Raw genomic sequence first — 144,179 nt, forward strand, 5'->3', positions numbered from 1 at the left:
CGAGCCAGTGTGTGTGTTGGACCATCAAGCTACGGACCCCCTTGAAGATGTCTCCCGCAGTCGGAGACGAAACGTTGGGAATCACCTCAGAATTCATCAACCGACCACGGCATAACAGCCCGGATAATTATAATGGACATAATTTTAATTTCCTTTTGGCTGACATACACGTAACATTTGTCTTCTTTAGAATAAAAGTGTTCCCCACGAAGTGGTGTGTTCTATGTAGACATTGTTGACTTCCATTAGCAGTAGCCATTTCCCTTTTAATTATTTCCAAATATTTTTTTTTTAATCCGCTGCCACTGCATGTGTATTTTTTTATAACTTTTGGAGGGTGTGTGTCTAAATTCGTGTGCCGTAGCATTTACCAGAAGTATTGTAATGCTTTGCTACTCGGACAAGGGCGCCCGCCATTAATTTCTTAAACGTCGACCAATGACAGTGAAGCTCGCTTGCTATTGGTGCTAACATTCTATAGTGGGTAATTCAAAGGTGGGTAGCTGTCAAACCACGCGGGTTGTGATTACTTTGAATGAGAGTCGTGTAAAATTGTGGGTTCATCACTCAAGTTTGGTATTCTTTTGTTTATTGATGTTAGAAACAAATTTTTTTGCCAATGTCCTTAAATCTTATTTAATATGGTTATTCTATGCTAAACTGGGTTAAATTCATGGTCAGATATTGTGTTGGGAAGTAAAATTTGGAGAAACGTCTATTTAGATACGAATTGATTTGGACTGCATTAGTTAACACAGTACTTTTCGGGTATTTTGGCGATACTTAGTGACAGGGTAGAATTGCAGTCGTCACAAGGTGTAGGCAAATATGTACTCGTGGAAAGGGTATGAAAAAACTAATTATGAAATGATAATTTCTCTAACTTGTAGAAGTCCATTAATTGGTAGGAACATTTTTATAACCTGTGTCATTTGCAATATACAAAAACAAGAAAACCATTATCAATGAAATAATTTTATGCATTGGTACACATATGAAATATAATATGGTTGTGGAATCAATCATGTATTTACTCTATGGGAGCTATGATAATATTTTTTGAAATGTGTTCATTGGTTTTAGGATGAATATTTTAGTTGTTATTTAAATAGAAAATCATTTTAAACAATGCCAAGGATTGTTCGGGATTGTTTAGGTGTCACTGTCAGTACTTTGTGTGAAGTTGAACAGAAAGCATGTAACTTATTGAGTAAGATTCATTTCATTATTGTAAGTGTGTTACTACTTCTTTGAGTTTTGTAAAGATGCTTTGATTTTCTTTGAGATCGTAATAAATACTCTGCTGAAAAATTATACTGTATTAAATATTCATTTAACTCTATAGTTAAATTTTACAGTAGCTCTTTAAGAAACCAGGACTACGGCTGCGACAGATCAACTGCAATGATCAGTACATGACCTTAAATCTAACTTATTCATAGTAATGTTTTACGTTTACATTTGTTGGACAGTGAGTGTGAAGATGATGATTGGTTCATTGCGAGAAAACCCCCATGATTGCCATAGTCTCCGATGGCGCACTACTTCCAACTGGAGGCCCCCTCAGATGGGGCTCACCCACCTTAGGTGATTGTTCACACCTCATGCGACACCTCCTGAACACCTGACAGAGGGGGCCAATTGACGGTTTGGGAAGGTAGCGGCTCAGGCAGTCACCCGTCCCTGGGCCTGTACTGTACCAGGGGTACTTTTGAACTCCACCTGTCAACCTGGGGATGAGAATTATGCATTACCCTGTCACCTTTTATGCATCAGACACATAGGCTGGCCTTCAGGAGTGCACAGGGAGGAAGAAGAAAAAGAGGAACCTTAAATGACAAAGTGGAGGAAGGATAGGAGAAGGGCAACGAAGAAAGAAAAAAGGAACAAAAAAAAAAAAAAAATAGTGGAGAGACTGTTCTGTTATCGGCTACTGGATATGCAGAACACATTACCAAAACATCCCAGAGATGTTCCCCAAGGGAGGAGAAAAAGAATAGCTAGAGGATAGACATGCATCACAGAAAGGAAATGACGCTGCAAAGGCTGGGGCCCCGTAGTAGCCAAGTTCCTGACCTTAAATTGTCAAAACGATGTTGTACCATGAAGCCTATACTCCAGTCTATAACATGATAATTGTAGTAGCCACCAGAAAGATCGCGGGAGGCGCACATTGGCACGGCGCGTCACGGACGGTAGTTGCCGCACGTAGAGTCCTGTCCACCAGAGGGCATGCGAGAATTCGGACGCGACCTCTGCCAGCGTAACAAGAACAACAACAACAACTCCGGCAGCACGGGCCGTGCCCAGTCAGTTAACATCGGGCATGCCTAGGACACAGTCCCGGTCTACGCTAAGTGAAGTGCGACGTAACGTGAACAGTGTTACTACACAATTGGCGACGAGTAGGGTCGTTCTTTCGCGTGTTGCGTCGTTGTTCCGGTTTCGCAGTTTCTCCATGGCATGGAGGATTTTGTGCGGGTTTTGGTTGCGCAGCAGACGGAGCTCATGGCCACCATGAAACAAGTGCTTCCAGCGTTGCTCTCCACGCCGTCTGCTCCGGCGCAGTTCCCTCCTCCCTTTCCCCCGTATGACGAGACGGCGGAGGATTGGGACGCATATGAACATCGCCTTCGGCAGCATTTCCAGGCGTTTCATGTTGCCGATGCGGAGGTATGTCATGCTCTCTTCTCGTCTTGGATATCTCCCTTGCTGTATCCAGTTTTGCGGCAGCTAGCGCCGTTGCAGGAACCCTCGTCCTTGTCTTTTGACGCATTGTGTTCATTGCTGTCTTCATATTATCGCCGCCGCACGCATGTTGTGGCGGCTAGGGTCGAGTTCTATCAATGCAAGAAACAGCCCCATCAGTCTTACCGGGCGTGGGCCGCTACCCTGCACGGTCTTAGTCGCAAGTGTCATTTTGTCACGGAGCAGTCGCGAGAGTCGTATGCCCACGTTATGGTACGTGACGTCATTGTTCGTTCGGCCCCTGATAGGGAGGTCCGGCAATGGGCCCTGCAGTTAGAAGACCCTTCCCTCGAGGAAGTCCTGTCCATTGCTCAGTCGTATGAAGTCTCTCATGCAGCAGGTCAACAACTGGAAGCGTAGTGCGACGTCGCTGTCGTTCAGGGCGGCGCGGCCGCGTCCACTGTGTCCGGGGTGGACGACGTGCGAGCGGTACAATCCGGCCGTTACGGCCGCTCCCGCACGGCGCGTAAACAGAATTCCGGCCGCCGGCCCCTGTTCCCGTCCTGTGCGTCGTGCTATATACATCATGATCGGTCAGAGTGCCCCCAGCGTTGGGCCGTTTGTCGCAAATGTCATAAAAAAGGTCACATTGCTAAAGTTTGCCGCTCAGCCTCAAAAGAATCGAAGGAAGCAGGTACAGAGGACATGGACGTTGACATTCAGGAAGTTTCATCGGGCCCGGCTCCCGACGCATCGGCACGCAAACTGTTTATCGAGGTGTCGGTTCGGTCGCGCCGGTTACAACTGCAAGTAGATACGGGCACGGCAGTTTCGTTGTTGAATGCACAAACTTATTCCGACCTTGGATCGCCCCTGTTGGCGCCAGTTTACCGGCGTCTACGCGGTTATGGTAAACAGTTCATTCCCCTACTGGGTCAATTCACTACCGACGTGACTTACAAATCAGTCACTCGGCCTATTACTTTTATTGTTGTCAGTGATGCGAGCTCCGCTAACCTTTTTGGCCTGGATGCCTTTCAAGCTTTCGGTTTTTCTATCGCTGACACCATACAGTTGGTCCCCGAAGACGTTCCCTATCAATCATTGGAATCTTTGATCTCAGACATTCCAGATATTTTTGAGGAGGGCCTGGGGGGTGTTTCAGATTTTGAAGCTCACTTAACGTTGAAGGTGTCGGCTCGCCCGCGTTTTCTACGCGCAAGGCAGATCCCCTTGGCTCTCCGCCCTCAGGTAAAGGAAGAGCTAGACCGGCTGACAGCCCTAGGGGTCGTTCTTCCCATTTCTTCCAGTGAGTGGGCTTCGCCCCTCGTTATTGTAAGGAAGCCCTCGGGAAAATTACGTCTTGGTGGCGATTTCAAGGCCACCATTAATTCCCAATTGGTGGTGGACACCTATCCTTTGCCTCGTGCTGATGAATTGTTCTCTGCCGTGGCGGGAGGCCAATATTTTTCGAAAATCGATCTGTCGGAGGCTTATCATCAGATACCACTTGATGAGGACGCTAAACGGCTGGCGGTCGTAAACACCCCGTTTGGCCTTTACCAATACCAGCGGTTGGCCTTTGGAATATCCAGTGCCCTGGCGATATTCCAGCGTTATCTTGAGCATGTCACGTCGACAATCCCTCATTGTATTAATTACCTGGATGACATAATTGTCACAGGCCGCAGCACGAAGGAACACTTGCACAACCTTCGCACCCTCTTTCTCAAATTCAGGTCTGTGGGCTTGCGTTGCAACCTGCATAAGTCAACCTTCTTCCAACCATCCATTGAGTATGTGGGCTACACCATCTCTCGGCACGGCATCCAGCCACTAGGAAGTTTGGTCCAAGGTATCGTCAACCTTCCTCGGCCCGCTTCGCTGAAAGAGTTACAAGCTTTTTTAGGCAAGATAGCCGGTTCATTCCCAGGGCTTCCACTATAGCCCACCCCCTGTACTGCCTTCTGCACAAGGGTGTTCCTTTTGATTGGTCGCCTGCACGCAAGCGAGCGTTCACCTCGTTGAAGGGCCTCCTCACGCCAGCCCCTTGTTTGACTACTTTTGATCCCCATAAGCCGTTGGTCGTGGCTACAGGTGCTTCGCAGTATGGGGTGGGGGCGGTCCTGGCCCATCGCAACGCAGATGGTTCCGAGCAACTACTGGCGTTTGCGTCTAAAACGCTTAGTCCCGCGCAGGCCCATTACTCCCAGGTGGAAAAAGAGGCTTTGGCCATTGTCTACGCTGTTACCAAGTTTCACCCTTTCTTGTATGGCACGAAGTTTCAGTTAATCACTGACCATAAGCCGTTAATATCGTTATTCGGTCCCGCCTCTCAGATTCTGGATAGGGCGGCCCACAGACTACAGCGCTGGGCCTTGTTCCTCTCTAAGTACCATTATGACATTCATTTTCGTCCTACAGGACAGCATGCCAACGCCGACGCTCTTTCCCGTCTTCCGATGGGCCCGGATCCTACGTTCGATCGAGAGGAGATTATGTGTTTTCATTTGGATGTGGCGTCCCGCCAAGCGGTTGATGGCTTCCCGATCACTAGTTCTCGAGTCGCCAGGGAAACGGCTGCTGACCCGGTTCTCCGGCAAGTCGTTCGCCTCATTCAGCAGGGGTGGTCATCCCGCCCTCCGGGCCGGGCCTCAGACCCTCTTCATAATTATTTTCTTCTACGAGACCGCCTCTCGGTCTTGGAAGGAGTTCTCCTTCTGGCTACCGATGATACAGCTCCTCGCGTGGTTGTTCCTGCAAGTTTACGAAGGAAGGTCCTCACGTTATTACATGCGGGGCACTGGGGTGTTTCCCGTACTAAAACCTTGGCTCACAGACATGTGTACTGGCCCGGTATTGACAGAGAAATTGAGCACTTGGTGGCCGCCTGTTCCCAGTGTGCGCGCCAACAAGCATCTCCCAGGGCAGCGTTCTCTTCATGGCCGCCGGCAACCCAAGCATGGGAACGTGTTCACATCGATTTTGCGGGTCCGTTTCTCAATGGCTTTTGGCTCATTGTCATTGATGCTTATTCCCAATTCCCATATGTGGTTCGCTGCTCCTCAACCACTTCAGAAGTTGCAATCCAGGCACTAGCAAAAATCTTTTCTGTGGAAGGTCTGCCAATCACCCTGGTCTCGGACAATGGACCGCAGTTTATTTCGCAGACCTTCCAGGATTTCTGTAGGCACTTCGGTATTCGGCACATTTGCTCTCCCCCCTTCCATCCACAATCGTATGGGGAAGCTGAGCGCATGGTGCGCACATTTAAGACGCAGGTGAAAAAGTATGTGCACGAATTTCCTGCAGAGGAAGCATTGACGTTTTTCTTGACGGCATACCGTACCACACCAATGGGAGAACGCAGCCCCGCAGAGCTCCTCCATGGGCGTCAACCTAGGACTCTGCTGCACCTCCTCCGGCCTGGTCCTCGCCAGTCTTCACAAAACGGAGTACCTGGTTTTCCACTGGGTATGTCGGTCTGGGCCCGTGGGTTTGGTCGCAATCCACGTTGGATACCGGCGGTGGTCCTGCGCCGAAATGGCCGCCGGCTCTATACCTTGCAGGCGGGGGACCGGGTGGTACGTCGTCACCAAAATCAGCTACGTCCATGTTCGGGCACCCACCCTCTGACCTCTCGGACACCGGCTTCCCCATTGCCGGCACCTGTATTGGTTTCACAGGGGACGTTACCTCCTCTCCCCGCTGTGACTCTGCCGCACTGCGATGGTTCTCAGCCTTGGCAGCCTCCAGTAGCTCCAGCACCGGCATCGCCATCATTCGAGATGCCCCAGCGAGAGCCGGCCCCCGTAGCAGGCCCGGTTTCGCAGGAGGCTAGTTCACCTGTGGTCGTCCCTTCCCCTTCGTCCCCGCCACTGGGTCTTGCCCCTCCCTAGGTGGAACAGGATCCGGAGTTCGACAGCTTGTCACCCGTTCTGTCCTGGGCTCCGGTTGTGGGACAACGGGAGCCTTTTTGTGTGGGCCACTTCCAGCCGTATTCGAAGGTTCCGGCTCTAGGGTTGGCAGATCCCCTCGACTCCGGCCATCCAATGGATGTGGAGGTCATCGCTCCTGCACGACGCTCCACCTTCCGACGCAGTGGATCACAGTGGCTTCACCCCCCAAAGGAGGAGGAGTGTAGTAGCCACCAGAAAGATTGCGGGAGGCACACATTGGCACGGCGCGTCAAGGACGGTAGTTGCCGCAAGTAGAGTCCTGTCCACCAGAGGGCATGCGAGAATTCGGACGCGACCTCTGCCGGCGTAACAACAAGAACAACAACAACAACTCCAGCAGCACGGGCCGTGCCCAGTCAGTTAACATCGGGCATGCCTAGGACACAGTCCCGGTCTACGCTAAGTGAAGTGCGACGTAACATGAACAGTGTTACTACAATAATATTGGCTGACTGTTAAATATTTCTACATGTGGCATCATTGTAACTTGTTTTGCTTTCAATTGCTGATCTAGTTATGTAACACCAATAGGAACAGATACTTGTGGATAATGACAGCACAGAAGATCGTCATCAAGGCAAACATCCACTGACTTTAAATGATGATGAATCTGTATTCCACTGAAAGACACGACATCAGATGGAGAAGAACCTCACTATATACCCAAATATACCTGTAACTGAAGACCTCAGTTCAGTACAACAGTCATTATCTGAACTGCATTCACTAGATACCTTTGAAATTATATTGCTCATGCTTGCTTAGAGAGTATGGTAGAAAATACAAACACAGTTATGTATTCACTATAAAGTGGGAAGACATTTAGACAAACAAAAATCTAGGCTTTCCTGGAGTTTCACATAGTGATGGGCTGCTTGAATTTTCCCAACATTAAAATCTATTGTGATTCAGCCTTTCATTTAGATTTGTTTATGGAAACTATGTTTGGGCAGAGATTTTTTGAACTCTGCTCCAGTTTCTGTGTACATAGTAAGCAATCTGGCTGGGATAGGAAATTGCGCACACACATTTTAAGAAGTTAGACTTGTTTATGTTTGTGCAAGAAATAGGTATCTGGAACAAATGATGCTTTTGAAATGTCATTTAAGAAATGGCTCTGAGCACTATGGGACTTAACATCTGTGGTCATCAGTCCCCTAGAACTTAGAACTACTTAAACCTAACTAACCTAAGGACATCAGACACATCCACGCCCGAGGCAGGATTCGAACCTGCGACCGTAGCAGTCCCGCGGTTCCGGACTGAGCGCCTAGAACCACTAGACCACCGCGGCCGGCTGTCATTTAAGTCAACAAGTACTGTAAGAGGAACTTTATGTATAGAGCTGTTTGTGTTATGTGGAAAGCTCTACTCCTTTACAAGAACACCTGAACTTCTGAGGTACTTCCTCAAAACTGCAAGTTAGTTATTTGCATGTGCACATGCACACTTGCATAAATATGTACACACACTGAGAGGAAAAAAGAAATGACATCACGAAGGAATTTTGCAGGTGGAAATTGGTGGATCTGACCTGCATTTACAGACAAACAAACAATTACAATTTCAGAAAAATTGTGAGAGGAAAAGCTTCACAAAATGAGAAGGTTAATAACATGATTGTCCACCTCTTGGTCTTATGCAAGCATTGATGCCGTCCTGAGGGACATTGTGCCAAATTCTACCTAACTGGCATGTTAGACCATCAAAATGTAGACCTGGTCAGAGATCCCTGCCCATAACACTCCAGACGTTTCTGCTTATCATCATGGTTGCCAAACCCTACCTTGGCCAGCAAGGTTGCTGGATCTCTCCCCAATTGAGAACATTTGGGTCATTATGAGCAGGGCCCTCCAGCCAGCAAGGGATTTTGAGGAACTAGCATGCCAATTGGACAGAATTTGGCACAGTACCCCTCAGGAGGATATCCAACAACTCTGTTAACCAATGCAAAGCAGAATAATTGCTTGTGTAAGGGCCAGAGATGAACCACTGCATTACTGACTTGCTCAATTTGTGAATGTCTTTCTCTCGAATAAATCATTCAATTTTTCTGAAACTGTTATCATTCATCTGCACAAGTATGTCACAGCTACCGATTTCCATTCCATTCAGATAGTTCCAGTGTGGTGTGTCTTCTTTTTTTTGTGCCTTAAAGTATAGACAGGTTTTCAAAGCATACTAGTCGAGCCACAGTGACTGCTGCAGTTCTCCAGATGTCAAACTTTTGCAACTTCTTTGTGCGGCTCGTGTTCGTAAGATGATAGAGGAAAGCAGACTGCTGTCTGTTTCACAAATACTGTCATGGCTTTTAAAACCATCCTTGTTAAATTTGGATCCAGATTCTTCAAGCAGCCTCAGAATTTCTTTATCAGTCAAACTGTCCCGCATTTAATAATAAACTTTTGCTATCAAGACAACCATGGAAGCACACTACAACAACAATGTGTGGGAATTGATCATGCCTGTTATATATTTTTCAAGTCATCTAGCACCTTGTGGAAGCAGGAACATCCATTTGGCGGCTCTCCAAAATACCAAAAGAGTGAATGACTGACTTCAAGCCACCACTGCTCAGATGTAATGCTTTGTGAAGTAATAATCAGGAAAACAACACTTTGAGCTTCATCAAACACTGACTGTTAGAGAAACACGACACACCCATAATTTCTACAGACAGCAATCGAAACGTGTTAAAAACTAATATTCCATGTTCTGAGAGGTGGAAGTACAGACTGAAACAAGATAACAATGTGCATGAAACATGTGCTCTAAAATGTATTCCTTAAGAGCTATGAGGGCGTTGTTCATCTTTGGTACTGTGAAATATCTCTTCTACTGTACAAGTGCTGATTGCTCGTAATGTATGCATTTGTAGAGACCATGTTTATTGGACTTTTTTCTTATTGTTCCAAAACTGATAAAGAAAAGCCCACAAGGGATGTGGAATATACTCACTTGTTTTTTGATAATTGCTTCACAAAATTCAACTTATTTGGAATATAAAAAACAAAATACAGATCACGAACAACAAGAATCTGTCATATGCATATTAATGTCTTTCACTTGTGATAATATGGAAAAGGAGGGGTTGTTTTTTTAATAATAAGCTTAAATGAAGCAGCTATGTAAATGATTTGATAACAGATCTATACTTCTGTCATCAAGTTTCAAATGCTGTGGTACTCAAGATCTAGAAAGACTATGGAGAAAAAAAATGTTTGCTCAAGTGTGTGGGACCTATACCAAATAGGACTAACGGGAAATATTGTATGTAAACACATATACAGAGATGGGCAGCACAAATGGTCACAGGTTTTTTTGACACATGGGAGAGTGTTACAGTGGTGCTGAAGAAACTGAACTGGCAGACTCTTGAAGATAAGATGTAAAATATCTCAAGAAAGTCTGCTAACACAGTTTTGAGGGACCAGCTTTAAATGGTGACACCATAAACAGACAACCCTTACACATGGCTTGTGAGACAACATTAGAATATTTACAGCACACACAGAGACATTCAGATGGCCATTCTTCCCGTGCTCCATACGTGAATCGAATGGAAAGAAACCATAGTAACTAGTACAATGGCCCATACCCTACGCCATGCATGCAGAGTATGGATATGGATGTAGGTATAGATGTTCCTGTCTCAGTCTGAGTTTTTACAGTGTTATAACTTTTCCATGGGAGTTATCAACAAATTGGATAAGATATCTGATGAGACTATACCAAATGCCTTCTCTGAAAGCTACTTAGAACAGATAGTTAGGAACCCCACTCATAGAATTAAGTATTCCAGTTTTTGCTTTGTTACCCTCAATTACAGTTCCCATCTTATTCACTAGGGACTGGACACTAACTTTGGTGCCACTAACAGCCTTTACATATGACCAGAATTTCTTTGGTTTTTGTGAAATATTATTTGACAAATTCTGCTATGATAGTCACTGAAGGCATCACGCATAGCTCTCTTGATAGTGAAACATGTTTCTTCAGTATGTCTCTATCTACAGCCCTACCCTTTGTTTTACCCCTATTATGCAGTAATCTCTCTTTTTTAGGCGTTTCTTTATGGTTACTGCATACCATGGAGGTTCCCTCTCCTTATGAACTGTTCTGCTGGGTACATATCTACCCAGTGCATGGTCAACTATTCTTTTAAACTCGAGCCAGAGTTCCTCTATGTGCTCCTGACATGTGCTGAAAGTTTCAAGTTCCTCATCGACATAGGACACTACTCATTTTTTTAATCTAGTTTACTGAACATATGTACACTATGTGATCAAAAGTATCCGGACACCTGGCTGAAAATGACTTACTAATTTGTGGTGCCCTCCATTGGTAATGCTGGAATTCAGTATGGTGTTGGCCCACCCTTAGTCTTGATGACAGCTTCCACTCTTGCAGGCATACATTCAGTCAGGTGCTGGAAGGTCTCTTGAGAGATGGCAGCCCATTCTTCATGGAGTGCTGCACTGAGGAGAGGTATTGATGTCGGTCGGCAAGGCTTGGCACGAAGTTGGTGTTCATCCCAAAGGTGTTCTGTAGGATTCAGGCCAATCCATTACAGGGATGTTATTGTTGTATAACCACTCCGCCACAGGCCATGCATTATGCACAGGTGCTCGACTGTGTTGAATGACGCGATCACCATCCCCAAATTGCACTTCAACAGTGGGAAGGAAGATGGTGCTTAAAAAATCAATGTGGGGCTACGCTGTGATAGTGCCACGCAAAACAACAAGGGGTGCAAGCCCCCTCCATGAAAAACACGACCACACCATAATACCACTGCCTCCGGATTTTATTGCTGGCACCACACACGCTGGCAGATGACATTCACCGGGCATTTGCCATACCCACACCTTGCCATTTGATCGCCACATTGTGTACCGTGATTCGTCACTTCACAAAATGTTCTACCACTGTTCAATCGTCCAATGTTTACACTCCTTACATCAAGTGAGACATTTTTTTGGCATTTACCAGCATGATGTGTGGCTTATGAGCAGCCTCTCGACCAGAAATCCAAGATTTTCACCTCCCGCCTAACTGTCATAGTACTTGAAATTTGGAATTCCTGTGGGATGGTTTGGATAGACGTCTGCCTATTACACATTACAACCCTCTTCAGCTGTTGGTGATCTCTGTCAGTCAACAGACAAGGTTGGCCTCTACGCTTTTGTGCTGTGCGTGTCCCTTCACGTTTCCACTTCACTGTCACATCGGAAACAGTGGACCTAGGGATGTTTAGGAGTGGGGAAATCTCGGGTACAGACGTATGACACAAGTGACACCCACTCACCTGACCACATTTGAAGTTTGTGAGTTGCTCTCTCATGATGTCTAATGACTACTGAGGTCACTGATATGGAGTACCTGGCAGTAGGTGGCAGCACAATTCACCTAATATGAAAAATGTAGTGTATCTTTCTGCTTGTTGTAGTTGTCCTTTGTACTCTATTAATTGTTGTTGCCACAACCATGTTGTGGTCTCTGGTACCAGTTCCGGTGTTGACATCCTCAAAAGGTCAGATCTGTTTGTTGCCATTTGACTCCATACCACACCTATGGTTATTGTGAAAAGTATGATCATAAGGGTATCAAGTGAAATTTGTGACTGGATTGAGGACTTTTTGATAGGGAGGACACAACATGTTATCTTGGATGGAGAGTCATTGTCAGATGTAGAAGTAACTTCGGGTGTACTCCAAGGAAGGGTGTTAGGACCCTTGTTGTTCATGTTGCATATTAATGACCTTGCAGACAATATTAATAGTAACATCAGGCTTTTGACAGATGATGCTATTATCTATAATGAAGTACTACCTGAAAGAAGCTGCATAAATATTCAGTCAGATCTTGATAAGTTTTCAAAGCAGTGCAGAGATTGGCAACTTGCTCTAAATGTTCAGAAATGTAAAATTGTGCATTTCACAAAATAAAAAAAGAAGGTATCCAATAATAACAATGAGTCACTGTTAGAATCAGCGAGTTCATACAAATACCTGGGTGTAGCACTTGGTAGAGATATGAAATGGAATGATCACATAAGTTCAGTCATGGGTAAAGCAGGTGGTAGACGTTGATCTATTGGTAGAATACTGGGGGAAATTCAATCAGTCTACAAAGTAGATTGCTTACAAATCACTTGTGCAACCAGATCTGGAATATTGCTTAAGTGTGTGGGACCCATACCAGATAGGACTATCAGGGGATATTGAACTTATACAGAGAAGGGCAGCACGAGTGATCACAGGGTTGCTTAATCTGTGGGAGAGTGTCACAGAGATACTGAAGGAACTGAACTAAAGACTCTTGAAATTGATGTAAATTATATCAAGTAAGTCTATTAAAGTTTCAAGAACCAGCTTTAAATAATTACTCCAGGAATATTTCACTCACACAGGGATTGTGATGATAGGATTAGAATAATTACTGCAAGCAGAAAGATATTCAAACAGTCATTCTTCCCATACTCCACATGTGAATGGAACAGGAAGAAACCCTAATAACTGTAGAATGGGATGTACCCTCCGCCATGTGCCTCACCGTGGTTTGCAATTTATAGATGTAGATATATTAATTAGCATGTACTGAATTTTCATTAAGTCTACAAAACAGACAATGTGTTCTATACAACAGCTTTAGGCTGTGTTGGCAGACGGTTGGAATACACGGAACACACTGAATCTCTTGGAGAAAAAGACTTTCATTTTAAGCGTAGAATAAGTGACACTCTTGAGAAAATGGGCAATGAGACCAGAATGATATGTACTAGCCCTAGTAAAGAATCACAAAAGCCAGAGACAAGAAGTTCAAGAACAAAAACTTGTCCAGCACCTGAATTCACCACGTTCTTACTTGCTATGTCCCTGAATTCCTTGTGCACAAGGAAGCTTCAAGATACAAAATGCATGAGTGTAAGAATGAAGTTCACGTATTTTGTGAAAAATATAAAGTGTATCTACATTTTGCCACAGGGTGTGAAATGAAAAACGTTGATAACATTTGTCCATGACAACAAACATTCTGTAAAAAGTTAATAGTTTCTAATAGCCCTTTTGACTAATTACACTGAACATTCTTTTTTTACTTCTGAGAAAAATTTGTGTCTCAGAGGGGAAGCTGAGATCTACCTTCCTTGTAACATACAATATCACTTTGCTGCACCACAACATGGTCACTGCAGTGCTTACCAGACTCAATTCAAGGAACCCCAGATTTGCCTAAACTGTGCCCAACCACAACCAGCCTATGTCCTCGCAATGCTCACCATTTAGCATGACCCAGCTGAAATGAATAGCTTATCGAATGCCATGGATGCAGAGAGCCTTACCCCCAAACCCATTTCCGAGACACTGATTATTCAATCCCGTCTGAACTTGCTCACAAGTTTAACACTGGCAAGGCATACAAGAAACTGTTTCATAACTCCCTTTTAAAGGCCATTTATTGTCTGACCTTCCTGATCTCCGTTTATTGTTGATAGACTATTCTATACATTATGTGCATTTGGACTTGTTCAGGCCATTCTTTCTGGGTGTGACAACATTCAAGATTGCTAATTTAATTAATAGAAATAGAGATTAACCTAAACCAGAAAACCTGAGAACCATAGCAGATTGTCTGACTCCTCAGACTGATGCTGTCAAAAATTGGAAAAATTTGCTCAAATTGTGCTCCTACTACTACTGCTTCATAAATGATTTCCGTACCATGGCACAATTATTGCAAGGAGACTCCCAGTTTTCTTGGTCCGAAGAGGAGGATGGCTTTTCCTGCCATTTTTGGAGGTGCTGACCTCCAACTCAGTCCAGAATGTCCATAGCAAAAATGATGATACACTGGCAGTCACAATTAAAAGAAAGGTGTGGCTCTAGAGCAAATTCATATAGGTAAAAGATGAATGCTTATGCCTTCAGAGTATTCTTCACATGGATTTCATGAATTCTTATTGCTCACAGGTGATTGGTTTTTATGTTTGGTATACTCCCAGGAGTATGTGCAGTGGTGAGTAGTACAGATTCACATTACAGCACTGGTGGAGACTGCAGCAAATGCCTACATGAAATTGTTGAAGAAGGCATCATAACAGCTGCCACAGAGGAGGGATATAACTGTCACTTGCAGCTGTAACTTGTTGATGTGCACATGTGTTATACCGTTCAACCTCTGTAACACATTTCCATCTAAAATGTTTACCCGTGTAAAATGCTCCTAAACTCAAATCCCACAAAGCTTTCTGTAAGACCCTATATAAAGTAGGCAACAGCCTTGCCGCAGCGGATACACCGGTTCCCGTGAGATCACCGAAGTTAAGCGCTGTCGGGCGTGGTCGGCACTTGGATGGGTGACCATCCAGGCCGCCATGCGCTGCTGCCATTTTTCGGGGTGCACTCAGCCTTGTGAAGCCAATTGAGGAGCTACTCAACCGAATAGTAGCGGCTTTGGTCAAGAATACCATCATAATGACTGGGAGAGCGGTGTGCTGACCCCATGCCCCTCCTATCCGCATCCTCCTCTGAAGATGACATGGCGGTTGGATGGTGCCAGTAGGCCACTCGTGGCCTGAAGACAGAGTGCTATATGAAGTACCATCTGTTTAAAGTGCGCCTCTCCCACAAAAGACGGCTGCCAACTAAGGTTTCCTACCACACGTCCAGCAGGAACAAAGTGTGTGGTCAAGGAACATCATTTTCATTTCTGCACAGTGAATTGTTTGCTTAGTTACATGCAATGACTGTGCAAAATAAGAAGAAAGTATCTTCAGTAGCTGAAAAATTATCAAATTAAACAGAAATATAAAGAGAACAAGATGCTGTTACAGAAAGAATTTTTGCAGTCTCTTATGATGTCATCTTCAATGTTGCTATAACCTTGGACAAACTGCTTGTGCAGAGGGGAGGGGGAATGAAGCACTGGAAAGTTGCAGCTGGGATGCTATGCTGAGCTGGAAAAAGTTACAATCCACTGGATACATAAAGCTATGGATGCATCAGATTCTCTTCAAGTGGATCAGTACTTGAAGCAATGTTTTAGAAATTATGTGGAAGATGAAAAAAGAAATTTTACTATCTCTGTGAGTTGACTCACTAAGTTTAAGGACTTGCTGCAATTACTTACTGAAAAATCAGTGGCAAGACTGAATCCATGAACAATGTTGTTGTTGATGATGATGATGATGATGATGATGATGATGATGATGATGATGATGATGATGATGCCAGGAAAAATGAGGTCTGAGCAGACACAGTATGAGAAGAGAGTCGCATTCAATGTAGATAAAATTTGACTGATTTTCAAACTTACACATGACAAATCTTACACCATACAAAATGAAACTACTGCAGTAGGAAGCTCTGCAAAGATGGAATGACAACTGGCTTGCACCAATTGTGACAGATTGGAGAAACTGAAGTTGCTCGTCATCACAGAAGTAAACAAATCAATGACAGGAGTACAATTTGCAATATGGTTAAAAGTGTTCAGCCACAGAAAATCAAGACTGTCCTTTTTGTAGACAACTGTGTTACCCACCCAATAGACATTTTGCTGCCAAACATTGAACTTGCTTTGTTTCTTCCCCATATAACCAGCAAATGCCAGCCAACAGATCAAGAAATTATAAACTCTGACAGGACAGAAAATTGGGAAAGGTAACCAATGTGAATAAATGCCTAACCCTAAATTGTGAGCAAAAGTTATGCTCCTGCCCACCCTCCATCCAAAAAACAGCTAGATGCAATGAAGGTACAAAACTTAAATAAGGCAAAAGGTTCTGTGTTTGAGAATACTTGCATTTAGATAATAGTTCCTTATTTATTCATTGTCCACAAGAACCGTATACTACTTTGTAGCTGTCCATTTCCTCCTCTGTTGCAAATTCTCCTGTGCTGAGAACAAAGCTCTTATCTAGCTTTAACCTTCTGCCAGTAGTAGACAGTACATCTTAAGAAGTCTTGTTATATTGATCTCCCCTTTACAAGATGGTAGGACTTCACAAATACATGAACTGACATTACATGTATTCTGTTCGACATGACACTCAGTTTGATACACCCCTAATGACAGCTAATAACATCTCATCTCCCTTTTGATGACACCACAAGCATTTTCACTAACTGTTCTCTTCCATAGTGTGCCAAGTATCTTCAAGCTGGAGTGAACTGCCAACCAGCACGTCCTGAAAGACATAGCAGAAACAAAGAACTGTCCTTGTTGGCCCATCTTGAAGATGCAGTGTCCATCCACTCCTGGTTACACAGACAAATAGAAAAAAAGAACTTCTGAGCAGTATGCCCTCCTGAATCACTTAACTAAGAATAATACCTCAACAGGTAACCAATATTTGTTGGTACTTTAAAAGTTGTGCAAGACATCGCTTTACCACAGCAATATGCTACACCATATATCCTCCTCCTTAGACAAATGACGTCATCAAAACTATTGAATGTCAAATACTGGTAGAGCTAGACACACTAGGTAATTCATACCATTTAAAAATTATCTACAGCCAGTCCTTAGAACATACTAGTGAATCTCACAGTGTATGAGAGTTGGATGTTCATCCTTATGTCCTCCTTCCCTCCCCTCTCTGTCCATCCCCCCCCCCCCCACCCTTCTTGAGCTTTGTTTATTGTTATTGTCAATGCAACATTGATTGAGAATTGAAGTTACTTAAAATGAACGAGAAAACTAGTTGGGTTCATTGCTATATGGAATATAATACAGACCTCTCCTGCTGCTGCTGGATCTGTGAAGATGGTAGCTTCAATGACAGTGTTTGGCACAGTTTCAATTTGCAAAGGGATTGAGTTACAAAGTTTTAGATTCTATTATAGTATTCTAATTGTAAGCAGATAAGCCATTAATACATCTTTCTTTTTTTCTGCTGAAACATATTGTGAGGAAGTAACAAAACAGTAGATTGCTGTGTATAAAATGTTTATTCAAAATTATAAATATAAGGAGAAAGAATATAATCAAATAAAGAATATAACAGGAAAAATAGTTGGCCTGATGTTTAACTGCTGTGCCACCTTAGTTAAAACTAAAAAACCACAGTTTTCAACATGACATTTTCTTTCTCACAGTCTGTTTTAACAGAAAGCAGTACATCGTTATTTAAAATTATTATATAGCTGTTTGAATGTTTATTAGACTATAACATAAAAATTTGAAGCAAGTTGGTAAGAATTTTGAGATTTTCCTCACAACTTTTTCCCTAGTCAAGAACTTTGAGATTTTTGCTAATAATGTTTCTCTTTAGATATCATGACATATATTTTTGTATACCATATGTATTAAAAAATGTGTGACCTATATCCATCTCAATGTTCATTTGTTTCATGCAAAAATTTGAAGTAAATTGGTCAACAACTTTTCAAGATTTTTGGTAACAACATTAAACAACAACTTGTCTTTATTTAGTAGTATAGATTCATCTTCTACAGCTTTAGAAACTGAAAACAATTTTATAGAATACAAACTTGCAATATTCAAATCTTGAAGAGTGATATAGTCATAATATTGCTCAATCATTACATGTGAATTACTCACAGAACTAGTAACCACTAACCCTTACAATGTAATCAGGTTATAAAAAAGATCTTTACTGAACTGTCACTCATTCAAGATGAACTGAAATTCTCAAATTTAGTTATAGGCATCAAATGTTCTGCTCACATTATTTTTATGTTGGCTCTAATGCTCTATATCTGTAGACTGGAAACAAAGGGGGCAGATAATTCAGTTAATTATCAATTCTTCAGGTAAACAGCATGATTATTCCTCACTTAATTCTGCTCATGTAATTAATGCAATCCTTTACATAAAACCATAGCACCTTACCCATAAGTTACTTATATATTGTTTTTTTATTTAGCTGTAACAATAGCACTCTTTTAAATTCTGTAGTCAAACTAGAGTACAAGATGGGCTAATATAATTACACTAAGCAAAACTAACCCCTCCTAAGAACCTTTACAAACCCAAACCATGATGCTTAACAAACTGAATAGAGTATGGTATACGAAACTCTACCAAACACACCAATGTGTAGTTGCGAAATAGGCATACATCTCCAGTCGTTGGACATATCCAGTTGCTTCTGACAGTATATTTTGTTTTTCCATAGACCCTTTAAGCTTTTCAACAGCCAATATCTATAAATGTGATTTTATTCTTTGTGTTACTACTGTCAAATCAGAGGAGTTGATTTTTAGGATAAGTAGCAACATTTTGTTGCTTTCATACTCAAACCTTTACTTTGTATTAGCTGTGTCATGAACAACACACAATGCTCAAGTAAAATTGTGTCATTATCATTAAATGATTAAATCAATGTATGAATTAGATTACTACAACTCAGTTCAGTTCCTCTACTATGAGGCCTGTCTAAAAAGTATCCGACCTTTGGCCAGAAAAAATATTTTGAATACCTGACGGGGTTGGGACCCTAATCCCTTCGAAGTAGGCCCCTTGTGCTTGCACACACTGAGCCCACTGATCCTTCCACTGCCGGAAACACCTCTGGAAGTATTCTTTTGGAATGGTGTTTAGATCCATCATGTTCCACATTATCTCTTCTATATTCTCAAAACAATATCCTTTCAGTGGCGTCTTCAATTTCGGAAATAACCAGAAGTCACAAGGAGCCATGTCTGGAGAGTAGGGAGGTTGGCGAACGGCTGTAATTCCGTGTTTGGCCAAGAAATTTTGGATCAAGTGCGATGAATATGAAGGGGCATTATTGTGATGCGGTTGCTGGTTTTTCGCTGTCCACTGTCTCGTCTTTTGCGCCGAACTGCATCACGGAGTTGCCGGAGAATATCTCGATAGTACTCCTTTGTCACTGTCTTTCCATTGTGTATTTGTGATGCATAATTCCACGGACATCAAAGAAGACAGTCAGCGTCACCTTGATTTTGCTCTGCACCTGCTGCAATTTCTTTGACCTTGGAGACTCTGGATGCTTCCATTGTGACAACTGTCTTTTTGTTTCTGGGTTGTACCCGTACACCCATGACTTATCTCCAGTTATCACTGTGTTCAAAAACCCATGATCAGTGTTGGTGGTGTCCATAAGGTCCTGTGCAACATCAAAACAGAGGTCTTTTTGTTCCAGTGACAACTTGGGCACGAATTCCACAGCCACTTGGCGCATGTTCAAATCATCACACAAAATTGCATGTGCAGAATCTTTACTCACTACAACCTCTTGGGCAATCCCCCGCATGGTCAGATGACAATCTGCCATCACCAAATCTTACACCCTCTCAACAACAGCTGCACTCCGAGTAGCTTGGGGCCTGCCAAAATGCTGGTCACTCTCCGCTGATGTGTGGCCATTTTTGAATCAGTTGAACCATTCTTTAATTTGTATTACACCCATTGCATCTTGTCCAAACACCTGCTGAATCTTATGAATTGTTTCGCTTTGAGAATCACCAAGCTTTAGACAAAATATCTTTGCTAAACACATTCAGTCATCTTGAGAGAATTGGTAATCCAACGAACACGTTGTGTAGCACCTCACTCAGCAACCGACAGGCAGTGACTGACGCACTGGAAGGTGGGGGCAAAATTCACACATGCCCATAAAGGTCTCTTCCTTTACTGTCTACAGTCTATTTACAGTCTATTGTGTGTGGGAAAATTAAAGGTCAGATACTTTTTAGACAGACCTCGTACTTTGCAGCTTTGGAGTAAGCCTTAAACAATATTATACTTCTGTAGAAATCATCAAATACACCTCCTTCCACAGAAATAATTTCCTGAACAACCACTCAAATTCTCACAGCAAAAATATATATACAGGGTGCGGCAGTGTTGATAGTAGGATATTAAAAAACACACGATCAGGCAGTAACTGTAATAAATTACCTCTTATGTCAATTACTAGTTAAAGGTATGCCATCTACTAATGTGTAAGTCATTGTCCATTGTGTGGATTACTTTTTGAATATGACTCCTGTCAAATGATGCCCCCTCTGCATAACACATTCGTCTAGGCAGCATTGGAAGCTTTCCATAACTCGGCGTAACGTATTCCCTGGGACATTGCCGACAGTAGTTCCGATGGGATCCTTCAACTCAGAAATGGTGGCACAACGTGTTCGGAACATTTCTTGCTTCAGATAGCCCCAAAGGAAAAAGTCTGCACATGAAATGTCAGGTGAGCGAGGTGGCCAGGAAATGTCACCAAAACAGGAAATTATGCTACCGGGAAATGACTGTCACAAGAAATCCGTGCAAATTCAGGCTCTATGCGAGGTCACTCCACCTTGTTGGTACCATAATTGTTCCACATCCACATTGACCATACCTAAATGGGGAAGAACAAAGTCTTGGAGCACCTTTAGGTAGTGTTCACTGGTGACAGTTACAGCCACACCGCTCTCATCCTCAAATAAGTAAGGGCCAATAATCCCAAAGGAAGCAACTCCACACCACACTGTGCCATGAGAACTGTGCAATGGTTTGATGTGCAGTTCATGCGGGTTTACATCACTCCAATAACGCATATTCTGTTTATCCACTGAACCACATAACTTGAAATGAGCTTCATCTGACATCAGGATGGTGTGCAACATTTGTGGATTTTGACAAGAGAGATCACGCGTGCTTAAGCAGAATGTTTCGCATGAAACCCAATCACGAGGCTTAATTTCCTGAACAATCTGCAGCTTATATGGGTGAAAATGGAGATCTTCGTGCAATATTCTCCTGAATGAGTGATCGGAAATACGCACAGTTTGCCCATGACGATTAGCAGATCTTTTTAGGCTATGCAATAGTGCATAATGAACATTACATTTTCCACGGCTTCTGGTGTCTGCGCAGTTCTTTCACATCACTCCCGTTTGCCATTGCAAACAGAACCTGTTGTCTGAATTGCATGTACTCACCTCACAATGGTCCGTCCATCTGGAAGTTTCTCATGACGTCCGAAGTTGAAATGTTGCCAAATTAGATGCTGGGTAACAATAACAGGGTCGTTAATCCTGAAATAAATTTCAACAGCAAAGGCACGATGCTGTGCACTCCACTGCTCCACATCACTGTCACACTCTAAATGGCAGCTCATTAGTACACAAATGTGGCACGAGCTGGCGCGCTTTCCTGCAGTACATCATTGTACTACGCAAGTCAAATTATGCTACGAACGCTGCTGCACCCTTTATATATCGCTCTTCTCCTACATTTAGGTGTATGTTATCCCTATTTCCTTTGGTCCACATGCACTATCCATTACACAATATATATACAAGGGTACAGTATCCTGCTTAATCATTACATACATCTGTACTCTCCTCTTCCTTCATATATTTTAAGGTAAGTTACTCCTACTGTATTTATAACCTGCCCCTCATCACAGATTCCCCACCTGCTGTCTCTTAAAATGTACTCCTCTGCAGTCAATACAACTTAACCAAAAATCATAACTTTCCTTTATAGAAACACATTTTACTGCTGTGGCTTTGCATGTCCTACACAGCTTTCATCAGTATCCCAGCTGTATCTTATTTGGAGGTCAGCTTGTCAGTTAATCACAATATAAGGGTACTTTGCCCTTTCTTCTCCTGTTCGACATGACGTTGCTGACAACCAACATTATCTTAAATGGGATTGTTTACTTAGGCAACATCTCTCTTTCATGATTTCCCAATAATATCAAATATGTATGTTTATTACCTGACCATGATATTACTGCTCTTTGGAAAGGGAAAGGTAAACTAGCTGGTAAAATAGCAGGAAAGTTAAAGGGGGGAGGCACTGTCGTGAGTGATAAAATGCCAGTTGTTATATGGTTCAGAAAAGACCCTTTTTTAGGGTAGGAGGGACAGAAAGAAACCAAGTTTTAAGAGAGACAAACCTTCACTTTGAGAAAGAAACCAAAAAACCTAATTCTAGCTTATTACATCAGCATAAACAGCTGTTGGTTAAGAATTTTCAACAATCAGCAAGAATTTCAACTCTACCTGGTTTAACTCAGTCAATGTGAAATGTCGGCTATCTTTTTTGCATAAAATATTGTTATTGCATTAAAATTTTGGAGGACTGAGAAATGAAATTAATGAATTGATTATCTGCATAAATGAATTAGAGCCCTCAAAACCAGCTGACATAATCTGCCTCTCTGAACATCACATGTGACCACTGGTATAGAACAGGATTTAGGTTAGCATCTCACTTTTGTGAGACCATGACAGGCAGTTCCTTCTGTTAAATGTTAATACTGAGCAGGATATAAAATCTGCTAAATCTGAACTCAAGAGGGTAGTCAATAAGCCAAAAATTGATTATTTTAGGACACTCCTCAGAGACATTCACTGGAGTGAATATTTACAGTGCTCATAGCATGAATGAAAAATATAACGCTTTTGCTAATAAAGTGCTTACCTTATTTGAACACTGTTTTCCCCCAAAACTAACCAAGGTTAGAGCAAAGTCTACAAAGAAGCCATGGATTACCCAAGGAATAGAGGTACCTTGTAAAACAAAAAGAAAACTATCTGTCAATCCGAAACAGTTGTGGCATTGATGTTATAGCACATTACAAGAAATACTGCAAAATATTAATGACTGTAATGCAGACATCAAAGGAAAAGATAGTCATACCAGATAACAAAATAAAGACAATATGGAAAGTTGCTGTTCACCATATAGTGGAGATGCTGAGTCGCGATAGGCACAATAAAAAGATTCAAACAATTCAAGCTTTCGACCATTAAGGCCTTTGGCCACCCGTGGTCATCGCATATGCAGTGATGAGCAGTCCCTCTCAAAATATACCGAGGGTCTCACTGAAGCCTTCACTGACCGTAATTATCCTCCTATCCTTGTACAAAAACAAATCCTCCCGTGCCTTATCTTTCCAGTCTCCCACCACCTCCCAAGGTCCCACAGGAGAGCATTCCCCTCGTAACTCAGTACCATCCGGGACTGGAGCAACTGAATTACATTCTCCGCAAGGGTTTTGATTACCTCTCGTCATGCCCTGAAATGAGAAATGTCCTGCCCACTATCCTTCCCACCCCTCCTACTATGGTATTCCACCGTCCACCGAACATACACAATATACTCGTCCATCCTTACACAACCCCTGCTCCTAATCCCTTACCTCATGGCTCATACCCCTGTAATAGACCTAGATGCAAGACCTGTCCCTTACATCCTCCTACCACCACCTACTCCAGTCCGGTCACTAACATCACCTATCACATCAAAGGCAGGGCTACCTGTGAAACCAGTCATGTGATTTACAAGCTAAGATGCAACCTCTGTGCTGCATTCTATGTAGGCATGACAACCAACAAGCTGTCTTGTCCTCATGAATGGCCACCGACAAACTGTGTCCAAGAAACAAGTGGACCACCCTGTTGCTAAACACGCTGCCAAACATTATATCCCTCATCTTAGTGACTGCTTCACTGCCTGTGCCATATGAATCCTTCCCACCAACACCAGCTTTTCTGAATTGCGCAGGTGGGAACTTTCCCTGCAATACATCCTACGTTCCTGTAACCCTCCTGGCCTCAACCTTCGTCAGTCACTTTCCTCACCCATCCAGCCCCCCCTCCCTGTTCCCATTCCAGCACTACACAGCCATCATTTCACCACCACACCCAGTCTTTTAATTTCTTTTATTTGTAATCAGTCATTTATCAGTGGAATATTTCCTGAATGGTTGAAACATTCTGAAGTTAAGCCACTGTTTAAGAAGGGAGATAGAGAAGTAGTGTCAAATTTTTGTCAGATTTCACTTTTGCCAGCATTCTCAAAATTTTTAGAAAAGGTAATGTACAATTGGCTTTATAAGCATCTTATCGCAAATAACAAACTTTCAACGTCACAGTTCAGATTTCTAAAGGATTCTGATATTGAGAAGGCTATCTAGAATTACAGTGAAAATGTACTTAATTCATTACACAAAAATTTGCAGGCAACTGGTATATTATGTGATCTGTCAAAGGCATTTGACTGTGTAAATCACAATATCCTTTTAAGTAAATTAGAATATTATAGTGTAACAGATCTCTGGCAGGAAACAGAGAGTGTTATTAGGAAAGAGACATGTATTAAGCTATCAGGCAACTGGGAACTAATTACATGTGGGGTCCCACAAGGTTCCATCTTAGGGCCCTTACCTTTTCTTGTGTATATCAATGCCCTTTGATCAGTAACATTACCAGAGGCCAAGTTTGTTTTGTTTGCCAATGATACAAAACATTGCAATAAATAGCAAATCAAGTGTAGTCTTAGGAAGATAAGCTAATAAAATATTTGTGTAGCCTACATTACTCACTGGTTCCTAGCCAATTCTTTATCACTAAACTTTGAAAAAACACTACATGCAGTTCAGAACTTTTAAGGGGTGTCCCACAAGTACATGCCCAACATATGGTGACAAGAAGACAGAAGAAGTGGACAGTGTTAAATTCTTGGGATTACAGCTCGACAAATTCAACTGGGAGGAGCACACCACAGAACTGCTGAAGTGTCTAAACAAATCTCTATTTGCAATGGGAATTCTGTCAGACATAGGGGACATAAAAATGAAAAATGTGCCATACTATGCTTACTTTCACTTCATATAGTCATACGGGATTATGTTTTGGGGTAATTCATCAAGCCAAGCTAAAGTTTTCTGGGCACAAAAACGTGCAATAAGAGATATGTGGTGCGAACTCAAGAACATCCTGCAGAGGCCTGTTTAGGGAACTAGGGATACTAACCGCTGCTTCCCAATATATTTATTCCTTAATGAAACTTGTCATTAAAAATATATCACCTTTTCAAAGCAACAGTTCAGTTCATGGAATCAATACTAGAAATAAGAATAATCTTCACAAGGATGTAAAGTCACTTACTCTTGTACAAAAAGGTGTCCGTTATTCAGGGACACACATTTTCAATAACTTGCCAGCAGCCATAAAAACTTAACAACCAATGAAATTCAGGTTAAGAGAAGCCTAAAGGATTTATTGGTGATCATCTCCTTCAACTCCGTTGATGAATTTCTCCTGTCGAACCAACTGATTTTTGGTGTGTGAGTGGGCGTGGTACAATCTAACTTCTGCACCATTTCAGTGCAGTAATGCGTTCACTGTAAATAAATATTGTAGTAGTTCTACTACATGTTTATTACCTTATAAATAAAAAGATTTTTAATTTTAAATTCAGTGCATTAATGTGATCTTAGTAAATGAGTGTTGTAAAATGATACACTTTCATATGGTGTTCATTTAAAAAAGATTAACATTCGTCATGCTCTTTCCCTTTTTTCAGGGTCCCATTCCCTTTGAGTGCAACCTGTGGCTAATTTAAATGCTTGATGCATTTTTGGATAGCTTAAATCTTGGCTGTATTAGGGCTTGCTTGATATTATTAAATGTCTCTGCAGCACCACCATACCAAATCCACTTCGACCATTGTTTCAGTAGGCATAGGAGTTGTGGATCGTTCAATGCTAGTCCTGTTACGAAATGCCTATGGAGACCAGCTAACCCTAAAAATGAACATAATTGTTTTACATTTCATGCTTCTGGCCAGTCTTACTGCTTGAATCCTTTGTGAACCAGTTTGTATCTCTTTTATAAGCCCATGAGATTTTACTAGTTTTTTTTGTTATTACCTTTCCCTGTAACCTTTTAAAAATTCTAACACCCAATACTTCTCTCACTTTCTCACTTATTAGAAATGGGCAGCATATTATCTACATATGTAATTAATTTCTGTACTAGACAATTACCCAATGATTTGCCCAAGGTACGGATAAAAATTGCTACTATGTTCAGGCCAAAAGGTAGTACACAGAATAAATAAAAGTTCCTTCGAACGAGAGTGCTATGTACGGGCTTTGTGTAAGGATACCCCCAATAGCCTGCACTGCAACAGGGTGTATACGCGGACACGGGAAAAAAAATTCCCGGATTTCCCGGCTAAAAATACACTTTCTCCCGCGTGAAAATACACTTTTTCGTTTTAAGGGACAGTACACTTTTCCTCGGAGCTGTAAAAATTATCAATCCTTTGAATGGTTATGGCTTTATACACCGGCGTATAATTTCCCGGCGTTTCAGAAAACGTAACTCGGGGGGGGGGGACTCGTTTTGGAATGATGTTTAATGTGCAGCAACACGTACTCTGCACATTTTCGTATTACGAAAGTATAAATTCGAATTCCAAAACACCCCATGCTTCTTTCCAAAACATAATAATAGAGATTGCGATACACTTTAGTCAGCCATTCTCAGCTCACGTCGTGATCTCGCCAGCCGATGACAGAGGATCAGAGCATAGGACACGTGATGAAGTCAGCCAATAGTAACATCACTGTTAAGTAGAGCGAACACACAAATAGGAAAAGTTAATTGTTTAAATTAATATACATAGTGTTGCCACAAGTCAAGAAAACCTTTCACATACAATGCTGATCTTTTTTGTGGGTTACACTGTAAGATACATCACACAAATGTGCCAGTAAAATTTTTAACGACGACGTAAATGTCAGATCTGGACTCGAAATTCTTCTAAAGGGTTGATTTTTAAGTGAGAGTCAAACGTTCTGTGATTTAATAAATTCATCGTACAGTCTTGAACATAAAATATCTTGCGTAAAAGTAAATTTACTTTAAAAGTAACACTGTTCAAACAACCATTCGCAATATTTTCTCGCGACCTGTTAAAAACAGGTTCGTTTCAGCAGCTGCCAGAGAGCGCCAGCTGGAATGGTTCACTAAATTCCGATGCTCTTGGAGTATCCTCTGATGTCTTGTTTCTTTTATGACAATGTAAGACCTTTTAATGGTTCACAGTGCGAAAATACAGGCTTCCTGCGTCATCGTATCTGCGCAAGCACGATGGCGCCTGTTGCATAATTCGGCTTAAAGTGCACATTCGTATGTCCAGATCCGGATGTACATTTTCTTGGAGTACCAGTACTGTATTATCTCATGCTTGGTTCTTTATTAAGGCATAACGCCATATGTGCTAGATGATGAATATGTGCACCTGAAATGCAGTGACCAGTTGAAACTAGTCAATAGTGTGGAATTAAACACTTCGTTTCAAATAAATTGACTACCTCAGTGGAAATGATTAATAAATGCAAAATTTCTTTAGCAAACCGACAAAAATAACTCCATTGTTCTGCAAGGCAATTAATGCTTGACTGTCAGAATGGCGGAAATAAAATCTAAAATTAATAACACATTTTAGCCTTCCTTAACTATGTGAATGTATTTTAATTCACTTGATAGCTCCCGGCCACAGAAATCCGTTTTGTTTTCATTTGACGTGAGAGCAATAAACGAAGAGGAAATAGCAAAACCACTACACGTAAACACGGGTCATGTGGAAACTGCCCACCTCCTCATACAACTCAGACTACTCTGTGCATCACCCCCGGATCTACGATACTTCCGAACCTGGGCAATACTATAGATAGTGGCACCCTGCCCCCCCCCCCCCCTTTTCCGAGCGTTTGAGGTAGGACAAAAAATTCGACTTCTCAAAAATGGTTTCATTTTGTAGCGCACATCTTTTTGAAGAGTCTGATGCATAAAACATGTATGTTCGAGCAAATGTAAGACATTTTATTTGGTCTTAAGTGTACCGAAGTGGAATGCCACGCCTCTTCACACAGCATTGTTCTATCGCACGTCATTATTTCCCTCTGTAGAATTCAAACGTGTAATATTTTGTAATGGATGCCATCAAACTATATTCAGGACAGTGAAAATTAAAATGTTCTGTGGTGCCTCTCCCGCTACCAGTCGGCTGGTTTGACATACTGCTCAGTAAATAATAATAATAATAAAACCTCGCAATTGATACTGGATGTGTTTATTTGTAACTGTAAGAACAAGAACTCTTCAGAAAATTTGCGCTCTTTATTAGATAATAACTTGCTGTTGTTGTGCGACATAAAATTAAATATGATACATAAAACCACTAAAGGCAAGAGACAAGCTAGACAGTACACATTTCAATCCTCAAGCACTAGCATTTTTTTCTCTCTAATATTGCTATAGCTTCACATGGTGTGCTTTTCCTTTCTGGGAAAGAATCTATTATCTCGAAGTTCATCAAACGTTTGGCTACATGAAAAAACGAAATGTCGTTGTCTAATACTGAAAAAGCTGTTAATACAAATAGTACTCAAGCCTAGTGTGGTTTCTCAATCTGATTATGTGTATTTTGTCACTGCTAGATAAAACGAAATAGGCCTGGCTAATATTGCAGCAATTGTAACACACACCAAATAAACGAGACTGTTTTGGCACACATGGTCATTTTTATAACACGACAGAATATAATTCACGAAGTACCAATATCAAATGCCCATTAGGCCTACTACAAGCAGAAAGTTTTATGTTAGGAAATAGTTTCACATTTCATTCATACGCTCCAGCTCCTGAAGCAGGAGATAGGAAAGTTTTAGTATGAAATATTTATATAAATTTAGAATCGTCATATTCTTCCATAATTTGTTTTATGTCCCTGTTTCTTCTCCTTCCTCGTTCTAACAATCAATCTTGGCATCACGTAGTCTGTAACTATTCCTGCTAGTGTCAAAACTTACTCTCCCGGTTAACTTCCCCAGCCTTGTCACAATCACCTGTTTAGTTAACCCGTGTTTATTCTCCGGTTAAGCGTTATTACATGTTCGTACAACGTGTTTTCCACACTACTCCCAGAACTGAACTTGAGCGGCTGCTAGCCGGAAACTGCACAACTGGCCCATACTAGTGTAGCGGTCTGGCCAAAAATGTTAAAATTTCATTTTCTTGGATGAGAAGATAATACGGAATATTTCTTACCAGTTATTCCTGTTAGTCGTTTATTTCTGCTCTGTTAGTCTGAATCTACGCATTTCACTCATAATTATAACAACGCTGATCATTCGCAAACGCAACAGCGATTGTCATTCTCCCCATTCGGCTTTATCAGCTCATTTCGTATAACCCCGTCCCCTTTTGTCTGCGGGACGGGAACTCCCCTGGCAGACATCACGTACATTATGAACTCATTCAAAAATCGACTTACGATTCATTCAGAAATCAACTTAGAATGTGTTCAAAAACCAACAGGGATGCGTTTAAAAAATCGTATGAATAATCCATAGACCAACGTGCTCTGGATGATAGGTGCTTTGTGAAACAAGGTTTTTTCCTCAAGAATAAAGAATATGAATTTGGCGCCCGTCACCCCCACCTTTTTTCCCTGAAATTCCTGTCCGGGGCAGATAACCCAGTTTGCTCCCCGACCCCTAGACCAGGGCCTGTTGCGCATGCGTGAATCTGGCAGCTCAGTTGCGCCAGTAAAATTTTTCCAGCTAGCATCTGGCTGCTTGCTTATGTAGTTAAATGCCACACTTCTGTACCCAGAAGTGGAAGAAGGTACTGCTCAGGCGCGACTGAACTGTGCAGTCGCATGAACATGCTCGCAACTGCTCAAACGAATCTAACCAAGCAGTTGTGACGTGTATGAGTACTGTGTTTTGTTGTTTATATGGCGCATTTCCTTTGCAACTTAAAAGCTTTATTTTCGTTTTTTTTTCCTCGTTCAAACTAAAACAATGAAAAATTCTCGGGTTTTCCGTATTGTTCTTCCAGACGAAAAAATCCCTGGGGTTTTCCCAGATCTCCTGGTTGTCCCGCGGTATATACACCCTGATAAATCCATGTTACTAAAAAAAAGTGGTTTCCTTGGACTTCAGCACTAATTCTTTTACACTGACAGGCATATCTCTCTGTGTCAATCCGCTTGTTTGAAACCCATGTCTAACACCAACCGAATGCCTCCGACCAGTTTTTCCAGCATTAACGAAGGATTACCGATTACTGTATACTCTCAAACTGTGTTAAATAATACCATTCGTCAATGACCTTTTGTATTTCTTTTTAGAAAAAATGGTTCAAATGGCTCTGAGCACTATGGGACTTAACATCTGTTGTCATGAGTCCCCTAGAACTTAGAACGACGTAAACCTAACTAACCTAAGGACATCACACACATCCATGCCCGAGACAGGATTCGAACCTGCGACCGTAGCGGTCACGCGGTTCCAGACTGAAGCGACTAGAACCGCACGGCCACACCGGTTGGCTTTCTTTTTAGACCATCACACGATGACTCATAGGTAGAGAATATGGTTTTCAGAAGACTCATCCCTTATCTTAAATCTACACACATACTTACCAGCGGCCCTTTGTCTACTATCAGAAAAAAGACTACTTTATACGCAACTAAAATGTTTAATTCCTCTTCTTCTTCTTCTTCTTCTTCTTCAGTTATAGTCTATTCCTGTGGCTTTAATTTAATGCTTTCTATTAATTCTTCCTTTGCTGTGTTGTAACCCACCACTGCTACTGTATTAGCTGTGGCCTCCAGAGGGACATATTCATCGTTAGTAATTCCTGTTTAAATGCAATTTAATGATTTTCAAAAAGTGCTCTGTAGATAGTTTATCTGCAATACTGTATGTATTAAAGCCGAGGGACTTTTATTGCCCAGCAGCCAGCAGCACATATAAATTTACATTTGGCAGAATTAACAGTGTGATGGAAAGTAAAGGTAGTCTCATTTCATTCTTTGGCTTGCTTTTGCTGCCAGTTATGCTTCAGCATAAATTGCCTTCAACCTTCAAGAGTGTGTTGGGCAAACATACTTATTTCGAATGGTTAGCATTAGTTCTTGTGACATTACGGATATCTTGCTCCACATCCATTTCGAAAACTTTCCTCTAAACTATTGGTTTTATTTGTTCTTCCTTATCACTGTTTTCTTCCAAGCAACCACTCACCCATAATCACTTTGTGGGCGAGGAGTACTCTTCTCCACATAAGACTGTTCTGTCTTCAAGCCTGGTCCTGGCCCCAGAATGTTCACTGTTTATAGACTACTGGTGAGAAAATGACAAATTAGTCGGTGCATTAGCAACTGTATTATTAGAGGTAAGTATCTGTGTTTGGTTACTTCTATTATTTTGTTTCCTTACTTTCCAATATTAACTTTCACTTTTTCTTTGAAGCCGGCCAGGGTGGCCGAGTGGTTCTAGGCGCTACAGTCTGGAACCGCGCGACCGCTATGGCCGCAGGTTCGAATCCTGCCTCGGGCATGGGTGTGTGTGATGTCCTTAGGTTAGTTAGGTTTAAGTAGCTCTAGGGGACTGATGACCTCAGAAGTTAAGTCCCATAGTGCTCAGAGCCATTTGAACCATTTTTTCTTTGAAATTGGGGTAGACAACAGGTTTCTTCATTATTACCTGCTTGACCATTTTCCCCTTGGGTGTAGTCTCCACACTATGTTTAACATGTCAAGATCTTCGACAAACATTAATAGATCATTTACTGTTATCCACCCATGATAGTGTATCTTCTTCCTGAAGTGATAAAGAACTATATGAACCAACACTTATCAAGTGACCCACCATTCACTATACTATTTATAACTACTCCAGCTATTATTACAATATCTCAGGTCGAGCAACTCCAGTGTTAACTTTTCTCGAGTGCCACAGAACCGTCTAGAATTGAGCTGGGGGTCTAGATTCAACCATTATACACAACTTCTAAATTCACTTGTATATGCCAACACAATTAGCTATTAGCCGCCACTGCTGGCTTCTGGCCAACTGATAAGACCTCCTGCAAGGTGGTGTGGAAACACCCTAGACAATTTGTAACTCATTGTCACCAACAGCAGAAAGAGTAAAAATGGTAAAGTGTGTAACTTCTATCAATTTAGGCCCTTTAAACTGTACTGAAATACAAAATAATCTTATTTCTATAATCATGATTTTCAGAACAAAAATATTTTTCCATGTTACTGAAACTTGTCAAGTTGAAACAGTATGCCAGTACAGACTCAACCAGGCATCTGATAAGGCAGAACAGCTGCATTACTTACAGTGCAAGTTTGTTCTGCCATGAAAACCACTGTTGTCTCGTTGTGCTTACTATATGTTTATTGTCTGTCTTGTTTGTAATGCAGTAGGAGAAACACTTCTAGATATACAGCTTTCACTAAAGTAATTTAAGATATAAAGTCAAATGCAATATCAATTAGAAATACTGTGAAGAAGTATGGTATTCGACAAACTACTTTGCGAGACTACATAATGTGAAGACATACGAAGAAAAAAAATTAAAAGGAACAGTTTAATGTAGAGGAAGAAAGTCATCGCTGAAACCCTGATTACTGTTTCAGAGTGAAGATTTCCATTTTCGAAATTCGACATTCAGATATTGGCAAAACATAGTGTGTTGTTTGATGTAATTTTATGCCTGGGAATTAATTAAATATTTTTCTATTAAATCCATAAGAATGTAAGCTCTTAAAATGCATTTAACTCCATATCTTTCGATCCTATTTTTAATGTCTGGTTTTTCTTTGACTGTGATATGCTGATCGAGTTTCCCATTAGTTACCTGCATTTCAACTTTCAAATCATCCCTTTGAGCCTTTAATTCTTTTAGGAATTCAACCTCCTTAATATCTAACTTACTGTTAAATTCAGTTTTTAATTCATCACCCTGAGTTCCTACATTTGGGTCTGCAGAATCTAGTTTAGTACTCAGTTTACTCAAACTGTCAAGTAAATCTTATAAGTGAATCCCGATGCCTCTCGTCACTACCAGCATACAATGAAAATGACAGTATGCCTGCAATTTATCTTAGTCTACAACTAACAACCACAGTATTTTGCCAACTCTGTTGAACAAATAAACAATGTTGAGTGTCAAGTCCCTTTTTAACTAACCATGAAGTAAATGCACCACCACCAAAATCAAAACAGGTCAGCTTTAATTTAATTCGGCTCACCAAATTTTCAAGCATAGTTCCCTCTGTCGCTCTGTGGTCAGGAAGCTGGATTTCTCTTCTTGGTGAACTATGCGGCTGAGGAGGTTGGCAGTGCAGTTGACCATGCCATTGCTTTAAGTGGGCAGATGTTACTACCATCAGCTGTTGGCGCATTGTCATGAAGCAATAAAACAATTTTAGTCCTTGGAAGCTGCAGTCAACAATATTCTGAATCAAGGGCTTATTAAACGCTACTTTGACATAGTCGCAGAACATAGATTTAATGATTGCTGATCAACTAGAGAATCCTCTTAATTCCTAATAACCACAGTGCTGGTAACGGCTTCTGCAATGTGATAATCTCGGCTGTTGACCACACTGACAAGGTAAACAGCTCTATTTGTTGATAAATATTTTGTTGAAAACTTAATTTCTTCTTGCTTTGTATTTAATCTTTTGTTGTAGTTCAAATTTCATTGACTTTCCAGCACAGGAAGTATTATCGGTCCCAACACTGAGGGTGACGGAATGAAGTGTTCCGTGTTTGAGAATCCTTGTGTTTAGATTATGACCACCACTGTTACTTTTAATTCTGAACTGTTGCTTATTGATCCCACATCCAGAACAAACATGTATTACTTCTTACCAGTCGACTTCTTCTCCGTTGCAACTTCCCCCTTGCTGAAAAAAAAAAAAAGCCCTTACCTAGCTCTATCTTCCCACCAGTAATAGAAAGTACATCTTCACGGATCAGATTATATTGATCTTCCCTATACAGGACGGTAATAATTCACAAATACATCAACTAGGACATTACAGGCATACTGTTTGACATGAATAGCTCGCAGTTCAAGACCATCGTGATGACAGCTAATAACTTTTCGTCTCCCTTTCCGTGACATAATTGACGGTGTCAAAAATCATTCTCTTCCATATCACAACTATTACCTCCTATACAGAGTGAACTGCCAAAAAGCACAACAAAAACTGTACTGGCCTTGTCAAACCAGTCTTTAAGACCTGCAGTGTCCATCAGATCCTGATGGAGTGCGATGGTCCCCTTCAACCCTTCTGCCAGAAGGAGCCATTGGCTCCTAAAGCTTGCATACGTAAAACCCTTTTTTTATGTGTGTGTTGTTCTGCCACCACTTGGTGAGTAGACTTTATCTATTCAATTAGATTATATTGTCAAAAATTTATTATTTTTGTTGTTAAATCACCATTATTCTTAACTGTAAACATTCATCTGTGGTGTCACCGCCAGACACCACACTTGCTAGGTGGTAGCCTTTAAATCGGCTGCAGTCTGCTAGTATACGTCGGACCCGCGTGTCGCCACTATGTGATTGCAGACCGAGCGCCGCCACACGGCAGGTCTAGAGAGACTTCCTAGCATTCGTCCCAGTTGTGCAGTCGACTTTGCTAGCGATGGTTCACTGACAAATTACGATAGTTAGCATAGCCTTCAGCTACGTCATTTGCTACGACCTAGCAAGGTGCCATTATCATTTGCTATTTATCTTGTGATGCATGTACTGTCAGACCGATGTTTACCAATTATGGATTAAAGTTAAGTATTCCAGAAGCTACGTACCTTTTTTTGCTAGTATAATTACTTTACCTGTTCCAGACCTCACGCCAGCCTGTGTGAGCTTAAACGCGTGCCTTTCGGCTATCTCCTAGTGGCTTGGCTGTCTTGCCAAGTCACAACATCATCAGCATGTGCATTTTAAACTTTTCGAAGCTTAATTAACAGTCCACTACATTTAGGGCAAGCAGCTGTGCAAATAAAATTTCTTCCACTTATATTTAAGCCACTTATCATCCGGCCATCCTCAGAGTGAGTCGCAGGTACTGTACCTGTGAGTTACAGACGTTGGTTGGCAACAAAGAGTACAAGCATATCTCTTTGCTGCCGACTAGCGTCTGTGACTCGCAGGCGCAGTACCGCCGCAGTGGAGCATTTAAGGCCTCACTTGGCACCTTGTCAGTCTTGCGACCCACTCTGAGGATGGCCGGACAATAAGTGGCCAAATATCAGTTGAAGAAATTTTATTTGCATGGCTGCATGCCCGAAATATAATGGACTTTAATGAAGTGATCTCTATCACAATGTCAGTGTGACTGAGGGCCTTTTAAGCCAAAATCTGGTTAACTAAATTCATTACTGTAGAATGCACTCTTCTGCGTGTTTGATTTATAAATATGTTGTTCTACCAGGCAGTAAAGGCTCAACTGATGTGATCAAAATGGCAAAAGAAACTTCCCGGGTAAAGTACCTGAAGACCAATTTGGCAATCAAAGTGTCGATTGTAGGTTCTACCTGTCCACATCAAAAAAGCAGAACGAAGGTGAAAAAACAAGTGCACTAGGATGATGATTATATGCTGGGCTACCAACGACCTTTGCCAAGATTCAGAATTGGAACGTTTCAGTTGGTTCAGAAAACTGTCTCTTTAAATGATTCAAAACATTATGATGGTACGTACAAATAGAAGCATTCTCCATACAAGAGGAAGTTTAGTTCCATGCATATTTAGTGTTGGCTTTTCCTGATGATCCTGAAATCTAACATGATTCTGAAAACTACATGCCAATGAGATTTACCATTAACACCACATTAATTTACATATATTTTTGCAACCTCATATTACTGCTTTAGTGTAGGAGGCAGCAGAAGGTAAAGTGCAAATACAGGTTTCTTGTGATATAATAAGATAGCCTTGGGTTTTATAAGTTGCATTTCATGACTGATTTAAAGATTTTTACCTCTTGACCTCAGCACACATTTAATCGATGGGTACCCAGATTACAGCAATGTGTCAACCAAAGGCACCTGAACACACCCTATGTTTGCAAAACAATGCAAGGTGACACTTATCGTGCATTAATTCAGCAGGAAGTTTTGACACTCAACAAGCAAATGCAACCCAACTTATAATTAAGCTCCACATGTGGTTTCTAATTCCATACAAGTTGTTCGGATTTTCATCAATGCAGAATGAAAATTTTAACAATTTATATTAAAGAAAATTTATTTTCAATCACAGAACATTTAGATAAACATTACAACATTATGTACATCAGTAGTTTTCACCACCTGCCACGGCCACGACCACCACCGCCACCACGTCCTCTTCTGCCTCCAAAACCAAAGGAATCGCCACCTCTGCTGCCACGGGCACTATCTCCATCATAGCGAACACGCTCCCTTTCTGCATTTCTCTTTTCCTTCCAAACCTGAAATCTTTCTGCCATTTTATAAAGGTCTTCTGGTACTTCCTGGAAAATAAAAATGTATGTATTGTAATTACACAAATCTATACAGCTCTGCAAAATGTCTCGACATGTTAGAAACAGACCTGATTTGCTTCTTCAAGTATTGCAATAAGTTCTTTTGCTTGTGCCCAGTCACTGCGAGTCACCAAAGTAATAGACTCTCCAGTTTTTCCAGCACGGCCTGTTCTACCAACTCTATGGACATATTCTTCAATGTTACGTGGAAAATCATAATTAAAAATGTGCCTGAAAATCATAACACAAAATTCAGATATGTGGAAACATATAATGGATATAAACATTTTCTATGTGCACATCCTTTCAACAATTTTACTAACAGTTCTTCTATGATGATGACCAACCATACTCTCACTGGAAAACATATGGCAGATTTTAATGGAAAATCTATTAATAGTGAGGTCATTAATGTGAAGCAGATGTCCTCATTCAAGAAGGATGATGTCAGTAGAAGATTAAGAAACAATACCAGTATTTGCCCAGTGTCTTAATCAGGTGCACACAATTTCATTTGGTGAAAAAGAGTGAACAGGTAAGGACAGAAATAACCAGGAAACAGCTCTGACTCCACACAAGTTGAGACATTAAATGCAAGCAACAAGTATGGGGAGTCTTCTATAGCAGATATGTTACAATTGTTGCCAGAAGAATGACTGAAGTGACTTTAAGAACAATACACAATTATCAGTACACCCCACTTGGCATTGTATCAGCTTATTCACCCAAAGCAGAGAGCAATTCACATTATTGGCCTCACCCCTAAATGACATTTAGGGGTGAGACCTAAGTCAATTTTCATAGTTCCCGTACCCAGCAACAGATGGCAACACTTATCTCCAATCTTTTCCATTTGAGGGTTAGCCTGTTTTTCCATGCATGTCTTCAACTGGGCAGTAACTGGATGGAACATGTTTGTCCTTACCAGGCTTGTGTATGGAGATTACAGTGGCTTCATGCCAATGACTGGGATGCGTGCCGTCTATCCAGATGCAATTATATGTACGAAGGAGAAAGTTCTTGCCATCAAGAGATGGGTGCTGCAACATCTGAATGTTAATATCGTATGGTCCTGGAGTGGAGAATTATGATGAGATGAGAGCATGTTCGAGAAGTGTTATTGTAGCATTTGTGATTCTGAAAGGGAAAAGATATCTCTCAAGCCTCCACCACTTGTTTCTGAGGTGGGAAAAAAAATGGCTCTGAGCACTATGGGACTTAACACCTATGGTCATCAGTCCCCTAGAACTTAGAACTACTTAAACCTAACTAACCTAAGGACGTCACACAACACCCAGTCATCACGTCTGAGGTGGGAAGGTAAGGGGCAGAGTTCAAGAACTGTTGACGCAAGGTGTTGGAAATATCGATAGGGTCCACAATGACATCGTTCGCTACAGTAAGGCCAGGAATCGTGAGGGGTATGTATCTTCAGATATCCGACTTAGGTTACAGCAAACAGAAGAGGAAGCAAAACGGTTGAAAGAATTAGTATAAGAGATTCAAATAGGTTTCCTGCGACATAGCAGGAAACCTATTGCTACAATGCTTTGCGTGCAACTGTTTATAACATATACAGTTCTCTTTCGTGAGATAGCCTTCAAAGACACTGACAGCACGTCTCCATGGGTGAACAGCATCACGCATTCCTCAGTCCATCAAGTGATCCAAACACCTTGCAGTAGGGAAGAGGTTCATGGGATGGAACATTCTGCTGCGGTAAGGATAACACTAGTATAAGATACTCTACCTAACGATCGCTGCTATGCAAATTTTGTTTGTTGAAAGTTGCCAGTGAAGAGTAGAGCCACCACTCAGCTTTAGAAAGCTACCAGTCGGTACTGCACACAGATAGGACAGAAGGCAGCAGACAAATTAAGCACGGAAAATGGTCGCTTGAGTATGTGTCAGAGGATGGACTACTCTAGACGGTGGACAAGCTGTGCAGTACAGAACAAGAGATCCAGGTGCGAGAAAGTGTGTGTGGAGTCTGAAAGAAATGTGTGTTCACCAGTGTTGAGAGAAAAGAGTAAACTGGTTGAGAATACCTGTCTGTAGAGAGCCTCTCTGGCAGGTTTTCAGAGAGCCCCAAATGGGATGGTAGGTGTTGAAGTTGCCGAGTAGCAGAAAGTGTTAAGGGAGCTGGGCAGTAAGCTGCAGTATTTCTGCCCTATTGAGATCAAAGGATGGTAGTACGTAGATATTACAAAGAGGAAAGGTATAACTGGGGAGAGAAAGATGGACATCAACAGTTTGTAGTTAGGTGTTGAATGAAATGGCTTGGCTAAGGATGTCCCAAATGAGCATCATGACTCCACTAGAGCTGGAGTTTGTTTCTTGGAAGGAAGGTCGAAATGTACTGCAATGAAGACGTCAAAGTTATCTTGAGGGTGTAATTTCATTTCTTGGAGGCATAAAACTGGGCACTACAATCAAAATACCGGCTTAACGCTGCCCTGCGTGACCTGATGCCGCGAATGATGCACTGGAGAATAGCCATATTAGATGACATGAGATATTTCTCTTAAAAGGGGCAATTACTTTGGTGCTTGCCGAGTGCCAGACTTCGGCTGCATAAAACTACAGGGTTCTGAAGCTGGAGGATCCTGTTCCATTATTTCCTTCACAGGTACCAATAACCTCCCCGGGTCAGTCAGCTGACTCCAGGATGGAAAATCAGTTTGTGATTCGCACCGATGAAATGGAGGTCGACGGATGGAGGTGCCGCGTGATGTCATTGTTTTAGAGGATTTCTGTGTTGGAGAAGGGGAAGAATATTTGTTTTTGTCCGACTTCTCAGCACCTTTGTGTTTGTCAGATGTGGACAAATACGTTTGTGACTTGAGGGGTGCAAAAAGTCATCTTGTGTGCCTTCCTTTTTAAATTTACGTTGTTCTGGTTGCGTCACAAGTGACTTCACCAGTGTGGGCAAAGGGTTTCTCGTAGGTTGAGCAACTGTTGTGGCAGGAGGTGAGGACATCACCTTAGCACAACTTCACAACCGTAGCACTTAACTGAAGGTTTGCATGGCCGTATCTTTCATAGGCCTTGGCGTAGGAACAATGGTACTGTAACTGCCAGATAGTGGTACGCAAGCCTTTCAGCTAATCAACATTCACAAGCTACACTGAAGGGTACCTTTTCCTTCACTCATAGGGGTACACACAACATTCGCGATATGAAGAGGCATGACGGCCACTGTAGAACAGCCCTACCACAAGTTACACATTTGGCTGTGTTTTTATGCGAAAGGCAAGTAGGGTTATATTGCTGACATTAGGAGCCATGTTTGGTATGTAGAGTCTGATGATGTTGACTTCGTAGCCTGTCTATCTTCAGTGAGAGCTCCACTTGATCAAACATTAAGAAAAGGTTGCGAGTAAGCACTTCATAATAATATGGACTGCAGTTACAACCTGATCATAGAGATAATGTTGAATATCCCCCTCAGTAATACCATCATGTACCTGAGAGTATATGACACCATACGAAGAATTCAGTATTCAGTGAGCCTCTACATGAACAGGATATCTGTTGAGGGCGTAGCTTTCAGTAGTTTTCGGGCTTGAAAGGCACTATGTGTCTAGAAGCAAAGTACCATTGCATACGCAAGTGTAGGACATTAGTGGACCTGCAATTATGTCCACACATTTTTTAATGACAAACACAGTCACTGTAGAAAAGTTCTGACCACCTTTTGTGCCCGACACCTTGAGGTAGTGCGTGCAACTGGAAGATTTGTTGTGTCCTTGGCCTCTTTGCATTTCCATTTATTAGATGGAGGCTGCATCGATGGAGTTGATGTACTCTTCAGGGGTGAATCCCCCACAATTGCCAGTGTTGCCAATGGTGTGCTCCTTCCATCTGGGGCCCCCACAGAGGCGAGACCACCCACCTTAGGTGGCTGTTCACACCTCAGGCACATCTCCCCAACTGCAGACAGAGGGACCAACTGGGAGTTGGGAAGGTAACAGCTCTGGCAATCACCCCTCCCTGGGCCTGGCCTTCACCAGAGGTACACACGAGCCCTATTTGCTGACCTGGGTTCTTTGAGTTATGCATTACCCAGTGACCATCAAATGTGTGAGCCGGCCCTCAAGCACACACAGGGAGGAAGAACGACAAAGGGAGACCTCAAAAGCCATAGCGGAGAAAGGATAGAAGACGTCAGAACAAGAAAGGAGACAAAGGCAAGAATAACACTTTCATAAGTTTTGGTTACCCAGGTTTACACAAGACTTTGTCCACAAGGGAAGGGAGAAAGAATAGTAGGAAGATAGACATGCAGCACAGAAAAGGAAGCAGTACTGCAAGGGCGGGCCACATGTGTGTCCAGAATGTACTCACAAAGGAGTTGACAGGTGTGGATACTACTGAACAAACAATTTCAAAAGCCATGGTTGCAAAATACTGACACACAATATTTAGAGAAGAATATAAAGACTGGTAGAAGATGACCATGGGGAAGATTAGTTTGGGTTTCAGAAAAATGTAGGTACATACAAGATATTACTATGACTTAGCATACATATTAGATTGAAAAGAAGACATTTATATCCTGGTCAGAAGCATCACCTATCCCATGAAAGGCAGGGCTACCCGTGAAGCCAGTCATGAAATCTACAAGCTAGGCTATAAACACTGTGCTTCATTCTACATGGGCATGACAACCAACAAGCCGTCTGTCTGCATTAATGTCCACTAACAAACTGTGGCCAAGAAACACCTGGACCAACTAGTTGCTGAGCATGCTGCCTATCACAACATTCTCAATTTTAATGCCTGCTCCACAGCCTGTGCCTGGATCCTTCCTAACACCAACTTTTCTGAATTGCACGTAATGGGAACTCTTCCTGCAATATATCCTACATTCCCACAACCCTCCTGGCCTCAACCTTTGTTAATCATTGTCCTTTGCCCATGTAAACCATTCCCTGTTCCCACTCGAAAGCCGCCTCCTATAAGCACACCCACAGCCTTTTTACTTCTCTCCTCCAACACCCCCTCCCTCCCCCATGTAACCAGCCCTAACCTCTCTCCACCTTGTCCCTGGATGCTCCCACAAACAGCACTTTACCATCACGCACCTGTACCCTGCTCTCCCTCCCACTCCCCACCCCAGCCTCTTACTTACCCCCACCACCCAGACTGCTTCTCCGATATATGCTGTTGTTTGATGTCTGGCCTCAGTAGCCAGAAACAGCTATCGTGTGTGTGTGAGCTGCATTTGCATGAATGAAAGAGAGAGTGAGTGAGTGTAGTCTATTTCAGTAGAAAGCCTTCTGGCCGAAAGGCTTACTTGGTTAATACTCTTTTTGTTGTGCCTGTCTGCAACTCAACAACCTTCTTATATGGTGAGAAGCAACCTACCCTTTTCATAATACTGACATTGCATTAACAGATTTACCAGTCCAAAGGACTTTAAAAGCTGGGAATTATACAATGTGAAGGTAAGAATATTTAATGATTAACAACTATTTCACAATTACATCAACAAATTTACTGATGGTTTTGCCTTTCGAGTAAGACAGGTTTAGCGGTCCTCTTTAACAGACTACTTTTCTACATTCATTAACATAAATAAAGAAAACAAAAACAAAAGTGATGGCATTTATAACTAGTTACAGCCAATACGAGCACAAGTCAACAAATGCCTTTACCTTGGATAGAGAAAGTTGATATCAAACAATGATGAGAGAACAAAGCTAGAGAAATTTCAGTAGCCTTGTGGCACAATCAAATAGCCTTTTTAAAGTACAAGAAGATATATACTTCCTGAACAATGTATTAAGAGAGTATCAATGTACTGATGTTAATGCTGGGCACTTATTAAATGACAGATCAAAAGGATACAAGTAAAGAGCTGCACTTTCTAAGAGTACTTGCTGGCTATTCACACTTGATACGAAAGGGGAAAAAAAATTAGGCAAAAAACATATTTAATCTGAATCGAGAAGCTACAAAGTAAAATAGCACATGGAAACAGCATGAAACTAGAATCCAAGAAGGGATACTCAAGTCACTACTGAACTGGAAGCCAAAACTACGAAGATCGAAGATTGTTCGGCCTAGAAATGGATGGAGCAAAATATTCTAGGGCAGAATTAACCAGAAATGGTTTAGATCTAGTTGTTGGCAGTGATGATGGAAAGGATAGATCATAACAGTTCCTTCACTTATGAGGTAATGTTTCAGTTTTCTCTTTAATTGTGGTGTCTAAATATACAGACACCAAAACAGATTTACACATGATGTGAAAATACTGAGAGCACACACAAGTAATTGCAGTTAAAGATTTCTTCCTGTGCAGGTTAATGTTACTGATTTTACTATTATAAATATTAATAATTTTCAAATATTACTTTCAAACATTATTACATTAACATTTATACACTTTTTGGAAAAGTAAAATGTTTATGCTACATTGAGACCTACGTCCAAACAGCTCCTGCTGTTTTAAGGGTTTACAGTCAAATAAGTAGGCATTTGGTTTTGTTCTTCCTAAGCTGCTTTCCTATCGCATTCAACAGCTATTTAATATTAATTTATTCGCAATGTGTCAATGTTTACATCTTGCAGCTTAAGTTTAATAACTGCTGCAAAAATTCTTACTAAAAATGTGATGGGATACAAATGTACAACTTACGTAACATCAGTAATATCAATTCCTCTTGATGCAACATCTGTGGCAATTAAAATCCTAACACAACCAGACTTCAGATCATCCAAAGCTTGCTCTCGATCTGCCTGTTCACGATCTCCATGGATACATTGGCAATCAATCCCTTTTAAGCAGAGATCACTTGCTAAATCATCTGCTCTCATTTTCTTCCCAACAAAGACAATCACCTTGTCGTCAGGACCCATGTTCTCAAGAAATTCCAGTACCTAAAAGAACATCACGTATCAGATTAGTTTACTACAAACAAAACTTTCAATTGCCACTGGGAAATTTTCCCTTCTCTATAGCTCCTCCGAGATAAATAACAGCATCAAATCATATGCAACGAGAACAAAATAACTATACGCAGTATCTCACGATACAAAGAAAAACCTCTACACAATAACTAAAAGACCTAGTGAATAACTTAGTGCAAAACGTTGGGCTTTCTGCTGTATGGCTGCGTAGGATAATGTGCTGCATGCTCAATAATTTTTGTTTAGTTACATAGTTGAAAGAAAACTGTTTTTTCACTGGGCTAGGTGTGTTTATATATAAACTTCCAGTAACTTTTTTCAATAATTACTAGTGAGGGCACAAAAGCTGAGATAATTTACCCATACTCAACAAACTTTTGGCAGAAATGAGAGCATTTTTGGTGTTATATGATAATTTGTTCTCCCAATTTTTCCATTTATGCATGCAGAACCATGTCATATTATTGTTTTTAATTGTTGGTAAGCACTGACACACTTCTCTGTTGAAATGGTAATTATTGTGGAGATTATTGCATTAAAAACTTTTTTCAGGAGTAACACAATCTAAAGTGTACGCTATTTTACTATCTTATACCAAGGCTGGGCACTAGAGCCAGAGATATACAAAGCGCGCGCACGTACTTTTAACAAATTATATTCGAAATTTCTCCAGAAGTATTCAGTTATTAACTGTAACTTAGGGCATGTCGACACACGAATTCACTGGCCTAAGATTATGGATTTTGTCCCATCTCACCTTTTCAGAAGAGCAGAAGTGAAAATGGCACTATCTATGAAACTCACCAGAAGATAATTTGTTTGAAAACACACAAGTCTTAACTGATATTTCAAACTATTCAATGTCAGCAAACCATGCACTGGCAACACCTTTATTCTAAGTGGAAATGTTCAGTACTCTGAGCATTGTAATAACATAAAATCCTAAACAAGACTCCCCATTACTGGGATAGAATCACTCCCACTGCCTGTTACTTTATTTGATTCTCAGAAGTCAGTAATTGAAATGCATTCTCAATGAGCTACCTGATCTCAATTTCCTCCGTGTACTACCAACTTTCCTCCTGTGATTAACAATATTTGCTGTATTATGCTAATAAAACAATCAAAATGTTTTGTTTTGGGGCACAAGAACAAATAAGGTCATACGCGCCCACTTCAGAACCGTATAACACGAAGACCAAAGGGAGTTAAATGCAACTACACGTTAAGCCCAATCAACAGAAGGAAAGAAAGGTAAAAACAGGAACTTGGAGAAAGGCCCATAAAATGTGCCATACAGGCAATGGAAGTACTGAACTGAAGGTTAAATGTCCTTCGCCACATCGCTACAACGAATGAAGAGTAAAACGTGGTCGACAATCCGCATGTCATTCACTAAAATGGCCAATAACTCAGAAGGCAAACACATTAGAACGTAAGTGGTTAAAAAAGGGCACTCCATCAGGTGAGGGCTCACCACTTAAATGGCAATGGCTAAAAAGACAGTAACCAATACGAAACCTAACTAAAATGATCTCGTGGCGAGAGGGCCGAGAAGAGGTCAGCCAAGCCACTGGGAGAGGTATAAATCCCCGGAGCTTGTTCCCATGAAGGGTGGACCAGTGGTGATGCCAAAGTGATCACCTGCTGACAGACAGCAACACAGAGATCAACGGAGGAAATGGAAGAAATAGCGGGTGGACGTAAGAGGACTGCAGCCTTGGCAGTAGTGTTATCAGCCTTGTTTCCTGTCGGACTGAGGTGATCAGGGACCCACATAAACATCATAGAGGCTCCAGCAAGAGTGAGCAAGTAAAAGCTTTCCTGGACCCATTACACTAAGTGATGGGCAGTGTGCAGCACACACAGGCCCTGAAAAGTACAGAGAATCGGAGCAAATGACAATTGAAAAGCCTGCGTTGACGAGTGTCCTGCATACCCTGATGCAGGGCAAAGAGCTCTGCTGTAAATACTGAGCAGTGTTCCATAAGCCGATATCTAAAATTATCTGTGCCAATGACGAAGGCACACCAAACACCTCATTGAGTCAGAGAGCCATTAGTGTACACAAAGGTACTACCGAGAAGATCCATGTGATGGCTGAGAGACTTACAGCAATAGAACAAGTCTGGAGTAGTGTCCTTAGGAAGTTAATGAAGTCCAATGTGAACACAGGCCGCCACACAAAGCTAAGGTGGTGAAAAGTTCACAACCATCGGAAAAGTGGCACATAGCATGAAGTTAAGCTGCCAGAGCAATAGCTGAAAACAAACTCCAGGAGGTAACAGAAGAGTGACGCATCCCATATTGGCGATAAGTCATCGAAGGAGGCAAATGATGGGTGGCCAGGCATGGCAGACAAATGGCATGCATATCCTCTGAGGAGAACACGACGTCGGCATGACAGCGGTAGTTCGGCAGCTTCTGCATACAAACTCTCAACCGGGCTAGTGTAAAAGGTGCCAAAGCCCAAACTGGTGCCACGATGATGGATTGTATTGAGACAATGTAAGATGGACAGACATGCAGATGCATAAATGAAACACCCATATTCTAGTTTTGAATGGATAAGAGACCCATACAAATTGAGGAGGGTTATCCGATCCACTCCCCAGGAAGTACTGCTGAGGATTCTCAAGACACTGAGGGACCGGTCACAGCAGGCGGCCAGGTAAGACATAGGAGGACCACAAAAGTTTCTTATCAAGCACGAGCTCCAAGAATTTCGTAGTTTCAATGAACAGAAGTGCAACAGGTCCAAGATGTAAAGACAGTGGAAGAAGCTCTTTACGCCACCAGAAAATCGAATGGTTTTGTCAGTGGAAAAGTGAAAGCTATTGTCGACGTCCCACGAGCAAAGAGGATCGAGACAATGCTGAAGACACTGCTCAAGGAGTTGCTACAGACGGCAAAATCGTCAATGAAAAGGAAGCTGGAAATGCCCGACGAGAGACAGGCCATAACAGGGTTAATGGCGATAGCAAAGAGGACAACGACCAGGACTGAACCCTGAAGCACACTGTTTGCCTGGATGAAGGTGTCAGACACGCCTTGAAAACTCAATCTTTTAAAAAATCCTGAAGGAAATGGGGCATGCGGCCTCAGAAGCCCCACTTTTACAGAGTACAGAGGATACCAGTCCTTCAGAAGCTGTCGTGGACTTTCTCCAAATCATAAAACACGGCCACAGTTTCGTATTTCTGCAGAAAAAATTCGTGACATGGGTTGACAAAGTGACGAGATGGTCAACTGCAGAACTGTGCGCTCTAAATCCATGTTGTGCAGTGGTTAGTAAATTGTGAGACAAGGCCACGATACCAGCTGAGCATGAATCTTAAGTTCCATCACCCTGCAAACACAGCTGGCGAGAGAAATGGGGTGGTAGCTGGAAGGAAGGTGTTTGTCCTTACCAGGCTTAGGTATGGGTATGACAGTGGTTTCATGTCAGCGTCTGGAAAATGTGCCCTCTGCCCAGATACGATTTTTGTAGCAAATGCTTGCGTGCAAGAGAAAGGTGCAGCAACATCTGAATGTGAACATTGTCTGGCCCTGAAGTGGAGCATCAGGATGAAGTTAGAGTGTGATTGACCTCCCTAATAGTAAAAGTGGCATTGTAGCTCTCATGATTCTGAAGGATATTTGCCTAAGCCGCCTCCAGACGTTTCCAATCAAGGAAGGCAGGATGATAGTGGGTGGAGCTTTAAATCTCCACAAAATAGTGGCCCTAAGTGTTGGAGATCAATAGGATCCACTATGACATCATCCGCTACAGTCAGGCCGGAAATTGGGGAATGGACCTTGGTCCCAAGGAGCTGTCTGAGGTTGGCCCACACAACGGAAGAGGGAATGTAACTGTTAAAAGAACTAGTGAATGAAATCCAGTTAGCTTTTTTGCTGTACCAAAGAACATGACAACACTGTGCAGGCAAATGTTTATAATGAATACACTGTCATCGGAGTATGATGTTACAAATGTGGAGAGCCCGTCTCCTCGCGCGAATTGTGTCACGACACGCCTCAGTCCACCAAGGGACCGGAACAAGGCGTGGTGAAGAAGTGCAAGGAAGGGAACATTCTGCGGCAGTAAAGATAACGTTGGTAAGGTACTCTACCTGGTCATCACACCTGGGGAGATGATGTTTATCAAAGGTTGCCAGGGAGAAGTAAAGACTCCAGTGAACCTTAGAAAGCTGCCATTTGGGTGTGCACATGGGTTGGGTAGGAGTAAGGAAACAGAAATTACATGGAAAATGCTCTCTCAAGTTCACGTTGGAGATAATGTACCACTTGAGATGACAGCCAAGCTGGGCAGTGCAGAAGGAAAGGTCCAAATGGGAATAGGTGTGTGCTGAGTCTGAAAGGAACATAGGTGCTCCAATGTTAGGGCAGTTGAGGTTGAGTTGCTTGAGGTCAGCCAAGAGGGCACCTCCCTGACAAGTTCTGGAAGAGCCCCAAAGGGGACAGTGTATGTTAAAGTCACTGAGCAGCAAAAAGGGGTGAGGGAGTTGCCCAATAAGGTGGAGAAAGTCTGCCCTGGTGACACCTAATGACGGAAGGATGTAAACAGTACAAAGCGAAAAGACGAATTGAGGAAGCAAAATGCAAACTGCAACAGCTTGCAGCCAGGCAATCAGGGAGATGCTTTGACTACAAACATCGTTCCTCCGAACGACTCCCCCCCCCCCCCCAATGAGATGGAAAACCATCCTCGAGGTGGTTGGAGTCAAAGCAGACCAGAAAGAAAAACGGTTGGCTGTGCGCACCAACAACACTGAGGTCAGATAGGTGAGGGTATCAAATGGTGACACCATTGACAAGGATTTCCAAGCCAGTGAAGGAAAAGACCGTTTGCCTTTTTTGATTTCTTGGAGCCTTTGCAATTTGAAGATGACGATTCAGATGTTTGTTAGCGGGAGGGATGTAAAAAGTCTTCGCAGGAGTATTCCTTCTGTCCTTTCTGGCCTGCTGGTTGTATAGCATGTGATTTTCCCTGTAAGGCAAAAATCTGGTGACTTGTTGCACAGTTGGAAGATGATGATGATGATGATGATGATGAGGAGGAGGAGGAAGAGGAGGAGGAGATGGGGATGTCACTGTGATTTTACAACTGCGGTGCTGCATTTGATGTTGCGTGTCTGTGTGGCCATGTCCTTAGTTGAGCAAGCTGTAGCAAGGACAGTACTGCAAGCAGACAGTGAAACACAGGGCTTCCAACTACCCAACAACTTGCAAATGACATGGTAAGGAACTCTTTCACCCAGATCTCCCGTTCGGGCAGCTCATTGAGATACATGGGACAATCTGGACAGGAGGCTGCATGGTCATCATTGCAACTGATACAGTGGGGAGAAGGGTGTGGATAATCACCCTCGTGAGCATCCCTACCAAAGGTTGCATGTATGGCTGGGTTTCAATAGGACATTCGAGTGTGGTTCAGTATGTGAAACCCTGAGGAATCAAGGTGTAGCTCTCTGCTACATCTTCATTTCTCGTGGTTTCACGTACTGAAGACAGACAGTCCTTTGCTACGGTTAATCTGTTTGTTATTCAGAAAGGTCTTTGAATTGTTAACCTCATTCTGTTTACGTTTAGTAGGCTCAGACTGAGATGACATTTGGCTCACTGTGAGAAAATCCCCAATCTCCAATGGCACGCTCCTTCCAGCTGACCACAAACTGGGAAATTTACTGACATAAGCCAATAGCAAGAGGCTGATTGTTATGGTCTGACAACTGGGAATGGGCATCTCTAAACTGATGAAGATGGTACACTGTTGACTTGTTACTGCCATACGTACCTACGGAAAGCAGTCTAAGGACTATGAAACCATGAGTAGGTGAAAATGTGTTGGAAGTCCAAGCCCCATCAAAGAAAATTGAGGTCAGATGCTTCCCCACTCTGAAAGGAAAGACAGGCGGTGAACTATGGCACATGACAACGGCACATGACAGAGTACAATGCAATGCATACAGAAGTGTTTCAGACCGCACTGTTCAGTAAATAGTGCTGAAAATGGGGCTACGAAGCAGACGACTACTGTGTGTTCCTGTGTTGGCCCAATGACACTGTCAGTTACAATTGCATTGGGAACAGGGTCATTGAAATCTGCGCATGGAACAATGGCAACATGTCCATCTGATCGGATGAATCACATTCCTTGTTGTGCCAGGTCAATGATTGTGTCTGGATATCCCATCAACTGAGTAAAATCAGCTCCTATGGTGAACATTCACCTGAGCTTCCATTGGACCTTTGATAGTAAAGATACTATTACAGTTGTGCCCTATATGATCATTATTTTGGACCTAGATCCCTTCATGCTTCTTGTCTTTGTTGAATTATCCATATCAAGGCTAGAATCATGCCAGATGGTGTACTCACACTGATATCTTGGCTACACATTCACCTGAGCTGAACCACAAGGAACACGTCTGATATATAATTGGATGCCAGCTCCACAACAACAACCTGCAAAAAGACCATCTTCTGCAAGGGTTTTTATATCTTCTAACATGATACAAATGTAATTATGCGATAAAACTGATTCTACAGTTTTACTAACATTTCATATTGTTTCAACTAGGAGATTCCTGTTAATTTGATTCTTCTGTGAACTTTGTTGTTCACGTATAGGCAACAAATGCTACATTAAGTTTGTTATTTCATATTGTTTCAGCAGCAGATTCCTTTTAATATGATTCTTCAGTGAATTTTGCTGCTCTGGTATAGGCAACAAATGCTACATTAAGTTTGTTATGTCAAGTCAATCTGCAGATTAGAACTGTGGCATGACTATTTCTTTTTAGGCTAAGTAACTACAATAATTACTGGCATCTACCCCCAGAAACAGAGAAGTAATAAAAATCAAGGAAAGACAGTTGTCCAAAAATTTGACACTCAAGATACTGCTCCATTTTGGTACCTAATTCACAATTCAGTAATGAATGTACTAACATCTTTCACATACTCTATCCTTTTTGTCCTCTTCATCAATCATTTCTATATGCTGTGTTACAGAATGAACAGCAGCTAAATCCAGTGTTCCAATTACCACCTGTATAGGATTTTTCATGTAAGACTGTGCAAGTCGTCTGACTCCCTCAGGCCATGTTGCACTGTGAATAAAAAGGGTCATATCAATTTACTGTCATCTCATTTGTTATTTTGATGAAGTCACTGACTACATTCTACACATTACACAAAGTAAAAGAGCAAAGTGCTACATGTCTCTTTCCTACTCAATTTTTTTTCTTTTTTTTTTCTTTTGAGAAAGTATTGAGATAGATCAGAAAAATACCATTCACCTTACACAAAATGTAGCAGAAGGCTAACCAGCAAAAACAATTACATAAACCAGAACAACATACTTCCTAAGAAAGCAAGAAAGCGGCAATATGATTCAATACACAAATCTTCAAATTATCTCTAATCCCCCAACTAAACTCGATTTGAGAATTGCAATTCTATCTATCACACTGCCTATGTCACCTTCTCAAATCTGGGCCAATATTACCTTCTCAAATCAGGCAATTACAAATACTTCATTAAACAATTTATCACCTAGCATGTGTCACACTGCAACACCAATCTATTACATTTTGAATATAACAAAGTCAACACTACAACTGTCAATGTGATTTACATTTAAATAGGGGAGGACGAAGAGCCAGTGAAGAATAAAAACTTCACCTGAAAAATGAGTACCCAAATATTTTAAAACATATCATTTAGTGTGTCAATTTCCCCAAAATAAACAAAAAAATTTCCCAACTTCTCTTCAACTTCTTTTTATCCTCCAAGCTGCTCTCCCTACTCTCCTCTCTATCCATATACCTTGATAAATGACGGGAATACAGGAAATACAGAATTAGAAAATGCACATATAAATTCAAGACATTCCTCAAATATTTAAATCACACTATGTAAATGAGCGCACACTACTTATGAAAATTTCAATGCTATAGAGGTAGCACCGAAAAAACAATTTACGGAATGGTACATAAAAGATTATATCCATACTATACACAGTGTTTCCATGATACTGATTATCAGAGCTAGTGGAGAAGGGCAAATTTATCACTTTGAGGTAACTGTTTCTCGACCAGAGTTTCCCAGAGTCTAAAGCTATATATAAAACTGAAGCACTACAAATTTACTGTCGGTCTGGTGATAAAAATACAAGTACACACATTTTTGTATTGATTTTATTCATCTGCACAACTTTCACAAGGTGCCACATTTACAAAAGTCAAATTGGCATCCCAAGCCTCTATGCAATCAAGATATTGTCACACAAAATTCTGTTGCACACACTTTAATAACCCTGGTGTACGTGAGCCACAACATGGTCTTGTTTATGTGATTCAGGTGATAGCCACAACATGGTCTTGTTTATGTGATTCAGGATGTATAGTGTCTCTCCAAAAAGATCTGAGACTGGTTTTATTCCTAACATATATGCAAAGTCAGTACAATAACTACGGTAGCAACGTTAACTAACAACTGTAAGCAACAGATATGCATTTGGCCAGTCAGTTGTAAGCAGGCTGTGTTAAGCTGTGGATGAGTGTCAATGTTACTGTGTCACAAATTGCAATGGGGCTACAAACTGAACATCTCTAACCCACGTGGTCTAGACAGTCTTCAGAATGTTTTGAATAAAAAAGTGTATGCTATTTTCATTCTACACACACACACACACACACACACACACACACACACACACACACACACACACACACACACACACACACACACCATCTGTAAGAAGGACTTCACTTAGCATCTGTGGAAATGGCATTAGCATCTCTTATTTGTAAATAGGTATTACCTGCTGACTCTTATTACATTTTTTTTCCCCAACTTCTTGAGGCTCTCCTTGCTACTGCTATATGTAATGAAAAGGATATCTAGTCTAGAAATTTCTGTATTTCCAGTCTATCACAAAATACTGATTGATCACCATTATATATGAACAACAAAGAGAGCGAATAATTTTCCAAACAAAACCCAGAATTAAGACAAAGTGGCACTGTCCTAAATATTATAGGGTGAAATCAGTAATTGTTTTGTGACTTAGATTCTACTGTTGACTTATAAACAAATATAAATTCTGTACTAATTATAAACATTTGGAAGAAGAACTAAGATTCTTAAAGTATTTATTTGGCTCTATTTGAAAACATATTAGCGAAGCCAGCCCTTAATTCCAAAATAATTACCTGGTTTTTGCATAACTATATCTGTTAATTTCATTATTTAAACAAATAATTCCACCTAATCTTTATGGTAGAAGGAACTGTTAAAAAGAAGAAATTTTTCAATGTATTTAGCTAATTGAATGAGTTATATGTTTTAACGGTAATTTCTGTAACTTTAACACAAACAATGTGTAGTTTCTGTGCCTATTATTGTGAGAATATAGAAAGGACAGATTTTTGGTCCAGATACAAATCAGTCCACAGCCAATTTTCAAATGGGAATGATGTAATGGTTGAATTAACAACAATGCATCAACTTAACAGTGGATTAAGTGAAACACAAATAGGTCTTGTGTTAGTTCAAGTAATGATGTCTGTTCAATTTATTTGAGAAATAGTGTCACACATACCACAGTATTCTGCAAGACCTGTGAACGGTGTGGTTAGGTTTTTACTGCTCATAGATGTTCAACAGCAAACTATTGTAGCAGTATGCTGATGTTTGCTGCAACCTATTAATGAGGCTCATCAACATTTACCAATAGTGAACTGGCCATATAACTGTGTAATATTTGAGGGTTGTGAACAGTGAAAGTAAAGAACTGTGAAACACAATTGTGCAACTGTCGGCTACATCATTTACAGTAGTCAGTGTTCAACTTTGAGCCCCCATTTTTCAGCCAGTATAACACTGCAGTACATTGACACCGAGAACTAGCAATGAATAAATAAGCAGGTGAACGTCACAACGTTTACTGATGCTGAAGTGTATTACTCATTCAAGCTCAAAAAGCTATAGTATCCTCAAAACATCTGGCAGGAAGCACTCTACATTTTTCTTCTGGGGCTGTTCCAATTAATAAAGTTGAAGGATGCGAAAAGCAGGTTGAAAATATACCACAGGGTTTATGCAGATTTCACAAGAAACCCTTCTAGTGGCACAGAATGGAGAGACAATGACATTTCAGGTGGTTTTCAACGTTATCACTCTTGCATAACTATCTTTAATTATTTATGTTACTGTAGTAAATTTACAGCATATTACTTTGACACCTTATTTATCAGGTGTTTTCACAAAAGTGGTGTACATATAAGGAGTTCTGTAATGTTTCTGATGATTTATTTAATTTGTTAAATAGACACAGAACGACATGTTGAGTTCCCTCTCTACGATGACGAAGTATCTACCTTATCGTGTACAACTTATAAAACCTACTTATATTGTTTATGCAATTGCTGAAAATTGGAAAGAGCATATCACACTATAAGACAGCCTGGTTCACAGAATTTTCAATGGTACACCAAACAATTGCTTGGTATGCTGTCCTCAGATATATAGGGGCAATGGAAGATCACAGTCGTTCTAATTTTTAACGACCAATGTTGGAAATAGTAACAATAGGGAAGTTGTGTAGCCCGCACTTCAATAATTTCTTTTACTTGGATTGCAAGAGAGCAACACACGCACACAGGTCGAACACACATGATCATAGTCTGCCTGCTGAGGCCACACTGTGAGCAGCAGCACACGGTGGGAGACGCAACAGAGATGTGGAGGTGGGAAGGATGCTGGGGTGGGGAAGAAGGATAGGAAGGTAGGGGTTGGGGACAATAAAGTGCTGCTTATGGGACCACACAGGGGCGAGGTGGAGAGAGGGTAGGGCAGCTACATGCAGTTGGGAGGTTAGATGAAGGGCGGGGGAGGGTTAGCGGAAAAGGAGAGGGGTAAAAAGCCTGTGGATGCATTTGTGGAATAGAGGACTGTGTAGTGCTGGAATGGGGACAGGGAAGGAGCTAGAAGTTAAGGACAAAGACTAATGAAGGCTGAAATCAGGAGGGTTAGGGGGATGTACGCTATATTCCAGGGAGACTTCCCACTTGCACAATTCAGAAAAGCTGGTGGTGGTGGTGGTGGTGGGAAGGATCCAGATGGCAAAGGCAGTGAGGCAGTTATTGAAATGAAGAACATTGTGTTGGGTGGTGTGCTCAGCAATGGGGTGGGCTAACTGTTTCTTAGTGGCCATTAATGCACACAGAGAGCTTGTCAGTAGTCATGCCCACATAGAATGCACCACATTGGTTGCAGCTTAGCTTGTAGATCACATGACTGGTTTCACAGGTAGCCCTGTCTCTGATGGGATAGGTGATGCTTGTGACTGGAATGGAACAGGTAGTTGTGGGAAGGTGTATGGGACAGGTCTTACATCTAGGTCTATTACAGGGGTATGAGATTAGGCAAGGGGATGCGGGCAGGCATTGTGCAGGGATGGACGAGGATATTGTGTAGGTTTAGAGATCAGCAGATTACCACTGTGGGAGGGGTGGGAAAGATAATGGGTAGGACATTTCTCATTTCAGGACATGACGAGACGTAGTCAAAATCCTGGTGGAAAATGTAATTAATTTGGTCCTGGGTGGTACCAAGTCACGAGGGGAATGCTGCTCTGTGGGCTATGCGATTTTGGAAGGTGGTGTGTGACTGGAGAGAGAAGGCATGAGAGATTGTTTTTGTACAAGCCTGGGAGGGTTGTTATGGTCTGTGAAGGCCTCAGTGAGACCCTCAGTGTATTTCGAGAGGGATCACACACAACTACAGACGTGACAGCGACAGGTGGCTCTGCTGTGTGCAAGCGACTTCTTGGTATTGAATGGGTAGCAGCTGTCGAAGTGGAGGTATTGCTGGTGGCAGGTCAGTTAGATATGGATGGAGATACAGATGTAGCAATCTTTGAGGCTGAGATCAACATCAAGGAAGGTGGCTCATTGGGTTGAGTCCAAGTGAAGCGAATGGGGAGAAGGTGTTGACATTATGGAGTGATGTGGATAGGGTGCCCTCACCCTCTATCTGGACCATGAATATGTCATCAATTAATCTGAACCAGGTGAGGGGTTTGGTATTCTGGGTGTTTAGGAAGCATTCCTCTACATGGCCCATGAATAGGTTGGCACAGGATGGTGCCAAGCGAGTGCCCAAGCCGTACCCTCTATTAGTTTTTAAGTAATGCCTTCAACAGAGAAGTGATTGTGGATGAGCTGGTCATAGCGATCAAGAAAAACATTGTAGGTTTGGAATCTGTCAGGTGTTGGGAGAGGTAGTGTCCAATAATGCTGAGATCAAGGGCATTAGGGATGTTTGTGTAACGGGAGATGCTATAAATAGTGATGAGCAGGGCACCATGGAACAGGAACTGTTGAGTGTTTGTGGAGGAAATGGTTGGTATCTTTTACATAGGAGGGTAGGTTGCGCTAACAGGCTGAAAGTGAGTGTCTATGAGAGCAGAGATTCTCTCTGTGAGGGCACCATAACCAGCCACAATGGGGTGTCCTGAGTGGTTGGGTTAATGGACTTTACGCAACATGTAAAAGGCAGGAGTGTGGGGAGTGGTAGGGATGAGGGGGGAGAGTGACTCAGGGGAGAGAGTTTGGGATGGGCCTAAGGATTTGAGAGAGACTTTATGTCCTGCTGGATTTCCAGAATAGGGTCACTGTGGCAGGGTTTGTAAGTGGATGAATCTGACAGCTGATGGAATCCTTCCACCAGGTAATCCTTGCAGTTCAAAACAGTGGTGGAGACTTTTTCAGCAGGTAGGATTATAAGGCCAGGATCAGTTTTTAGGTGGTGGATTGCAGTTCTTTCCATTGATGTAAGGTTAGTTTGTACGTTGAAGGATTTGGGGAATGATGGTGAGGCAAGGTCGAGGTTAAGAAATTCTGGGAAGTTAGCAGGGGGTGATTTGGGGATAGCGGTCGTGGGCCACATTTGGATGGAGGAATGAACTGAGCCAAGCAGGGTTCAACATAAGTCTTTGTCGAGTCTGATTGGTAGGGTTGGTGGTGAAAAAGTGTTTCCAATGTAGGGACCGGGAGGAGGAGAGACGGTCTTTAACAAATCCATTATCGAATTTGGGAGTGGAGTAAAAGGTGGGACCTTTGGAAAGGACTGATACATCTGCGTGGCTAAGGCTTTTGAAGGACAGGTTCAAGACTGTGTTTTGAGTCTATTTAGGTTCTTGATTCGTGTGGGGGTGAGAGGGAGTTTTTGAGGTTGAGGTAAATGTAATAGGTCTGTGAGACAGGGTTTGTCAGCTATGAGGGGATGTGGGGAAGGTTTGGAGGTGGTTGATAGTGGTAGTCCAAGGTGGGACCAGGAAAGGAACAAGGTGGAGAGTGTTTTGAGGTGGTGGTGTGTGTATTGCTCTAGTCCCTGGAGGCCAAGGGCTTCAATGTGTGATATGGGATCCAGGAATTTGGGATTTCATAGCAGGAGAATTTTAGGAATGGAGAGGAGGTATTGTGAGGAAATTTGGACCCGATTGGTATGGTTTTGCAGAACTATGTCAGTGAAGGTTAAGGACTGGTGGAAGCAGAGCATGGTGGTCATTGTGAGAGGAAGGGTGGCAGCTGGAGATGGGTAATTTGATAGTAAGGCCACTTGGACGGGTTTCTTTAGCCAAGAAACAACACAGGAACAGTACTTGGAACAGCGTTCTGGCTAGTGATAAGGAAACTTCTGTACTGATGCAGATGGAAGGTGCAAGGATCCATGGCTGAGGATAAAAATACGTAAATAACTTAGAAATAAATAAAAAAATTGCAGAAATACACCTAAGTAAGGGGGGGGGGGGGGAATCACGAAAAGGATGAAACAGGGGGAAACAAGATGAAATCTAAGGGAGTAGGCCAATAGTGAAAGGCGAAAACCAAGTAAAAAACCAGTCGTTGACTCACCTCGGAAGATGTTCTCCGTAGTTGAGAACGAAATGTCAGGGAGAAGAAGTTCTACAGATCGACCACGGCAACTTAGCCCGGAAGTGTTTATTGATGAAGACGCCGGCCGTGAAAGCCTACATGGAATGAACTAAAAAACCACTTACGTCTCCCATCATGCACTGAGCAACAGAGTGGCCTCAGCAGCCACAGACTGCGATCTTGTGTGTGTGTGTGTGTGTGTGGGGGGGGGGGGGGGGGGACCGCGAGATCGCTAGCTATCTCCAATGAAGGCCTTGTTGGCCGAATGCTCATTTTCTGACACCCTTTTTTTTTGTGCCTATCTGCAACTCAGCCTCTCCGCTATATGGTGAATAGGAAGTATGCTTTTCATAATATTGTTAGAAAAGCAGTAAGTATTGAAGGATGGATAGACAATGACAAAAAGAAAGTTCTGATACACACAAGCAACGCCAGTCCATCCCAGAACATACAAAACTTTGCCTCGGCCATTGTCTCATCACCTACAACACAGGATGGGTCTCTACAACACAATCTATCTTTGTGAACATAATGACTTTATAATGGACGCTGTGGTCTTTGTGCGTGTATCATATTGCTTTGAGGGGATGGGATTGAACGTGGCATCAGAGCTCATCATCTCCCCCACCCCCACCCCCCAAATTTATGGGAATTAGGTGACGTGTGCACATGTCGTGGCAACTCCCTTCATGATCTACCAAGGCCTCATTGCTTCCATGCTACAACACTTAAGTGCACTTCATATAATTGTGCCAAAGGTGGACATAACGTTCTGTGGACTTCAAACCACGGTGCAACTCCACATTTTTTTCTCTTTAACAACAGAAGGTGAAAGAAGTAATAAGTAACAGACACAAATCCTAGGTCTGGCTAGGGTTGAACCAAAGACCTTGGGATTCTTAGTGTGGCACTATATCACAAACAGGAAAACTTAATGTCAACATACCTTGACATTATATGTTTTATGACACCCTTCATAGCTAAAACTTCAGTTTAGGACCAACATTCTGGTTTTTAATCTTATCATATTTACACTATGACCTACAAGTTACTGAGATAATCAACTGGTTTCTTTATGCCACTATTGATACTCAATGGAATTTCTTGCAAGAAATAATTTAATAATTCACAACAATCAACTGACAATATGAAAACTGAATCAGTGGAACTTTCAGTTCACAAGCATCACAAACTAATGAGTTCCTCAATCAAGGTTGTGGAAATGTTTCACAGAGCAATGGTCTATTTATAATGAGGCATTACTGTGATTTGTTTCAGTCATAACTGTTGGAAGAATCATTTACTTAACTTTCAATAGCAATTCTTCAAACAGGCTGTGATGTACAAGGAATGTGCCAAAGGCATAAGTCACCCAAAATCTCTGCAAGAAAGAATTACAGCACCAAAATCTTACTTGTCATGGTTATATCTCTGTGTCAGTTCGTGCTAAATGATCAACAGCTCCAGAAGAACTGATTTAAGATTGTGAACGGTTTACAAGAAAGCTCATTATCACAGAACTTTCCCAGTGCATTACGCACTTACATAAAATAATAAATAATTATTCCAAGAAAACACATTTTTGTCCTTTACATCAACTTCTTGCATTGCTTCTAAATTATATTAGTATTAAAAAACGTATAGAAGTACACATTTAAGGTACTGGAAGCATTAATTTTGAGCATACCTTGTCATAATAGTTTGTCTATCTGGTCGAATATCTAAAAGTGTTTTTCGAATCTGAGGTTCAAAGCCCATATCGAGCATTCTGTCTGCTTCATCCAACACTAAGTAAGTTATTGATGTAACATCTATAACATCTGTGAACAGAAACATCAGAGCCATGAAAGGAATTATAGTACCATCACAGACTTAAGTAAACACGTATGAAAAAGCAGGGCTACTATAAATGAGTCATTCAATTGCAAATCTCTATATTTTCCAAAGTATTACATTCACAAATATGACTGATGCATTAAGTTTGCATTCTGCACTCTACAGTTGTCCTGAGCACCTCTATGGTCTCACAACACATGTCCACAGGATAGTAAAGTTTGGTCCATACATTACGTAGCAAGATATGTCAATGGCCATCACAGCAACACTGATGCATTCTCTGAGCAGTACTAGTTTTCCTTGCAGTGGGGATAACTAAACACAGACCTTACTGTATCCCCACAAGGAATCAGAATACGTAAATACTGTCCTTAATGTGACTTCCTGACAGGTTTAAAATGTGTGCCGGACCAAGTGTGTGCAAAGTAGGTGGACACGAAACTTTACCTCGCCCTCTCCACAGTTGCATCTGGCACACTTGGTCGAACAGTAGTTTTCTGTTTCCAGAGAAACTGTGTCCCTAAACTGTCAATACTAATGCACAATGCTCTGTTTACATGGTGGGTCTTTTCCACAACTCTTCTGAATGCACAATGCACTGTTTTAACAAACATCTCACACATTCAAACATATAGAAACTCTTTTCTGCTTTGTTTCCATTTTGTCGAGGCACTTCACTCTTTAATACCAACAGGTGGGCACAATGCAAACTCTGAGTTTACATTTCCATTCACACATCAGTCGCATGTGCAGATAAACTCTGGAAAACAACTAACTTTGAAAACACATGGTCATTTATAGTAGCCCTGTACCAAATTATTCAGAAATAAAAGTTTACCTTCTATAAATTAATAACACCGAGTTTTCTATCATTACAAATATGATTTAGAAGAAGCATTAAAATGAAAGGTGCTGGTAACAAGCCACATTCCTCTTCAGTAGTAGAAGTTATACGTACATTGTGATTATAAATTTAATCTAAATTTACAATTGTTGCACATGAATATAACCACAACAATATATTATCGATTAGAGAGAACTGAACACACATAAAGGTCACTGTCAAAAAAATTTAAAAGTTAACAAGGAGAGAGAAAAAAATAAAAATGATACAGTAATTGCTGATGGCTCAGAATTATTTCAAGAGACAGAATGCAATAAACAAATGCAGCACATTTAAAATCATGCCTTAAGGGGGGTAAGACGTCAAACGTGCCGACTTGGAGCAGGAGAGGCACCACAGGACATTTTAATTTCCACTGTCTATATTTCTACAAATCAATTCAGAAAACTTTAACAGCATGACCAGAAAGGATTCAGGATTCATACTCATAGCAGTGGAAGCTCAAAAAATTAACAAAACACTTTTTTTTTTACATGTGAAATTACATCATTTTTTCACTTACTACTGGCTGCATTTGTTGCTATAGTTACACTTTTCTTCCTAAATAAGAGAGATTCTTCTATGACTTTTGCACAGCATACAAACCATAGTTACAGGTGTATGAAACTCTAGAAGTTATTTAATTTATGAAAAAATGAATGAACTGTTACATTTTAAACTTCATGTTTAGAAAAAATTCAAGTTTTATAGTTAATTATCTCAATTTTTTCCACAGTTTTTTAATAAATTTGGAAAATTCTAGAGTTTCATACACCTGTAACTACGGTTTGTATGCTATGAAGAACTCATCGAAGAATCTCTCTTACTTAGGAAGAAAAGTGTACCTATAGCAACAAATGCAGCCAGTAATAAGTGAAAAAAAATGATGAAATTTCACATGTAAAAAAAGGTATTTTGCTACGTTTTTGAACTTCCACTGCGATGAGTGTGATTCCTCAATCCTTCCCGGTCATGGTGACAAAGTTTTATGAATTTATTTGTAAAAGTATAGACAGTAGAAATTAAAATGTCCTGTGGTGACACTCCTGCTCCAAGTCTGCCCGTTTGACATCCTACCCCCCCCCCCCCCTTAAGAACACATTACATCAATAATGCCATGTAAAAATAAATTCATACTATACAACTCACTAGAACAGAAATTCTGAGCAATATGGGGGTTTGAAAAGCAGCTTGAAAATGCTCTTAAAAAAAGAGAGCAACAAAATTATGATTATCAGCAGCAATGGAATTTAATGTGTGCAACTGTGCTGCTGCTGAGTAGTTTCCATTTAGCTGATGTACAAGGTTAACAGAAGTAAGGCACATGTAGTGATAGTGATTCATGCTCCAAAAGGCAACAGAGGGTATAAAATCATTAGTGAATTATCCACTGTTTATTGTTTCCACAATTAAAGTGGGCCCATAAAGGTGAAATGAATTAAATTTGTGGGAAGGGGGAGGGAGGGAGGGAGAGAGAGAGAGAGAGAGAGAGAGGGAGGGAGGGAGGGAGGGAGAGAGAGATATTACAAATGTTATACTCACTGCTCATTATCAAGTCATTCAGTCTCCCTGGTGTTGCTATTATAATTTCCACACCTTTAGTTATCACATTCACTTGCTCTCTTCTGCTGCCTCCACCATACACACAAACACTACAAAAGGAATGCAGTTCATTAACAGCCTGATACTATGAGTGCAGCTGTAAGCATTACTTAGCATAAAAAATTACTTATACTAGAAACATTAAAAATATTAAGTTGGAGCAAAAGTTTTGGAAACATGCTACAAAGTTTAATAAAAACAGCAGATATACATCACAAACTTAAGTCATCAATAATACAGTCTCCTTTACTATTTACAACAGTCCGCCAACACTGGGGTATACTTTCAATTCCGCAACTGTAGAAATCACATGGTTTTGAGGCGAACAACTCATTGTGCCATGCTTGAAGTGCATTTTTATCTGGAGAGGAAGTTCCTTGAAGGTTGTTCCGTATGGAGCAGAAAAGTTGAGAATCTTAGGGTGCAAGATCAGGTGAATAAGTTGGGTGTGGAATGGCTTCGCAACCCAACTCCTTTGTAGTCCTACAAGTTAAGTAAATTTCATAAACACTTCTAGTATCATCATTTTTTTCAGTTCAATCAATTTGTTGACATAGTAGCATTTCAGGTGGTGGAGGCTCATTTCTAAAATTCTTGCAGTTCACATTGTTACTGTGGCCATGGAACTTGGTATAAGTTTTGGCATAGACTTTCAACTTTTGTGAAGTTTGTAAATATTTTATTTATCAGCAATCCATATTGTACACATCCCAAACCACATAGACCTTCACTATCAGAAGTTCCATTTTACACTCACTATTTCCAAATGACAATATGTTAACTCAAATAGCAACAGTGAACTACAAATAAAAGATGACAATCAATAAATAAACTGACAGCTACTGGTATACCAATATACAAAACAAAAATGCTACAAACTTTTGCGCCAACCTAATACATGCAACTAAAGATATGGGAATAGCATACCTTTTTATCCCTTTATAACTGTACTTATTTACTTCTTTTTCAATTTGGATTGCAAGCTCTCTTGTGGGTGCTAGAATCAATACATTTGGACCCCCACGCTCTTCTCTCGGAATGGGCTGTCCGTCAATGTGTATTAAGGCTGGCAATAGAAATGCCAAGGTCTTTCCTAAACACAAAAATAAAATAAGAACAGGTAAACTTCCCAGTGTTCACATAAAGATTAATCTTCGTGTTTTCTATGAAATATCTAATCAGAAAGACTTAATATGACAACATCAGGAAGTGCAAAAGCTCACTCAATATAGTATATAAGTCTGTGCTATAACACTTCAGCAGCAAACAAAGCTAGTGCATCTCTTGCCTCAAATACGATATGTACCTACTGTGAATAAATGTGGTCAAAAAGAATCATCATAGAAAGCACTAAGACATCTAGTGTTCACAAATGTTCCAGGTTGCGCTACTATGATAGCGGTTTTATACCAATGGGAGAAATCTCATCATTAACATTACTGAATACGTATTATGCAATTATAAACATAATGGAAATTCCTGGATGGAGTAATATGTAAAATACAGGACACTCAAACGAGCACTCCCATGAACACAGCAAGAAGTGGTCATCCGTTGGGACAGACCTGCTGGGACGACTAGCACTGCAACCCACCATGAAGCTAACGTATCAGTAAGAATGACATTATGAACGATGAAATTTAATTTTGAAGTACAATATCGAGAGGTGTTAAGATGTATATGGGTGGTTGCTGACAGAATAAATATTTTGCCTGCTTCACCTTTTAGGGTACCAATATCACATGGGCTTCTAGGGTGAGCAAAAGGTGACCTAGATTAAGTTTAAAATATTAATCTCACCTTTACCAAAATAGATGAGTTGTACTGTTTTCTATTTGGCACTCTTAAATACTATGTTACTTGTACCCATTGTTTTATTAAACTATTGCTTATTAGTATATTTAAAAAATAAAGTGTGTGTGTGGGAGGGGGTGGGGCGTCTGCTCACATGTGAGGAATATGGGAGGCAGGGCGGAGGAGGAGGAGGAGGAGGAGGAGGAGGAGGAGGAGGAGCTGTATGTGTCCACATGTATATTCACACAATTTCCCCATGCTTTAATGAAACCATAATACAGTTAAGATGTACAACACTAAGCAAAAGCACCTCTCCATGGGACACCACCTTATAGTACTGGCTACTCATGTTCATGTGGAGCTGAAGGCTATGTTGGTACCATAGCTTCTCGCAGTGTCTCCCAACAGGTCTCAGGGGATGAAGCTGACTAAGTGTGTCCCCACAACACACCGCCTCTTCCCACATCCTTTCCATAGTCTTTTCCCAAACACCCCAGGTGTCCAACCTAAGTTGTAAAGCAATCTGTGCTGAGGTGTGTGTGGTACATGGGAAGATTTGTCATGAATGGAACCTGGATACTGGGCTACCTCCCCACGTAATTACTCTTACACTGGCATGGGTCTTCACTGGTGTTGACTTTGTGTATTCCCAATTTTCAATTTTCATGGAAACAAAATGAAGAACACAGAACCAAATTTAAAAATTGAGGGATTTGACAAACTTCAAATATCTGAACATTTGGAGTTGAATCATTAGAAGCTATCTCCGCAACTGGATCACATGACAGACCAGTCCAATAAGTGGGTATGTCCCTGAGAAGTTGGACCAGATCAAGACAAAGGCCTGGGGCACAGGGGAGAAAACTTAAGAGAACAGAAAAGAAAGGAAGGCAAAAGAATGACTTCTGAAGAACAAATGGAGGGGAATGAAAAGGACATGAACCAAATAGCTGTAAGAAAGTACTGTCTCATGGTGACAGCGGTAAACAGACCCCTCCCACTTGCAAGACACTTATGGCCTCCCGAGACCGAGGGAGGAGTCTATACTCCCACTTCCAGGGATAACAAGATTCAGTAAAAACCAAGGCAAGAAACTGAACAGACCTGTAGGGGTTCAGTCTCGGTTTTTAAGATGATGATAGTCCAACAAAGACATCCACTTGTTATCTCTTAACATGAGCACCTAGTTTAGATTACTCTTGGAAAAGACACCCCAAATTCGTGAGGGCCTATCGGGACACTGGTGCACAAATCTTTGTCTGTGAGGGCACAGGATGAGTAGATATGCTGAAGGAGACAGTGTCCAAGATCTCTCTGGGGAGGACATAGAGCTACTGAATAAGACTTTTACTTTAAAACCAACACACATATCAACTATGCAAATCACGTGAAACAGCTCTTCACCAACTTGGGAAAATCTAAACAGCACTACACTTACAGGAAATTGTTCTCTGCATCTTCCTGGATACTGAGAGGGCTTTTAGAAGTATGACCTTCGAATCCATTGTTAGAGCTGCAGAGACCCTGAAGATATCAATCTGGGTCCTAAATTACTTACGGATGTTCCTCCAAAGACCCTGTTCAAGAAAGTATGGGCATAGAAACAAGTCTCTACAGATGAACAGAGGATAATTAAACAGAAGGTTGCATCTGGTGCACAAGCCTTTGCAGTTGAAGTCTGTGAGAAATCTCTGAAGGCAATGCGAGAGAAAGATAAACCTATATTTAGGGTTTTTGCAGGTTACTATCATGATGATTAATGATATCAGAAGTGACAATGGTGGCAAGCTGCAGGCTACAAGTGCTGCAGATGAACCTGCAACACAGTAAGGGGCAACTGCTGCCTTGTGTCACCTACTGGTAGATAGAAGGTGGGTGTGGCTGTGATCCAGGAAACATTTATATAAGGTAGCCACATCAAGCTTCCGAGAACTGAAGGTAAGCCGATTTATGCTAGAAATCCATAAACACCTACAATACGCATTTATGTTAAGAAAAGAATTTCGTTCTTGCTCATGGTAAACTTATGTTACAGAGATTTAGTGACTATAAAGATGAAACGGAGTGAGGAATGGTGCACAAGATATATTGTACTGGCCTCAGCTTAGCTTCCTTATGAGGAAAGTACTACTATTTCACAGGAAGGTAGGAGACTGGTAGACAACTGCTCGTAACTGAATAAACAACTGCTGGTTGCTTGCGTTGCCGATATCCACAATCTGGCACAGGGAATCAGTGACATCAGTGGCAGAGGTGAATGCCTATATGAATACCTATTGGAGAGTAATCTCTAGATCTTGGATAGGGGTAAGGAACCTGTCTTCAGGAATAGGAGAAGGGAAGAAGTAAGCGACATAACTTCTGGGTCAACCTTAATGGGTAGTTACGTCAGACAATGACGTGGTGATGCAGCCTTTCTGATCTGACCACATGTATATTAAATTTGGGGTTACATGGGTGTTGAACATTTGCTGACCATAGGAATTTTAGGACGACAGATGGACTCGTGGGAAAGACGTAAACTCTCACTCATCTGAAGGTAAAACTTCGATAAGAAATCAAGTAGATATTGAGGAAATGGCAGATGAAATGATGTCTGCCATTACAACCTTGTACTTTGGACACTTTCCAAACACCAAGAAATACACATACAGGAATGTATGGTGGTTGAACAATAATCTGCAATTGCATGGGAAGCAGGTAAGAAGACTACTTGCCTTTGCAAGAAAGAATGGGCAATGAGCAAAATATTGGGAGGCCCTTACTAAATATAAACTTGTGATTAACCACATGAAACTATCATCCTGGAAGGTATTTTGTGAGGAGGTGGAAGGTAAAGTTACTAGGGCCAGACTTCACAAAATTCACATAAGAATACCAACAAATCCAGGAGGCACTCTAAGGAAAGATGGTATTGGTATGCAAGTACAGTGTACAAGATGCTAGATGTTCTGCTGAAAACTCACTTCCCTTAATGCATGCACTCTGGCAGATAAAGATCAAGATTTAGTCCCTGTGTGGTAACCAACAGGAGAACTGAGAATCTGCGAACAATCCAATGGATAGTGGAAACTTTTTAACAATTCAAGTCAACAGGTTCAGATGGAATTTTTCTGGCTCTATGGCAACAACCAGGACACGAATTAATCAGACTCCTATGCAGACTGTTTAAGAGTCAGTCTTGCAACAGGAGTCCTTCCAAATTCGTGGGAGGACAGTGAAGGTTATTTTCATTCTCAAGCAAGGGAATATTGACCATACCATGGTGAAGGATATGAGACCAACCAGTCTGACCTCATTTCTTTTAAATACATTTGAAAAACTGGTTAATTAGGAAGTTGGGATAGAAACTTAGCTGAAGTTTCTTTACCTGAAAACCAACACGCATATCCACCAGGCAAATAATGTGAAACAGCACTTCACAAGCTTGTTGGGAATGTAGGAAAAGCTTCATATTTTCAGGAAATTGTTCTCTGCATCTTCCCAGATACTGAGGGAGGTTTTAGCAATGAGACCTCTGAATCCATCGTTAGAGTTGTGGAGGAGCATATGGTTAGACTAAGATGAGTAGATGAAAAATAAAATCCACCGGAGTGTGTCCACAATGAGGGTCTTGTCCCCACTACTGTGGAACCTAGTGATAGAGGGACTCATTGTAGAGTTAAATGCTAAAGGTTACCTTTAATGACAAATGCAGATGATATAGTCATAATAATACTCTGCAAATTTGAAAGTACCATTATAACAATAACACAATGCATTCTGAACATTGTTTAGACTTAGTGTAGCAAACAGGATCTAAGGGTTAGCCCCAGGAAATATACTTTAGTACCAGTCACGAGGTAGCATATACAAGACACACACGGAATCTTAAAATTTTTAACAAATTCTACCAGTAGAGGGGATAGTAAAGTATCTTGGGTTAACTTTGGATACGAAAATAACATGGATCTCTAACATAAATAACATAAGTATCAAGGCAAAAGAAGCTCTCACATGCATTGGAAGGCCCTGTGGTAAAAACTGGGGATTACATCCCACGGGCAGGCATCAGATGTACAACTCTGTAATAAAACCTATGATAATTTATGGGTGTAGAGTATGGTGCAATAGAATAGAACAGAAAGAGGCTGCTAAGGAGCTTGGGAAGCTGGAGAGATTGGCCTGTCTAGCCCTAACATGTAGAATTCGCAGCACACCCTCTGCTGGAATATGCTGGTCATGCCCCCAATACATCTTTGGGTTAAAATGGAGGTAGCAGTGCGGTCACACTGGTTAAAAACTGGAAACCTTTAGGATATCCAGAATGCCACACTAATATAGTGAATGTGATAAACATAGGAATGGTCAGAGAAATGGTTGTTGATAATACAAACGCTTCCAGATGCGGCAACAAAACTTTTAATGTAACAATTAGAAGTACGAAACATTGGAGGAATGAATCACAATATTGTTTACAAGACACTGTCTAGTTTACTGACTGTTCAAAAACAGATGAAGGCACTAGGGCCAAAGTACGTGGCAGCACACTGCCTACACCACAGAGAGCAGTCTCTCTAAGGAAGCTAGCAACAGTTCTCCAGGTGGAAATATCCACTATGTGAGTATGTGCAGAAAAGAATCTGTGTAGATGCTACATGTTTCTTAATATCTACATCTATCAGACAGTCAAGCAGCTCTGAAATCTCTATCCGATCTGGCAGTGAGACCAAAGCAGATTGGAAAATGCTATGAAATTCTAGGGAGACTATGGGAAAGCAACAGATAAACCTGCTGTGGGTCCCTGGTCACTCAGGAATCAGTGGTAATGAGCAAGGTGATTGGATAGGACAGGGTGACTCCATTTGTTGAACCAGAACCTGTCTTAACCACTACTAAGGCAACGGTAAAAATATAAACTATATAGCTGAATCAGGAAGCAGCACATAGAATACCAGAGCAAAACTCAAAAACAAAAGCATACGAAGATCATGATGGCAATATTATGTTTCAGGAGAAGCTCTGCAATCCTGGGCTTGAACAGAATGTACACTCATAGGTCTAATGATCAGCTATGGTAACTTCAGGAAACACCTGCACATGACAACTACAGAGAAAGAAATGTAGATTATGTGGTGCGGGGGCAAGAAACCAGATCACATTTAACTTTCCAATGCAAAGCATGAGAGTGGGTCACTAACTCCTGAAGTGACTGTCTAACAAATACCTGCTGAAGGGTCTCTTACTATTCATCAAGGGTTCTGGTTGGCATTACTAGAATGACAAGGAGAGAAACTGCACAATAAACTTAGTTTTCCTAAGGACAATCAGGGGCTAAGAAAACTGTTTTGTCTCCCTGATTAAATCATACCAATCAAAATTAGAATCAGCTGAATGAAAGTGCTAAAGCTTTTCCCAAGGTACATGTGACAACTGAAACAACAAAAGAGCCAGCTGAGTCATTCCACGTCAAATAATCATAGAGAAGTACCATTTGCAACACAACAATCTCCAGTTTATCAAATTGGTGTGTTCATTGCAAATGTAACAAAATGAAAAACTACCAATTTAGAATTGTAGCCCAAGTACAATAAAAGTAACGCCCCCCTTAAGTTCTAAAAATGCGCAGAAAGTTCAACTATCATTACTGACAAAAACTCCTGTAACTTCTAACAGAGTAGAAGCATGAATCAGGTAATTTTGGGCAGGGCTAAGAAACTTCCAAATGATATCAGACAGGTTCAAATTCAAATAGCTTTAATTAAGATCAGTGACCTTGAATAACACAAAACATAATAACTACAACATTTCTGAAAAATATATTTGTTTCTTTATGTTATATGACTCAACATAGTAAAAAACCAAGTTTGGATGACATTTGGATTAGAAGATACAAATTAATGTCTAGAGCTATACAACACTAACAATATAAACTGAATGCAAACTGCAACAAAATGACTAAGTATTGAAAAACATATTTACTTTTAAAAGATGGTGCGACAGCAATGCACAGTCAGGTAGCAATACAAACAGACCAATAGCAAGCATGCAAACTGCAAATGTTTTTGACTGATATGGTAAGTGGCATAATGACAGACCACAAAATATGTGTGAAAAGACTGACACAAAAACAGGGACCTGTGGCTGAAGCAACTACATGGAAACAGACAGAAATCACAAATGCATAATCCCTCAGACAAACTGGGCATCTGTTCCCTAGGTATTGATTTAACTGCATTAAATGACAATCTCTGGTATCCCTTGAGTCATCAGTGGAAGAGAGAGAGAGAGAGAGAGAGAGAGAGAGAGAGAGAGAGAGAGAACATGTGCACAGAAAAAGTTCCCAACTCGTCTAAATGGCATCAACTAAAACAACTTTAATCCAGCAGTGAATGCACCACCATACGATGGAAAGAGAGCGGTGTTGTCCATGGCGTTTCTAAAATTTATGTCCTTGTGGAAGCTGAAGTTACTGCATTTTTCTACTGTTATGTCATACTGACCAAAATTCCTTGTGTGCAGAAGTATTGTTGGCAAGCCATAGCAGTTTCAATTTAGACCGCTCCCGTGTGACGTCATCTGATAGATTTCTACAGTTCTAACAGTACTTTCAAAGGTTTTGTTGGTGTAAGAGTTGCCATTTGAACAGGACACATCCACAGCAAAAGCACCGCAGGCACAAAGATGTGAGCTGGTGCCAGTGCCGTATAGACTACTTGTGCGAGTTCCACCAGTGCCACCCATGGCACTGAGGATGAAGATATCGACTTTGCCTCAGCCAACTGCTGGCCGAGTATAATCCGCCAATGACTGGATGACAACGGACACAAGCCTATTCGGAAGATAGAAGAGCACTTGGTTACAGATCAATGTCCAGAGCTGACTTAGACAGGGAATGTCATTTAGTGAACTCTTAGAAGTGAACAGACAGTTGTGGTAAAATTGCATTTGCTATGTACGGTGAAGCTACCAATGATTATTTGCGCTTAGTCACTGAGGGCCTTTTTTGTGTTATATTACATGCAGTGTTGCAGACTTAACCAATCAACAAGTCCTAAAGATTAATAAACCTTTTTTAACTCATTTACGTGACTGTTACTAATTTGTTGGAAGGTTGTAGAACCCTTGCCCTCCTATTTTATTACCAAACCCTGGGGCATAGCTGTGTAATAGTAGAAGGGAGAAACTTTCTTAGCGGTGTACTGGACCAGAAATCGTTTCACGAACACTCAAACTCTGCCTCCACAGCAGTAGCAACGAGGCCTTCAAAACTGGCGATGAGGGTTTACAAAAGTAAGAGTGATACTTTCTGGAAAAACTCATTTTGCAATGAGGATATTTTTAACTGCTGTGTCCAGTTACAATAATCAATGTTTATAACAATGAAGATAATGAATATTAGACAATATAATGTAAATGGAGAGAGAAAAAAAATCACCTCACCTAGCGTAGCAGCAGAACCCACACACAAAATGGTTTAACTTTTACAAACTTTTGGAGCCAGTGGCTGCTCCTCCTGGAAGAAGAGTTGAAGTGAAAAGAAGAGGGGTGAAGTAGAAGGACAGGAGTGGTTTAGTTAAAGGAGTACAGTTCTGAAAAGTCACCCAGAACCCCACATCAGGGAGACTTACCAGATGGGACGAGAAGGAAATACTGACTATTTGAGACTGCACCGGATGAGATTTGAAGACCTGAGAGCTTGATAGTGGAGGACAGTGTAGTATGCAGCACAGTGACTACTACTAAAACATCATGCACAAGTTAATAAGAGTGAAAAACTAAGTGCATTGTATTTAACAGAGGTGGGAGGGGGCGGCAAAAAATATGAAGGTCAGGAAATGACAGATGTAGAAAACTAAAATGAAGTGAAGAAAAGAGCAGTTACTGTTAATGAATACCAAAAAAGAAGGAATTAACATAAATTAAGGCCAGATGGGCGGTGAGAACCAAGGACATGTGCTATTTCCCACTTGCGGAATTATGAGAATTTGGCGCCTGGGGGGGAAGAATCCAGATGGCGTGTATGGTGAAACAGGCACCGAGGTCATGATTGTCATGTTTTAGAGCATGCTCTGCAACAGGATACTTTGTGTGGCTGGTGTACACCTTCCTGTCTACAACTATTCATCCTGTCTGGTAACTGGGTGGTAGTCACGCAAATATAAAAGGCCGAACAGTGTCTACGTAACAGCTGGTATACGACGTGTCACTTCGCACATGGCTCTCCCTTTGATAATATACGTTTTGCCAGTTACAGAGCTTGAATAGGGGTTGGTAGGAGGGTGCACAGGGCAAGTCTTCCAGCAGGGACGGTCCTCCCACCTCTGTTCCATACAGTGTACTTAGCTTTTCACTCTTATTAACTCATGCATGATGATTTAGTAGTAACCTCTGTCCTGCATACTACCTGTCTTCCACTGTTAAGCTCTCAGGTTTTCAAATCTCATCCGGTGCAGTCCCCAACAATTAGTCTTCCCTTCTCATCCCATTTGATATGTCTCCACTGACTCAAGGTTCTGGGTGACTTTTCTGAACTGTACCACTGTACAGTGTGTGAGGGACAATTCTGTCAAGTCCTTTTAGCTGTGAGTATCGGTGATCTTTGCTGGAGCTCATACTCCACTAAGAGAATTGTGGGTTCCACACTTGTTCCTAGTGACAACTAGGGATTTATACGGTACATCCAGGTGAAATCATGTACTTTAAGGGAGAGGTTCCTAGAAGTTGCCCACTAAATTGTGTCACCCGAAGAGCCATCTGGCACATCTGCATGCAGCACACCTTGCAACTATACTATCCTGGCAATCCTCCCCTATCCGAAATACATAATGTTTCACCATTGGATGCTACCCACGTCCCAAGTTTAAAGTACACCCAGACCATCAGTTGTTAGATCTGAAGAAAGAATTGGGAAATACACTCCTGGAAATGGAAAAAAGAACACATTGACACCGGTGTGTCAGACCCACCATACTTGCTCCAGACACTGCGAGAGGGCTGTACAAGCAATGATCACACGCACGGCACAGCGGACACACCAGGAACCGCGGTGTTGGCCGTCGAATGGCGCTAGCTGCGCAGCATTTGTGCACCGCCGCCGTCAGTGTCAGCCAGTTTGCCGTGGCATACGGAGCTCCATTGCAGTCTTTAACACTGGTAGCATGCCGCGACAGCGTGGACGTGAACCGTATGTGCAGTTGACGGACTTTGAGCGAGGGCGTATAGTGGGCATGCGGGAGGCCGGGTGGACGTACCGCCGAATTGCTCAACACGTGGGGCGTGAGGTCTCCACAGTACATCGATGTTGTCGCCAGTGGTCGGCGGAAGGTGCACGTGCCCGTCGACCTGGGACCGGACCGCAGCGACGCACGGATGCACGCCAAGACCGTAGGATCCTATGCAGTGCCGTAGGGGACCGCACCGCCACTTCCCAGCAAATTAGGGACACTGTTGCTCCTGGGGTATCGGCGAGGACCATTCGCAACCGTCTCCATGAAGCTGGGCTACGGTCCCGCACACCGTTAGGCCGTCTTCCGCTCACGCCCCAACATCGTGCAGCCCGCCTCCAGTGGTGTCGCGACAGGCGTGAATGGAGGGACGAATGGAGACGTGTCGTCTTCAGCGATGAGAGTCGCTTCTGCCTTGGTGCCAATGATGGTCATATGCGTGTTTGGCGCCGTGCAGGTGAGCGCCACAATCAGGACTGCATACGACCGAGGCACACAGGACCAACACCCGGCATCATGGTGTGGGGAGCGATCTCCTACACTGGCCGTACACCACTGGTGATCGTCGAGGGGACACTGAATAGTGCACGGTACATCGAAACCGTCATCGAACCCATCGTTCTACCATTCCTAGACCGGCAAGGGAACTTGCTGTTCCAACAGGACAATGCACGTCCGCATGTATCCCGTGCCACCCAACGTGCTCTAGAAGGTGTAAGTCAACTACCCTGGCCAGCAAGATCTCCGGATCTGTCCCCCATTGAGCATGTTTGGGACTGGATGAAGCGTCGTCTCACGCGGTCTGCACGTCCAGCACGAACTCTGGTCCAACTGAGGCGCCAGGTGGAAATGGCATGGCAAGCCGTTCCACAGGACTACATCCAGCATCTCTACGATCGTCTCCATGGGAGAATAGCAGCCTGCATTGCTGCGAAAGGTGGATATACACTGTACTAGTGCCGACATTGTGCATGCTCTGTTGCCTGTGTCTATGTGCCTGTGGTTCTGTCAGTGTGATCATGTGATGTATCTGACCCCAGGAATGTGTCAAAGTTTCCCCTTCCTGGGACAATGAATTCACGGTGTTCTTATTTCAATTTCCAGGAGTGTATTAAAGCAAAGGCTCGAGGCTCCATATTATCCAATCACATGCTCACCAAAGAAAAGCAAATCCCCTCGATAAGGACATTTTAAGTTAAAATTGCAATTGATGAATACAGATAGTGAAAACCATCTACTCCATCTCAAACACAGTATTTTCATTATGACTAACAACCTTTAAATCTCCAAAATTTTATTTGTTTTAAGGCAAATTAACCTTCCCTCTATGAATAATAAGTAAATAAACGTTCAGAGCATTCTGGGTGAAACTGACAAAGCACTACGTTTTTCTCTTCTATTACATTAGGAATATGTGTCACTACTATTAAAAATACAAAATACATACCTGTTCCAGTTTGCGCAATACCAATCAAGTCGTGCCCTTTAAGCAAAACAGGCCAAGCCTGACTCTGTATTGGAGATGGAGATTTGAAATTCTGCTTGTAAATTTCGTCCAGAATTTCTGGGAAATTTGCAAAGCATTGCTCAAAAGTCGTGACAGGGTTTGGAATGGGCTCCTCTCCTTCTTCAAAGACATATGAAACTTCAATATTGTTTTGGATAAGTCTGGTAAAACAAAAATGTTTAGTGTTTCAGCTTCGCAGTAGAAACAGAGCACAGGAACAAACTTCATGCATACAGTATTTCAATAACAACCATTCTGAATATCTTACATACAGCTACGTTTCTGTTTATTCAAATAAATAATTATGGAGTAAAGGTACCAACTTGCACAGTAGAGGTGTTTCTACTGTATACTGTGCCTGTTGTGTCGATTTGACCTGTCCTCATTGGCTCCTCTAGTGCTACCCTCAGTCCACAGCTTCAAAATTTTCCTTATATCTGTACTTTATATACTACTATTTCCTCAGTCAAACTTCTGAGTCTTAGTAACTGTTGTGGTGTGCCCAGTTCATTCGTGGCCTCGCAAACTTAATTATTTTTATGGTGTCATATGTTGCTTTAAAATCAAAAACAATATGGTACAAGTTAATCTTTGCTTGTTGGCAATACACTGGAGACCAGTTACAGTTGTGGGGTGAGTTAGTTGTGGTTGGGCTCTCGGCCAGGATGGAGTGAGCCGAACTTCGATAGTGCATTCGTTAGCACTGCTCAGTAGCTGTCTTAATGCTTTTATAGCATGTCCATGCCACGACTGATTGGTGGAAGCGATCGGTAGCAAATTGTGGCATGTACACAGAAATGTTGAATTTTATCAAAGTGTTAACAATCTACATTCTCATTTGAAACATCATAGTATCTCTGGAGGAATTACTGAATGAGATTAGCTTAGAGAAAGTTTGCTGGAAAAGTAAGGAGGCAGTGGAACTTAATATAGTGGCCCTGGAGGAATAGCAACAGGATTGTTCACAGGACAGCTTCAGTGAAGTTTGGAAGGTAGGAGACATACAGGCCGAAGTAAAGCTGTGAGAATGGGTCGTGAGTTGTACTTGGGTAGCTCAGGTAGTAGAGAGATAGCTCACAAAAGGCAAAGGTCCAGAGTTCGAGTCTGTCCAGCATAGTTTTAATCTGCAACAAAGTTTCAGGGTCGTTATAATGAGTTTTTATACTTTATTGTTTTTTCCAATATATGCACCACGGTGGATATTTGGTCAAAGGTTGATCTGCTAGATCTAAAGCCTCCCTGATATCTCTCACCACGGTGGATATTTGGTCAAAGGTTGATCTGCCAGATCTAAAGCCTTCCTGATATCTCCCAATCACTTTTTCTGCAAAAAGTTTTACATGGTACGAAGCAGGGTGGAGAATATTTTCTCAGTGGTGTTCAATAATGTAATTCTCCTATAGCTTGTACATTTGTAATAAGGACAGCACAAATCAACACAACAGGCACATTATACAATATAATGGTGCAGGTTCTGACCAATACAGATGATGTGGATATTACTGCAAGAACAGAACTAGCTGCTAAAGAAACACAGGGCACTGGTGGCAGCAGCAATAGAAATGGGACTGGAAGGCAATGTTAGTGAAACCAAAGACATGCAAATACTACATCTATATCTACATCTACATCTATATCTACATCTACATCCATACTCCGTAAGCCACCTGACGGTGTGTGGCGGAGGGTACCCTGAGTGCCTCTATCGGTTCTCCCTTCTATTCCAGTCTCGTATTGTTCGTGGAAAGAAGGATTGTCGGTATGCTTCTGTGTGGGCTCTAATCTCTCTGATTTTATCCTCATGGTCTCTTCGCGAGATATACGTAGGAGGGAGCAATATACTGCTTGACTCTTCAGTGAAGGTATGTTCTCGAAACTTTAACAAAAGCCCGTACCGAGCTACTGAGCGTCTCTCCCGCAGAGTCTTCCACTGGAGTTTATCTATCATCACCGTAATGCTTTCGCGATTACTAAATGATCCTGTAACAAAGCGCGCTGCTCTCAGTTGGATCTTCTATCTCTTCTATCAACCCTATCTGGTACGGGTCCCACACTGCTGAGCAGTATTCAAGCAGTGGGCGAACAAGTGTACTGTACCCTACTTCCTTTGTTTTCGGATTGCATTTCCTTAGGATTCTTCCAATGAATCTCAGTCTGGCATCTACTTTACCGACGATCAACTTTATATGATCATTCCATTTTAAATCAATCCTAATGCGTACTCCCAGATAATTTATGGAATTAACTGCTTCCAGTTGCTGACCTGCTATTTTGTAGCTAAATGATAAGGGATCTATCTTTCTATGTATTCGCAGCACATTACACTTGTCTACATTGAGATTCAATTGCCATTCCCTGCACCATGCATCAATTCGCTGCAGATCCTCCTGCATTTCCGTACAATTTTCCATTGTTACAACTTCTCGATACACCACAGCATCATCTGCAAAAAGCCTCAGTGAACTTCCGATGTCATCCACAAGGTCATTTATGTATATTGTGAATAACAATGGTCCTATGACACTCCCCTGTGGCACACCTGAAATCACTCTTACTTCGAAAGACTTCTCTCCATTGAGAACGACATGCTACGTTCTGTTATCTAGGAACTCCTCAATCCAATCACACGATTGGTCTGATAGTCCATATGCTCTTACTTTATTCATGAAACGACTGTGGGGAACTGTATCTAACGCCTTGCAGAAGTCAAGAAACACGGCATCTACCTGTGAACCCGTGTCTATGGCCCTCTGAGTCTCGTGGACGAATAGCGCGAGCTGGGTTTCACATGACAGTCTTTTTCGAAACCCATGCTGATTCCTACAGAGTAGATTTCTAGTCTCCAGAAAAGTCATTATACTCTAACCTAATACGTGTTCCAAAATTCTACAACTGATCAAGGTTAGAGATATAGGTCTATAGTTCTGCACATCTGTTCGACGTCCCTTCTTGAAAACGGGGATAACCTGTGCCCTTTTCCAGTCCTTTGGAACGCTACGCTCTTCTAGAGACCTACGGTACACCGCTGCAGGAAGGGGGGCAAGTTCCTTCACGTACTCTGTGTAAAATCGAACTGGTATCCCATCAGGTCCAGCGACCTATCCTCTTTTGAGCGATTTTAATTGTTTCTCTATCCCCCTGTCGTCTATTTCGATATCTACCATTTTGTCATCTGTGCGACAATCTAGAAAAGGAACTACAGTGCAGTCTTCCACTGTGAAACAGCTTTGGAAAAAGACATTTAGTATTTCGGCCTTTAGTCTGTCATCCTCTGTTTCAGTACCATTTTGGTCACAGAGTGTCTGGACATTTTGTTTTGATCCACCTACCGCTTTGACGTAAGACCAAAATTTCTTAGGATTTTCTGCCAAGTCAGTACATAGAACTTTACTTTCGAATTCATTGAACGCCTCTAGCATAGCCCTCCTCACACTACATTTCACTTCACGTAATTTTTGTTTGTCTGCAAGGCTTTGGCTATGTTTATGTTTGCTGTGAAGTTCCCTTTGCTTCCACAGCAGTTTTCTAACTCGGTTGTTGTACCACGGTGGCTCTTTTCCATCTCTTACGATCTTGCTTGGCACATACTCATCTAACACATATTGTACGATGGTTTTGAACTTTTGTCCACTGATCCTCAACACTATCTATACTTGAGACAAAACTTTTGTGTTGAGCCGTCAGGTACTCTGAAATCTGCTTTTTTGTCACTTTTGCTCAACAGAAAAATCTTCCCATCTTTTTTAATATTTCTATTTACGGCCGAAATCATCGATTCCGTAACCGCTTTATGCTCGCTGATTCCCTGTTTTGCGTTAACTGTTTCAAATAGTTCGGGTCTGTTTGTCACCAGAAGGTCTAATATGTTATCGCCACAAGTCGGTTCTCTGTTTAACTGCTCAAGGTAGTTTTCAGATAAAGCACTTAAAAAAATTTCACTGGCTTCTTTGTCCCTGCCACCCGTTACGAACGTTTGAGTCTCCCAGGCTATATCCGGCAAATTAAAATCTCCACCCAGAACTATAACATGGTAGGGAAATCTACTCGAAATATTTTCCAAATTATCCTTCAGGTGCTCAGCCACGATAGCTGCTGAGCCAGGGGGCCTATAGAGACATCCTATTACCATGTCTGAGCCTGCTTTAACTGTGACCTTCACCCAAATCATTTCAAATTTTGGATCTCCGTCAATTTCCTTCGATACTATTGCACTTCTTATCGCTATAAACACGCCTCCCCTTCACTGTCGAGCCTGTCTCTGCGGTATACATTCCAATCTGAGTTTGGGATTTCATTACTGTTTACGTCTGGTTTCAGCCAACTTTCTGTCCCTAGTACTACATGGGCGTTGTGACCGTTTATTAATGAGAGCAGTTCTGGGACCTTTCTATAGACGCTCCAGCAGTTTACTATTAGCACATTAATATTGTTATTCCCTGTTGCATTTTGCCTACTCCTACCTTGCCGCGTCTCAGGAGGCGTCTTGTCGCGCCTAGGGAGGGAATTCTCTAACCTAAAAAAACCCCATGTGCACTCCACACATACTCCGCTACCCTTGTAGCTGCTTCCGGCGAGTAGTGCACACCTGACCTATTCAGAGGGACCCTACATTTCTCCACCCGATAGCTGAGGTCGAGAAATTTGCACCCCAGATCTCCGCAGAATCGTCTGAGCCTCAGGTTTAAACCTTCCACTCGGCTCCAAACCAGAGGACTGCGATCAGTTCTGGGAACGATACTACAAATAGTTAGCTCTGATTCCACCCCGTGAGCGAGGCTTTCCGCCTTCATCAATTCCGCCAACCGCCTGTACGAATGAGGATGACCTCTGAACCCGGACGGCAGGAGTCATTGGTGCCGACATGAGCAACAATTTGCAGTCGGGTGCACACAGTGCTCTCTATCGCCGCCCGTAGGGCCTCCTCCACATCTCGGATGAGACCCCCCGGCAAGCAGACTGAGTGAACACTGGCCTTCTTCCCCGGCCTTTCCACTATTCCCCTAAGGGGCTCCATCACCCGCCTAACGTTGGAGCTCCCAATAACTAATAACCCCCCCCCCCCCCCCCCCGTGTGCCTGCTCGGACCTTGCTGAAGGAGCAGCTGCATGTCCACTCACAGGCAGAGTGGGCGATGCCACACAGCCAGCCTCCACATTTACCCTCCGCCTCGTGCGCCGTGAACGCCGTTGAACCCGCCACTCCTCTTGGGGAGAGGGTGGCCCAACTGCACCCGTACCCGCGAAGATGTCTCGACAGCAGGGACAGTGGGTGAAGCATGTAACACCTGGGGTGTACCTTGCGACGCACCAGACTCCCCACTGCCACTACACTCCGAGGCAGCAGCCTGAAGACGGCTGACCACGGCCATCAACACGTTCAGCCGGTCGCGAACAGTGGCCAGCTCCTCCTGCATCCGTACACAGCAGTCACACATCCTATCCATCCTAAGGAATCAATTTACTGAAGAGAGTTGATCAACTTTTAACTAGACTGCTAATTCACTAAAGGCGGCTGATTATTGACTAAACTGTGATTGCTAGCCACTTCTTGTAGAAAACAATGAAAATAGCACTACCTGTCTCTGGACTGTATTGAGAACAAACACTAGCACTACTGGCACTATGGTTAACTAAAGGGACTCTCTCTGACTGTATTCAAAACAAACACGAAATCTATGGAACACTATTAATAGCACTCAACAATTAAAGTTTCCTAAAAGCAAAAACACACGGAAGAAGAAGTGACAAGTAAGAAAAATACAGTTAATACTTATATTAAGGTAGCTCGCTGCACAGCAGACGTGAACTGGAACTAAACACAATGTTAGAACTCTCTACATGCAAATAAAATCTGTTAGAGAATTTGTCAGGACACACTGGTAATACGACAAAATATTAGTATGGAATGAAAGTGGCACATCCACCTAGCTAATAAATGATGTTAAGGGCAGCCCCCATGATTTAAGTCCAGAAATTTGGCCACATGAACAAAGCACCAACTTTATAAAACTTTAATACACCAGTATTAACACATGGCTGAGAAACCTGGACACTGACAACAGTGCAAACAGCTGATACGATGTTTTGAGAGGAGGAGGATATTAGTGTTTAACGTCCCGTCGACAACGAGGTCATTAGAGACAGAGCGCAAGCTCGGGTAAGGGAAGGATGGGGAAGGAAATCGGCCGTGCCCTTTCAAAGGAACCATCCCGGCATTTGCCTGAAGCGATTTAGGGAAATCACGGAAAACCGATGTTTTGAACAAAAGGTGTAATGCGAAATCTATAGGGTGACTAATGAAATTAAATGAAATGATCGTATGGCATTGTTGGCTGGGAGGCCCCTTGCGGGGAAGTTCGGCCGCCGTATCGCAAGTCCTTTTTAGTTGACGCCACTTCAGCGACTTGCACGTCAATGATGATGAAATGATGATGATGAACACACAACACCCAGTCATCACGAGGTAGAGAAAATCTCTGACCCCGCCGGGAATCGAACCCGGGACCCCGTGCGCAGGAAGCGAGAACGCTACCGCAAGACCACGAGCTGCGGACTAATGAAAATAAAGCATGGCTTAGATGATATAATTTTGAGCTTTACAAACATACTGAATCATTAAAATAAACTGCATGAAATGGGTTGGCCAGGTTTTTCACACGGAACATCAGAACCAAACAAAAATACCACTGCTACAACACCCAGTCAGACGAAGAAGCAAGGGAAGATCAAGACTTCAATACTTGGATGACATAAAAGACTTTACACATGACTGGTGTCAGAGGACAGACAAACAAGATACTGGACAAGGACAAAGGGAATGTTGTCTTAGAGCAGGCCAAAGCCCATCAAGGACTGTAGAGCCAGGAAGAATAAGAGGTGCTGCTATCTGGTGATTTTGTACCTTCACTCCAAAATCTTTTACACTTAATCAGAACTTTCAATACTACAATCTTTTAAGTCTACATACACATTAAAGGCACGCAATAACATAACTTTAATTTAATAGCTGAAGGTTGGATATTATGATCATTAATTATACATTTGAGTTTCTATGAGATGTGTGAGAAAAGTAATGAACTCATCTTTTATGTACCAAAGTATTTTTTTCTCTTTCTTTCTTTCATTCAAAGAACAATATTGTCCTCTTCAGAGTAGTTCTCTTTGGCAGCTATACACCAGTGGAGTTGTCGTTCCCAGTCTTTGTAGCAGTGATGAAAGGCTTCAACTGATAGGGCCTTTAACATGTCTGTCACATTCTTTTGAATCCTTTCTGGTGTCCCAAAAATGACATGCTTTTAAAATTTTTTCAATTCCAGGAAAAGAAAAAAGTCACAAGGACACTTGTCACTTATATATGGAGCTCTGGAACAACAAGAATGCCTTTTGAAGTTAAAACATCCGTGACGGAAGTGGCCGTGTGACATGGGGTGTCGTCATGATGCAGCATCTACTTTTTTTGTTTAGGGCACAAAAAACAACTGGGATCACATGTGCCCAAGTCAAAACTATAAAACACAAACACAGAGAGGAGTTAAATAACTATACGTCAGTCACTATGGACAGAATAGGAGACAGCTAAAAACAGGCATGTGGAAAAAGGGCTAAAAACCACCATGCAGAAATGGAGGTCCAAAACTAAAAATTAAATGGCCTTCGCCATATTGCTTTGGCGGATAAAAAGGAAAATGCGGTCAACAGCCCACGAGTCATTCGCTAAGACGGCTGAAAAATCAGATGGCAAACCCAAGTTGGAACATAAATTGTTAAAAAAGGGCATTCCAGCAGGAAGTGGTGGACAGTTAAAATTTAAGTGTAATGTGTACAAAGTAGTGCAGTAGCGCCACTTAGCAAATGAAGATAAAAAGGCAGTGACCAATATGCAGCCGACTTAAGGAATCTCCTCCCAGCGGGAGTGTTGAGAGGAGGTCGTCCAAAGTGCTGAGAGAGGCTTAATGAGCCGAAGCTTATTCCTGTGAAGGGAGGACCAGTGGCGATGCCAGAGGGACACCACCACCTGACAGATGGCAACGCAGATATCATCGGAGGGAATATAGATAGTTGTGGGCTGAGGTACGAGGACTACAGCCTCGGCAGCAGCATCAGCAGCTGCGTTTCCTGGCAGACCGACATGACTAGGGACCCACAGAAATAACACACTGGCTCCACCAAGAGTGAGCGAGTGACAGTTTTCCTGAAACCGCTGGACTAAGGGATGAGCAGTGTACAGCGCGCACAGATTTTGGAGGGCACTGACTGAGTCTGAGCAGAGGACACAATTGGAAAGGCTGTGTGGCCGGATGTACTCCATGGACTGATACAAGGCGAAGAGCTCAGCTGTAAATACTGAGGAGTGTGCCGGAAGCCAATATTGAAAGACACGGGTACCAATGACAAAGGCACACCTGACCCCCATGGTCAGTCAGAGCCATTAGAGTAGACAAAGGTACTATCGCGAAGTTCCATGTGAAGGTCATGAAACTGAAGGCGATAGACCGAGGCTGAAGTAGAGTCCTTAGGAAGCGAACGAAGGCCAAGGTTAACATGGGCCACTTCACGAAGCCAAGGTGGTGAAAGGGTTCACACCCACTGGGAAAGTTGCAGGTATGCTGAAGTTAAGCGACAGTATCAAGAGGTGAAAGCGGACTCCAGGAGGTAACAGAGAAGAAGGACGAGTCCCATACTGAAGATCAGAGGAATCATCAAAGAAGGAGGCACAGGAGGGAAGGCAATGCATGGCAGACAAACAGCATGCATACTCGCTGAGGAGAAAGTCACGGCAGTGGGACTGTGGTAGTTCAGCAGCTTCAGCAGACAGACACTCAACCGAGCTGGTGTAAAAGTATCCTTTCTTTCAGGAGTGCTAGTTCTGCAAGGTTCGCAGGAGAGCTTCTGTAAAGTTTGGAAGGTAGGAGACGAGGTACTGGCAGAAGTAAAGCTGTGAGTACCGGGCGCGAGTCGTGCTTCGGTAGCTCAGTTGGTAGAGCACTTGCCCGCGAAAGACAAAGGTCCCGAGTTCGAGTCTCGGTCGGGCACACAGTTTTAATCTGCCAGGAAGTTTCATATCAGCGCACGCTCCGCTGCAGAGTGAAAATCTCATTCTGGAGTAAGGATAATGTTTGTGAGATATTCGACCTGGGCATCACAACTGGGGAAATCTTGTTCTTCGAAGGTCGCCAGGGAGGAGTAAAGCTGCCAGTCAGCCCTAGGAAGCTGCCATTTAGGCGTGCAGGCAGATGGGGTAGGGGTCAAACAGATAGCATATGGGAAATGGTCGCTCAATTAGGTGTCAGAAAGAATGGACCACTCAAGATGATGGGCAAGCTGGGCAGTGCAAAGGGATAAGTCAAAATGGGAATATGTGTGCAAGTCGGAAAGAAAAGTGGGTGCTCCAGTGTTAAGGTAGAAGAGGTTAAGTTGGTTAAGAAGATCAGCCAAGAGGACATCTCTGACAGGTCCTGGGAGAAGCCCAAATGGGATGATGTGCATTAAAGTCACCAAGTAGCAAAAATGGGGGAGGCAGCTACCCAGTAAGCTGAAGAAAGTCTGCCCTGGTGACAGTGGATGATGGAGGGGCATGTGTAGTACAGAGGGAAAAAGTCAGGTGGGGAAGGAAAAGGCAAACTGCCACAGCTTGAAGATTAGTAGTCAGCGAGGTGGGTTGACTATGAACGCGTTCCGTATGAGCAGCATACTCAAGGGAATGTCAAAATGAATCAGTAAGTAATTAATGTGAAACCTCAAAGTGGTCATGAGGGTGCAATTTCATTTCCTGAAGGCAGAGTACAAGGGGATGCTAGAAGCAGCTGTAAATCCTCTTTGTGGGACCGAAGGCCGCGAACGTTCCGTTGGAGGTTTTTTTTTTTTTTTTGTTGGGGTTTAAGGGCGCTCAACTACTGAGGTCATTAGCGCCCAGTCACAATTGTTAGAGCACATAGAATCTAGTAAAACTCAAGGGGAGGGGGGACACCAGAAAGTCCGTACAAAGATGCAGATAAAATAAGTAAAAGAGTTAGATGTCTTTGGACAAGCCAGTCAAAGTTATAAAACGCAGAACACGAGCAGCTGCTCGAGCGTCATCAGCTAAAATATCCGGTAAAGTAGATGGCAGGGACAGGACAACACGAGATTGACTAAAGCGAGGACACGACAATAAAACATGGTGCACTGTTAATGCTTGACCACAAGGGCACTGCGGGGCTGGGTCACCGGAGAGCAGGTAGCGGTGGCTAAACCGGCAATGCCCAATCCGCAACCTGGTCAGAAGGACCTCTTCTCGCCGAGATGGTCGGGAGGAGGTTGTCCAGGCAGTTGGGAGCGGTTTGACTGCCCGGAGCTTGTTTCCTTGAAGGGATGACCAAGCATACCACCACGACGACACAAGCCTCTTACAAACAACCCCACGAACGTCAGATGACGGGACACAATGGGAGGCTGGCCGAGGCAGGAGGACTGCAGCCTTGGCTGCAGCATCAGCAGCCTCATTCCCAGGCACTCCTACATGTCCGGGAACCCACAGAAAGCTGACAGAAGAACCATTATCAGCGAAAGAATGGAGGGACTGCCGGATCCGTTGCACCAAGGGATGGACCGGATAGGGAGCTCCAAGGCTCTGAAGAGCACTGAGTGAGTCAGAGCAGAGTACATACGATGAATAGCGGTGGCGGCGGGCATACTGAACGGCCTGATGGAGAGCAAAGAGCTCGGCCGTAAAGCTGGAACATTGGTCGAGCAGCCGGTATTTAAAGGTGACGGCCCCGACGACAAAGGCACAGCCGACACCATCGTCAGTTTTGGAGCCATCGGTGTAAATAAAGGTGTGACTGGCAAGTCGAGCACGAAGTTCGACAAACCGTGAGCAATACACTGCAGCCGGAGTACCCTCCTTCGGGAGTGAGCTGAGGTCGAGATAAATATGAACCGGAGCCTGGAGCCAAGGTGGTGTCGGGCTCTCACCCTCTCTGAAGGTGGTAGGGAGGGCAAAATCCAATTGTCGAAGCAGGCGACAGAAGCGGACTCCAGGGGGCAGCAGGGCAGACACATACAACCCGTACTGACTGTCGAGAGAATCGGCGAAGGACTGATAAGAGGGATGGTCGGGCATTGACAACAGCAGGCAGGCATACCGACACAGCAGTACGTCGCGCCGGTAGGTCAATGGTAATTCGGCAGCTTCAGCATAAAGACTCAACGGGACTAGTGTAGAAGGCTCCGGTCGCAAGACGTAACCCCCGATGGTGGATGGAGTTGAGAGGGCGCTCCCCAAGATGAACCACTAAGAACTCTGAGGACATTAAGGGGACATGTACAACGGGCCGCCAAATAAGAGACGTGCGGAGACCAACAAAGTTTCCTGTCCAGACGCGATTGTAGGTACGAAGAAGGAAGCTTTTGCCCGCCAGAGAAAGGTGTGCCAGCATCTGAACGTGAATGGCATCTGGCCCCGGAGCAGAGGACCGGGACAGTGTAAGCGCATGTTCGAGTTCCCGCATAGTAAAGGGGGCTTATAAGTTTCCAGATTCAGCGAGTGGAAGGAAGGTCGCCGAGCCTCTCCTGCCTCTTTCCTGGGAAGGAAGGCAGGGTGGTAATGGGCGGAGCTTGAAACCTCCGCAAAAAAGCGGCCGAAGGCGTTGGAGACAGCCACAGGATCAACAAGGACCTCATTACCTGAGGTCAGGCCAGGTACCGAGGAGTGGGCCTTAATGCCCGACAGCCGGCGCAGGCCACCCCAGACGACAGAAGAGGGAGTAAAACTATTAAAGGAGCTGGTGAAAGAGGCCCAACAAGCTTTTTTGCTGTCTTTGATGACTCTACGGCATTGCGCTCGGAGTCTTTTGTATCCAATACAATTCGCCAATGTAGGATGGTGGCAAAAGGTGCGTAAAGCACATCGTCGAGCACGGATTGTGTCTCTACAAGCCTCATTCAACCAGGGGACGGAAACGCGACATGAAGAAGAGGTAGTATGAGGAATGGAACGTTCGGCAGCATTGACGATAACAGCCATGAGGTATTCGACCTGACTGTCACAACTGAGAAAATCGTGGTCTGGAAAGGTCGCCAGGGAGGAGTAAAGTCCCCAGTCAGCTTTCGGTATGTTCCAGCTCGAAGGACGTGGGGATGGGGTGTGATGCAGGAGACGAACGACACAGGGGAAGTGGTCGCTCGAATAGGTGTCAGAAAGGACATACCACTCGAACCGACGGGCAAGAGTGGTAGAACAGATCGAAAGTTCCAAGTGGGAGTAGGTATGAGTAGAGTCCGAGAGGAAAGTCGGGGCGCCAGTATTGAGGCAGACAAGACTGAGATGGTTGAAGACATTCGCCAAGAGGGAGCCTCTTTGACAGGATGCAGGAGAGCCCCAAAGGGGATGATGGGCATTGAAGTCTCCAAACAATAAAAACGGCGGAGGAAGCTGAACAATCAGGTGCATCATGTCAGCCCGACTAACTGCGGATAACGATGGAGTGTAGACGGTACAAACTGAAAAAGTAAAGGCAGGAAGAGTAATACAGACAGCTATTGCTTGGAGTGGGGTGGTCAATGGGATGGGATGGTAATAGACATCGTCCCGAACGAGCAACATGACCCCACCATGAGCTGGAATACCGTCCACAGTGGTGAGGTCATACCGCTCCAAGGTATAGTGGGTAAAGGCAATACGGTCAGTTGGGCGCAACTTGGTTTCCTGGAGACCAAGGACGAGCGGACAGTGCAGGCGGAGGAGCAGTTGTAATTCCTCCCGATTAAATCGAATACCTCTTATGTTCCAATGTAACAAGGCCATCGCCAGTCAGAAAAAAGGGGGGAACGAGACGGGGCAAGAGCTGGTCACCTCGACGGCCGCGGAGGTCCAGGTTTCGAGGGAACAACGCTACAACCGGCAGGAGGCGGATCCTGTTCCATCGAGTCATCGCCAGCTGCGGCCGCTGTCGCGGGTTGCGTAGGAGGGGCAGAATCATTTGCCGACGAGAGGCCAGCTGAGCGCCTGGCAGCAGAGCGTCCCGGCGAAACTGAGGATGGCCGGGAGCAGCGACTCATGAATGGAGCGTCAGACGAAACGCGCCGGGGTGGAGAGGGGGATAGAGACTACTTCTTGGAAGTCTGAGAAGGCGCAGGGATGGTGGGCGGGACCCGAAGAAGGTCCTCACGGCCGGGGTCCGTTTTGGAACACCGGACCTCTGAAGCCGGGGTCCGGAACGTTTCCCCGATGGACGCCTGAGAAGAGGATCGCTTCTCAGGAGGGGGGGGGGGAGGAGGAGGAGGGGGAGGAGGAGGGGGAGGAGGAGGAGGAAGGGTGGCCCCTGGGGCAGAGGCGGCGGGGGCCGCGGGGGAGGAGGATTTGGAAGGGAGGGATTTGGGAGGCGGAGGCATAGACCCCGGATGGAGGGAGGAGGTGGAGGGCGGACAGGATAGGGGTGAGGATACTGTGGAAGGAGTGGACACGACTGAGGCAAACGAAGTTGTCAACGTCACGGGATGGAGGCGGTCATACTTCCTCCTGGCCTCAGAATAAGAGAGACGATCCAAAGTTTTGAGTTCTTGAATCTTCTTCTCCTTCTGATACGCGGGGCAGTCAAAAGATCTAGGCAAGTGGATGCCAGGACAATTAACGCACCGAGGTGGTGGGGTGCATATATGTTCCTCACGAAGAGGACGTCCACAATCGCCACAAAGTGGCTCAGACTCACACCGTGACGACATGTGCCTAAAGCGCAAACACCGAAAGCAGCGCATAGGAGGCGGGACGTAAGGTCGCACGTCGCACATCACCTTTACCTTCTCCGGGAGAACGTCCCCCTCGAAGGCAAGGATAAAGGCCCCGGTGTCGATGCGACGGTCTTTGGGGCCGCGCTGGACGAAATGCACGCCTTCGCCCTGAGCTCCTCATCAGATTGCAGCAGGAGGTCCCGATGACAAATAACCCCCTGCGTCCTATTCAGTGCCAGATGCGGGACAATGGACACTGGGATGTCCCCTAGTCGGTCGCACGCCTGGAGCGCCGCCGACTGTGTGGCGGAGGTGGTCTTTATAAGAACGGACCCCGAACGCATTTTACTGAGAACCTCTATTTCCCCGAAGATGTCCTCAATGTGCTGAACAAAGAACATGGGCTTGGAGGTGGCGAACGTCCCCCCATCGGTCCGAGAACAGACCAAATAGCGGGGGAAGTACTTCGCCCCAAGCCGGCGGGCCTGTCCTTCCTCCCAGGGAGTGGCCAAGGGGGAAAGGGCAGGAGAACCAGAACCAGAGACAGTACCTTTCTTTTAAAAGACTCGGCCACAGAGCGACCTGATACATGTTGACGTTTCATCTGCGAAACGTCCGCCCCGATACCACCCACTCCGACCAGGGGCTCCCCCACGGGCGCCACCCAGCCTCAGCAAGGGCCACCTGGCAGGATGACCGTTGCCGGGAGTCCTGATGCCCCAAGGAGATGGGCATCTACTCCTTGGCCAACGTGGGGAGGGTGCAGCTCAGGTATCGGCAGTACGATCCCTGTGTTGTCAGGGGGCTACAACCTAGAGGGTACATGACGACCCCACCACAACGGGCTGGCTACCGTGCTGGATTTCGGGTGCCATGGAAAGTCCATCATGATCGTAGGTGCAGATGGGGACGCACTATGGGCGTAACTTGTACAACCCATCAGGCGTTTAGGCCCAATTTGAGGAATAGTGGGTATGGTTACAACGCCGTTACAATGCTGAGTGCAAAGGTCTTAGTGCACGGAGGACCAGTGATACACCACGTAAGGCGTCCTTCCCCAAAAGGCTCGTACTTCTGTAGAATTTTGAAAAATGGGGGTCAAACCCCAAGGGGGACCATCACATGGAAGGCCGAAACGGTTGAAACTCCTTTTAGTTGCCTCTTACGACAGGCAGGAATACCTCGGGCCAATTCTTACCCCGGACCCGCAGGGGGGTCCGTTGGAGGTGCATCATGATGAAGAGACGTGGGCGTGTCACCTTGGCGGCTGCCGAATGACAGCAGGGGAAGAGGCGCTACTACAGGGCACAGAAGCTCGAGGATCCTGACCATATGGTCCACAGAAACGCCAGCTTGCTTGTGTGGTCGGTCTGTGGAGTCCAATGCTGAAAAATGGTTGTATGTGCGCACCGGGTGTTGTTTGGCTGGAGGGACAGAGGAAGTCTTCACGGGCGTACTCCTCCTGTCCTTTCCAGCCTACCAGTTGTGTAGCTGGTGGTTTCACCTCTTGAGGCGAGAGTTTGACAGCTTGTTGCACAGCTGGACAGGGGGGATGGCGATGCTACCTTGACACTAGGCGATTTCACGATGTCAGAGCCAAGTTGGAGGTCACATGTCTGCATGGCCATGTCCTTCATGGAGTGAGGGGTAACAACAGAACTACAGGTACCAGACGGGAGAACACAGGGGTTGCAACTAGCCAGTAACTTGTGAGCAACTGGATAAGGCACCTTTTCCCTTACCCAGATCTCTTGAAGAGCCCACTCATCAAGATACACTGGACACTCCCGAGAGGAGGCGACATGGCCACCATTACAGTTGATACAGAGGGGAGGAGGCGGTGGACAATTGCCCTCGTACGCATCCCTACCACAGGTGACACATTTGTCTGGGTGTGAACAAGATGTTCTAGTGTGGTTAAAACGATGACACTGGAAACAGCGCATCGGGTTCGGAATGTATGGCTGGACAGTGATAATTTCATAGCCTGCTTTCAGCTTGGACGGAAGCACCACTATCAAAATTGAGAAAGAGAGTGTGGGTAGCCAGTAAGGAGGAATCTACCTTTTTCATTACATGATGAATGGCAATGACACCCTGATCACAGAGGTAAGTTTGTATTTCAGCCTCTGTTAGACCATCAAGCAACCTGGTGTTACATTACACCACGGGAAGAGTTCAGAGTTCTGTGGTCCTCGACACGAACAGGGTAACCGTAGAGAAGCGGGGCAGCAAGCAGTTGTGCTTGAGAATCAGAATTGGTCTCCAAAAGCAAAGCGCCATTCCATAAATGAGAGCAGGATTTCACAGGGCCAGCAATTTCATCTACACGGATTTACTGTGGAGGAGGACTGACCTTCAGTACATGACACCATGAGGAACAGTGGTGCAGCAGGAAGGGTCTTTCGAATCATTAGCCTCATTGTGTTTTATGTTTTGTAGAAGCTGAGTGGGAAGATAATTGACTCATCGCAAGGAAATCCCCCACGATTGCCAGCGTCTCTGATGGTGCACTCCTTCCAACTGGGGACCCCTTCACAAGGGGGCACATCTGCCTTACGTGACTGTTCACACCTCAGGTCACACCTCCCGAACACCTGACGGAGGGACCAATCGGCAATTTGGGAAGGTTACAGGTCAGGCAATCACCCCACCCTGGGCCTGGCCGGTACCAGGGGGTATCTGCAAACTGTAGCTGTTGACCCAGGGCTGGGAATTATGCATTACCCAGTCAATTGTTATGCGCCAGACGTATGGGCCGGCCTTCAGGAGTGCACAGGGAGAAGGAAGAAAAAAGAAGATCCTCAAACACGTAAGCGGAGGAATGAGCGGAGAAGGTAAGCAAAGAAATGAAAAGGGAGTGAAAAACAAAGGTGAGACTGTTCGCACGTCACCAACAGAATGCAGAACATTCCCAAGAATACCCCAGACATGTTCCCCAAGGGAGGGGATAAAAAATAGCAAGAGGATAGACATGCAGCACGAAAGAGAAAAAATGCCGCGAAGACTGGGAACCCGTGGCAGCCAAGCACGAACCCAACAAGGAGTGGCGAGCCCCTTGGAGGGGGGGGGGGGGGGGGGGCGTCCACTTGCCTGCAATATCTGGTCGCACTCTATTCACCCTTTTCCTCAGCTTTTCAATGTCATCTTTGCAAACACTTTGTTGAGAGTTTTGGCATAAATTTTTAACACGTTACTTCTACTGTCAAAAAAGAAAATATGCATTTGATTTGTTTTTATTTGTTCATTTGCTGCTTTGTCTCAGGATCGTACTCAAAAATCCAGGATTCACCACCTGTGAGGACATGACAACCATTCGTGATCATTAGCAATCCTCTCAAGATGGTCAACACCCAAGTTTCTTCGATTACCCTTCTGCTCACTTGTGAGGTTTTTTGGTACCATTTCGACACAAACTTTTCACACGTGCAAAATTTTGGTATAAGTGTATGTTCAGTTAGTGTTTAACGGGTCACACACCACCCTTACTGTTAAATGTTTGTCTGATCTCACAAGGGCATGCACATGATCTATGTTTTCATCAGTTTTTGAAGTTGAAGGTCTCCCTGAGCAAAGCTGATCTTCAACATGTTCTTTGCCTTCCAAAAAGATTTGTGAGATTGAAAAACTTGTGCTCTTGGTAAGGAATGTTCCTCATTGGCCTGTTTAAATTTTTCACAGGTCACACTGATTCCCCAAGTCAAACACAGAACATGGTGGCATAGCATTGCTCTAAATTCCACAGTTCCATCTTTTAACACACAACTAAAACACAACTTCATTGACAGTGTTCTCAAAAATCACATGATGAGTGTACAGGGCTCAAACTCTGAAAAACTGGAAGGGATGAACACAAAGATCTACACAAGCAGAACAACAAAGTGTTGCCAGTCCTATTACTTTCCTCACACACCTTATATGTATGAATACTGTAAAATTAAGAGAAGTTTCTTTGATTCTCATTTGTTCCAAGTAGTTTACAAGAACTGTCACAGATACAACTGTGCTAGAAACATACATTATGCAGAAAAAAAAGGTTGATTTCTAGCCAACTGTATTTACTCATCTAAATTACGGTCTCATATACAACATTCTTCCACTCTTACGAAAGCGACATAACTTAGAAATATCAGGAACTGAAAGTTATTGATCTGGTAAACAATGATGGGGGGAAGTGATTGGTGTTAGCTGCTCTCCCATCATATTCGTATATACTTCAGTATGTTTACTAGGTCTCTTTGATGAGCATATTTCACGCAAAGAACAATTTAGCGGCTGATTTTTCCACTGTAGTCTGTAGAACTTTCCTGTGATGTTTAAGAGTTATTTAAATTTACTTTTAATGACACTGGTTTCCCACACACTAACAGTTTGTATTTGGAGTCCGGCTAGCCCATTAGTCAAAAAATAAGGAGCTAGGCATTCATGAAACTTTGCTCCTCTCAATTGCAAAACTGTTTTGAATTCCACAGCTATAAACTGTCTTCATCTGTAACAATTACAATGGGGACGTTATATGTTGCAAGGCTAACATACAAAATTGCAATGTTGTTATTGTGCAGCCAGTTACTGTCACCACCACTTATTTGCAACAATTTATGACATTAAGTTAAATAGACCTGCGTAATATAGCTATTGCCCCTCCTGTCGTTTTTGATACTCTTATCAAAAAATTTGAGGCGGCTCTAATTTGAAGGCAGGATGTGCATGTTTACGAAACTGATAGTAAGAAACAAAAAGCAGTTTTGTGGTTTTGTCACTGCTACTAAACGAAAGTGTGACCCAAGTTCTTTGATATCACGATTCTTACAAGATTCTTCTTTACTCTAGACATTATCCCCATATTTTTTTTTTTATGAAGATAATGTTCCAATGAGAATGCAATTTTTACTAGCCAGGTCTTGTAATGTACACCACTAAATTCAGCTTACAAATCCCTTCTCAAGTACAAACCAATATCAACAAGCGTATCGCAAGTACAGGTTAAAATATTAATAACAAGATCTTTGTGAACATAGCTATGTGTGATGAAATTATTTAATATGGAACAATTCAGAGGTAGAAACTGAAAGAATCTGCAGAAATGGTTCTTGGGTGCAACATCCTAAAGTATTGTGAAATCCCATATTATTTCATCAGTTACCTAACAAACATACCCTCATGAGTTATAACATTATTATCTTCCCAACTGTGAGGTTGAACTCTGGTGACAATGTGGGTATGTGATGTGGTGAGGAAAGTATACAAGCAAAGCAAACACAAATGGGGAAACATTATAGCAACGGTATGACTTGTAAGTGACTTTGACAAAGGTAAATATTGTTGTGGCCCAGCACCTGAGAATGAGCATTAGGAAACAGCTGAGTTCCCAGGCTGTTCACATCCTACTGCCACAAGTCTTTACTGAAAGTAGTTGAAGGATGATGAAACTATGGGTGGGTGGCAACATGTCTGATTCCTATCACTCATCACCCATCAGAAGAGAAATTACTGGTCACCTGGGGGATAACGTTAGTGGAAATTTAAATCTTCAGCAGAGTGTGGCAAGGACAACCACATTATCACGTGCACATTACGGCATGCTACTTCTGAGGCCAGTGTAGTAGCCTAGCAGCAGTGTGCAGGAGGTACGACTGCCTCAGTATATGCACTGGAGTTCATGTTTCGACTTCTGATGGTTGGCGTGGCAATCCTCCCCTGTATTGATCAGGAATGCTTTGCTATTAGGCAAGGGCTGCACATTTATAACTTATATACCAGTATAAACAGTAGGCTGCAGTCATAGGTCAGCAGTGTGTGAGTCAATGAAATGTTGCCAGAATTTTATGACAGCTGATGTTTCAACCAAGAACCTTTGCCACAAGTAGTCCTACAGGAAAGCCTTTCACAACACTTAAATAAACTATGTAACCACCATTCCTTCCAAAGCACTTACTATCTCAAAGTTCTACAGAATTTATATTACACATAGCTGAGTCACAAAAATCTTATTTGTCCATATCAGAAGCTAAACTCATGAAGAGACAATGTATCCTCTGCGCTGTGATGCATGTACTCAATTTGAAGGAAAATGCTCGCATTAATGCAGCACAGGAACGTCGATTTATGTTAACTTAACACAGTGAGCTGAAAGTGTTCAATGTAAAATCTGGATTAACTTATTCCATAATAAACAAACTGACTTGTTTCACATCCCTAAAGGCACTCCGCTATGTAATTTATGGAAGACAATATGCGAATGAATGAATACTTGTGAAATTCATTCTAAAAAAAAAATATAATTATAATCTCTGCAACATCGTCGATGACAGCATCTGAGCTATACAGCCACAATGCATTTTACAGGGTGTCAGAAAAGTCTTTCCCTAATTAAATAAATTGATAACTCAGGTTAGAAGTAAGATACAAATATGAAACTGGTGTCTAATTGTTTACAAACTATCAACGTTTTTTTTCACACGTCAGTAAACTTCCACTTCCATTGTTGCCCAATGACAGTACATGTCGATATGACTTTGCGGTCTAAATGCTATCACATATTGAGGACAATGATGGTTATCTTGGATGAATTGCCTTTTCTGATGAAGCACCCTTTTTTGTCAATGGAGTAGTGAGACGCCGTAATGTGCGCATTTGGGGTTCACAACCCCCTGGCGAGGTCATGGAGTGCACCAGAGGCAGTCCAAAGGTGAATGTTCGGTGCGCGCTATTGCAAGATCGAACTATCGGGCCATTCTTCTTCGCCGAGGCTACCATCACATCTGCAGTGTATCTGGACATGTTTCAACTGTATGCTGTTCCTCAGCTGCTTCAGTATCACCCCGATGTCTTTGTTTCAGCAAGACGGTGCACCGCCTCATTGGGGTTTGAACATCCGTGCCTATCTCGATATGACTTTTCCTGGGTGATGGATTGGTCATGATGGGCCAACGGTTTGGCCTCCACACTCTCCTGACATAACCCCATTAGACTTCTTTTTATGGGGTTATGTCAAGGACGAGGTCTACCGAACACGTGTACCAGATCTTGAAACCCTGCGGCAACAGATAACCACAATTTTTGAATCTATCCCTCCAGTGATGTTGGCTAATGTGTGGATGGAAATTGAATATCGCCTAGATGTGCTATGTGCTACCAAGGGTGCTCATGTGGAAGTTTACTGATGTGTGAAAATACTGATAGTTTGTAAACAATTAGACACCAGTTCCATACTTGTAGCTTACTTCTAGCCTGAGTTATCAATTTATGTAATCAGAGAAAGACTTTTCGGACACCCTGTATTACATGAAAGATTATAAACTACATCTAGCTTTACTTTTTTTATGTTTATTATTCATACAGCACACACGATCAATTCTGGAACACACATTCCGTCATCAGATGTATCTGGGAAACAAATTGTGTCTATATTGATTCAGTAACGTACATCCGTGCACGGGTAGGTGATAACCACCCATATCTTGCAATACAAATTTACCACGTAGGTTGTAAAGTTAAAGGAATTTTTTTTGTTACGACGCATACAAAACCCGGACTGAAATGTACCAAAACTACAGCTTCTATGAATGGCAGCTGGGACTGGCCCTTCAATACATCCTTTGATCCCACAATCCTCCTGGCCTCAAGTCTCCACTAGCCCTGCACCCACACCCTCTTCTCTGCAGTCTCCCTGTTCCTTTGTTCTATCTTCCTGTCCCACCTACTCCTCCAGGCAACTGCGTGCAGCCCTGCTAGCAGCAAGAATTAGCTCCTCCGTGCCGCACTCCTACCCTGTGCACATGCTGCCTCTCCCTCTCAGCTGTCGGCCACCATTCCCCGACTCTCCCTCCTACCCTTCACCTCCTTTCACCCTTCACCTATTCAACCAAGTTGAGCCATAGTGCCAGCACAACGTACTCTAAGGACTCAGTATGTCAACTATTTGCAGAGTTGGTAACTCCACTCTTCAAGTTACACATTTTCATTATAATTTGAAGAAGCACGTAACTTTTTTTACTACTTGACACACAACTTTCATACAATAAGGCAACAGTTAATTACAATTCTTACCTATATTTTGCAACCATTTCTGGTGGCATGTTTGCTACTTCTGGATCTTCGTGATAGAAGTTTTTTATCATAGGTGGTAATTTGGACCATTTTTCTTTCTGAGCTTCTTCCTGTTTAAGAATAATTGAACTTAGAACTCTCTCACATCATGCTTTCCACATTTAAAAAAGGAAGTACAATCCTAACACTTACATATACTCTATTCAACTCTGACCAGTTAATATTATTCAGCTTTTTAAAAACCTCATCGTCTTCCGACAGCTCAAAAATATTGCCACTACTTTCATTATTTGAGGAACGCTGTTTTTCCTCTTTACTGTAACCTCCATTTGTTGGTGGCTGATTGGCATAACTTTTTCCTCTTCTATAAGATGTGTCATCAAGAAGATCTTGAATTAGTTGTTTGGCCTTGGACTGCGATTCTTCTGAGCCACGTAACGTAATATCTGTCTTGTCATTATATGAGTTCTGATCAGGTTTTTTAATCTGTAAACAGTTCAATAAAATTTAAATAAATTTTCACTTTACTTTTAAAAAAATAAATCATACATTAAACTACAACCCCCAACACACACACACACACACACACACACACACACACACACACACACACACACACACCCTGGAATTTGTTTTACGTTCTTCCTTTTCTGCATTTGTCAAAAAATGTAAAGTCTAGGACTGAATTATAGCAGTATGGAAAGGATAGATTGCTACTCATCACAGAGAGGCTTGCAGATAAGCAAAATAGAAAAGAATGTGAGAAATATTCTACTTTTGGACTACGGCCATCAAATCAGGAGCCAAGATGGTGAGACGCGGCCACAGTGTGGATCGGTCACCGACACGATCTCCACTGTTGAAGGTCATGGTGTTGTAGCTACATGGCAATGATGTTGGCAGGAGTCGAAGTCTGGATGACCACTAAAGAGCATGGGTGGGCAACCAGCACAGTGTTGGTTTCCTGGGCTTGGGAAGACAGGCAGTGGTCCGTTGTTTGCAAAATGGTCATGGCAGAGTCACTGTGATGGCTCTGACTAACACAGTCTGGACATCACATACTGCCCAGCTGACCAAACAAAGAGCTGGTTTAAGCATCCTTAATATCTGATTCTCCGTGCCAACTGCACGTGAACATCGGTGTCGGTGATCCCACTGCAGTATCTCCTGTAGGCTGGCCTGGTGTAATCTAGTCATCACAGGGGTGTTTTGAAACTGCTGAATGTGCTGCTCACTGGCCCCCGCCCAACTTTGGCATGGCCTGATACTGCTCTAACACTGAAGTGCTGATGCCAAGTCATTTACAACTTATCGGGCAAGAACAGGGAGCGTATCGGGCGCATCAACAGCACCGGTTACTGACACATGCAGGAGAAGAGTCATACGTGTGAAACAGTAAAGTCATCATCAAGCAGAAAATACAACAATTTACTTTGGTACAAGACATTGCATCACAGAACAACAATGGCAGTACAGGGAGCTATGTTAAGCAGGGAAATGTATGTCACAAAATACTTTAAAGGCACAGTGGGTTACATATGGCATTGCTGCAGTGGGAATTGTTCAATAGAAGGAGAACGGTATCTTGAACACGTGTTGAGAATAAATTAAAGTGCTGCGTCAGAATACTAGAATCCATGTAAGAAGACTAATGTACTAAAAGTCATGGAGGCTGCTATATATTTGACTGTGACTGAGCATCTCCTCTATCTGTTTCATAATATTATGTAAATAGATAGATTAAAAAAAAAAAATCTACTCACCAGGGGCAGCAGGGGAACATGCATGCACGCATGTGCACACACTGGTTTAACATTTACAAGCTTTCTGAGCCAGCAGCTCCTCCTCCTCCTGTCAGAAGAGTTGAAGAAGAAGGAAGAGGGGTGAAGGAAAAGGACTGGAGAGGTTTAGGGAAAGGGGTACAGTTCAGAACAGTCACCCAGAACCCCAAGTCTGGGGAGACTTACCGGACAGGATAAGAAGAAAAGTCTTTCCTTCTCATTCCGTCCAGTAACTCTTCCCTGACCGAGGGTTCCGGGTGGCTTTTTGTAGCGAAGTATTGGTCACAGGAAATGCTGTAAGAGGGCAAGGATGAACTGAGACTAAGGGCATACAATAGACAGACAGTGAGTCGCCAGTCGGCACATTGCAACACTTCATTAGAATTGAACAGATATTTGACAAATAAATGGGAGAAAAATATTAATAAGATGGGTAATGAACATAGTACGGGCATGATGTGGAGATATGGCATACGTTTTTATGATTGATTGGTTGGTTTAAAGGTGGGAGAAGGGACAACCAAACTATGAGGTCATCGGTCCCTTGTTCCTAATAAAACACTGCCACAAGTGTGAGAATAAAATGAACAAAACATAACAAAACGGAAAGAGATGAAAAGCCACAAGAACGAAGGGAAGGCAACGAACACTAAAAGGAACAAAAGAGGACAAGAAAACAACAGACGCTAGAAACAAAAGAGAGTAAAACATGAAAACAGAATACTGTGGCTGGCCAACCACGAGAATAAGAAGGGAAAGCCAGCCACTCTGCAACACATTAAAACCTCCAACCTAAAAGCACAAGAGTGGAGGACATGGAGGGACAAAGGACATGCGCTAAAACCTACATACTCTCACAAATAAAACGGAAAACTAAAGCTGCTGTGGAGGCACTGTTGCCCAACACCGAAGGCAGGGTGCTGGGAAAGTTAAAAGTCTGCCACAGAGCGGCTAAAGGTGGGCAGTCCAGCAAGAGGTGGATGACTGTAATTTGGGAGCCACAGCAACCCTGAGGTGCGTCCTCGCAACGGAGTAGGTAACCATGCATTAGCCACCTATGGCCAATGTGGAGAAGCCAGAGGACAAATGATTGCCTGCGAGAGGCCTGCGTGGAAGACTTCCACACATTCACAGTCTCCTTCATGACACGCAGTTTGTTGTGCGTGCTGTTATGCCATACCGTCTCCCAAAGCTGGAAAACCCTGCGGTGTAAGACAGAACGCAGGTCAGCTTCGGAGATGCCCAACTCCAGAAGCGGCTTCTGCGGCGCCTGTTTGGCCAGCCTGTCGGCAAGTTCATTGCCGGGGATTCCGATGGCGGGACTGTTCCAGGGCATAGATGGACTCCTGAATGGACGCTACCACAGGGTGGCAAGGATAGCACTGGTCGATAGTTTGTAGGCTGCTCAATGAGTCAGTACACAGGATAAATAACTCGCCAGGGCATGAGTGGAAGTACTCAAGAGTACGAGATATGGCCGCCAGTTCTGCAGTGAAAACACTGCAGCCAGCTGGCAAAGAGCACTGCTCAATATGTCCCCCATGAACATATTTGAAGCCTACGTGACCATCAGCCATCGAGCCGTCGGTGTAAACCACTTCAGAGCCCTGGAACATGTCAAGAATCAAGAGGAAGTGACAGCGGAGAGCGGTGAGGTTAATGGAGTCCTTAGGGCCATGCGAAAGGTCCAGACGAAGCTGTGGCCGAGACGTACGTGAACGGACCGCAAGTAGAGGTAGTAAAGGGAAGGACTCTGGTTCACAGAGATGGGACCGCACGCGAACCTCAATCGTTAGCCCCGATCTGGGCCGCTGATGCGGGAGATGTACTGCTGCAGGTGGGAAATGAGACAGTAATTCGGATGCTCAGTGGAACTATGAATGTGTATTGCGGAACTGGTGAGCAGTTGCGCACATCTCATCTGCAGTGGAGGGACACCAGCCTCCACCAGCATGCTGGTCACCGGACTCTTCCTAAAAGCTCCTGTCACTAACTGAACCCCACAGTGGTGCACACGGTCAAGTAAATGCAATGTTGAAGGTGCTGCCAAACAATAAACCACACTCCCATAGACAATTCAGGATTGGTCAAGGACTCTGTAGAGCTGCAGCACCGTACAGCGAACTGCGCCCCAATTGGTGTTACTCAGGCAACGGAGGGCATTGAGATGCTGCCAGCACTTCTGCTTAAGCTGACTAAGATGAGGGAGCCAAGTCAATCGAGCATTGAAAACCAGTCTTAAGAACTGATATGTCTCCACTACAGTGAGTGGATCGTCAATACGGTAAAGTGCGGGTTCTGGATGAACAGTACGACGCCGACAGAAGTGCACGAGACACAACTCTGCGGCTGAAAACTGAAAGCCGTGGGCTAGAGCCCATGACCGCGCCTTGTGGATGGCTCCCTGGATGTGCTGCTCAGCAACAACAGTACCAGAGCAGCAGTACAAAATACAGAAGTCGTCTGCATGCAGAGAAGGTGAGGCGGATGGCCCGATAGCTGCTGCTAGAACGTTAATGGCCACTAAAAATAGAGAGAGACTCAATACATAGCCCTGCGGGACTCCATTCTCCTGGATATGGATGGAACTATGGGAGTCACCAACTTGGACACGCAGAGTACGGAGCGACAGGAAGTTTTGAATAAAAATCGGGAGCAGGCCCCGGAGACTCCACTCATACATTGTGGTAAGGATATGATGTCATCAGGTTGTGTTGTGTGCTTTACGTAAGTCAAAAAAGATGGTAACCAGGAGTTGGCATTGGGAAAAAAACTGTTCGGATGGCGGACTCGAGGAGCATGAGATCATCAGTGGTAGAGTGACCCTGGTGGAAGCTGCCCTGACATGGAGCCAGTAGGCCATGTGACTCAAGGAACCAATCCAACTGTCGACACACCATACATTCCAGCAGGTTACAAAGAACGTTGGTGATGCCAGTGGGCCGATAGCTATCCAAATCAAGCGGATTTTTATCGGGTTTGAGCATCGGAATGAAGGTGCTCTTCCACCATTGCAATGGAAAGACACCATCGAACCAGATCCAGTTGAAGATGACTAGGATATGTTGCTTGCAGTTAGATGAGAGATGTTTAATCATCTGGCTGTGGCTCCAATCAGGCCCAGGAGCTGTGTCGGGGCAATGTGCGAGGGCACTGAGAAGCTCCCACTCTGTAAATGGGGCGTTATAGGATTCACTGTGGTGTGCAGTGAATGCGAAGGATTTCCCTTCCAGCCACTGTTTGAAAGTGCGAAAGGATTGGGGGGGGGGGGGGGGAGGTGTAAATCTCCAACGCAGAGGCTCAAGCAAAGTGCTCGGCAATCGCGTTTGCATCTGTAGACAACACACCATTTATGGTAACACCGGGAACACCTGTTGGGGTCTGGTACCCGAAATGACATTTGATATTTGCCCAAACTTGGGAAGGTGACATATGGCGCCCAATGGTCAAATGGCGCCCAATGGTCAAGACTTGTCTCTTCCAACACTCCTGCTTCTGTCGTTTGATAAGTTCACGGACACAGGCACGGAACCGTTTAAAGGGTACGAGGTGCTCCAAGGAAGGGTGCCGCTTATGCCAATGTAGAGCTCGCCGACACTCCTTAATTGCTTCAGCGACTTCTGGTGACCAAGGGAATGCCTTATGCCTCAGGCACCCTAAAGAGCAAGGGATCACGTCTTCTGCTGCAGAAACAATTGTTGTAGTCACCTGCTCAACCATGACACCGATGTTACTGTGTGGGGGAGATTCAACGGTGACAGCAGCGGTGAAAGTTTCCCAGTCCGCCTTGTTTAAAGCCCATCTGGGCAGGTGTCCATGGGCCTGATGCCGGGGCAGTGACAGGAAGATGGGGAAATGGTCACTACCGCACAGGTTGTCATGTGCTCTTCTATAGATAGATGGGAGAAGTCCTGGGCTGCAAATTGATAAATCAATGGCCGAGCAACTACCATGAGCCACACCGAAATGTGTGGCGGCCCCAGTATTTAAGAGGCAGAGGTCGAACTGAGACAGTAAAGTTTCGACATCTCTGCCTCGGCCAGTAAGCATGGTGCCACCCCACAAGGGGTTACAGGCATTAAAATCTTCCAAAAGTAGGAAAGGTTTAGGGAGTTGATCAATCAGTGCAGCTAATACATTCAGGGGTACTGCACCATCTGGATGAAGATACACACTTACTTTCTTTTGCTTGTGCCTGTTGTCCCGCAGAGACGCAGGGTCTGCGTGGTTAATCGGATGTGGGAATGTTAGTTTAAGGGGTGGCTGGATGCCCTTCCTGCCGCCAACCCCCCCCCCCCCCCCCCCGGGAAGGAATTAGTGTACCTCAATTGTCTGTGACTAGTGCAATCCATGGAATAGTGCGAAAGTATCTGCAAGCCGTGTAACTGAGGTGGAACGTGGGGACCAGCCCGTTATTCACCTAGGGGGATGTGGGAAAAATCGCCTAATAACCACATCTAGGGTGGCTGGCACACCGGCCCTCGTCGTTAATCCGCCGGGTGGATTCGATCCGGGGCCGGCCTACCTATATATATTCATGGAAGTATGTAGCGTCTAGGCAACTAATTGAAGATAGTTTGTTTTTTTGCCACACGCATTTCGCTTCTTTTATTGGGGAAACATCACCAGTGGTCTGTAATAAGTTTCCTTTTATACATACAATAAATGTATTATGTGGTAGACATAATATGCTGCTATATTACATTTTGTCGAGTTTCCCTCTTGTTTTTAGATCAGAATCAACTTTGGCAGCACAAATTTCCTCTGGTTTATGTTTTATTGCTGCAGTGTTATTCTGCTGTAGTGGGATACATTAATATTCTTTGTTAGAGTATCAGTTCTTACCAAACAAAACTACAAAAAATTAATTGAAAATTATAGCAATAAATAACCGGAATTCCAAAAAAAACCACTGGGTTTTTCCTCGTTTTCTCTTGTATTGAAAAAATTCCCTGGTTTTTCCCAGGGCACATACAACCTGCTCACACAACTTAGCATACTGCTGAGCGACATCTACAATAAGAAGTTCCACACTGCCACTAAAATTTTTATCGACAGTATTTAGACACTACTGATTGATTACTTGTACAAAACAATTGAAAGCTCTTAATCAACATAGGTGTAATTAATTTCAAACTTTCTTCCTCGCCCAATACCAATTTTTGCATAACACCTGACAATTTCTTTTACTGACTAGGAAAGAATACTAAAACTGGTAACACCATACTCGCCTGAATACTTGCACCACTTTCTTGTTCTAATTCTCGTATTTTTGAGCCACCTTTACCAATGACTTTCCCAACATCACTACAATTTACACTCATGATCACTTCCTCATTTGTGGGAGAGGTATCTGCATTAGACTCCCTCTGTCTCCAGTTTCCGCTGGGTCCTCCTCTCCTTGGCCCGGACCACTGGTTGCCTCGACCTCTTCCACCTTGCCGATCACCATAGCCTCTGCCTCCTCTCTGTCCCAATTCTCTCAAGTCCTCTCCCCCACGGCCTCCATTGTTTCGACCTCGAGAGAAGGTTTGTGAGTACACAGGTAAGTAATTCGTATTTTGAGATTCACCACCAGAATCCCAGCCATCATCACTCATTTTTACCTGTGAATCAAAATAAATAAATCAGCAAATGTACATTGCTTTAACAAACTAAGTATCTTACAATCCATAAAAAAGGAATACAAGAAAAAAATTACACCTTTTTACGTGTGGGTCAACATACATGAATTTCTCAAAATAAATATCTTTTCTTACAAAGCTCTACTGTAATTAACAAAGATTCTGCATGTCACATTTAGTAAACCTGTATGTCAACCTCTCATTTTCAAGTTACGAAACAAATGAGATGACTTACCAAACACTTCTATAATTTAACAATACAACGTACTTGTTCCTTTCTTTATGTTTTGATTCTTTGACCAGTTAAAACTCTTCAGATCCATTTCAACTGCCAATGCTCATAATTAAGTACAAGTTATTTTCGGAAAGTTAGTTCCGATGATATCTGGTGAAGGTAGGTAGCACAGTGACCTCAGCTTAGCTGTACCCACTATCTCCGAGTCTGACAGTGCTACAGAAAGGTTACTGAACAGTTTCTTACAACATAGTTTTAATCAAAATGGCCACTATTGTCAGATAGGTCATCACCTTTTAATTGTGTGTTGTGATACATTCCGCTTGTGTGAAAAACGTGAAAGCTGTTGACATGCACAATGAACTTTGCACAGCATATGGACATAAAATTTTGCGTGACAGTGCTGTAAGAAAATGGTGCCATTAGTCTCAGGAAGGTCAGACAAACATCCATGTTTAAGGTAGAAGTGGATGATCATGTTGTGACAAACATGCAAGGGATAATGATAGAATCAGACAATATCATCAGTCCACAAGCACATAATCCTCAGTCAATTTCCCTCCTGTCACATAATGTTGGAAGAACTTGTGACTGAAAAGTTTAGCTATTTTAAATTTTGAACACAATGGGTACCAAAGCTTCTGACTGATGTCTGTAAAATGAAGAGGTCAGGAGACACGTTACCATTTTTGATGCAGTACGATGCACAAGATAAAGTCCTCAATCACATTGTGACATGGGCCAGGAGCTGCAGTTCTTCCAGATGCAACTGATATTCCAATTCCAGTTACACTGTCATAGGGAAGTCCCTGTGGGAGCCACTAATTAGTGATGTTGGCCTTCTCCCCCAGTGCTGGTGATTTACATGAGAGGTCACGTGGGATGTTAGACAGGTCCTGGCTCCTCCATGTGGATATCAATATCCTCGACAGTAAAATCACCATCGGAAAGTGTGCCACCTTTCTCATTAGAAATAGATGAAATCTGCTGTATAACAATATAACAATGCATAAATCTTGTTTTTTTTTTAAAAAAAAAATGGTAGACCCAACACTAAACTACTTTTTGAAATCTCTATTTCCTACATGTGGTCTAATATATTCAAATATTAAACTTTTTTTGAAAACGTTAACAAAAGACGAACATGCTTTGCAAACTCCCATTATTCCCCTTTGGGTCCCAATATTTTGATGGTTACAATACTTCTATACGTATCATTATTGCGCCATAGTCGCATGGTTGACAGTGTCACCGATCAAAGGTGCAGGATGTATCGCATTCTTCGGTTCTTCCCAGTAACAACCCAATTTTTTTCTATCACAACACTAACTGGAAACTTTTACATTAACCATTTTCTCCAAACTACCACAATCTTGGATGCCAAAATGATCAAAACTGGAATGTAATCAAACAAGAAACTTATTGTGCGCCGCGTAAAAACAATATCTGTTTTACACATTAGACTGGACACCGAACAGTTTGAAACACATGCGGTCACAATACCACATTTTCAACAAAACTGTCTGAACAAATAGCTACCGCAAGCAAACCGGTATCTCAATTTGGTAGCTGTTACTTAGTTCTGACCGAGCAAGTTGTCAGCTACTTAGTAACACTCCATACACAGCCCGTCTTTCCACTCACGTTTAAATACGACTACATTTTATAGCACTAAACGCGAAATTACGTTGTAATTAGGCTCATTCCCCTCAATGTTAGCTTTCGGCTCTAATCAGAAACACTGAGCGTTTCATTACGTTCATCAGTAGGTTACAAGTTACTGCAGCCTATTAACATCGCCCAGTCAAACCTATTCTTTAAGTATAGTATTTAAAAACTTAACGATTCATTTGCGGCGATATTTAATACCATTCTTACGGGATTTCAAAGACATCGCAAATTGACAAACAAAAGCATTCGCGTGGTAATTGCAAGTTTAATATGTACCTCAGGCTCGAGCATCAAATTTTGAAAACTGCGAAATGCCTTTATGCTTACAAGTCGCTCTAGTTTACCCAGAAAATTTCTTAATCCCTGCTGAAACTTTGTATGGAACGCCGATGTAAACAAGACTCTATTTGACGTCAAATTACAACCAAAAACCGATTAATAATTACGACATTTATAAAATAAAGAAAAAAATGATGATCATACTTCCAACAGAACTTACCGATAAGAACCCTACACTTGATTCTCCCAAAACACTGAAACAGGTATCTTCAATATATCTCATACACTTCCATTCCAACAAGAGATATTCAACAATCGATTGGTGATTATTGTATTCCGCATGTAGAACTATCGATTTCGTTCGGCTCACTTTTCCAGAGAAAAATACGAGTTCAGTTTTCGTAAAATACGTATTCTCCGACTTACATCCGGCAGTACAGAAAATTATTACACATTTTATATAAGTATTAAATTCCTACATTTTTTCGAATCTTGTCGACGATGGATTAGTATTATCAAAAAACATTATGGATGTTAGAAAGTGTGACCACAAGCATTGTCAGCTTCCAAGCTTGTAGAGAGTCCAATAGTCTGTAGTTAATCAAATAAGAAGCTTGTATCAGAACAGTATTTATAATCATTGTGCAATCCACTAAAAAGTTTTGTTCAAAACGCGATTTTATTTACAGTACAAGAAAGCACTATACCTTTTGTTTCATGTTCTACATTCATGCTGTGGTATAGCTGAATGAAATTGATACACTTCGAACTGCCGGTGTCACATGAACAGTAAATTTTTTATACACACAAAAAAATCTTTATAGCTTGTGCCTTTAAGTAAAAGGCACCAGATAAAAGTCAAGTCAAAGTAGTTCCATACTCATTGAATGAGCATAGGGGAGGATATACAGAAATCCTGCACCGCCGTTCTAGGCAAGATCCTCAGATTTAGCATGAAATGTCAAGTGTGTATCGTATCGTGTGCATGACTGCGATGAGTGCATGTATAATGCAGTGTTTGTTTTTGTTTTTTGAGCCCTTTAATATAAACGAGTAAGCTTTCTGAGGTAACGTTTTTTAATTGAACAGTGCGTGAATTACGACGACATCATACCAGAGAACATAATACTTACAGAGTAATTACAAAAGAAAGGAGGAAGGAAAAAATGTTGATATCAGTTTCATTTTGAACATGTCACTTAAATTGACATTGACACACAGTATAAAGTCTAAATGTACAGCCACTCCTTCACCTATTTCCCAGGGCCACAGTTTCTTACACATGTTTCATATCTGTCATAGCTAAGTGGATTTGTGAAAGCATTTGCTAAAATTTCTTCAGAAGGCAGATGACCAATATTAATATCACCTAATTCAACATGCCATCTTATGAAATGTTACTTTATATCTATATGGTTTGATCTAGATTTTGTCACCAGATTCTTGGCTAACTGAATGGCTCCTTCATTATCAGAGTATACTGTAAATGACTTTATGGCACTGCTTGGATCTACCTCAAACATAAGTTGTCTTAACCACAGTAAATCTTGAACTGTTGATGCCAAGGCCATGCATTCAGCTTCAAAAGTAGCACATGCAACAGTATTTTGTTTTCTACTAGACCGCAAAGATAAAGAGTTTTGCATTTTTATGCATGAACCAGTGACAAATTGCCAGTCATTGATTTTATTTCCCCAATCTGCATCGCTGAAGGCCATTATTTCTCTGTTACCATCTCTAGAAAATTCTAGCTTGTAGTCCATGATTCCCTTTAAATATCTAAACAATCTTTTTACTGACAACCAATAAATCATTTTAAAACAATGATTATATCTGCTAAGGAGATGTATAGCAAAACATACATCATGTCTTGGAGATTTTGGTTAGATTTATAAGACTTCCTATTTTTTCTTGATATTGTACCTTGATATTACCTGATTCGAGTGTTTCAAAGTCCAAATCAAGTTCAAGCGGTGTTGACACCGACTTCGCTTCACTCATTCCAAATTTCTCCAGAACTTTTTTTGCATACAATTTTTCCTTTATCATGATCCCATGTACAACGGTCACTACAAAAGAAATGCACACTATTTTTGTAAACTTAGTTCAACCTGTTCCCTTGAGTGGCGCCGTCACACCATGTCTTCAGGATGGTTGCTAAACTTGACGTTCGTCAGAAGCAACGTGCTGTCATAGAATTCCTGTGCTGTGAAAACGAGACAGTGGGAAACATCCACAAGAGGTTGCAAAAAGGTGTATGGAGATGCTGCTGTCGATCGCAGTACAGCTAGTCAGTGGGCAAGCAGGTTACGTGATGAAAGCGGGCACGGCAATATTGAGGATTGTCCTCGCAGCGGCAGGCCTCGTGCTGCACACACTCCAGACAATGTGCAGAGAGTTAACGAATTGGCGTTAAAAAAGGTTTGTGCCAGGTGGGTTCCCAGGATGTTGACAGTGGCTCACAGAGAAACAATAAAAACGGTACGCAGCGAACTTTTGGAACAGTACGAGAATGGTGGAAATGAATTTCTTGGAAGCATTGTGACAGGTGGTGAAACGTGGCTCCATCATTTTTCATCAGAGACGAAGAGGCAATCAATGGAGTGGCATCATGCAAATTCACCCAAGAAAAAAATTCAAAACGACACCTTCTGCTGGAAAAGTTATGGCTACAGTGTTTCTCGATTCTGAAGGACTCTTGCTTGTGGACATCATGCCAAATGGAACCACTATAAATTCTGATGCATATGTGACGACACTGAAGAAACTTCAAGCTCGACTGAGTCCTGTTCGACCAAATCGGCAAAAGCAGGATGTTTTGCTGTTGTACGACAATGCACGAAACATGTCAGTCAAAAAACCATGGAAGCGATCACAAAACTCGGATGGACAACACTGAAACACCCGCCTTACAGTGCTGACATGGCTCCATGTGACTATCATCTCTTTGGGAAACTGAAAGACTCTCTTCGTGGAACAAGGTTTGAAGATGATGACTCCCTTGTGCACGCTGCCAAACAGTGGCTCCAACAGGTTGGTCCTGAATTTTAACTTGCTGGTTCCAAGATGTCGTAAGGCAGTTGAGAGTGATGGAAATTATGTGGAGAAATGAAAATATTGTTCCTAATGGATGTATCTACACACTGTAAAACGTTCAAACATGTAGAATAAAAGATGGATTAAAAAAAAAATAGTGTACATTTCTTTTGGAGTAATTTCCATCCTAGGTATTGGCTTATCTGTCATAAATCTTTTGTCTCAAAAATTCTCTTCAAAGAACTTTTGAACTGATCCGAAACACTTCTGTCATTTTAGAATAATAGCGTATCATCGACATATATATCTATGATGACTAGTTTGGCGCCACTCCTGTGAAAACAGATATATGGATCAGTGTTTGATCTGTTAAATTTCAGTTTTCTTTATCCCTCATCAATTTTTTTGATTTCAATTCCTACTGCAGTGGGGCAGGGTTGTTGCGCTTCATTGCAATTTTTTGTTGATGTCCACCTACCTCAGCATAGCATCCAACCACCACCCGTTGCTCTGCATTCGTAGGTACTTTGTAGACGACGAGAAAAGCAGTGTTGAAGAAAACCACCGTCCATACTTACGATTACAAAGTCTGCGTAACTCAAGTAACAAGATAAACCTGAAAATCTCTATTAATAATGGGCAAAGTGGGTGCTTCCTCCCTTCATTGAAAATGTTAGTTTGTAGATACTGATGTTTTATTACGGTTCTTTTCATTTATTGTGTCACCAAACCCACATTTACGTTGGTAGTACATCTACTACTAGTTCGTGCAGCTTATATAATACATAAGACCGGCAGAAATGTACTAAGTCCAACCCAAAATACACTCCTGGAAATTGAAATAAGAACACCGTGAATTCATTGTCCCAGGAAGGGGAAACTTTATTGACACATTCCTGGGGTCAGATACATCACATGATCACACTGACAGAACCACAGGCACATAGACACAGGCAACAGAGCATGCACAATGTCGGCACTAGTACAGTGTATATCCACCTTTCACAGCAATGCAGGCTGCTATTCTCTCATGGAGACGATCGTAGAGATGCTGGATGTAGTCCTGTGGAACGGCTTGCCATGCCATTTCCACCTGGTGCCTCAGTTGGACCAGCGTTCGTGCTGGACGTGCAGACCGCGTGAGACGACGCTTCATCCAGTCCCAAACATGCTCAATGGGGGACAGATCTGGAGATCTTGCTGGCCAGGGTAGTTGACTTACACCTTCTAGAGCACGTTGGGTGGCACGGGATACATGCGGACGTGCATTGTCCTGTTGGAACAGCAAGTTCCCTTGCCGGTCTAGGAATGGTAGAACGATGGGTTCGATGACGGTTTGGATGTACCGTGCACTATTCAGTGTCCCCTCGACGATCACCAGTGGTGTACGGCCAGTGTAGGAGATCGCTCCCCACACCATGATGCCTGGTGTTGGCCCTGTGTGCCTCGGTCGTATGCAGTCCTGATTGTGGCGCTCACCTGCACGGCGCCAAACACGCATACGACCATCATTGGCACCAAGGCAGAAGCGACTCTCATCGCTGAAGACGACACGTCTCCATTCGTCCCTCCATTCACGCCTGTCGCGACATCACTGGAGGCGGGCTGCACGATGTTGGCGCGTGAGCGGAAGACGGCCTAATGGTGTGCGGGACCGTAGCCCAGCTTCATGGAGACGGTTGCGAATGGTCCTCGCCGATACCCCAGGAGCAACAGTGTCCCTAATTTGCTGGGAAGTGGCGGTGCGGTCCCCTACGGCACTGCGTAGGATCCTACGGTCTTGGCGTGCATCCGTGCGTCGCTGCGGTCCGGTCCCAGGTCGGCGGGCACGTGCACCTTCCGCCGACCACTGGCGACAACATCGATGTACTGTGGAGACCTCACGCCCCACGTGTTGAGCAATTCGGCGGTACGTCCACCCGGCCTCCCGCATGCCCACTATACGCCCTCGCTCAAAGTCCGTCAACAGCACATACGGTTCACGTCCACGCTGTCGCGGCATGCTACCAGTGTTAAAGACTGCGATGGAGCTCCGTATGCCACGGCAAACTGGCTGACACTGACGGCGGCGGTGCACAAATGCTGCGCAGCTAGCGCCATTCGACGGCCAACACCGCGGGTCCTGGTGTGTCTGCTGTGCCGTGCGTGTGATCATTGCTTGTACAGCCCTCTCGCAGTGTCCGGAGCAAGTATGGTGGGTCTGACACACCGGTGTCAATGTGTTCTTTTTTCCATTTCCAGGAGTGTATTACGAGATTCACACAGCCAGCACACTGTTACGAAACGAGTTCCCATTCGGTCCTTTTCAGTGGATTCTTCGAAAGAAAATTCTCGCCAAAATGTTCTGTAGATGCATACGGAACACGCAACACAGAATATTGACAAAGGCCAGTAGTTTCACACGTGGTTTATTCTGCAACCAACATTCCAAAACCTTTCAAAACTTCACCGTAATGTCTGTAATTGCATCTTCTAGCACTGTGATATAAACCGAGCGCGATTTAACCGTTATTTCTTCATCTTACAGATAATTTTTTCGGACACATTTAACATGACCTTCTCGTCCGACAGCGCGTCCACGACTGACTGAATGCCGTCGCTCACAGGGCATATAACTCATTCAATTACGCAGGAAAGACTTCTTTCTCATTGGTTGATCAAAATGATCATTCAATCAGATTAACCTTTCATGATCAATGTCGAGTGCAAACCGCTTTACTCCAGTCTGCATTCGCAGATGCATCTACGTCATTTAATATAGCAAGAATTCACAAAATGTTCCACAAAATCAAACGAAACGAAAATTAAAACAAAACTGTGCTTGAAATATACTTTGGAACTAAGTATCCTCTTACTTTCTTTCTGGTTGACTTATTACAAAAGCAAACGCTCCTAGACATACGTCATCCATCAGTTAGGGGGATTCACCGTTTTCAGGACATCCTGGTTACATAACACTTGCTAGTTACAGATGGTGTAATACATTATAAAATTGAAATTTGACTTATGTCCCCACATACACACTCACATTAACTCTCGTCTACTCCCACCCTAACACAAAATATAAATATCAACTTTTAAACTATTATTTCAATTACAAAAGCAAAATTATTACATGTTTAGAAATAAAATTCCTTAAAAATAACTTGTGCGCACTGAGCGTGCTGTTATTGTTTTCAAATAACAAAGAAACTTAAATTGTTATGATTCCTATCTGAATTTACTTTTCTAAGTGTCAGTTAAGTACTTTTTAATAGGTTTTTTTATATTTCCAAAACTATTAAAGTTATCCACATGAAAGTTTGACACACTGTTCTGCTAAATTATAAAAGTTCCTATATCAAATTTGAAAACAAACAGATCATATTTATCATAGTTATTTAGTTTCTTAGGTGAGATGAATAAGTGATCTTACAAGGGAACCTCCCCATCGCAACCCCCTCAGATTTAGTTATAATTTGGCACAGTGGATAGGCCTTGAAAAACTGAACACAGATCAATCGAGAAAACAGGATGAAGTTGTGTGGAACTACGAAAAAAATTAGTAAAATATACAAACTGAGTAGTCCATGAGCAAGATAGGCAACATCGAGTAGACTGAGAGCTCAGGAGCGCCGTGGTCCTGTGGTTAGCGTGAGTGTCCGGAACGAGAGGTCCTTGGCTCAAATCTTCAGTCGACTGAAAATTTTACTTTCTTTATTTTCGGAAAGTTATGATCTGTTCACTGTAATAAGTTTAGTGTCTGTGTTTTGCAACCGGACCGCAATACCCTGCGATTAGTAGACGAAAGGACGTGCATCTCCAATGGGAATCGAAAACATTTGATCGCAAGGTCATAGGTCAACCGATTCCTCCACAGGAAAACACATCTGATATATTCTATACGACGATGGTGACGGCATGTGCGTCACATGACAGGTATATGTTGTCGACCCACCTAACTTGTACACTTAGCGAATGGGTAAAAAGATTCTTCTACCTTGCCCGATTTACGTTTTCTTGTGGATGTGATAATCACTCCCAAAATAGTGATGAAAACATAAGAGTTTGTCACATAAACTGAAAATAAAAAATTAAACTATTCACTCGAGGGATGACTTGAACCTAGGACCTCTCGTTCCGTAGCTGCTCTCGCTAACCACGGGACCACGGCGCTAATTGACTCACATTGACCTTGACGTTGTCTATCTTCGCATGGACTACTCAGTTTGTATATTTTACTATTTTTTTCATAGTTCTACACAACTTCTTCCTGTTTTCTTGATTGATCTGTGTTCAGTTTTTCAAGGCCTATCCACTGTGCCAGCTTATAACTAAATCTGAGGGGGATGCGATGGGGAGGTTCCCTTGTTAGTACGCTCCACACAGAGCATTTCTCACGGTCCGCACACCGCGACAGATGGCATTATGACGCCAACAGCCTACCACACAACGGCCGGGTCTGGAGGCTTCATTGCCAGCCTCCAATACAGATTGACCTAACGGAATAAAACTTACTGCAAACTCTGCAGCCGTGTAAATAGCTGTGATGTTACACTACCAGCCTGTTTGAATCCATAAACAGCTTTCTTCAGTCTCCACAGTTTTCCAGGAATTGCAAAAGTTTCTGGTGGAATGACGTAAATTTCTTCTGATCTCTATAGAGACAAGCAGTGGTGATGTCAACATGGTCGACCTTCAAGTTCTCTCGAGCTGGCATAAACAAGAGATATCTAATGGATGTATGCTTGACCACTGGTGTGAAGGTTTCCTGATAATCAACACCTTGAACTTGAATGCATCCTTTCACCACAAGGAGAACCTTAAATGTTTCTGGTGTACTGCTAGTCCCAGGCTGTACTTTAATACCCACTTAGTCTTGAGTGGTTTTTGTCTCCTTGGGTAGCTCTACTTCTTCATCATGTTCATCTTCAACTTCTCTTCAGGTATTAGGCAGGAATTGCCTGTTACGGTACCCATCTCTGTCGGGGTCTTCCTCTGTCTCTTCTCCCTTGGCACTTATAATATCTTGTCTTGAGGGGAGTCTTTCACTCTCCATTCTTTGTAGATATTCGTTCCATTTTCTTCTGTAATCTCGAATTTTATCATTGAGGCTAAAGATTTGCAGTTCTTCTCTAATATCTTAATTTCTTAGTCTGTCTTCTCTTGTGCAATCTTGAACACCTCTAAGGAATTTCATTTCTTGTGCCTGAATCAGGCTTTCTTGCTTCTGGGTAATCACCCAGCTCTCACTTTCATAGAGCAGTGTGGGAACTGCAACAGTTTTGTAAAATTTAATTTGAGTGTCTTTCCTGGTTTTGTTTTTTAGGTTTCTGTTAATTATTCCACATACCTGGCTGAATTTACTAAGCTAAATTTCAATATCTCTGCTGTAGCCATATGTCATTTCACATCTGAGGTAATTGAAACGGTTTACCTGCTCTAAAATCTTCTGATCTATCACTATTTTGGTTCTGATTGGTTCATTCGCCATGAAGGCCATTATCTTAGTTTTTTCTTTTGAAATTTCCATGTTAAATTTTGCACTTATTTGTTTTAGTTAGTAGATTCCTTTCGTAAGGTCATCTTCCTTGTCTGCTAGGATCACTGCATCATCAGCATATAGTAAATTATTTAAAAGAATGATCCTGTCTAGCTAGATGCCTTTCGAAAATTCTGATTTCCATGTATGTATTATTTCATTAATGTGGGTATTGAACAAAGTTGGAGAGATGCAGCAGCCTTGTCATACCCCTTTGTTACTTGGTATCTGATTAGTTGTTTTACCATTGAGATCTAGAATGATATTTGTGTCTTGATATAAACTTTTTATTACATTTACTAAAAGCTTTGGATATCTGCGATTCATCATTACTTCCCAACGTTTCTGTCTATTGACACTGTCAAAACCTTTTTTAAAGTCAATAAAAGCAATGTGTGTTTCTTTATTATACTCTCTCCGTTTTTATATTATTTGCTGTTGAATAAAAACTGCATCCATTGTGGTGCACACTTTCCTAAAAACCATTTGTTCCTTATGCAGTACTGCTTCTGCTATGTTTTAAGTCTTGCATTTATAATCTTAGCATACACCTTTTATGCTGAGTCCAGTAAACTTATTCCTCTGTAATTACTGAATAGGCTTTTATCTCCTTTTTTAAAAACTGATATCACTCTAGCTGTTTTCCAGTCTTTGGGAATACTATTCTTCTTCCAACAGTCGTTGGTGTACCATCATTCATCTATATTTTAATTATTCAGCATTAATGCCGTCTTGTCCTGTTGATTTTCTGTTCTCATGTGATGTTAGTGCTGATATTAATACGTCAGACTGTATTTTATCCAATCCCTTCTCGTCTAGTTGTTCAATTTCAGTTTCTTGTGCTTTATGATCATCCCATAATTCACTGTAATGATTTATCCACTGTTCTTCTTCAATACTATTTATTTGTATCTTCTCTCTGTCTGTTGTGTTTAAAGTTTTTAAAACCTTATATGTCATTTGTTGTATTCAGTGGATATCATGTTCGATATCAGAAATAAACCTATCCCAGTGTTCCTGGTGTGCTTTCCTTACTACGCATTTTCTCCTTATAGTAGTGTTTGTTCTCATTAGTGGGGTTGCTTAAGTATTTTACATATGCATTCTGTTTTTGTTCGACAGCTTTCATTGTATCCTCATTTCAAATTTTTAGGCCTTTTCTTTTTGGTATTCTCCTGCTATTCTGCATACAGTATTCTTCAGAGTTTGCCATTCTTCTTCTATATTGTCTTTAGTTTGTAAGTTTGCTAGTTCTTCATTTCGTTATATATTGCTCCTTTGGTACAGGTGTCTGATACTGTCCTCTTCAAACAAGTATACCTTATAAACGCTTTGATCTTGTTGGTTTGTTACTTGTTTGGTTATTTTCTTCCATTTTGTAAAAAGATCTATTCTGGAGATTGGTAAGAAATGATCTGATCCTCTATCTTGTCCTCTATAAACTCTTGTATCCCTTACTTGGCACACTAGCTAATCATTCACTAAGATGTACTCAATTATTGATCTAAGGCCTCTGCTGGCCCAAGTATACTTGTATATATACTTTTTGTTAAAAAGTGAAATTGTGATTTTCAAATTGTTCTAAGTGGCAAAATCTCTTAGTAATTTTCCATTTCCGTTATATATTGGTTCTCCAAACAGACCTATAACGTTTGTTACTGGCATATTTCCTATTCTGGCATTGAAATCTCCCATCATAATAATCTGATCAGTAGCACCATATTTACCCTGAGTCTTCTATAATCCTTCATAGAAGCTTTCAGACTCATCTTTTTTCCGTTCTTCAGGTGCAAACAGTTATAAAGGTAGCATTACCCCTTATCAGTTTCAGCCTGACTCTAAGTATTCTTTCACTTAAGTATGTACAATCTTGAAAGTCTTTTCCCCATTTTTTATGCAGGAGTAGTGCTACACCTTTGCTTGCTCTTTTATGTTGTTCAACACTACTATAGAACATAATGTAATACCCTACACATTTATTTCCTCTAATTTCTTTTTAGTTTCTGCGAGTGCTACAGCATCGATATTCATGTTGCTTAGTATATCTACTAGTTCTACCTCCTTTTGGGAAATTCCTCTCACATTCCAGGTTGCTACTTTGATGTGTCCATGTATCCCTTTCTGCTTGTCCTTTTTCATAGCCTTGTCATTTACCTTGGAGACCGTCGTGTTTCTGTGGCTCATTTGTGTACTGGGAGTAGTCTGTGTTTTCTGAGAGTTGATTACCAGCCATCTGCTCAACCCCCTTCTAGGAGGACCAGAATTTTCTCTCAGGGTTATCTCCCATAGCCAATATGTTTCAGTTATTTAAAGAGGCCGGAAATAAGTTCGCCTTCCATCCTCTCCCATTGGCTTTGTACTCTGTATTCACTGTGTGTCATACATTGTTTAGGGATCTCATGACTCATGCCATCTAGGATGTGGAAGTAAGATCAGTTGGCAGAGCACTCAAATACTCCCAAGACAGGAGGCCCCTAGGAGGACTACTCTTTGTCTGGAATCTCTCCAAGTGACCTGTTGGCATGGGTGACCCTACTGGGAGCATAGCTCCCACCAGCATAGCTCAGTGGATCATTGATACACACAAACATCCCCACCAACATTAAGGTGGTAGTCCTTGAGGAGGAGCTCTACTTCTTCAAATATGTTATTATTAAGGTGGTAGTCCTTGAGGAGGAGCTCTACTTTTTCAAATATGTTATTATGAACTAGAGATGAGAATTCTTTCCTCATTTCTTTTTTCCATTCTTCATTATTTGTCCCTTCCAAACCTTTCTTTGACATCAGTGTCTTCACTTGGAAGTCCTTTTTTCAAATCGTAAGTACACGATCAGGCCTTGTCTTGGGTTTTGATTCTCTGTTTGACCTTCAAGGTGTAAACTGTTAAACTATGTTTTGATTATCATGACCCTCATCTTGAGCTTCAATTTCTATTGAATCACTGGCAAAGCCATAAAAGGGTTCATTATCACTGTCATCTGATTTAACTTCTTCTTCAGTTTGTGAAGTATTGACGTCCTGAAGAACTGCTTCTTGTTCCAATCCAAAAGAATTTGGGGTCATAGGTCCCTTTCTCTTTGAACTTGAAAATTCCCATCCTCCAGGAATTTTACATCCCTGCTGACAATTATCTGCCCAGTCTCCTTATTGATGAATCGATAGCCTTTGGTTGCCTAAAAGTAACATACAAATGTCAACTCCTGTGACTTCTTATCCAACTTCTTGCGACTGGGTTTTCTAATATGAATCATTCCACAAGAGCCAAAAATTCTGAAATGTAATAAACAAAGCTTTCTCCTATACCAAAGTACATACAACACCTTAGCTCCAAGTGTGATTGAAAGTGAACGATTTGACAGGTATGCAGCTGTAGGCACAACTGCAGCCCAATTTAAGATTGTTTGATTGGCACTGCACAGTGTCCCGCAGCACCCCAAATGCACCAGCTATTACATACTGTTCAAAGTAAATTTTTAATGAAAATAAATACACCACTCACAAATATGATATTTTGTAATACAGTCAAATTTCAGTATAACAAGATATCCATTCATTACTTGTTTAATTAAGACTTTATGTCTATATTTTGTTAGAACTACTTATTTAAAAAATTTCAGATGTAACTGTCAAATGTTTTGTTATTTTGAATGATTGATCTGTATTTACATTTCATCATGTACCTCATAGTGTGAGCTAATTGAACTCAGATTAATTTTTGTGATTGAAAATTGATTAAAAGTTTAATTTCAACAAAGAATGCATTACATTTGATCGTAAAGACTGTATAAACAATCTGGCAATTTAGCCTGAAAATTAGTTCATTACAGATTAACTTTGTGTTAATTTATTTATGTACTTGTGTTTGCGAAAATGACTAAGAATTCATTAAAACGAAGTCAAAATTTAAAATAGTGTATTCATATTTCAATAGAACCGATTATAAAAGGTTCATGTTACCAGAACCTGGGAAATAATAGTCTGCAGTGAAAACTTACTCAATTCCATCATTGATGGCTGGGTAAAAATTAAAAATAAGTTTTAACAATCATTATTATAACTTAGCTGCCATTGTACTTAATGAGGATGACATATACTTCATAACGGTAGTGGTAAAGAAGTGCAATACAGAGCCATAATCTTGGATTTTACGCGTATAAGCGAACAGATAGCAACTAAAATATAACACCAACTTTGAAGAATCCTAAGTGAATGCACTTTCACAAAGTCACTTTAGCATAGCACTTGACTTTATGCCAAGTTCATGCCTTTTTTAGTCCCATGCTGTACTACAGGAAACAAGTACTGAGAGCATTGGATGATGGATATTCCTTCAGAATGGGTTAAAAATTTTTCTTTAAAGTTTTTTTTTGGTGAAACCTTCAAATCTGGCATAGTGTCACACCAGGTTATGGTATGTCAGTTTTGAGAAGTTAGAGATATCGTTTTTATGCTATTAGATGTGTTTGAAAGTCCATCTATTCTAATTAAATAAGTTGTTGTTGTTGTGGTCTTCAGTCCTGAGACTGGTTTGATGCAGCTCTCCATGCTACTCTATCCAATGCAAGGTTCTTCATATCTCCCAGTACCTACTGCAACCTAAATCCTTCTGAATCTGCTTAGTGTATTCATCTCTTGGTCTCCCTCTACGATTTTTACCCTCCACGCTGCCCTCCAATGCTAAATTTGGCGATCCCTTGATGCCTCAGAACATGTCCTACCAATTAGTCCCTTCTTCTTGTCAAGTTATGCCACAAACTACTCTTCTCCCCAATTCTATTCAATACCTCCTCATTATTTATGTGATCTACCCATCTAATCTCCAGCATTCTTCTGTAGCACCACATTTCGAAAGCTTCTATGCTCTTCTTGTCCAAACTATTTATCGTCCATGTTTCACTTCCATACTTTCAGAAACGGCTTCCTGACACTTAAACCTATACTCGATGTTAACAAATTTCTCTTCTTCAGAAACGATTTCCTTACCATTGCAAGTCTACATTTTATATTGTCTCTCCTTCGATCATCATCAGTTACTTTGCTCCCCAAAATTAAAACTCATTTACTACTTTATGCGTCTCATTTCCTAATCTAATTCCCTCAGCATCACCCGACTTAATTTGGCTACATTCCATTATCCTCATTTTACTTTTGATGATGTCCATCTTATATCCTCATTTTAAGACACTGTCTGTTCCATTCAACTGCTCTTCCAAGTCCTTTTCTGTCTCTGAGAGAATCACAATTTCATCGGCGAACCTCAAACTTTTTATTTCTTCTCCGTGGACTTTAATACCTACTCCGAATTCTTCTTTTGTTTCCTTTGTTGCTTGCTCAATATACAGATTGAATAACATTGGGGACAGGCTACAACCCTGTCTCACTCCCTTCCCAACCACTGCTTCCCTTTCATGCCCCTCAACTCTTATAACTGCCATCTGGTTTCGGTACAAATTGTAAATAGCCTTTCGCTCCATGTATTTTACCCCTGCCACCTTTAGAATTTGAGAGAGAGTATTCCAGTCAACATTGTCAAAAGCTTTCTCTAAGTCTACAAATTCTAGAAACGTAGGGTTGCCTTTCCTTAACCTATTTTCTAAGATAGGTCATAGTGTCAGTATTGCCTCACGTGTTCCAATATTTTTACGGAATCCAAACTGATCTCCCCCAAGGTCGGCTTCTACCAGTTTTTCCATTAGTCTGTAAAGAATTCGTGTTAGTATTTTGCAGCTGTGACTTATTAAACTGATAGTTCGGTAATTTTCACATCTGTCAACACCTGCGTTCTTTGGTATTGGAATTATTATATTCTTCTTGCAGTCTGAGGGTATTTCGCCTGTCTCATACATCTTTCTCACCAGATGTTAGCGTTTTGTTAGGACTAGCTCTCCCAAGGCTGTCAGTAGTTCTAACGGAATGTTGTCTACTCCCGGGGCCTTGTTTCGACTCAGGTCTTTCAGTGTTCTGTCAAACTCTTCACGAAGTATTGTATCTCCCATTTCATCTTCATCTACATCCTCTTCCATTTCCATAATATTGTCCTCAAGTACATTGCCCTTGTATAGACCCTCTATATACTCCTTCCACCTTTCTGCTTTCCCTTCTTTGTTTAGAACTGGGTTTCGATCTGAGCTCTTGATGTTCATACAAGTGGCTGTCTTTTCCCCAAAGGTCTCTTTAATTTTCCTGTAGGCAGTATCTATCTTACCCCCAGTGAGATAAGCCATTTTGCCCTTCCTGTCGACCTCATTTTTGAGATGTTTTTATTTATTTTTGCCTGCTTCATTTACTGCATTTTTGTTTTCTCCTTTTATCAATTAAATTCAATATTTCTTCTGTTACAGTATCAAGCTCTCTTCAGGAGTGAAACATATCAACCACTTTAGAATTCAAAGCGCACATAAAGATGAGAAACACTAGACTGAACAACAAGTGATTCAAACACGTTTTGCACATCAAGTTTGTGCCGATTTTCTGTCCACATGCTCCAACTGATCTGTGCAAAAGTCATCTGTGCATTTAGGCTTGAGTAAATTCCAACTTCCTGTTTAGTGCACATTTCATATCTCCACAAATTGGTTCCACAGTCTACAGTCTGTGCAGGAGAATGCGGTGTCCAGAACATTCGACATAAGATTTATTGCATGCCGAACAACAAGATGCAATTCATACAGAGGACGTAAAATGTATATATTCTAGCAATGGTGTCAGAGTTTGTGGGAGGCATTGGATGAACAGCATGACGTCTGCAGGTGACTTAATTGGCTTTGTAGACTTGTGATGTGGAATTAGCCCAGGTATAATTTGTTAACTGATTTTTTTGTGGTTTTAAGATATGAAAACTTGTATGGTGAGCCAAACTAAACGTTCAGCCTATTTTGAGCAGGAAAGAAGAGAAGTTGTATGTTCAGAGTCTTCAATTTTCGGTAAATTCCGAGGAAATTTGAATACAACATAAACAGTTAACTGTATTGTGATGTGATATGACAAAGATCCAATAGGTGCAGGCATTGCTGTTTATATTAAGCTCCCATACACATAAAGAATATCGAAGTGTCACCCACCTCCAAAAATAAAGTAGCACCTGCCTCTGGTTCGTTTGTAAACTTGTGTTTGCTGCTGCTGTTTTTCATTTCCTTTCTTTTCAGATGCACCTGCAACTGTACCTGCCCCTGACGCTTGAAGAAGAAAGGTGGTTTGAATATGACCTCATGGCATCAAATATCATATACATTGGTTCGAGCAGCAGGTTTTCATGCCTAGTAGTGAAATATGATTTCTATTGGTAGGTTTTTCGTCCCTGTCAGTCATCCTGATTAGGCGTTTCCATAGTTTTCCTTAATTGTTGAGGCAAATGCGATTATGTTTTCTTTGAAGAGAATTCATATCCACATCCTTGTAGTATGTGCTTTGTCACACAAGATCTGCCCACAGACAGCCACTTATGGTATGCTGAAGAAAGTTGTAAAGCATTCTGGACACACTCCTAGCTCTTAAACCCCTGTATGGTCTAGCGGGAGAAACTCGGCATTAACAGCACACAGTAAAATTTTTAAGAACAAGAATAATGTTCTAGATATCAGTACATGGGTTAACGAATGTTGAAATTGAACGGTTATACAGTGAAAGCGAAATAAGCATTAATAAATGACTCTGCATGTTATTTTTCTAGGTCTTTAGTATAAAAGGGAAGACTGGGGGCGGCGCAGCAATTTTTACTGTAAATGAAAGTAGTTTCAATGTTATTGATATGAGTACTTATGCTACAATAAATCTGAAATGGGGAGGAGAAAATAGTGTAATTTTTGATGTCTAAAGGTTATCTGTGGCAAATATACTTTTGTCAAGAGTCTGTCTGACTCCTTTGTATACGTAGACAGTACGTTTTCTGGGTTAAATGGCAATGTAAATTATATAATGGCCCACGATATAAATATAGATTTATGAACCAATGATGCCAGCTCCAAAAACCTACTAGATCGATTCCACCTGACCCAACTCATTCATGAGACGTGTAGAGAAATTTGCAACAGAAAAATGTGTGTATATAACATAAGAAAAGCCCTTTTTCATTAAAAAGAAACAATATGCATGAAAAACAATTATGTAAAATGATAACTTCAATAGAGTGAACAGCATGTTAGCTCACATACCGTAGTTTGATAATAATAGATTTTCGTTTGTTAGTTTTGCTGTTGACTTATATTATTGGTTTAATACCACATGCCTAGTTGTAGCTACTAAAGTTAAACATACAAAAATAAAGAAAAGTATCTGCATAAACTCCAAAGTCATTGAAGCAAGAGAAAAATTAAAATTACTCCATAGTGCAGTGTTTCTCAAGCTCAAAGAAGCTTTCAGAATGTATCAAGAACACTATAAAGCTTTATTAATACAAACCACGAGGAACTATGGTGCAAACAAGTTTCTGGCTTCACACAATGTTACTGTTGGTGTCTAGGCAGTGATAAACGATTTAGAACATCCAGAGGCAAATCTTGGATGTACTTAACTATTAACTACAATGAGACACTCATAAAAGACCAACATGAAATTGCAAAAACATTAAATGAATACTTTTCTTTGGTAGTTGGAGCAGTCAATGAAAAACACAGAAACCTACAGTATGATTTTAAAGGCAGACAGTGTGAGCAGTGCACCTATGCAAAAATGCAAAGAAATAATGAACATCATTAGCTCTTTAGAATCCTCCAGTTCTGCAGGCTATGATAGCCTCAGTATTAATATTTATCTATTAAAAGTGTGAAGAACAAAACGTCTCTGTATCTCTGTCTGTAGCTTTAAATAATACAATAGACTCTAGCATCTTCCAGACAAACCACAAATAGTCCAACAATGATCTTTAAAAAAATGACAAAACCAAAATTGAAAATGACAGACCAATCTCAATACCTCCATTGTTTTCCAAAATAGGTGAAAAAAATCATATATAATAGGAAATTATAAATTTTCTCAACTAACACAGTCTAAAGTTTGAAAATCAAAATGGATTCCTAAAATGTAAATCAACTAGCAAAGCAGTTGCTCAGTTAACTGAAGAGGAAATAAGTGGCATTGAGAACAAGGATCATGTTGAAGGTATGTAGCTATTAGGGATCGCTTTTGAATGTGTGACTAACAGATATCCTATGGAACATTGGAATAAAACGTACAGTTTATGACCTAATAAAATTTTACTCGAGTAACAGAAAATAGTTTGTGCTATTTAAGGCTGAAGGCGCACTCAGAAATCTAAAATCAGTAACATAAATTATGGAATGCTGCGACGCTTCATATTGAGATCTCTTCCATTTTTTTATTTATGTAAAAGGCACTAAACATTGCTCTACATGTCCCAAAGTAGTTATGTGTGCAGATGATATGTCCATCATAATGAAACATTTAACAGGCTATATGTCCACTGTAATTATGCAAAAAATTAAATTATTCAGTATTTTAATGGAAGCCACATAATGTAAACAGCAGTAATAGTTGTATCATGGAGTTCAACAACAGTAGATTCAGTGATGAAATGGAACCATACATAGGTAGTGAAAGGTTAAAAAGGTGTTTAGTGTAAAATCCTTGGTGTAACTGTTCCAAACTTCTGAAATGGAACATGTATAGTGATGTAACATGTCATTTGTAGACATAGGTGATCCATGTCCTTGATCTCAAATGACTGGCGTAAGATGTTCTTGTGTTAAGGTAGTTAGTAAGTAGTAAGCAGCCCCATTTCAGGATGTGTTTGCTGGTTTCTGCAGATCGGAGTTGTCCTGATTCTGTATTCAATCATGGTTCACTGCAGCACACAGTTCGACGTTTGGTGAGCTGTTTTATTCACGAATTTGTGGCAAAATTTTATGATTTGTTCTTAATGGACATTGCCAAGGAGTCATGTAACTGAATTGCGTTTAAAATCATAAAATTTGTGATAACTGCTAAGTAGTGGGAAACTCAAGATTACAATTTTCGTATTATTCCATTCCAGTCCCACCTGTAAAATGGTAACTGAGACACAGGAAATAGATATGACAACTTTCTTTGCTAAATTTCAAGAAGAAATAACTAAAAATAAGAGAAAGCTCTTAATGCCCAAAGGAATGATAGCAAAGCAGAACTGAATTTAAGTATTGATAAGAAGTTAGATGAAAATCTTAATCTTGAATTGAAAGCAACCATTACCACACAAGGTGATTGAGAAATGCAGAATTATCTGTGCATAAAACGCATTCTAAAGCTAATAATACTAAACAAGAGGAAATAATAAGTGAATAACAATAAAGAAAATAAAATTTCTACCTTATAAAATGTAATTACTAATTTACCCAGGAGTTACGAAGAGAAATAAATGATCAGTGTCATTTTGTTTGCAAAGAACTTGATAAACATTTTAAAGACATTTTTAAAAACTTAAAAACAATAAACAAGAAACTCACAGATGCTAAATAAAGGGTAGGTATACACTATGAAGGTAGGGCATTCAAAGAAATTTTGAGTACTTATATCACTATTGTCTAATTTAGAGGGACAGTTGCAAGGGTACACAGAACAAAAACGATAGGAAAGAATTGATTCCTCTAGCTTTACACCTACTTCTACTGGAAAGTCTAATTATAATCAACAAGGGTTTTAGAGAATAAGGGAGGAGTTAGGAAAAACACAAAAGGAACTACAGAAAATGAGTATTGTATGTCCAAATAGTACAGGTAATTCAAAAGAAAGAGTAGAATTTCAATTAAGGATGGGTATGAACCTGTCAAAAGAGTTTCCCAAGTTTAAACCACATGGTGAAGAACATGCCAAACATTTCTTATGTATCTTTTCTAGTGCTCTACCCAAGAGCTGGTAAGACCAAAGAAAAATAGTTTTTGCACTCTGTTATTTGGTCAGTGACACAAGAGAATGGGGAATAATTACATGGGCACAACTGGTTCCTGAGTCTCAAGTGATAATAAATAAATTACCACACATGGCAACTGGATTATCTGTAATGGAAATCATAAATATAACCTTTGTTGGGCAACCATTATTGAAATTATTTAAGTGCCCATCTACTACAAAAGAAAATTTTGAAGATATACTGTACATAAGACAATAGAATGGCGTTTACAGAGACATGCTGATGTTTGGGTACACAAGTTAAATAGTGAAGCACATACTCCGATTTTTATTATTGGTGAGTCAGAGCTTGTTCAAGATCATCGTCACAGTTCCAGTTTATAGATAGAAACTAGTAATTTATGTCCAAAGTGTTGTCGAGGGTACAAATTGTGAGTATACCACACCCATGGCTGTACATATCTTGTAAACTCCACAACAGGCCAAGATAAAGGTCATAAAATATAGATATAAGAAAACAATTTAGGTCGTCAGGGCAATCTGCATTCTAAACTGGTTCCACAGGGCGATATCTATTAGGCCCCAAGTTAACTGTTCTATTATTTATGTTTTCGCTTTCTGTGGAATTGTTTCTTCCCTCTTCTCCTATCCTATAATCTTTCAAAAAATATTAACTCTAACTGTCCTATCCTAGAATTAGGTATATGGAACACTCAAGTACAATATGAACATACATGTAGCATATGAAGGGCTTATTTCAGTAGTGGTACAAGTCTATTACCTCCACTTTTCTGCCTATAATGCTTCTGAAATTAATGATCCAAACAAACAGAAAGAAAGGTTCATCTTTAGCAAGAAGCCATATGCTTGAATATTTCTGGTATCTCAACTGCAGATTTTTCAGCGCTCATTTATCTTTATGACTCTGCATCTCAATACGAACAAAAATGGACTTGTACCACTATTGAAATAAGCCCTTCATATGAGAGTAAACATAGTTACTCATAAGCTAATACCTCACATACAAGCAACTAACATGTATACTAAATGAGATTTTCACTCTGTGTCGAACTCTGACCTTAGCCTTTCGTGAGCAAGTGCTCTACCATTTGAATTACCCAAACATGACTCATGCCCTGTCCTCACAGCTTTACTTCCCAATTTCGAGTCACAGTCCGGCACACGGTTTTAATCTGCCAGGAAGTTTCAGCATGTATACTGTTTGAAATCTGTGATTCATTTCGAATCTACCTTTTATATATTTTGTATGAACATTGTATTATTTTGGTACTTACATCCTATATTTTAAGTTTATGGGTGTAGTACATTGGCTAACTCTTAAATGCATTAGAAGAAGAGTGCTAAGCACCTTCAACTGTCACCCATCAGCAGTTCAATTTACTAACGTTACGGAATATCGCTAACATTGTATCTGTAGCACAACTGGCAAACATGAGTGATTGTAGGAAATCAACAAATAACACATGTGAGCGTACAAGCTGTGGTGGGAGATTAGAGCCACAGTCTTCCGCAGCAGAGCATGTGGCTGGAGGTTGCTATTGGGCGAGCAGCTAGCGATTACTCGGCCTTGCAGCGGAGGCTTGGCAGGGGAGCATATGGCCGTGTTTGGCAACTTGGAGGAATTTATATGCCAGAGAGAAATTGATGAAAAAAGAACTAAGAGTGAAATGGTGCGAGTTGGCACTCATATGCAGCAAAATAAGTAACGGAAAATTATCTAGACATACCAAAAATATATAATACTTTTAAAGTTATTGTTGTCTTAAAAATTGTACATTTATGAAAGTTCAAAAGCTAATATCTCGACAATGCTTTGGTACTTAACATGAACAAAGTGTTACAGATGCGGCTAGTAAATCTGCTTCGAGCAATCATAACTGGTTTAGCAATATATATACCATTTTTGAATGAGAGGTCGGAATATGAGATTCAACTGAGAGAAAGTGTGTTTTTGGTAATAAATAAATTTAAAGAGGCGAAACTAGCGGCAGCGTTCTAAAGTTTAGAGAGGTAGGTAAGTAATTAAATATGTATATAATAGAGGGAAACATTCCACGTGGGAAAAATATATCTAAAAACAAAGATGATGTGACTTACCGAACATCATACAAAATGTTTAAAAATTTCGTTGTTGCCACTTATTCAAGTGTGTACGTTGCACACTAGTGATTTACCACTTCGTACTGTGTACGACGGTACTGGGCACTACACACTGCAAAAATTCGCTGAAAATGATGAAAATAAATATTTATATAGTTGGTGTTGGTGCTGTTCGCCGATTTTTGATAAAAAAGTTAGTTTAAATTGAACAGTTAGCTCAAGCCCCCATGTGCTCTGGCAAGAAAATATATATATTTGTTACACTCAACACTCAGCTTAATTGAGCGGCCCCAGAAATGTGGCTGGTTTCAATGCTTGGCTACTTTTAATGTCATAGGCTGCCAGCTCACACCTGTCGTAAACTCATTTTTCAAGCTGAAATAATATATATATAAAAAAACAATACAGGCAGGTATTGTGGTAAAATTTAAAGTATCGAGTTATTCACGTTGATGTATAATTTGAACAAGTAATTTATTTCTATTTTTCCACAAAGAGTCTTCAATATATTGACTAAACACTTAAAATGCAGTCTGTGGGGCTTTTACGTTCCAAGATGCTACTCCAGGCGACCGTAAAATGCATATGCACAACGTAAAATATTGGACGCTAAAATGGTGATTTGGCCCTGTGTGACTACCCCTTGAAGCAAATCATAAGATCTCTTAATGCTCTTTAACATATAAATTACAACCTCAACATTAATGAATGATTAAGACAACTTATACTACTAAATGAAAAACATTGTTTCTTATTATACATTTATTGTAGATTAAAAAACAACCCTTTATATTACAGTTGTCTATATTTCCTCTCTGAAAATTGCGGGTCAATTGCCCAACTCTGACACTTTTTATGGCCACGTTATCTAACATAAATAATGCAAAATGACTGACATCATCTACGTGCCAAACACTATAAGACACCACTTTCAAAATGATCTACGATGGTGTGCAATCTCAGTGGAAATAAACTAGAGTGATCACACCTGTTTAGCTTTATAACCGTAATAAGCAGAAGCAATTACCAATATCACAGTATGCACTGCATCTGGTTCATCGGAATGATTGTTCTCGTACCCCTCTGTGACGATGGAAGAACTCCAGCCACAAAATAAGACTCTTTCAACCACTAGGATGGCAGAAGGCGGTCCTCTGACTAATACACTCTAATACTGTCTTCTCCTCTCTGTGTTCTACAGATGAGAAACGCGAACTCCCAGCCACAAGGACGGGGTTCAAATAACGTCTCAACATAGGCAGAAGAAGTGCTCTCAATCACTGAACACTGCGTACTCAATGACAACATCCAACCCAGAGGCGAAGTCCAGAATCGTAGAAGTTCGCATAAGTACAGTGCCTAACCGTTCTAACTACAAAATGTTCTGAGAGCAAAGACAGCAAGTCCATCTGTACCAACAAAGCTGTTGCTGAGCGACTGTCAGACACGGGCGCTCAAAAACGGAAGACCCTTCTTCATCCAGTGGTGGCTTCCCAGCACGACTCAGCTCCCCTTCCTTGTAACTGCAGAAGGCGAATCATATTCCCCAAACCCCGGAATATTCCCCCTCTCTACAGATTCTTCCGAATGACAGCCAAGCATATTTTAGTCTTTTGTCGTCCAGCGCAGAAAGTTTGCAAGAGAATACCTATGCTCGTGCAATGGTATGCTTTTGAGTAGAAATCGTTGGAAATAACCCAGCCTACATGATTTCTGAGGTGACGCTTCCTCGTTCCTCTCAGCTGTGTGCAAGATTTGCAGAGTTCCCGGTTATCCTTCCGGTCCGGCTACAAAACCATCCGGCCTCGACTCTATTGTGCCCCAGCACTTAGGTGCCATAACGTCTGCCTTGCTACTCCCTGTGTTTAAGCAGGACCGACACATCTGTGCTGGCCTTCCACCCAGGGCATGAGTTCCGCCTGCCGTTTCATCTCCACTGGCGTTCCAACCTCTCCCTACTATAATAGGCAATCATTCATTATGCCATTTTTATAATAAAAACACTCCGTCACCTTTCATGCAAAAGCATTAACAATTATTTACAAGGTGTACGTGACATTGTCAGTCTCTTTAAATAATCATATATACCATATACAACATATCAAATGATAGCTAATTGTGGTTGTAGATCATGGCAAAGTATGTAGATGAGTGCTTGAAGGGTGCGAAATTATAGTCACCTTACAACATAAGCATGCCCTTTAATAACTGATGCTACAACACTTCGCTATAAAATTCATATGCCACGATCATGGCACTCGACAGTCTTTTCACAGGTCAAGAAATACACTGTTGTGTGCTGTCCTAAACCACTATATTACGCTCAACTTGATCGTTTTCGAAAGTACCAACATACATGGTTGTCTGCGATCATGGCTACCAACCCAATACTACTCCCAGATAGGCGGCACAGCTGGCTCTTAGTGTCGCTCAGACTCAACTCCCCCAAAGATGGCCGGCCTATACACCCTCGAAACAATGTTTGACAAAAAAATTATGAATATTCTAAAACTAAACTTAGAAACACATATGATATACTGAAAAACATGGAAATTTTCCAGGCAATAACAACTCAAAGTCCAATTTTTTGTATCTGCCACCGTTTTTTCACAAATAATGTTCTTGTGGCGTGATTTTACTTTTCCATTATTTTTGACACTAAACATAAATAAACAAATAAAATACATATTTAATTATATTTAAAAACAAAGATGATGTGACTTACCGAACGAAAGCGCTGGCAGGTCGATAGACACACAAACAAACACAAACACACACACAAAATTCAAGCTTTCGCAACAAACTGTTGCCTCATCAGGAAAGAGGGAAGGAGAGGGAAAGACGAAAGGATGTGGGTTTTAAGGGAGAGGGTAACGAGTCATTCCAATCCCGGGAGCGGAAAGACTTACCTTGGGGGAAAAAAGGACAGGTATACACTCGCACACACACACATATCCATCCAACATATACAGACACAAGCAGACATATTTAAAGACAAAGAGTTTGGGCAGAGATGTCAGTCGAGGCGGAAGTGAAGAGGCAAAGATGATGTTGAATGACAGGTGAGGTATGAGTGGCGGCAACTTGAAATTAGCTGAGATTGAGGCCTGGTGGGTAACGGGAAGAGAGGATATATTGAAGATCAAGTTCCCATCTCCGGAGTTCGGATAGGTTGGTAGGAAGTGTCCAGATAACCTGGACGGTGTAGCACTGTGCCAAGATGTGCTGGCCGTGCACCAAGGCATGTTTAGCCACAGGGTGATCCTCATTACCAACAAACACTGTCTGCCTGTGTCCATTCATGCGAATGGACAATTTGTTGCTGGTCATTCCCACATAGAATGCATCACAGTGTAGGCAGGTCAGTTGGTAAATCACATGTGTGCTTTCACATGTGGCTCTGCCTTTGATCGTGTACACCTTCCGGGTTACAGGACTGGAGTAGTTGGTGGTGGGAGGGTGCATGGGACAGGTTCTACACCGGGGGCGGTTACAAGGATAGGAGCCAGAAGGTAGGGAAGGTGGTTTGGGGATTTCATAGGGATGAACTAACAGGTTACGAAGGTTAGGTGGACGGCGGAAAGACACTCTTGGTGGAGTGGGGAGGATTTCATGAAGGATGGATCTCATTTCAGGGCAGGATTTGAGGAAGTCGTATCCCTGCTGGAGAGCCACATTCAGAGTCTGGTCCAGTCCCGGAAAGTATCCTGTCACAAGTGGGGCACTTTTGTGGTTCTTCTGTGGGGGATTCTGGGTTCGAGGGGATGAGGAAGTGGCTCTGGTTATTTGCTTCTGTACCTGGTTGGGAGGGTAGTTGCGAGATGCGAAAGCTGTTGTCAGGTTGTTGGTGTAATGGTTCAGGGATTCCGGACTAGAGCAGATTCGTTTGCCATGAAGACCTAGGCTGTAGGGAAGGGACCGTTTGATGTGGAATGGGTGGCAGCTGTCATAATGGAGGTACTGTTGCTTGTTGGTGGGTTTGATGTGGACGGACGTGTGAAGCTGGCCACTGGACAGGCGGAGGTCAATGTCAAGGAAAGTGGCATGGGATTTGGAGTAGGACCAGGTGAATCTGATGGAACCAAAGGAGTTGAGGTTGGAGAGGAAATTCTGAAGTTCTTCTTCACTGTGAGTCCAGATCATGAAGATGTCATCAATAAATCTGTACCTAACTTTGGGTTGGCAGGCCTAGGTAACCAAGAAGGCTTCCTCTAAGTGACCCATGAATAGGTTGGCGTACGAGGGGGCCATCCTGGTACCCATGGCTGTTCCCTTTGATTGTTGGTATGTCTGGCCTTCAAAAGTGAAGAAGTTGTGGGTCAGGATGAAGCTGGCTAAGGTGATGAGGAAAGAGGTTTTAGGTAGGGTGGCAGGTGATCGGCGTGAAAGGAAGTGCTCCATCACAGCGAGGCCCTGGACGTGCGGAATATTTGTGTATAAGGAAGTGGCATCAATGGTTACAAGGATGGTTTCTGGGGGTAACAGATCGGGTAAGGATTCCAGGCGTTCAAGAAAGTGGTTGGTGTCTTTGATGAATGATGGGAGACTGCATGTAATGGGTTGAAGGTGTTGATCTACGTAGGCAGAGATACGTTCTGTGGGGGCTTGGTAACCAGCTACAATGGGGCGGCCGGGATGATTGGGTTTGTGGATTTTAGGATGAAGGTAGAAGTTAGGGGTGCGGGGTGTCGGTGGGGTCAGGAGGTTGATGGAGTCAGGTGAAAGGTTTTGCAGGGGGCCTAAGGTTCTGAGGATTCCTTGAAGCTCCGTCTGGACATCGGGAATGGGGTTACCTTGGCAAACTTTGTATGTGGTGTTGTCTGAAAGCTGACACAGTCCCTCAGCCAAATACTCCCGACGATCAAGTACCACGGTCGTGAAACACTTGTCCGCCGGAAGAATGACGATGGATCGGTCAGCCTTCAGATCACGGATAGCCTGGGCTTCAGCAGTGGTGATGTTGGGAGTAGGATTAAGGATTTTTATGAAGGATTGAGATGCAAGGCTGGAAGTCAGAAATTCCTGGAAGGTTTGGAGAGGGTAATTTTGAGGAAGAGGAGGTGGGTCCCGCTGTGACGGAGGACGGAACTGTTCCAGGCAGGGTTCAATTTGGATGGTGTCTTGGGGAGTTGGATCATTAGGAGTAGGATTAGGATCATTTTTCTTCGTGGCAAAGTGATATTTCCAGCAGAGAGTACGAGTGTAGGACAGTAAATCTTTGACGAGGGCTGTTTGGTTGAATCTGGGAGTGGGGCTGAAGGTGAGGCCTTTGGATAGGACAGAGGTTTCGGATTGGGAGAGAGGTTTGGAGGAAAGGTTAACTACTGAATTAGGGTGTTGTGGTTCCAGCTTGTGTTGATTGGTATTTTGAGGTTTCGGAGGGAGTGGAGCTGGAAGTTGGAGATTGAGTAGATGGGAGAGACTGGGTTGGTGTGCAATAAGAGGAGGTTGAGGTTTGCTGGAAAGGTTGTTGAAGGGTGAGTGAGTTGCCTTTCCGGAGGTGGGAAACCAGGAGATTGGATAGTTTTTTGAGGTGGAGGGTGGCATGCTGTTCTAATTTACGGTTGGCCTGTAGGAGGATGCTCTGAACAGCCGGTGTGGATGTGGGAGAGGAAAGATTAAGGGCTTTTATTAAGGATAGGAGTTGACAGGTGTGTTCATTGGCTGAGTTGATGTGTAGGTGAAGGATTAGGTGGGTGAGGGTAATGGATTGTTCAGTTTGGAACTGGTATAGGGACTGATGGAAAGAAGGGTTGCAGCCAGAGATGGGAACTTTAAGTGTGAGGCCTTTGGGGGTAATGCCAAATGTCAGACATGCCTGAGAAAATAGAATATGGGAGCGTAATCTGGCTAGGGCGAAGGCATGTTTGCGGAGGGAATGTAAATAAAACTTAATGGGGTCGTTGTGGGGGTGTTGTGAGGGTGACATGGTATTAGAAGGTGGAAAGTGTAACATGAGGTTGAAATGAAAATGAGAATAAAAATATATGGGGAGAGATAAAGGTGGACTGGAAAGTAACTGGAGATCTGGTGTGAAAAAAGGCGAGAAGGTGTTGGTTACAGCTGGGCTATGTTGGACTTGGGTTGGTAGACAACGATGTGCACAAAGGTTAGGTGGTTGTGTTGCCGCCAAAACACGTTAAAGGACGGAGAAATTCGGGAAAATTTCGAAAAAACTGCGTGTAATATATTAAAAGGAGTGGTTTTGTGGTGGCAGATTATGAGAATGAGGCTAACAATTGTCTGACGAAGAAATAATGACGTTAAAACCTGTGGGAAGCGGATAAAAATTATCAGTGATGTGGGAAAAACGGAAATGGAAATAAAGCGAAAGTTATTAGAACTAGCCGAAATGGTTGTTTAAAAGGTGAAAGGAACTGTTTGTGAACTAGAATTGGTGGATTTTATAGCGGCGGTAGTGTTGAAAGCGGTAAAAAAATTTTTTTGGTTATGGTTTGGAAGTGGGTTACGTATTATTGAGTATATATAGGCGGGATAAAATTGTATAGCAGATTACGGTAACAAGGAGAAGGTGAATACAAAGTGAAACTACTGGCAAAAACAGAAAGAGAAAATAAGACGACAGAAAAGATTTCGAAATGCAACAGTGACAATAAGAAACGTAATTGTTGGGTTCAAATTACTGATATCAATATAATAGAGGGAAACATTCCACGTGGGAAAAATATATCTAAAAACAAATATGATGTGACTTACCGAACGAAAGCGCTGGCAGGTCGATAGACACACAAACAAACACAAACACACACACAAAATTCAAGCTTTCGCAACAAACTGTTGCCACATCAGGAAAGAGGGAAGGAGAGGGAAAGACGAAAGGATGTGGGTTTTAAGGGAGAGGGTAACGAGTCATTCCAATCCCGGGAGCGGAAAGACTTACCTTGGGGGAAAAAAGGACAGGTATACACTCGCACACACACACATATCCATCCAACATATACAGACACAAGCAGACATATTTAAAGCCAAAGAGTTTGGGCAGAGATGTCAGTCGAGGCGGAAGTGAAGAGGCAAAGATGATGTTGAATGACAGGTGAGGTATGAGTGGCGGCAACTTGAAATTAGCGGAGATTGAGGCATGGTGGGTAACGGGAAGAGAGGATATATTGAAGATCAAGTTCCCATCTCCGGAGTTCGGATAGGTTGGTGTTGGTGGGAAGTATCCAGATAACCCGCACGGTGTAACACTGTGCCAAGATGTGCTGGCCGTGCACCAAGGCATGTTTAGCCACAGGGTGATCCTCATTACCAACAAACACTGTCTGCCTGTGTCCAAACTTAACACTCCATTGCCCTCACCCACCTAATCCTTCACCTACACATCAACTCAGCCAATGAACACACCCGTCAACTCCTATCCTTACTCCTATCCAAACGGTCCCTTCCCTACAGCCTAGGTCTTCGTGGCAAACGAATCTGCTCTAGTCCGGAATCCCTGAACCATTACACCAACAACCTGACAACAGCTTTCGCATCTCGCAACTACCCTCCCGACCTGGTACAGAAGCAAATAACCAGAGCCACTTCCTCATCCCCTCGAACCCAGAATCCCCCACAGAAGAACCACAAAAGTGCCCCACTTGTGACAGGATACTTTCCGGGCTTGGACCAGACTCTGAATGTGGCTCTCCAGCAGGGATACGACTTCCTCAAATCCTGCCCTGAAATGAGATCCATCCTTCATGAAATCCTCCCCACTCCACCAAGAGTGTCTTTCCGCCGTCCACCTAACCTTCGTAACCTGTTAGTTCATCCCTATGAAATCCCCAAACCACCTTCCCTACCTTCTGGCTCCTATCCTTGTAACCGCCCCCGGTGTAGAACCTGTCCCATGCACCCTCCCACCACCAACTACTCCAGTCCTGTAACCTGGAAGGTGTACACGATCAAAGGCAGAGCCACATGTGAAAGCACCCATGTGATTTACCAACTGACCTGCTTACACTGTGATGCATTCTATGTGGGAATGACCAGCAACAAATTGTCCATTCGCATGAATGGACACAGGCAGACAGTGTTTGTTGGGAATGAGGATCACCCTGTGGCTAAACATGCCTTGGTGCACGGCCAGCACATCTTGGCACAGTGTTACACCGTCCAGGTTATCTGGACACTTCCTACCAACCTATCCGAACTCCGGAGATGGGAACTTGCTCTTCAATATATCCTCTCTTCCCGTTACCCACCAGGCCTCAATCTCCGCTAATTTCAAGTTGCCGCCACTCATACCTCACCTGTCATTCAACATCATCTTTGCCTCTTCACTTCCGCCTTGACTGACATCTCTGCCCAAACTCTTTGTCTTTAAATATGTCTGCTTGTGTCTGTATATGTGTGGATGGATATGTATGTGTGTGCGAGTGTATACCTGTCCTTTTTTCCCCCAAGGTAAGTCTTTCCGCTCCCGGGATTGGAATGACTCGTTACCCTCTCCCTTAAAACCCACATCCTTTCGTCTTTCCCTCTCCTTCCCTCTTTCCTGATGAGGCAACAGTTTGTTGCGAAAGCTTGAATTTTGTGTGTGTGTTTGTGTTTGTTTGTGTGTCTATCGACCTGCCAGCGCTTTCGTTCGGTAAGTCACATCATCTTTGTTTTTAAATATAATTAAATATGTATTTTATTTGTTTATTTATGTTTAGTGTCAAAAATAATGGAAAAGTAAAATCACGCCACAAGAACATTATTTGTGAAAAAACGGTGGCAGATACAAAAAATTGGACTTTGAGTTGTTATTGCCTGGAAAATTTCCATGTTTTTCAGTATATCATATGTGTTTCTAAGTTTAGTTTTAGAATATTCATAATTTTTTTGTCAAACATTGTTTCGAGGGTGTATAGGCCGGCCATCTTTGGGGGAGTTGAGTCTGAGCGACACTAAGAGCCAGCTGTGCCGCCTATCTGGGAGTAGTATTGGGTTGGTAGCCATGATCGCAGACAACCATGTATGTTGGTACTTTCGAAAACGATCAAGTTGAGCGTAATATAGTGGTTTAGGACAGCACACAACAGTGTATTTCTTGACCTGTGAAAAGACTGTCGAGTGACATGATCGTGGCATATGAATTTTATAGCGAAGTGTTGTAGCATCAGTTATTAAAGGGCATGCTTACGTTGTAAGGTGACTATAATTTCGCACCCTACAAGCACTCATCTACATACTTTGCCATGATCTACAACCACAATTAGCTATCATTTGATATGTTGTATATGGTATATATGATTATTTAAAGAGACTGACAATGTCACGTACACCTTGTAAATAATTGTTAATGCTTTTGCATGAAAGGTGACGGAGTGTTTTTATTATAAAAATGGCATAATGAATGATTGCCTATTATAGTAGGGAGAGGTTGGAACGCCAGTGGAGATGAAACGGCAGGCGGAACTCATGCCCTGGGTGGAAGGCCAGCACAGATGTGTCGGTCCTGCTTAAACACAGGGAGTAGCAAGGCAGACGTTATGGCACCTAAGTGCTGGGGCACAATAGAGTCGAGGCCGGATGGTTTTGTAGCCGGACCGGAAGGATAACCGGGAACTCTGCAAATCTTGCACACAGCTGAGAGGAACGAGGAAGCGTCACCTCAGAAATCATGTAGGCTGGGTTATTTCCAACGATTTCTACTCAAAAGCATACCATTGCACGAGCATAGGTATTCTCTTGCAAACTTTCTGCGCTGGACGACAAAAGACTAAAATATGCTTGGCTGTCATTCGGAAGAATCTGTAGAGAGGGGGAATATTCCGGGGTTTGGGGAATATGATTCGCCTTCTGCAGTTACAAGGAAGGGGAGCTGAGTCGTGCTGGGAAGCCACCACTGGATGAAGAAGGGTCTTCCGTTTTTGAGCGCCCGTGTCTGACAGTCGCTCAGCAACAGCTTTGTTGGTACAGATGGACTTGCTGTCTTTGCTCTCAGAACATTTTGTAGTTAGAACGGTTAGGCACTGTACTTATGCGAACTTCTACGATTCTGGACTTCGCCTCTGGGTTGGATGTTGTCATTGAGTACGCAGTGTTCAGTGATTGAGAGCACTTCTTCTGCCTATGTTGAGACGTTATTTGAACCCCGTCCTTGTGGCTGGGAGTTCGCGTTTCTCATCTGTAGAACACAGAGAGGAGAAGACAGTATTAGAGTGTATTAGTCAGAGGACCGCCTTCTGCCATCCTAGTGGTTGAAAGAGTCTTATTTTGTGGCTGGAGTTCTTCCATCGTCACAGAGGGGTACGAGAACAATCATTCCGATGAACCAGATGCAGTGCATACTGTGATATTGGTAATTGCTTCTGCTTATTACGGTTATAAAGCTAAACAGGTGTGATCACTCTAGTTTATTTCCACTGAGATTGCACACCATCGTAGATCATTTTGAAAGTGGTGTCTTATAGTGTTTGGCACGTAGATGATGTCAGTCATTTTGCATTATTTATGTTAGATAACGTGGCCATAAAAAGTGTCAGAGTTGGGCAATTGACCCGCAATTTTCAGAGAGGAAATATAGACAACTGTAATATAAAGGGTTGTTTTTTAATCTACAATAAATGTATAATAAGAAACAATGTTTTTCATTTAGTAGTATAAGTTGTCTTAATCATTCATTAATGTTGAGGTTGTAATTTATATGTTAAAGAGCATTAAGAGATCTTATGATTTGCTTCAAGGGGTAGTCACACAGGGCCAAATCACCATTTTAGCGTCCAATATTTTACGTTGTGCATATGCATTTTACGGTCGCCTGGAGTAGCATCTTGGAACGTAAAAGCCCCACAGACTGCATTTTAAGTGTTTAGTCAATATATTGAAGACTCTTTGTGGAAAAATAGAAATAAATTACTTGTTCAAATTATACATCAACGTGAATAACTCGATACTTTAAATTTTACCACAATACCTGCCTGTATTGTTTTTTTATATATATATTATTTCAGCTTGAAAAATGAGTTTACGACAGGTGTGAGCTGGCAGCCTATGACATTAAAAGTAGCCAAGCATTGAAACCAGCCACATTTCTGGGGCCGCTCAATTAAGCTGAGTGTTGAGTGTAACAAATATATATATTTTCTTGCCAGAGCACATGGGGGCTTGAGCTAACTGTTCAATTTAAACTAACTTTTTTATCAAAAATCGGCGAACAGCACCAACACCAACTATATAAATATTTATTTTCATCATTTTCAGCGAATTTTTGCGGTGTGTAGTGCCCAGTACCGTCGTACACAGTACGAAGTGGTAAATCACTAGTGTGCAACGTACACACTTGAATAAGTGGCAACAACGAAATTTTTAAAGTATTTGTATGATGTATTATTTTAACTTTGCCACTATAGTCTTGTAAAAAATGATTGGGTTTATGAATTTTTTTAGGGGAGGTGTAAATTATAGTAGTATTATAACCATGACAATAGACAGACAGGCTCAGGACACTCACGACTGACAATGTACTACTTTTTCCACTATGAAAGGTTCGTTTGTTCTCTGCAAGCTTTCAGCAGGGTTCAATTAGGTCACTTTTAGGGGTCTGCGATGGTGAAGTTGTTACAAATTCGTTCTGTAGAGAATGCTGACCAAGTTCTCCCTCCAGTGTGACAGTGGAAATCTTTAGCAGAAGCAATTTCTTTGGAGTGGGGGTGGTATGGGCCTCTATCTTTTGGGGCTATCTTATTTCTTTCTTTGATCTTAATGAACTCGTCTTCCTTTCCCTTTCCTGTTTCTCCAACTGTAGGACTATCTCTCTTCCCCCTGCTTGATAACCGAGCTAGGTGGCGCAGTAGTTAGCACACTGGACTTGTGTTCAGGAGGACGACGGTTCAATCCCTCGTCCGGCCATCCTGATTTAGGTTTTCCATTATTTCCCTAAATCGCTCCATGCAAATACCCAGATGGTTCCCCTGAAAGGACACAGCCGTCTTCCTTCCCCGTCCTTCCCTAATCCGATGAGGCCAATGACCTCTATGTTTGGTCTCTTCCTCCAAACAATCCAATCTGCTTGATATTCACAAATTTCTATAGCTGAAACACTTCCTTTACAGGGTAGCCAGGGAAAATGACGCACATGGCACAATAGACAATGACACTTGGACAATCTTTCGTGACCACTACATATTGAGCTAGTTGCTGTGTTATGTGTTACTCACATTATTGTTGTGGAGAAGAGAACCTCCTAGCATATATAGAACACTGGCTGAGAAGGTGATGGACGAACAAGTGCACATCAGTTATTTTAACGATTGAGAAATGGAGTCAATAAAACAAGATACTCTTGTCATGAAGAGAGTTTTCTGATGCGGAATTAAAATAACAAATTTGAAAAACTTAACTAAATTTATTAAAGGATGAGATTAGTAATTAAGACACTTGAAAACTGATTAGTAATCAAGTAAATATACTTTTTAATGTAAGTAGTATAAGGATTAGTAGACACTAACACACTCCACTAAGTATCCATCTCAATAAGGACCTATAGGTCAGCTGACGATATATAACAGATTAAGAATAGGGTGAAGTTGAAAAAGAACTTTTAATATGTTGATTACAGAATAAAATAAATACTTATAATAAAACAGAGCAGGTGGAACAGAGTTATTGGTGGATGGTATCACACAAGATAATTAAATGATAATGATTAATAGTTCACAATTTATATTCACTGTCAGCACAGAACTATTAAGAGGTGTAAATATTAATGTTAGACACGATCTGAGAAAGGTAGGTATGTGCATAAGGTAATACTCACCAGAGTCAAACATAGAAGGAGTAACATCTTCTACTGATGAGAATATAGGCAGGGTAAGCTATTTTATATAGGGCAAAATGATGGTACAGTGTACCCAAAGGCAACATGTTAGGAGGATATAGGGTAAGTGGATATGGAAATAATGACTTAGGCCTCAGGTCGGATGGATCTGCGAAGGGAAGGACCCATGCCACTTATATGAAGAGAGAGATGTAAAGGGACTCTGGTGTGTCAGATTGAAATGTAATTGAGAAACATCTGCCAATAGAATGAGGTGAAAACGCGAACAGGGAGTGTTTTCGAGTTAAATAATGCTAGAGTAACGTATGAACCTGGTTGATTACACTTCATAAATTTGAGTACATTTCTACTGAGGTTTAAGGATGTGAGTATTTGAGATTGGGAATAGGTAAATGGATTGTTGATTCCACTGTCAGGAGTAACTCCTTGTTTAAATGAATTAAATGTAATAATTAAAATAATATAGATACATCTCTTAAGACCTGAAGTAAAGAGAACATTATGTCACCTATGTGCAGATAATAAAACAAGATAATTGGTTAAGTGTAATGTCTAGGAAAACCTACAAAAACGTTTGTGCACATCAGAATACCAATACCTCTGTGAAATAGAGGTCATGTAAACTGAATGATAAGGACAGAAGGAGAATAATAAAGTTAATTCTCAAAATTAAAATGTCCAAATTTCGGAGCGGAGTAGAAATTACACCTATGATAAACAAAGACTGCAATGAAAGAAACTGTATATGAGTTCCACAAGGACCTGAACTGAAAATAGCGTTTGTGTTTGGTAAACTTACGACATGAAGTAATAGGTGAAATATGAACTGAACTGACTGAAGCTTAATGTGATTCCCAGAGGGACATCAACTGCAAACATCATTAGTATTTTGTTAAGTTGCAACATTAAATAAATGATTGAAAATGATTTATTGTAAATGCATTAAACCTTTTAAAATTAAATTTATGAGTATGACATCTTTCGTCTCAGAGGGGAATACGAGATCTAACATGTCATTTGTACAATGAGCTATTCCATGTCCTTGGTCTCTATTGGATGAAGAAGGATGTTTGTGGATTAAGAGAGTTAGTTAGTAGGAAGAACCCCACTTTGGGGAGTTTTTTGATGGTTTGTGCAGATCTTAGGCTATCGGAGATGAGCGCCACAGACAAATGCCTCTATCTGCTGGGTGGAGTCTTTTGCTCCATGCGGCCACAATTGAAGGGATTGGAGTGCACATCACCTCCATGCCGTCAAAGAAATCATCGCCTAATTGACAATGGATGTCCAGATTTTATTGACAAAGAGTCTCTCATGATATGTACTCATTTAAATATGTAGCTGGAATGTTATATCTATGCAGTCGATCAATTAGAGGAAGTTAGATTGCAAGTTATAGGAAATATATTGAGCTCAACTTCTCTGTGTGTGTTATTCCATTAGAAAGAAGAAAAATTCTCTCATCAAAGATGTGGATCGAAGTCAATGGGGGAGAAGCTGGTTCATGGTTCAAAGGCACTGTGTAGCAGGACCATTGCGGTGTATATTGCATGGTGACCAACAGAAATTGAAAGAGCATTAAAAAATCCAGTAAAATATGAGAGCTATAGATCGGCTACTTCACTGTCTCAACAGTCCATATTTATTATGCCGAGTAGGAAAATAACCCACAAAACAATTCAGTATGTCAACTCTCTGACTTGTAAGTTATCTAAGAATATATGTGAAATCAGTATGATTAGCTAATTCTGAGAAGACGCCATTGTCCTAATGACTACATAAAATGCTTTATTTATATATATAAAAATCTGGGTAGCTACATCTAAAGAAAATCTAAATAAGATACTGATTCTTCGAAATGCCTATAAGAATCATCTTTACAGCTAAATATAAGGAATCATTCCATGGCTCGTTTCCAACACTAATGTACTAACTACGGTAAACATTCACATTCTAAAAGGCATAGTGCTTGCGAAAAACCTGCACACCAACATATATGTATTCTTATATGACTTGGTAAAATACCAGAAATAAAGAAACATATTACATCATCAACAACAGAAAAGCACTCCACAAAATGGAAATAAAGGATTATTTACAACAAAATCCATAAGAGAGCAAACAGACTGTGAATCAAGGGACATAATATCTAGCTCCTTAAATAAAATAATTTAACTGGTTAAATAAAAAATCTACTCACCAAGCAGCGCCACAACACATACATTAAAGAAGGTTATAATGTCTACAAGATGATTGTGGATGAGCACCACATATTATTGTTACATCATGTTTTTAAGCAACTAAGATGCTTTTTTGTAAAGAAGAATTTGTACCATAATCTTAGCATTTGTTAATCAATGACATATTCATGAGAATGTGTTATTGTGTTAGGTATCAAGAATTGTAATGTTTGCTGTTTTACATACATAAGTAATGAATCATTCGATGTTGAACAAAGTATTATTGTTATTATTATTATTATTATTGTTATACACATACATTTTTCTTTATACAGCCACAATTTACTTTATAATGAAATGCAATTATATTTTTTGTAATACATTTCTTTGTGTGTCTCATACTGCAGTTAAAATGGTTTGTGAACAAATAAATAAATGTGCACAAATAAATCATTATATGGGACTGGGCTCTTAACCTTTGGTCTATGCTGAAAGCTGGCTCTCCACACTCAAGAATTTCTTATACACGCTTTCAGCCACCACCACTCATGTAAGTTGATTTACGTGTGGGAACACCATATGGAGTTATTGTACTTAGAGCAACTGTTTTATCATATTTTTTAGATGATGAATGCAATATAAGAAAGCAGTTCCTGACATAATATTCATATCGAAACTAGACGCTAGAGCTCAAAGTATCCTAATGTTTGTCAGTGTTGTGATGTAAACGTTATGTAATATTGCCAGTCAGTTTACATCCACACAGCACTGGATACATCTAGTAAGAAGGAATAAAATTTTCTTGCAAAAATAAAAAATAGGTGCTTGTATAAATTGTACAAATCAGAAGTTACAAAAAGTTACATGTGACGGTTTGAAACTGCACTAAAAATTAACAAGGTTATCCATGAAGCCAAGTAACTGTACAGTTTGCAGTTTATAAAGAATGACATTAGTAGTAAGTGGGTATATTGAGCGCACATGTCGTGTTTTAATGCACAGCCTTTTTTTACAAGTTAATTAAATTAATTTTTTATATTATATTAAATTATATTTATAAATATTTTCATTAGAAATATCTTATATAAAATCTTTGAAGCGAAAATCTTTATAAATATAACACAATATTACTAATTCATAAAAAACATGCCAAGTGCACTCAACATATCCACTTACTATTATACATAAAAATCCAAGAGAATTCTGAGCACCTTAGAATTAGTTTAAAAATAACTCAGGCACAAAATTATAAAAAAATTTCAGAGAAATCTTTTTCCGCCTTTTGAAAGGAAACCTGGCGGTTTTTTATCTAATGGTGCCTCTCTATTTCATTTCACTCCACCAGCCTTTTTATGCCGAATGTCGCTCTTTTACTGCAGCTTGGATACTAATGATCATCCATAAATCTTTTTCATTTTCTTCAGACAGTGTCTCCACAACAACTTCTGAAGATGGTAGTGCTGCTGACATCAGATATTCTCGTCTTCTTCCAGATGGGTTCGAGCAGTTGACGACGATAGCAAATAACAATTGTATTGGCGACCCATACCAATCCTATAACTATTCAGCTATGACCCACAGGACTATGAAATAATGTTCACAAATCGTATATGTAGTTATTCGAGTGACAAAGTTGATTCAGATTAAGTCATTTCTAACAGTTTGTTTTTGGTGGAAATAAATTATTTTCTTCACTTTATTCTACTTTATTTGAAGAGGTGAAACGTGAACAACATGTAATGCTAATTACAATCTTCAAATTAACAAATGGTTCAAATGGCTCTGAGCACTATGGGATTTAACATCTGTGGTCATCAGTCCCCTAGAACTTAGAACTACTTAAACCTAACTAACCTAAGGACATCACACACATCCATGCCCGAGGCAGGATTCGAACCTACGACCGTAGCAG

General features: G+C 42.0%; 1 protein-coding gene and 1 pseudogene across 1 annotated transcript; one reads left to right on the forward strand and one right to left on the reverse strand.

Annotated features, from left to right (window-relative positions):
• Positions 1-14,917: 14,917 nt before the first annotated feature.
• On the forward strand, positions 14,918-15,035 carry LOC126195935 (5S ribosomal RNA; annotated as a pseudogene).
• Positions 15,036-36,484: 21,449 nt separating this feature from the next.
• On the reverse strand, positions 36,485-106,108 carry LOC126194733 (probable ATP-dependent RNA helicase DDX43). Its single transcript, XM_049932988.1, has 12 exons — positions 106,022-106,108; positions 103,224-103,598; positions 96,404-96,697; positions 96,212-96,321; positions 74,397-74,617; positions 62,877-63,042; positions 61,890-61,999; positions 59,316-59,448; positions 50,647-50,794; positions 43,408-43,649; positions 36,830-36,992; positions 36,485-36,749 (listed from the first exon to the last, which is right to left on the reverse strand). The coding sequence occupies exons 1-12, from the start codon at positions 106,082-106,084 to the stop codon at positions 36,561-36,563; spliced, it is 2,214 nt and encodes a 737-aa protein (XP_049788945.1). The 5' UTR covers positions 106,085-106,108; the 3' UTR covers positions 36,485-36,560.
• Positions 106,109-144,179: the final 38,071 nt, after the last annotated feature.

This window comes from Schistocerca nitens, chromosome 7 (assembly GCF_023898315.1).
Source record: "Schistocerca nitens isolate TAMUIC-IGC-003100 chromosome 7, iqSchNite1.1, whole genome shotgun sequence".
NCBI classification, from domain to species: domain Eukaryota; kingdom Metazoa; phylum Arthropoda; class Insecta; order Orthoptera; family Acrididae; genus Schistocerca; species Schistocerca nitens.

Bases quoted from the DNA above. Each gene is read 5' to 3' on its own strand.
- LOC126194733 (XM_049932988.1), bottom strand. From the start codon at position 106,084: ATGAGATATATTGAAGATACCTGTTTCAGTGTTTTGGGAGAATCAAGT. The intron at 74,618-96,211 runs GTAAGAATTGTA...TTGTTTTACCAG, and splicing joins GAAATGGTTGCAAAATATAG to ACTTATCCAAAACAATATTG. The intron at 50,795-59,315 runs GTATGCTCAAAA...TTTTATTCACAG, and splicing joins AGACAAACTATTATGACAAG to TGCAACATGGCCTGAGGGAG.